Source organism: Marmota flaviventris, chromosome 15 (assembly GCF_047511675.1).
Source record: "Marmota flaviventris isolate mMarFla1 chromosome 15, mMarFla1.hap1, whole genome shotgun sequence".
NCBI lineage: Eukaryota > Metazoa > Chordata > Mammalia > Rodentia > Sciuridae > Marmota > Marmota flaviventris.
Genome location: NC_092512.1, coordinates 29,132,480 through 29,276,658, shown reverse-complemented (window position 1 = coordinate 29,276,658; position 144,179 = coordinate 29,132,480). Strand labels below are relative to the sequence as shown.

Sequence of the window (144,179 nt, the reverse complement as noted above, 5' to 3'; positions counted from 1 at the left end):
TTGGGCTTGAAGCAAATAGGTGATATAGAACCAGACAGAGGGTTTGAGAGGCCAGGTCATTCTGCAGCTAACTTTGTTTGGCATGCCCTGCAGGCCCTGCAGACCAGCCTGTCCTGCACCTAACACCCTCAATTGATACACTGGTGATTAACCTGCAATTAAATTGTGGAAAGAGTAAATTAAAAGGAGTGCTGTGGGTCTCCTTCCTTTACCATGCAATTTCCCTTCTCTCTCTCTTTCCCTCCCCCCCTCTCATCCCTATTTAGTGGTGATCTTCTTCTCATGCTCTTCCTCCCTATTCTGTTCTTAGTTGCTCTCCTTATATCAAAGATGACATTTGGCATTTGTTTTTTAGGGATTGGCTAGCTTCACTTAGCATAATCTGCTCTAGTGCCATCCATTTCCCTGCAAATTCCATGATTTTGACATTTTTTAGTGCAGAGTAATACTCCATTGTGTGTAAATGCCACATTTTTTTTATCCATTCATATATTGAAGGGCATCTAGGTTGGTTCCACAGTCTAGCTATTGTGAATTGTGCTGCTATGAACATCGTTGTAGCAGTATCCCTATAGTACGCTCTTTTAAGGTCTTTAGGGAATAGTCCAAGAAGGAGACCCTCATTGTTATACAAAATTACATATAAGAGGAAGTGAGGGGAAAGGGGAAAAAAAAACAAGAGAGAGAAATGAATTACAGTAGATGGGGTAGAGAGAGATGATGGGAGGGGAGGGGATGGGGGATAGTAGAGGATAGGAAAGGCAGCAGAATACAACATACACTAGTATGGCAGTAGGTAAAAAAGTAGATGTGTAACTGATGTGAATCTGCAATATGTATATGGGGTAAAAATGGGAGTTCATAATCCGCTTGAATCAAATGTATGAAATATGATATGCAAGAACTATGTAATGTTTTGAACAACTAATAATAAAAAAAGAGAGAAAAATAAAAATAAATAAAAGGAGTGCTGTGAAGAATTAAATCCAAGAGTTGAGAGTAATGATGAAATCTGAAACAGGGTCTCTACCAACAAAGGGCAGACAAGAGAGGCAGGTAGATTTGGAGAGAATATGCTGACAAGATGCCTTGGGTCCACAGAGCCTGGGAAGAAACAATTGGCTGAGAACCTATGGCCTAGGTACACCAACTCTGAAGGTCACAACCTGTTTTCTTCCCCTCTCAGCCTGTTGGCCAAAGGGAGACACTGGATTCCTTGGTTTCAATGTCACCCACACTGCAAGAAAGACAGAGCCTAAAGCAACGTTAGTGTTGTAACCATAAGAAAGACCAATATGTTATGGTGGAAAATGTAAAGAGGAACAACAAAGCAGATATCCCTTAGACTTTTTTGATAATCACAGGAAAAACACAGCTTGCATTGTTAAATAATGATTGACATTTTTCATCTTCTAGATATATCTAAATATATCCAGAATATCAATGAAACTCCATGTAACATGTAATGGGTTATGTGCAGGGCAGGAACACTGTCCTCTCATCTTTTTATATGCTGCCATTTCAAAAGCTACTTACAGAAAAAAACTTCATGTAGCATCAGGAGATGCTTTGCTTTATTTCCTAACTGTTGTCCAAATGAGAGAGATGTGGAAATGACTGCCCACCAGGAACAGACTCAGAAACAAGCCAGTAATAAAAAACAGAAATAATTAGTGCAAGGGCATGTCAGTCAAAAACAGGTGAGTGAGCTGTGTGGCAGCTAAGGGGGAAGCAAGGGAAATACCAGCAGCACAGCTTAAAAGGAGAAAACTGTGAAATCATTAAGCTCTTACTAAGCCACAACCCTGGTAGTAAGAGCAAACTCTGGGTTGTAAGATACTCAAAGAGAGACTCTGTGAGCTTTTTCTACAATACGTACAAACGGTGCCCAAAGCAATGATGGCCAGGTTCAGGAGCAGCCACAAAAGGGAACAGAATGGCACACATGGAAAAAAAAAAACAGTAAATTATGCCCCAAAGGATTTAAGATGGCACTAGGAAAGAGCATGGCTCTCTAAGTCACTGAACAACGTAACTACCTAGGGAGAAATGACCCAGGGATAAACTTTAACTTGAAATATCAATTTATTGGTAAGGGTTTGAATAATTCAAAGCATATTTTAAATTTAATCAGAATTCTAAATTTATGAACATTTTATTCATTTAATTTTCTTCCTGTATTCGTAAATGAATTCTTTTCCTTAAAAGTACCAAATAAAGATACACAGCTATGTGTTCTCTCAGGCAGAAAGACCAGACTTATGCTAGACCCTAGATTGGTTGAACTTCACTCTTCACTTGGCTCTTATCTGGTCTCCAAAGAGGAAAAAAATAGAGCTTCCACTTAGATTATTCATTCTTACCACATCTATATGGGGTTTGGAGCAAGGGGTGTGGGTAAGGGAAGGAAATCTATAAAACTAGTTGAAACACAGATGATGATGATAATAATAATAATAATAATAATAATAATAATAATAATAATACAGAATAGGCATAATTTATGAAATTACATAGATATAAAACTCTGTCCAGACTAAATATTCTGCTTGGAAACCCATGCTAAGGAATCATTAGCAATCATGTAATTCTAAAACTTGATCATTATATACAGGTACAAGTCCAGTTGCTTGTATTAAATCCCCTTCCAAATATGTTTTCTCTATCTTGCCAAAGGCAAGTGGTGAGTGAATAAGAGAGACGCAGACAAGGGAAGGAGGGGGAAAGGATCACTGTCTTAGAAACACCTTCCAGTGAAACAGGGAATAGCTCTTGGCTTTTTCTCAGCCCAGAACTTGGGATTGCTATTGCTCAGCTGATGGGAAAAGTGTGCAGTTGACAAAATGCAAAGATGTGCCAATTTGGGTGGTGAATGCCCTCAGGAACACAGACATTGTGTCCTGGAATTCTCTTTCTGCTTTGAAACTCAGTCATTCTACATTTTTTTCATTTGGGGGGATAAAAAAGAGCATTTAGCTCCCATCTACCTGGAAGATGTGTTCTGATGAGAAATAACCATCATGTCTCCCTTTTTGCCATTTACAAATGTAATTGAAAAAATAAAAAATAAAATACTAAGACAATGCTTTCTTCTTTTGAAAGATGTTTAACTTTGTTATGAAAAAATAGAATTGCATATAGTCCTAAATTAAACTTTATAATCAAAATATAAGTAAGTCCTAACTTCTTAATATGTAAGAGTAAACTTTATCAATCTTAAATATTAAAATCTGACATTTAATTTGCAGTTTTACATGGTAAGCATCTCACAATATCCTTGTATTTCCTTAGCCTTTTATTCATGTGGGCTGTAGAAACAAATTGTAAGTAAGTAGCATATGAACCTTATTTATTGGTTTAGGATAATAGCATTGCACGATCATGTACAACATATTGTCATTCCAGGCTGAGAGCAGAGGGAATGACTATCAAGACAAATTATATCCTATGGGTAGCACAAATGAGGTCAGACGGCTATTAAGAAAAACACACACAAATACACATTTTTTTTCTTTAAATGGAGTTCACTATTTTTATTTTTCTTATCATAACTTCCAGTTAGCTATTAAAACTTTAAAATTTGAAAGGTATACAAGCACACTATAAAGAGCTTATGAAAAATTACCTTTCATGTTACTATTTCAACTCATGTATTCTCTCATCAACATCACTCTTTAAACATCAGAACTTGTTTAATGTGCCCATCCTATTGTGAGCAGAAGGAAGAGTTCATTTTAATAAAGTCTTAATTTTAAAGCACAGTTGTAAAATAAAGAGGAACATAAAGCATAAATTGTTGATGCTTGGTTTCCCTCAGAGCTTTACTGTATCTGCAAAATCAATTTATACAATGAACAATGCAAAATATATTCCTAAAACAAATAATGCCTAGTTCATATCCATAGTAAATTTTTTATCCATTAATAAACTGAATAAATCAATATATCCAAATAAAATAATTGCTGATATAAATGAGTTTTTTGTTGAGGCTCAATGAGTAGCTAGTGATGTTATATTTTAAATGTACTTCCTCAACAAGAGAAATACAAAGCAGAATTGTTAATTTTTAATTTGCTATTTTCTGAGTAAGGTCATGTAGACAAAGCTTCTTTTAAATTAGTTGAAATATTGATAGGCATAGACAGTTTAAATCACACCATGATCCTGCTTCCCTGAAAGTCTTCTAAAATAATGGAATTCTCTGCAATACTAGATTTTTGTATTTTCTCCCACTTAGAGTGAAACAAAAATGCCCAGATAACTACTGACACTTTCATTTCACATAGCTTATCATTTGCAATATTTTTGTTGTGTTGTTGAGCAAAGTATAGATTTTGAAATATGGACTTTATTTTATGCTTCAGCCCTAACTTTGCACAAGGTCAAAATGGATTTATCACTACTATAATATATCTCAAACTCTTGCGTAAAGCAATATAAATTTTTAAAACAACTTATTCACCTAATAGAAATGGGATTCTAGGTAACGTCTGACACAACTTTTTCAGTTTTGATTGAGTTTTAGTGTTTTTAAAGACCAGAGTTATATTCAGTATTAGTTAACGGACACTTAAAGACAACTATTAATGATCCACAATCCAAGTTGTATATGATTATCTCAAATCCCATTATTATTTGTAAAACTCAAGATATTTAATAAGATTTTTTTTAAATTTTTTATTGTTGGCTGTTCAAAACATTACATAGTTCTTGATATATCATATTTCACAATTTGATTCAAGTGGGTTAATAAGATTTTTATCAATGCCAAAACACTAAAAGAAATACGTACAGTACATTTATTTATAGCACAAATCTTCTTGCTTACCAAAGAATTAATAGAGTGACATTCTCAATCCCCCTGCCTTAGTTCATGGATTTTTCTATTGGAATTCTAAGGGCAATCTACAAATCAATGTGCCAACTGATAGGTTGTGCTACATTTTGAACCACACACATCCCAGATTCTATTTCTCCATAATCCCATAAATATGATAAACAATGGCTGGCAAAGCTGCCATTTTCACTGCCTTGTTTGCAGCAGTAAGCCAAACATTCAGGATCTTACAACAAGCAAGGAAAATCTTATTTCTTGAAATCAATGAGGATTTTGCCCTTTTTATAGGAATAACTTACCATTGACCTAAGAGGAGGAGAGTGTGCCAAGAGAAGCAGCAGCATTCTGTGTTTTATACAAGAAATGATTGGGTTGTGAAAGTCTTAACCCAATCAGTGAATTAATCCCCTGATAGGGATTAACTGAGTGGTAACTAGAAAAGGTCGGCATTGGGGGTGTGTCTTTGGGGTATATAGTTTATATCTGGCAAGTGGAGTCTGTTTCTGTCCTGACCATCATGTGAGCTGCTTCCCTACACTGCACTCTCCATGATATTCTGCCTCACCTCCAGCCATGAGGAGTGGAGCCAGCTGTCAATGGACTAAGACTTCTGAAACCATGAACCCCCCCAAATAAACTTTTCCTCCCCAAATACACTTTTCCTTCCCTAAAATTGTTCTGGTCAGATATCTTAGTCACAGCAACTAAAAAGATGACTAAAATAAATAACATAGAGGAAAGTAGATAAACAAGATGGAAGAAAATTTTTCTCTGAATGGGTGGTATTTGGTCTCAAGAATTCCCCAAATCCTACAGGGCACAGTTGTGCACGCCTGTAATCCCAGCAGCTTGGGAAACTGAGATAGGAGAATCGTGAGATCAGAGCCAGCTTCAGCAAAAGCCAGGTGCTATGCAATTCAGTGAGACCCTGTCTCTAAATAAAATACAAAATATGTCTGAGGATGTGGCTCAGTGGCTGAGTACCTCTGAGCTCAAACACCCGAACCCTAAGAAAAAGAATTCCCTGATCCTATCCTAGCACAGATATGAGAGAGAGATTAATTCATAACATTTGAGCATTGAATTGAGCCACTTTATTATAGCAGTTTATCCTACTCTAAAGTCATGTCCATGTGTATATACTATTTCATCCACATATACCTTCTGCAACCATATATCCTAATTGAATAGTGGACAAAGTAAATTCAGTTCTAGTATTGGAACACCAAGAACAACAGGAAATTCATTTATCACAACATTGTTCAAGTCAAGGTCTTGAAATATACTCAAAACTGACTGCAGCACTAACTCTTCCCAGAATGTTTGTATAATTAAAAAGATCAGTTCTCATTTTATATAAAGCCTTTTTTCCAAGTGTTTCATAAGCTTTGACTTTTTCTAATCATTTAACCTAAAGAAAAGAGACTACTCATTAAGCAGTTCTTAATATTCATTTACACAATTTAGACATATCAAAGAATCACTAAACTAATTTGTGGAAGTATTCCTAATTTACATACAGTCTGGCCATCTGTCCTGTTTGAACTTCCTCTGTAATAATACACCTCAGATAAATATAATGATGAAAAATGCAGTAAAATAGCAACTACTATTATGTATTACTACTGCTATCACCATCACAACTATTATTTCTAGCATTACTTTTAATGAGCACTAACAATGTACCAGGATTTTATACTATCACATTTGCTGTACTGATAATTCCATCTTATTCTTAAAATTATCTAATAATAGGAAACTCAATACATTCATAAGCAGATGATTTATTCATTGTACATTCTTACTGTTGGAGATATTTAATGAAAAGTTTATAAAATTTAAAACCAAATTCTCAAAAGGTCCTCTGAAAGCTATAGGAAAAATAGCATTCTATTTGCAAATAAAGGAAATTGAACATTCTTTCCTGAACTATAACTCATTTATTTGGGCTTATTGTTCATTATTTACTTTTTCAATTATTTGAAAACTAATTCTACATAATAGTATTTAACGTAAGATCATATAATCAGAGATTCTGTGGACTGATTTTCTAGGAAAACTCCAATATTGAAATCATACAAATTTCCCATAGCATAAAAAAATCAATCACAACACAAACAAATCACTATTGCAACAAACACCTCAAGATTAAAAGCTCTTTATTTTTATGGTTGTCAGGGAAACCTTTCCCTGATTCTCTAATGAAATGCATTCTATGAAAGATAAACAGAATAGGCACTATAGTATAAAATAAATAAAAAATTTGAACTTAAAAAGAATTCATGAACTCATGAATTCAATTTCTTAATTTTTAAACTTTCTCATTTAAAGATTGCAAAAATCACAAGTTGGAAGTTAGAATAATGACTCTCATAATATTCTCCTCTAAGTAAACTGGAAAACTAATGGGACTTTAAAATCTAAAAGTTAACTATGCAACCACAACTACTTACAGTTTTAAGCACTGGGAGAGAACACAAATTAATTTTGACATAATTGTGCTTTTAACTATTTTAAACCTTAAGAGAGCAGATAGAGCAATACAACTGGGAGATCAAAAGATTAGAGAAATCTATTTTTAAAAGACAATTTGTGTAGTCAAATGGAGAAATGTTGGGAAGATTTAAGTGCAACTATATAGTTATACAGATCCAAAATGGGTCAAAATTGCTCTCAAAAGGTTTGAATTTAATGTGGATGAAGTATCATAAAGAATAGCCCTACGGATGCTCAAAAAGGGAAAAAATAAATGCACGCAATTGCATAGAAGATACCTCAAGCTTAAGGCTGTCAACCCAGGTTTAAAGCTCTGGTTCAACAGGAACCAAATCTCTCCTGTCCCTTTCTCTATCTCCACTTGCCAAACACAGGGGCTGAAAAAATCATAGGTGGTTGGTTGATAAGTATTGATAAAGAAGTCCATTTGAGCTCAATCATCAAAAACCTGTTTTGGATAGGTTACTTCACATTATATATCTACTTTCCATCTAAAAATTATTAATGTTGAACTAAATGATCCCTTTAAGGCTTACCAATCTGTCATATCAATGTATGATTATTACTATAATTCATCTAGTAACAGCCCAGAAACCCATCTTTCAGCCCTCACATCTAGTTTAGCATGAATATAGGTAACGCCTACCACCTCAATATCATCTGGTCCATTCACATTTCTCTGGTGCCACTGTTGCATACTAATCTAAATTTCTCAATTCTGATTAACAAATGGCCTTTAGCCTTCCACCATCCCATTCTCTATAGGCAGTTGGAGTGATCTATTAAAAGAAAAATTCAACCATGTACCACTTATGTTTAAACTCCTTCCTTGACTTTTCATTGACCTTGCTTAAGAACTAAACAACCCCCAAAACCTATCACAATATGGCCACTTCTTCTGACTCTTACTTCTTTTCTTGTGACTCCTCAAATTCTCAATAATCTGGCTATATTATATTTTTCTCCATACATTCTCCATATATTATATATTCCTCCTCTACCACAAAGTTTCACAGGTGCTGTTCCTTCTGTCTGACACTCTCTTACGTTTTGCAAGTCTTAGACTTACAAACTTTTTTTTTAAAGAGAGAGAGAGAGAGAATAGAGAGAGAGATATTTTTAATATTTATTTTTCAGTTTTCGGTGGCCACAACATCTTTATTTCATTTTTAGGTGGTGCTGAGGATCGAACCCAGTGCCTCGTGCATGCCAGACGAGCGCGTTACCGCTTGAGCCACATCCCTAGCCCACAAACGTCCAAAAGGAAAGAACAATTTATCAAGACCCTCTGAATTCCTATCCAATTTCACTCACCTTTTTTACTAAATCAACCCAGAATTGGCAGATGCCAACAATGTGTTCCAAGTTCATGGTCTATCCTGTTCCAGCCTTCCAGCCAGTATATCTAAGTTCTGTTAAAATGTAGAAAGACATTCTACCTTTTTCACTTTGCCCACTGTATTTCTCATTCTTTGGAACTGGGTAAGAATGTCATGTCACAAAGTAAAACTGTCATCTGATCAGGGTGAAAGCTCCACAGTAGTGATAGAACAGGAAGATAAGACGTACCTGGTTGACTGCGAATACCCCTTACCACCGCACCATCCCCAGTACACTGTCTTGCAGAATTCTTGTCATTCAAGAATATGCTCCTTACTTGGTTAAATACTCTGTAGAAGTTTATGTGACTTGCATCTGAACAATTCCTAACTCATCCAATCACTTAGGGGAAATCATTGAGTTCTATAAAAGACAACAAACATTTTGCAATTTTGAGTGTTTGAACTCAGCTCTACATTCATTCAGTTTGGTCACCTCATTAGTTTCAGTACACTCCTTTGTTAAATAAGAATAGTGACATCAGCTTTCAGGGCATAAATGAGTATTTAAAAACAACAACTACAAAGTATTTAGCTAACAGCCTGATATAGTAGTTTCTTGATAACAAGAAATTCTACTATCTTTAGAGGAAAAATAATGTGTAGGCTTTATCAAAATATAGACTTTTTACCACTTAACTGCTCCATAAGCCCCTTAGTTTTATTGGAGGCTCAGCTTCCTAACTGTCCCAGGAAAAATAATGTACATTGGAGAGGTCTATGAGGATTAGGAAAAAAATGTTTAAAGCAAAGAATCTTTAATGAATGAAAGTTACCATTTAATAGAAATACAAATTCATAACCCTTAACTTAAATAGACTATAGCAACCAGATCAAGGTATTTGAATCTACATAGCATTTTGACTTCATTCAAAAGATAAATTTATCTTTTCCATAAAAAATTGTAAGATTTTTGATGTCACATTTAGTTTTCTTCTGTAGCATGTATTCTTACATGGGGATTGGAGAAATGACACCTTTAAAGTTTTTAAAAAGTCTAAGGACTTTATCTCCAGAAAAAAGCACATATGCAAACACTTTAACATTCATTTTTAGGGTGTTATAGTTTCTTTTACATTCCATGGGTCCCAAGATTATATAAAACTCCCTGATCAAGAGTTCTTGGAGTTTCAAGGAGTTATCTTGATATAGTAATTCTAGATATATAACTGTATTGTAGAATAAACTCTAAGACATGTGTCTCAGCTACCTTTAATTAACTGTAACATTGCTTTATCTACTGCTTATCTACTCCAATATATAGTAATCACATGATTTGAAAAGGAATTCTTCCAGAAAACTTGCATTTGGAAGTTTTAATTTTTGTTTAAACCTTATTTAATGGAAAGGAAGAGGAATAGAGGCCATCTAAATAAAACAACCAAAAAAACTAAAATCAATAAACTAGGATGTAGTCATCTATAATGCAATTCAATGTTCTGCTTAGGAAAAGGACAAATAAAATTCCGAGTGAGATCTCCTCAAGAAAGAATTATAGTTCTGCCAAAATACTGCTGAGATTACACATGGGACTGCCAGCAGTTGTAGTTTATAAGTGTTACTTTATGATTAGAGCAGACGGTGAGGCTGTGAAAGATGCTATTTCAGGTTCTCCAAGACTCTGGGTTTCATTGGCACTCTGACCACGTTGTCCATAACTTCTGCTTGTTTCTCTACACATTATTCAGCTAGGTTGCCATAATGAAGTACAATAATCTAGTGGCTTAGACAATAACACTTTATTTTCTCAGTTCTAAAGGCTAGAAATCTGAGATTAAGACATTGTTAGGGCTGATTCCTTTGGAGGCCCCTCTCCATACCTTATAGATGACCAGCTTCGGTGTGTCTTCACATTTTCTTTTCTCTATACCCATCTGTATCCATATTTCCTCCTCTTATAAGAACACAATGTATTTAAAGATAGGATACCTTGCCGAGTGCAGTGGCCTGCCCTATTGACTTCAATTTAATTTATTTACCTTTTAAGATATCTACCTTTTTATTGGGGGTGGGGGGGTGGGTACCAGGGATTGAACCCAGGGGCTCAACCACTGAGCCACATTCCCAGCACTATTTTCCTTTTTTTTGTATTTTATCTAGAAACAGGGTTTCACTGAGTTGCTTAGCACCTCACTTTTGCTGAGGTGGACCTTGAACTCGCAATCCTCCTGCCTCAGCCTCCTGAGCCACTGGGATTATAGGTGTGTGCCACTGCACCCGGCAAGAGATTCTGTCTTCACGTGCAGTTACATTATGGAGTTCTGGGAGTTAGGACTTCGTGGAAATTTGGGGAAGGGCATGATTCAGCTCATAACATCTCCCACCCCACCCCACTCCTGCCAAAAAAGAGAAAAGAAAATAGAGATATAAATATATTGATCTTCTTCATCTGAAACTAAGGAACAGTAAATGTGCAATGAGTTTGATACATGCTAATGAGTTTTATATATGATATAAGCTTCCTTAAGTTTAAGATACCAGCTATGCCACATCAACTCACTCTAGTAGGTAATTCCCAGGCAGGAGGTACCACTCTAGTAAGTCATCTGCTTTAATTCAACAGGTCTGACCTTCCTAGATGGTATCACCCTTGCACAGGTGTGACAGTCCTATCTTCTCTTTGAAAGGGTCATCCTTTATCTTCCCTTTGTCTTTATGGATTATATTTAAGATAACTCATATGGTCACCAGAACTAAGAAGACACTTCTGTAACGCAGCCTTCATTAAATAAGATAATGAGGGATCTTAGAGTTGATTGGAGTAGCCCTGATTTTCACCTTCTTAAAAGAAAAGTTCTTATTGGCAAATCTTTCAGACATTGTTTCAACACGTATCCTATGGGACAATATATTGCTTTTACACCAGCGGAGAAATAATTGAGTAAAACTGACTCATCTTTTATCACTATTCTACTAAATGTTAGGTATAAAAAGAGAATCTAATATGATCCCTTTCTCTTTTGGACTTTTAAATTTATTTTGATGAGTGAAAAACTATTTTTGAGCACCTAACATGCTCTTAGTTGTATTCTTTCAGGCCTGGCCTGTAATTTCACAGTGCTTACACATGCTAGAGAATTGAGACCAAAACACATGGTGAGTTGCTAAATTGCAATACAAGGAAACATTGTGATGAGGTAAGAGTTTGTTTTTGATGTCCCATAAATCCTCTTCCTTGTCTCTGTCACCAAGATCCAGCTATAAGCTAACTAGCTACCCATTACTCTTTTATTTATTTTCTTCTTTTCCTTAGTTAAATTTATTCTCAAGAAATCTACAGTTTATTCTGTTTTAATTGTGTTTTAACAAATATGAGTATCTAGAAGTTAAGTATATTTTTTATACTTTTAAATATGTTTTTACTTGTTTCTTGACTGGTTAGTTTTTGTCCAAGAAAAGAAATTATTACTATTTGAAAGATATTATGAGGAAACAAAGAGCCCACAAAAGGCAAACATGAGTAAGTGCCAAAGGGAGTGAAGAGTGGAAAAGCACTATGGATTTAACATTTAAAGGACCTAAGGTAAGAGATGAGTTCTGAACCAGGACTTGACAGGCAGGGAGCAAAGGATCACTGTGTGCAGGCAAGGCAGTACTTCATCCTAGGAAAGAGTTAGGAAAGGGTAGTGAGCATACAGTGAGCCATAAAAAAAAAAAAAAAAAATAGAAAGCCATCTCTTTCATTTCTTCCTGAAAGAAATGTTGGTTCAATGACAAAGAGATGCTGAGTTAAGCTTTAAAACTTAAAGTTATTTGGAAAATATAAATAACACAAATATATAGTGGTGGATGCCACATGTGTTAAAGTAATTTAGATAAGAAATGCATAGATGAAGAAAATATCTACATAACCAATTATTTTAACTGAGCAGAAGAAGTAAATCAAATAATTGTGTTTTTGTACTAGGAATTGAACCTAAGACCTCACACATGCCAGGAAAGTAATCAACTACAGAGCTATTTTCCTAGTCAGTCCTCAAATAAATTTTTGCAAAGAAAGACAGGCTTTATTTTCCATGTTTTTATTGGTTCATTATAATTATAAATAATAGTGGGATTTGTTGTTACATATTTGTACATGAACATGATTCAACAATGCAATTTTGTCAATGTCACCAGCCCTCCAAGAATTCTTGAAAAAGTAATTATTATTATAGGATATTGAGTTGATCATGGTTGATAATTTCTTTAAGTTTCATCAACTCCAAAGAATAAATAATATTCAGCTTATTGATCATTAAACAGAGTAGGAGGTGAATTTAAAGAACAGAGACCTAGAAGCCTGTGAAATAGCCAAGCTTTTTATTTCAAATGCTAACTCAGTACCAGACTATTCATTTTGCCATTTTTTTCACAGAGTATAGCAAGTCATGTTGAAGACATTTACAACAATATTTTCAATCTACAGACTCTTCCTATAACATGGTTTTGACACTCATTCTATGAAGGGGTTGACTTTAGTGTCCCTTCCCCTTGGCAGTGGATGATCTTATGGCTACTAGTATGATTTCTCTGGGCAAGTTATATAATGCAATAAGAGCCGAGCACAGTGGTGGATGCCTGTAATCCCAGTGATTCTGGAGGCTGAGGCAAGAAGACACTGAGTTCAAAGCCAACCTCAGCAACTTAGTGAGGCCCTAAGCAACTCAGTGAAACCCTGTCTCTAAACAAGAAGATAAAAAAAGAGCTGGAATGTGGCTCAGTGCTTGAGCACAACTGGGTTCAGTCCCCAGTACAAAAAACAAACAAGCAAACAAACAAGGAATACAGTTTCTGTTTGGTTTTCTTTGGATGGTTGCTCTGAAATCCAACCACATGTGATGACGTAGCACAAGCTGTCATGGAGGTGCTCACTTGGAGGCAAAAGGAAAAAACACACAAACAAAGGAACAAAACAGGCCTAACAGTCTTCACCTTCCAGTTAAGAAACAACTCCAGTTTTCCAAGTGATTGAGCTTTCTTAGTACTGGATCCTCCAGCCACATTTCAGCTGAATTTCCTGGCTGAGCCTGCAGGCATAGGATAAGCCTTCCTCATCAACACTGCCCAAATGAGACTCATGAGTAAAATAAATGATTGCTGTTACTCGAGCTTCTAAGGTTTGGGCATATTGTTATCTCCCAGGTAACTGGATCATTAAACCTGGATCATTAAATAGGTTTAGAAAGGAAACACTGAATTCATACTTTCTAAAGAAAAGAAATATATATATACACACACACATATATATAATTCAAATCGTTCAATGCTCTCAAAATAAGTTTTTTAAAAATTCAATCTTTAAAACATGTAAAAATATCAAAAAAGAAAGATTATCTAATCAATCATTTGATGAATAAGAAGCTTGTCTTAGTAAATAGACCTCAAATCACTGAAAGTAGCTCCAATCATTGTCATTTGAGTTTTCTGTTAAGTTAGCTCTGGAAATATAATCTTGATTTAGCAGAGGAAACCATGGATATTGCAAATGCTCCAAATTATGTTCATGCTAAAATCAGAACACTTCTTACTAAAACTTAGTTTTCATCAAAACTGTATTCAGAGAGAAAGACTTATGGTTAAACTTACTTTAAAATAAGAAAAATATAGAATGAAAGCTAATGATACAAATTTTCTTTCCAACTTTTATATTAAAATTACTATTCATAAAAAATAAAAATAGTGCTTTTCAATCATTAAAAACTGGAAACATTTGTCAAGAACTTTCAAAACAGGAATTTCCACTAACCAATACACAGATGAAACCAAAAGTAATAAAAGAGATCATACAGGAAAAATCAAAACATAAAACCTCACTCAATATGTACCCTTACTACAAAACTTGGGGATTTTCTTTTTACTCAAAATGGAAGAAGACTACCCAGTATTTCTAGAAATCAGGAAATTTTTGCTCCATGCCATTCCACTGATATTCTTTCTTATGTATTCCAGGGCTCCCATACCCAGTTAAGGAATTTAGCTGGGGTGAGAGAAGAAAAAGTACCAATTAGCTTCTAGGCATGTATCATCATTGATGGAAATGAACTTAGAAGAACCATGAAAACAGTATACAAAAGGAGCCATAGTATTATAATTAATCTATATAATGAGAGGATTCCCTGCCTGCTGCTTCAGATTACACGAGAATAAAGTTGAAACCCACAAGTCCATGAAGAATCAACTCAGTCAACGGGTCCACGTGAAATAAAGAATAAAATGCTAAAGTCTTGGCTAAAGGTGAATTTTATCAGCCAGCTATCCACCTTAAGAATTCAGAAACAATGCTTAAAATAAAATATAGAGGAGAAGCATAAAAATCTACTTAACCTTATATATAAAAAAAAATCCAAAGCTAGGATAGACTTTTCTCAAAGATTTCTTAAAAATGGAAAAAAAACTTGCATAAGAAATTTGGGAAGACATGGGAACTTAAACATGTGAGTATATTGATCTCAAGATTCAGGAAAAATAATAAACTTTAGATAAAGCTTTGCTTAGGAAATTTAGAAATTATTGACTTAATAAAATGATAAGCAGCATACAGGTGAGAAATGCTGAGTATCACACAGAAACAGGGCTGTAAGATATAAAAGAGGGAATAAGAAGATAAAAATGCAAAGTCAAAATTTATGATAAACAGTAAAGTATATAAATACCTCTGAAGAAAAGCCAACCTCTCCTTCCAAGATATATTTCTTGGAAAGCAGAAGAAAAGAGTTCTTTCAATCATGAATTGAAAATGAGGAAAGAGTCATTCTCATGGCAGAGAATGAAAATCCCTATGTCTCATAATTTACTCATGAATTGAAAAAATTTGACAAGAGCCCATATGGAAAAAAAAAAAAAAAAAAAAAATATATATATATATATATATATATATATATATATATATATATATATTTTTTTTTTTTTTTCATATATATATTCATATATATATATGAAGAAAACTTTCCTAAGCCCAAAGGCTTGAATTTGGAAAATAAAAATTATTTTTAAAAAGTCTACTCTCAACTATCCACTGAAGATCACTATAAAAGTTTTTTTTTTTTTTTTAAGTGCATAACCTGATGATGCTTGAAAAACAAAAGTTGGTATAAAGGGTATATGATAGAGTGCCATTTATCTAAGACAGGCAGTAGGGAGACACCAAAACACACACTAAGACAGTCAAACACATACGTATTATGTATACTTGCTCCTATACATACACATATGTTATACATACACATATGATTTTGTTTTATAAAATGGGAGAATAACTAATAACCCCTTTTATGATTACCTATTATGAGGGAAAGAGAATAACATTAAGGAAAGAGAAGCTAGAATTCCTTAAAAAATAGCTTGTTCTGCTGATTGACACTGTTCAAAACTATATATAATTATTAAAAATTAAATAAAAAATTAAAATATTGGAAAATAAAGTAAAAATTCAACAAATGTACCTAATTGTAGGACCGTTTGATGGACATAATTGAATAAGAAAATGCATCAATTATTCCATGCCCTTTTCTCCCAAAATGTATAAATGTCTTTGTTGTGTAATTAAGCTTTAAAATGATTACAACCAGAATTAGTATATTTATGTCTATTTAAAATAATTCTTCCTCAAGTTTCAATGAACTTTGAAAGTAAAGAATATTATGAAAAGATAATCATAAAATTTATATTATATAACATTAAAATGTATTTCAAAAATATGATAATTAGGGTATATGGGATTACATCAACAATACACTATCCCAACAGTCTATTATAATAGAAAACAAAGAAATATACTGTGGTATAAATCTATTAAAGGCATAAGATTAGATACAGGGTCGGTATTAAAAATAGGTGTAAATATAATAAGATGGTATGCTAAAAGACAGAGAAATAAGATTAAAAACCTAATAAGGTAAACAAAAGTATGGAAATAAAAAAATATGAATAAATGAATAACTAAAGCAGATGAATGATAAAGTTACTATTTATTAAAATTCAAAAACTACTTTCTAGATTCACTGAAAAAATGTGTGTGTGTGTATGTGTGTGTGTGTTTATAAAACCAACTATAACTCAGAAAGAAACAATGAGAAGGGGCAAAGCCTAAAAACAGTTATTTTAAAATTCAGCAGTACCTGGAACATGAGAGGCAATCAGTAAGTATTTTATAAGTATATTGAATGAGAACTATACACAATACATGCTTTTCTATTAGAACAGCTCTATTTACATGAGGTTTTTAAAAGGAAAATATAAATTGCAAAATTCAACTCACAATGAAATTGAAAAATAGGAGAAAATAACAATAATGTGAATTTTCTTTCTTTCTTTTTTTTTCCAAACTATTTTCTAAATCACTTCCCCCAAATTCTGATTCAGATGTTTGAATCAATTATTTCTTTTGAAGTTCCAAAGAGCACATAATTTTCATGATAAAAATCATAGGATAGTTGGGTTCCTAGAAAAGCATGGAACACTTTGTTACACTTTTTATTAAATTAGTCGTAACCTTGACACCAAAACCTGGCAGAGAGAGCACTCCATCGCAGCTGAAAGAGGGACAGCTGTCCCTTTTATTTTGGTTAGGGTGGCCTTCTGTGTACCACGTCATTCATGACATTACAACAGCATTGTGCCAATGGGGTTCAAGCAAAAAGCAGATGGCCCGCTCAGCTGGAAACTTTGCAGACTGTCTGAAGAAGGGGCTGTTCAGTGAAGTGGGGCAGGGTGAAGGGAACCAATGCGTGACTTGAGGCACTCAGGAGCCAGCAGTATTTGAAAACTCCCAGAAGGGACAAATGAAAAAGAGGCATTCTCAACAAAGATATATATCTTCATTGAGAGCTAGGGCCATGGTGGAGGGGCTGCCTGACAGAAACTTTAGTTGTAGAAAACCATGGCACTCCCAGAACCATGGCAAAGCTGAGAAGGACCTGGGGGAGGAAAACCAGTACACTAAAATCTTCCCCTTTGCTGTATTCCAGGGTTTAGCCAGTGATTTCTTTCTGGCTGACTTCAGCAAGAAGGCTGAGGGCAGGGAAACCAGGTGAGAGTCAGGAGAGGTCTGTCAGTGCATAGAGCAGGGCAGATAAAAGCTGAGAATCAGTAGAGAGAGGATAACTCCCAAAACAGAATAAACATACATCTACATTTCGAGAGCTATGGCAGGCAGCAATTGTCTAGGTGCATAGTCCAGGAGATGTAAGTATTTAGGATCATAAGCCGAACACCCCTTTCCCTCTAAAATTTTCTCAAAAAAATGATTCCCAAGTTCTTTTCATCCCATCTCAGCCACTCACTGCATAGTGAGCCTCTCACCTCCTGCATTCCTGCCCCTGAAATACTGATTTCAAGCATCCCACACTGACTTGCTTTCATAGTCTAGTGTCTCCACCTGGAGGTACACCCAGATGATTCTTCCACCTAATGAAGCTCTCTCTCTCTCTCTCTCTCTCACACACACACACACACACACACACACACACACACACACTACACACTTTCCTGCCCTCACATTCCTTTTCCTAGGTTAGATTCCATGATCCCAGTATTTTAATCTTTCTTTTAAAATACTTCCATTGTCAGGCCTCTTGCTCCTTCTTTGGAACTCATTGTCAAGAACTGTGGAGCAGAGCGCCTACTTTTATTCTACTTGAAGTCAACAAGTCAGCATGCACAATCATATCTCCTGTGTCAGTGATAACAAATTTTTCTATTACTCAGAAAGAGTGATAGCCAGAGCATCTGAGTTTCTCCAGGTCCCCTATCCCCAGTTCCCACAGGGTGACATACAAAGCATCAGATGACACCTGCACACTCAGTGTGCTGCATGTAAGCAGAGAAGTCCTAACCCTAAGAGGTTTGAATCTTGTCTAATGGCCATTAAACAGGCCCAATACCATGAAAACCTTATCTTTTTTAGGCTAGACAGTGTCTTAATAGACACTCAGTCCTTTACCCTGATTTTATTTAGCAAGTCTGTTCATTACACAAGCAACTCTAAAATGATACTCCAGAGCAAATTATAGCCAGTGCCTCTCTTCATAATCTGTGCAAAAATATGACAGTCTAGTATAGAATTTCCCTCCAACATTCATCCATGCCCATGTAGGAGCAGTCATGTCATCCACCTGGGCTAAGTGGTTTCACTCTCTTGGATTGTGACTTTCTTTTTACTAAGTCATGATCATAAGCCTTCAAACATCATCATTTCTCATTTCAAATATAAAAATCCAAATTCCCCTCCATCTAAATCAAACTCTCTGCTACTTTTCAGAGTAAAACTTCCTGAAAACAAAAAATAATTACACTTGCTTCTTCTATTTCCTTAGCCCTACCTTACTCTCTTGGCCTCTTTGTACAGTATCTTTCTTATCAAATAAGCATATTATCATAGTCACATATATTTATCCAACTTTATCAAAACCTGCCTAAACACATACAAAAAAAGTCAGTATCCTTTCTTCTTGGAAATCTTGGAAATTCTCACCTGTCTTTTGTGAGATCAGCACTCTCAGAGACTTAACTCTGAATTTTCCTTTTCAATCTCCATACTGGACCTTCTGTTTCCATCCACAGTGCTGGTTTCATGAATGTGCAGCCTTTTCGGTCACAGAGGGCTCACCTCTTGCAAGGACCTCACACTGGGATTAATGTTCTGTTATTTCCATCTTGAAGTTTTTATTAATTTTTGGACAAGAGTCCTACATTTTTATTTTACAGTGGTCTTCACAATTCTATGACCAGTTATATCTATTATAAAAGATTCAGTCTTTCTTCTCCCTTAACAGGTACTTTCTAGTTCATTTCCTCTGATTCTATTATTTTACACTATCTTTGTTCTAGCAACCCCTTTAAGATTTTTCTAGCATCAAATTCTCTGAGATTATCATGAAAGTTAAGATCTTGATGATGAATGTTTATCTCAAAATGTATATGTCCAAATAAAAACATATGTTGTCCTCTTCTCTACAAAATTTCCTTCTCCAATATCCCTGCATATCTGCAGCTAACAATAATCCATCAAGTTGCTAAAGCACCAAACCCTGACATCTTCTTTATGTCTCCCTATTCTCATCCCAATGTATAGTCCATAGCCAGATCCTGTCAGTTATCTCCAACTTGTGTCTCAATTCTGTTCATCTCTAAAATATCCACTGCTCCCATCAACTATTCATGCCTCTCCAGACTACAGCAATAGCCTAATTGGATTCTCTTTTTCCCTTTTATTCCCTAAAATTTAATATTTAGAGAACAGCCTAATTTTTAAAATTTTCTCAAACTTTGTATTTTTTAAAAAATTAGCATTACACAAAAATTAACAATATAAAAAATTTCATATGACCTTCCTTCAGATTTTCCAAATAACATATTTGCCACATTGGCTTCATCTCAAATATATATTTATACACACACAAATATATATCTTATATACATATATGTATATATCTTACATAAATACATAATAAACTCATATATTACATATTTTATATATATTTATTTATATATTTATTATTTATATATGTATATTCCCAACATTATTCTGTGGGGTTTTTTTTTTTGGGGGGGGGGGTTGAACTCAGACACACTCGACCTCTGAGCCTCATCCCCAGCCCTATTTTGTATTTTATTTAGAGAAAGGGTCTCACTGAGCTGCTTAGCACCTCACTTTTGCTGAGCCTGGCTTTGAACTTGTGATCCTGCTGCCTCAGCCTCTCAAGCCACTGGGATTACAGGCGTGTGCCACCACACCCGGGTCCCATCATATTCTTTGTTAATTATCATTTGAAAGTAATTTGCAGATATGATATCCACTTACCTTTATGCATATCAATATGCATTTTTCTAAAACAAGAATATGCTCTGAGTTCACAATAATCAAGAAATTAACATTGATAAAATACTATTTTCTACTCTATAGACCTTAACCAAATATGGCCAATTGTTCCAATAATATCTCTAAAAGGAAATTATTTTTCCTGGTCCAGGAACTGGGCCAGGATCCACTTTGCATTCAGTTGCCACAATTCTTTAGTTTTCTTTAATACAGAACATTTTGTTCTGCCATAAAGTAAGGAAGTCACAAAGAATGATGGAGACATGTCAGAGGACAGAGGGGTCAGCTTGGTGAAAGCTGGGACAATCTGAGAATTAAAATAATTCATTATAATAACATTATAACATTGAATGAAATAAGAATCCCGAAGTCCATACTGATGAAAATAAATAAGCAAAAAAGTAAATATATTGAAGAAAATAGAAAGCCCTTCCATTAAGTAGAATGTCACTAAATATAGAAGAAATAATGAAATTTGAAAATTATCAATGGGTGGAATACTACATGTTGGCACTATGCTGGATGTTGAAGATTCAGCATTATCAAAAAGTACACATTGTCACTGACATAAGATAATGTCCAAGCTCCTGAGACTTCACAAATATGGCCCTCATGACTTGAACCCCTCAAGTTTCTCCACTCAGTTCTGTATTTGCCTCATGACTTTTCATTCCAGCCATGCTGAACTAATTTCAATTTCATTGTCAAGTGATTTCATACACCCTTTCACACATTAATTGCTCACTCCCATTGGTAGCTAACAATGTGTTACTTGTAGAAATTTCTCTTCATTCTTCCATAACCTCTGACATTAATCTCCCTACAGTTTTAATTAAAAAACCATCTTCTCTGTCTTGATTCACTATTTAATCTGTATTTTAATAGTTTCTTGACTAATTTTTTTCAACTACTTGTCTATAAACTTATTTTTATAGGTGGCATAATTTATTTAAAGCAATTTTAGGTTTATAGAAAAATTAAACAATAAATAAGATTTCCTAAATACTCCCTCTTCTCTCCCTCTCAATTTTCTCTATTATTTACAATTTGCATTCACATAGCACATTTGTTACATTTGATGAATCAATAATTATCCGTTTTAATTATGAAGTTTATCATTTATATTAGGGTTTGCTTCTTGAGGATGATTTTCAGAGACACCAAGGTATTTGCTATATCATAGCACACAAAAAAATTGCTGATTAAGTTAATAAAAGAAAACAAATAAGCCTAATATCTAAAATTTGCAAAATGCATACATGGAAAAAATTAGAAGTTCCATTTGGCCAGATAACATGGATGAGGAAGGGTTGGAGAACAGAATAAAAAGGATATTGAGTGCAGTTGGAACTTCATTCTGTAACAAACACTGATAGGACAGCTATTTCTCATCTGTTTGGGATTACTGTTTCCACTTCACATTAAGGAGTATGCAAAACTTCTCAATCCCATTGTTCATTTCTGCTACAAACCTAACAACATCTTCACAGCTTCTCTCCTTTTTGCTAAAGATTTGTTATGTCATGAAAACAAATGTCATTGTACATTCTTTAGACTAGTATTTCCATTCTCTCCACCCAACCACTGCTGAGCAAGGTTTCTCTTTACCCATCTCCATTTCTTTCTTTGGAGAAATTCAAATTGCTATTACACCATTTTAATATGAATCAGTATAGTAACCTATAGTAACCACGTTTTAAATTAGTATAACTATCACCTTGGAATCTGAGCCCACACACACACACACACACACACACACACACAAACACACACACACACAATATGCCTAGTAAGGTATTTCTCTAGCAGAATAAAATGCAAACTTTACAAATGCAATGTTCACCGTCCTTTCCCAGATGTATTGGGCTCCTCCTAGGAAAGGTCAGGAAAGGAAGAGGAAATTTTTGAGTAGCATTAATGATAATAGAACTCTGTGGTTACCAGTATGGTTGTTACCAGTGTTTTGCAGTGTATTTTTTTAATATATAACTTGGAATTATAGAAATGTTAGTGGTCCTCCTTCATTCCTAATCTTCAAAGGATAAAAAATGTCTATCATGCTTTTGAAAAATGAGAAGCATACCACTCAATATTACTGTTTACTTAAACTAAAATTCTCATCTGTTTACAGTAAAGAATGTTACCTCTAAACATCTCAAAAGGTAGGTAGTATACCATTCATTTTTCAAAATGTGCAGTAGGACTCTTGATTTTCCACTCTTGAAAGAGCAGGCAGGAAGGCTGATACTGAATTGCTGTCAGAGTCCTACAGAGAATCAATGCTAAACATACAGCTTGAAGAGATGAGTGGTGAATCTTGCTCTGTTCTTTTTGAGTAAAGTTAAGGATCACACTAAAGGGTAATTCGTCAACAGAGAAGTACTAAGATTGCTTCTGAATTTGAAATTTTCAAAGGATATGTTTATTTGTGTGTTTTGACAAATACTAGGTCTTTCTCTGTGCATCTATCTTTAAAAAGTTAAGAATTTTTTTTGCATTTTTTGTAATTCAGATATCTTCTATCTTGCCTTTTTATATTTTTGTAGGGCGCAGGGGGATATAATTCTGGATCCTGTTATTTTGACTCTTGAAGTATCTGCAGTCTGAGTAAGAAGGATTATGGAAAATCTTTTAAAATGATAGAGTCCTTACCAATAAAGCACTCTTTAAATTTTTTTTTATTTGTTCTAATTAGGTATATGTGACAATAGAATGCATTTTGACACATCATACATAAATAGAGTATAACCTTTCATTCTTTTGGTTGCACATGATGCAGAGTTACACAGGTCATTTAATCATACCTGTACATAGGGTAATAATGTCCAATTCATTCTACTATTATTCCTCCCCCTATGCTCCCTCCCCTCCCTTCACTCTCCTCTGCCTAGTCCAAAGTACCTCTATTCTCCACCCACCCCTCTTATTGTGAATTAGTATCCGCGTATCAGAGAAAACATTCAACCTTTGGTTCTTTGGAGTTGGCTTACTTCGCTTAGCAGGATATTCTCCCTCTCCATCCATTTACTAGCAAATGCCATAATTTCATCTTCTTTAAGCCTGAGTAATATTACATTGTGTATATATGCCACAATTTCTTCATTCATTCATTTGTTGAAGGACATCTAGGTTGGTTCCATAGCTTAGTTATTGTGAATTGGCTGCATCACTGTAGTATGCTGATTTTTAAATCCTTTGGGTATAAACCTAGGAGTGGGATGACTAGGTCAAATGATGGTTCCATTCCAAGTTTTCTGAGGAATCTCCATACTGCTTTCCATTGTAGTTGTACCAATTTCCATTCCCACCAGCAATCTATGAGTGTATATTTTCCCCTACATCCTCACCAACATTTATTGTTGCTTGTATACTTGATAATTGCCAATCTGACTGGAGTGAGATGGAATCTCAGTATAGTTTTGATTTGCATTTCTCTAATTGCTAGAGATGTTGAACACTTTTTAATATATATTTGTTAATCAATTGTATTTCTTCTGTGAAGAATTTGTTCAGTCAGTTCCTTAGTTCATTTATTGATTCGGTTATTTGGGTTTTGTTTTGTTTTGTTGGTATTAAGTTTTTTGAGTTCTTATACATTCTGGAGATTAATGCTATGTCTGAGGTGCAAGTGGCAAAGATTTTCTCCCGTTCTGTAGGCTCTTTCCTCCCATTATTGATTGTTTCCTTTGCTGAAAAGATGATTTTTAGTTTGATTTCATCCCATTTATTGTTTCTTGATTTTACTTTTTGAGCTTTAGGAGTCTTGTTAAGGAAGTCAGTTCCTAAGCCTACTTTTTTTTTCTTTTAGGCACATGTCTCTGATCTAGTGCCTAAGTTCTTGATCCACTTTGAGTTGATTTTTGTGCAAGGTGAGAGATAAGGGTTTAATTTCCTTTTTCTGTGTATGGATTTCCAGTTTTCCCAGCATTATTTGTTGAAGAGGCTATATTTTCTCTAGTGAATGTTTTTGGTACCTTTGTCTAGTATGAGATAGCTATATTTATGTGGATTTGTCTCTGTATCTTCTATTCTGCGCCATTGGTTTATGTATCTGGTTTGGTGCCAATACCATGCCCTTTTTGTTACTATGGCTCTGTAGTATAATTTAAGGTCTGATATTTATGATGCCTCTTGCTTCACTATTCTTGCTAAGGATCACTTTGGCTATTCTGGATCTCTTATTTTTCCAATGAATTTCATGATTGCTTATTCTATTTCTATGAAGAGTGTCATTGGGATTTTAATAGGAATTGCATTAAACCTGTATACTCCTTTTGGTAGTATGGCCATTTTGAAAATGTTAATTCTGCCTATCTAAGAGCATGGGAGAGCTTTCCATCTTCTAAGGTCTTCTTCAGTTTCTTTCTTTAGTGTTCTGTAGTTTTCATTATAGAGGTCTTTCACCTCTTTGATTCCCAAATATTTTTTTGAGGCTATTGTGAATGGAGTAGTTTTCCTAATTTCTCTTTCAGTAAACCATTCTTAAAAGGATGACACTTCCGGTGTCAACAGCACCCCTTCTCTTCCTTTTGAGAGAAGCAGGAGAGAATTCTAATACTCCACAATTTGGTTCTCAGATCTTTTATAAATTCAAGGATACTTTTTAAAACCAAAGGAGGACGAAATAGAAAAGAATGAAGAAGGAAAGAAAAGTAAAATGAAAAAAATAATTGTTTTCCTAACTTCAGAACCCTTCCAAATACATTTTCAGGAAAAAAATAAATATTGTATGGAAATAGCCATATGTATGTATACTATAGGCAACAACTAAGTCAAAAAGTGGAAAATTGTATATTTTTCTCAATTGATATCCCCATACTTATTTCTGAAAATCCACCCATGCTTAGATTGGTAATTTTATGCAAAAAAAAAATTTATATTAAAACAATTTGTTTTTCACCGTTCTGTGGGTTAGTGATTTGGGCTGGGCTCAATGGAGCAGTTCTGCTTTGAGTCAGGTTTAGTCAGTCTTGGATGGGGCTCTCTCATGTCTGTAATGCTGGCTGTTGGATTGGCTGAAAGCCGGCTGACTGCAAGTAGAATGACTAGTTGACTTGAATATTCAGTTTTCTTCTATGTGATCTCCTACCTACCTACCCAGGTTAGTGTCAGGCTCATTCTATGTGAAAGTAGAATCATGAAAAAACCTGGCAATACAACACCCTTTCTGTAGCCCAGATCAAGGAATAATTTAATCTTTTAAATCTAATTATTTAAGAAATATACTTCATAAAGGTCTAGCTGCCAGTGGTAGTGATTCTTCTGATAGTTCTGGGCCAGGTAAATTTAAAACCTTCTGTGAAGGATTCACCAGATATTATTAGGATAGTCATTGTTCATGGGAGGAGGTCAAAATATCAAAATTAACAGCAGTTTTAAAGTTGATTCCAGACCTCATGGATGATTTCATAGGGTTCAAGACTTAAGTAAAGGAAGTAACTATAGATATGGTAGAAATAGCGGAAGAACTAGAATCAGGCCTGGAGCCTGAAAATGTGACTGACTTCCTGAAATCTCATTATAAAATGTTAACAAATGAGCGACTGCTTCTTATAAATAAGCAAAGAAGTGGTTTAAGATGAAATCTAGTCCTCATGAAGATGATGTGAACACTGTTGAAATGACAACAAAGGATACAGAAGATTATAGAAACTTAGTTGATAAAGTAGTGGCAGGGAATTTCATGCAATTTTAACAGAGCCCTGTTATATTTAAGTTCAGCTCTGACATGAATACTGCTTCACAATGTCTTTTATCAATGTCAAGAAACTAAGGTCTTGGCAGTAAAGTGAGACCATAATGTGTTGATTTCAAATGTTGATTTCTGCACTATCAATATTTCAGTTTACTCAAAAGCAATTACATTGCAAAAAATTGTGTCCCAAGATTGCCACATTACTGTAGAACAACAACTCTATTAAGAAAGGGGTGTGGTTAAATGAGTCAACTTTATTAGCCATTTCAGAAACAGGAAAAAATAATAGGTGAAGTGCAGGAATGCATTTTGGCTTGTCAGAAAAGGGATACACAGGATTAGAAGACATGATTTGATAAGATTTAATTTCCAACCTATACTCTTCTTTTTGAGAATTTTTTAATCTAAATTGCCCAATGGTCATGACTATTTCTATGATATACTAAAGTCAACACCATCACCCCAAATCCTGAAGATATTTAATTATTTTTCCTCTTATATGCTTTTTAAAGAAGCTACAAATATTAAAGAACATTTATGGGTAGGTATTTTAACTCAATAAAATGAGGATGAAAAAGTTAAGAAGCCATTAGGCATTGGTCAGGTCACTCAAAGCCATTTTGTCTTACCAGATATCAAATAAAAAGCTATTAGTGCTCTTTTTAACAGATTTTGATTTGTTGGGGGAACCTGGAGTGAGTGATTCCCTGGCTTTAGGATAGATATTCTATATGCCCCCAAAGTAAATCATGATTGATCTAATTATGTAGGTCTAATTCTCATTCTCTTTTCCATGGATTTATCTGAGGATGCCACCTCATTCTATTTAAGGTGACAATTGACAGTCTGCTGGAGAGGCCATCTTTTAAAAAGAAAAGACTCATAAAAAGGAAATATTTAGCTCCTTACCTCTCTTTTCAGCCTGAACTTCTGAAAAATTGTCTGAAAGTACAGTCAGTAACCATCTGATCATGAGATAATAAACAACAAACTGATTTTCAGAGAAAAAAAAAAAGTGAATCAGAGCAGAAACTTGAAGCCCCTGGATTCCCAAGATATTACTTTAGAGAAGAACCTATGATATCAACCTCTGCCGTAGTCCGGCTGGGCAAAATACCCGGGAGGTGACAAGCAACTTGAAGGTTGAAGCGGGAACCACTTTATTGTGAGTGAATTCAGAGGGAATTGAGTGAGAACTCAAAGTAGCGGGCACTCAAGGTAGCAGGAGCCGCTTCTCTGCGGGACAGCAGAGGTACATATACCCAACTAATTACACACAGCTTAACTCAATTAACATCATTTAGATACAGCAGTCAGTCATTAAGGAATCCTCATCATCTTAATGGCTCTCTGGCATTACTTCACAAACCACTCCTCCTGGCAAAGTGCCAGGCGCCATCTTGACTTGATTTGCATCCCCAACAAACCTCCTCTCTCATTTTCATCTCAATTTTTGTAATGAGACAAAAATTTGATCCTACTTCCTCAAACCACTAAAGTCAGATTTTACATTACTTACAATTGAGGCTTTATCAACTAATATAGAAACCTTCAGGTAAACAAATAATTATTTGTTAATAGCAGTGTTGATGGATGTCAGTTGAAAACCTCCAAAGAACACATAGGTTGGCAAGTAAAGTTGAGTTTATCATCATTGCAACAAGGGAACCTCAGGGACAATTCTGTAAGAGGGTGTCAACAGGGATGTATGGGGGATGATAGGCTTATATTAAGTAATTCTGGCAGGGGTTATAAAAATTACAGACTTGATCTGGGTTGTTTTTTTCTCTCAGGAGATAGAGATAATTCTGTGGCTGGATATATATATATATATAAATGACTCTTCTCTAGGATATAGGGTGGTGGAGCTGGCTTATAATTAACAATCAAGTAGCCTCTCGTATTAGCCAAGAAAGGGGTTTTACAAGTTTTTTCTGCATTAGTTCAGTGTTCTGTTTTGTCTATGATCAGTCCTGATTATGGAGTGGTCTTAACTTTTGTCTCACTACACCATGGTGCTCTGTGAAATGTTTTTTGTGTCCAGAGGACAGACTGCATGTGACTGTAGTGCCTGGTCCACTGTCTGCCAAAGGAAGATGTGACTGAGGTGCTAGGCCTCCTCCTGACACTAGGTGGAGTGCCACTGCTTATCACTAGATTTTTCTCTCTCTTTTTTTTTTTTTCTTTTGGGGAAGGGGCAGGAGGTAGCATTATTCTTTAACTGTTCATACACATATTTAAAATTCATTTGTAAATATCCACTTATTTTTAAAAGTCACTCGAGAAAATCCAGAAGTGAAATGATAGGAATCTAGGCAAAGAAGACAGTTAAGAGGGTAAATGACATAGTAGGTATTAAAATCACATCTCTTTCTTTTAGAGAGGAAGTGGCAGGTGCTGGGGATTAAGCCCAGAGCTTCATACACGCCAAGCAAGTTCTCTACTGCTGAGCTACATCCACAGCCCAAAATAAATTTCTAAGAAATAACATATGCAACAACAAAATAAATTCTTATGACCAATTAGATACATGTGAAAAAGGAAAAACTGGGACTGAAATTAGATTTGTAGCCTGGGAGACCAGATGAATATAAATGACATTAATCCAAATAGGAAGTGTGATAAGAAGACTCTGGCCAATATGGTAAATTCAATTTTAAAATATAAAGTTGCAATATCTCACAACCAGAGATATGAAAAATTGTGCTCTATATGTGTAATATGTATAATATGAATTGTAATGCATTCTGTTGTCATATATAACAAATTAAAAATTTTTTAATTAAAAAAAGGATGACTTGAATGAGCTGAAAAATATGCCATGTAACATGAAAGGCTCAATACAATATGTCAATTTTCCTAAATAAACATGTTTATTGTATGCTTCATGTGGATCTGATGCCATAGATACAAACAACAACAACAACAAAAGTTGCAATATCTCCAAGACATTCAGGTGAAAATTACCAAAGGGCAGTGGGAAACTGAACCCTTACACACAAGCAAGAGGGTAAACATTGGAGAATTTGGAAGGAGGAAATGATATTTTCAAGAAACCAATTGTGGCTGCAATGTGCATTGATTTAAATGTGCAATAAAAATTATAAGCATCCTATATTTTCATTTGTAAAAACACAATAGCATCAAAAGAGTTGGCTTGTTTTAGAATTTGACTAACATGATAAATGCCTCCTATAGGAAATTTTCCTGAACCAAAAATATCATCACTGATCAGCTCATCAAATGCATTTAACCTTTGAATTGCACTGATGCTTATATATATGTGTGTCTCTTGCAGCTCTGTCTATGCCATTGTCATCTAACTCAAAATCTAATCTCCCACAGGAAATTAAACTGCATATTTTTTCTGCTAGGAAAATGATTTCAAATGGAAGTTTCATCCACCTAGGTGCTTGGTATGCTTTTCACAATCTCCAGCACAGCCCACACCTGTGTAGGTTCTTAATCGTGGCTGGTGACTATTCTATGGTGTTGTTATTCAGGCCAGGAAAGGCTTTATCATTTGGGATTTATTAATATCACTTCCAAGAGGCTCCAATGTTGTGACTGAGAGCAGGTGCCCTACTGTGTTTCTGATGAGTTTTATCAAAAGAATATGATTCTTCTATCTACTAGCCTCAATTAGAAACAGACTTTGTTTTCTTCCTCTCTATTCTCCGATTTGATTGGAACTTGAAAAGAGGTGACCCACAAAGTTCTTGTCTTGCATCAGTTTGGGTGAGAATAATTTTAAAAACCAGAAAGCTCTTGGATATTAGAGAATGTTAGAAATTACAATTTTTTTTCTTTCATAAACAGATTCTATAACTGACTATGTAGTAGAGAACCATAAACTTGGAATCACCAGGCCAAATTCAGCCTACTGCCATCTTTATTTGGGAAGTACAATTTATTTCCAGTTGACTTGAATTTGTCTTAGGTTGGACTTGATCTCTCTAATGTATCACAGTCCCCACCCATCCTTATTGTTTTACACTTGACCACAACCCAAGTTTAATAGCTCCTTTGTAATCTTCCTTTTCTTTATTTGAAGTAAAAGAATGAGGTTGAAAGTGTAACCGTACGTCTAATTGTGTAACTCTTTATCTTAATTGATACTATTTAAACATTTGTGACAAAATAAATTCTATATGTCAGGTTACCTTTCCCCAAGCAAAAAATATGCAGAAAACTAGGCATTGTATTTAGCACAGAGAAGGACCTAATATGTTTGTTTCAAATAAATGGATTTATTGGGTTACTGAATTGCCTTTGAGTTTGGATTAACTTCTTTTGGTTCTGTTGAATTTGAGTACAAGATATCAGAGCCTAAGTTTGCTGAGAACTAAGTTGCTTTTGATATTTTTGATGAATATTGAACTTAGTGATTCCTATCTTTGAAACTTTCATTGTATCCTTTATATTAAAGAGACCCACTGTGGAGTGATTAACTTAACATATAATCTATCCAAATAGTTACTTTTTACTTGTTCAGTTGTTTTATATATATGTCATTGAATTTAACAAAAACTGTGTTGAGCATTAATTTTTTTTTGGGGGGAAGGGGGTGTACCAGGGATTGAACTCAGGGGCACTCGACCACTGAGCAACATCCCCAGCCCTATTTTGTATTGTATTTAGAGACAGGATCTCACTGAGTTGCTTAGTGTCTTGCTTCTACTGAGGCTGGCTTTGAACTCTCAATCCTCCTGCCTCAGCCTCCAGAGCTGCTTAGATTACAGGTGTGCACCACTGCAGCCAGCTTGAACATTGTTATTAATGCACCCATTTTATATTGGATAAAATTGAAGTTCAGAGATATTGAGGGATTTTTCTCAGTTTACACAATCACTAAATAGCAAAATACAAATCTTTTGCCTCCCCCCAGGGGCAAATGTGCTTCTCTTGTTTCTATTATTAATTAGGACAGTTAAGTTCAAACTCTTTAACAAGAGGATGCATCCTAAGTATTACTTTGACTGTTGGGAAAAACTTGAAAGTGTGGGAAAGGACAGATCTACCCATCCACTCACCAGCCTTCCAAATCACCCTCCTGTGTGTCCATCACATAACGAGGTAGATGAGAAACTCTTTCCCAATGTCTACTTTTCTCTGGCTTCATGTTTCTTTACATCTTTCTTTTTCTCAGATTCCTAAAGATATTTTTAAGTTCTTGCCCCAATCTTAGACAAGTTTATGTATGAAATATGAGGAAAGTTGTGAGAGAGATCACAAAGGTGGTTCACTCCAGGTTCTGGCCCTTCTAGGACTGTCTCTTTGTGCCTCATACAAGAGAACACACAAAATGAGATAGAGAAGTTTCAACTACTTGGCTTTAAGTGACTCACAAGGATTATTATTGAAACAATTCATAGGATAAACTTGTGTTACAATACTTACTTGAAAGTCTGAATCTCACACACATACACGTGAATTCAGTCCCACTATTGTCCCTATCATTTGGATTTCCTTTTAGAACACTGGTGTTGACCATTAAGAAAATTCTTTTCATCAAGAGGAAAGTGTACTCAAAATATGTCTATTGAAAAAAATATTTGGAATCAATTTTACTATGCTAATGCTTTCTTCCCAGTTACAATAATTTACCTCAAATTGAACTCAGTAGTCGGTATTTTCACATTCAAAGAATTGACTCAGATCCATCAGTTCTCGTCAAGCCTTTCCCTGGTGTACTTGCTCCTCAACTGGGTCACAAGTGAATATACAGATGTTCCTTTGGGTCCACATGAATTTTCTATTAGACCATTCTTAAACACAACAGATTTTCAAAAAAAAACAGAGAATAAAAATGCAGAAATCCAGGCTCAGGAATTTTTTAAAAAGAACTCGAATGTCCATACTAGATAATTTTAAATATACCTGCTGGTAGCAGATCAGAAGGTACAAAGGAGGTTATTAATGACTATTAAAGTTAGGATGATGGGGTTTGTAAATGGAGGCTCTTTGGAAATATTGAAATATATGAAACTTTGCAGAATTTAGGAAAATCTCACATGATATTCTTAAAGATGAAATTGAATCTGAATCTGAAGAATGAGTTCATGTTTAATTTCAAACCATGCTCCAAGTTTGACTCCTGAGGTCCTTCCCCATCTCTTCACTTAGATGTACTTCACCAAGGTCACATCCACTTAGTAATCATTGCCTCAAAGATTTCATCGTATGTAAGGAAATAGACTTGATCATTCAAATGTGTGTGTGTTTTCACTCTTCAAGCAAGGCAATCTGTCAAAAAAAATCTCCATTTTATTTTATTTTTTCACCAAACATACTACCTGAGCCACACGTGTATCAATATCACTTTTCTTCGACTCCACTACAAAAGGATACCCTTGAACAAAGCTCTCCAGTACATAGAATGAACTCTGCTTTACTCTTCCCCAGAGCCTCACAATTTTTTTTTCCTTCAAGCAACCTGATCTAGTCCACCAAATCAACTTTTTAAATCCTCTTTCACTTAATGCTTTCTGTAGACCAGGCCAGTACTTTACATACTATGCTTGATTCGATATAGTTAATCAACAATGCAATGAGTTAGGTTTGATGTTAATTTCATTAACATTGAAAGCACAGCATGGAGAGATTTAAGTAGTTTTTACTAAATAACTTGTGAAATAAAGAATAGAACTTATTAGTGGAACATGGTGAAAGAGAGGTCATGTACTTTTAACATTGAAACTCTCATAGCTTCTTAGAAGAAGAAATTTAGGCTGTACATGAGAAGCTGTCAAATATCTTGAAGATTTCCATAGGGAAATACAAGAACAGCAGCTAAAACTGTAGCACCACAGGAAGATACTTTAGAGAAGCATCTTGCTGTGAAACCAGATGATAGATGTGACTTTTGCTGCAGTCTTGGAATATTAGCCATGTTCTGGAGGCCAAAATCAAGAAGCACCAGGCCTATGCATGACCTGTCAAAAGACTCTACTCCGACACCAATTTTTCAATCTTTAGCCTGTTGCCCTTCTTCAGGGAATATAAAGGAGGTGGATGTAATGAAGTTGGTTTAAGATCTGTAGAGATGATTTCTTTATGGGAAAGTTGCATGATTGTTGCTTGCCACTGGTCTTCTGGGGTTGTGTGAGGGTGCTTTCAAGGAGCTACTCCAAGATATTGCCATAATTCTCTGGAAAAATCAAAGCTTAAAGATAGGAGACTAGCAAACAATACCCTAAATACAGCAAAAGGAGTTTCCTTGGAAGCCTCTGCACTCTCCCAACCATAAAACTGTTGTACCCTAAGAAAAGAGCTAGAATTGACTGCCTTGAGAACTACCTGAGAGATGTGGTGGTCCCAGCTAAGATGCAGTGCATTTCTATCAAGGAAACGTCTAGGGGAACTCCCAGAGAAGGATATTTACAAACACCCACAAAAGTAGCAGCCAGAAAAAGATTGATTATCTGACATCCTAGGAGGGTAATGATAGATGAACCCTGTACCCACCAAATTCTCCCTGTCTCTTTTTCTCCTCCATTTTGCTACCTTCCCTCTACCCTTCCCCCAGCCTTTAATACATAACTCTAGTTGGGAGAGGAAAAGCATCCAGGCAGTTTGGGAGAAATACGGAAAAGCAGCTAACCATGCATCTCTTTAACTCTTCCCAGCATGAGTCATGCAAGTGGGTTGGGGCAGGAGGGGCAGGGAGGAATGCAATGCTTAAGATTGAAAGAGGGTTTGAGTTCTTACATTAAGCTAGACTGGAAGTTGATTACCTTAAAACTCAAGGCTGTTCCTGAGAATACTTTAGAATGAGCAGAGATATTATGGAATCCACCTAAACTTTCATGCAGGTATAGGAGGAAACAAGCAACAGAGTGGTTTGCAGAGAGAGTGGGGTGGAAAAAGAATACTAGGATAAAATTTCACTCCTACAAATTATAACTTATGCTAGAAATTGGCTGGAATTGGGTCAAGTCTTCAGTCAAACCTTCTTGTATCAAAACAACATCCTTCTATGTTCATATACAAATACATGAACAGTGAAACTCCACATCATGTACAACCACAAGAATGAGATCTCCATGTTAATACTCCTTGTATGTATAATATGTCAAAATATACCCTCCTGTTGTGTATATCTAAAAAGGATAAGTTTTAAAAAGAGGGGGAAAAAAGAGACACAGTTCTTTTCTTGGCTACCTGCCACTAGACTTGGTTCTTGACTCTGCCTTGATTCTTCCCTTACCTTTAATATTCCTTTGTTTCCCAGATGTCCTGATTTCATTTTCTGTCTCCCTTTCTGTCTCTGTGCAAATCCTCTGCTGTCTCTACAATGTGATTCCATTCATCTCAGGGTTAAAGATGAAGGTGAAATCCAAAACCAATCTCTTTATTCCCATTATTGACCCACACCAAATTGGATGAATACCAATATGAGGTAAATCTAGTTCGTGGTCTCTGCTCCTTTCATTTTGCTCTGTCCCCATGAATTCATTAATTAAGCCATTCCTAATCATGATCGGAAAAACAAAGGCATTTGAGTGTAAATATAAACTGGCCAAACCAGAACAATAATCTACTCAACTTCCAATTGATGAGGGATGTGATTATTCCTTAATGAATTATTTTCTAATAAATTTTTCCACTTGATTTTCTTATTTGTATGTTATTATATTTACAGCATGAAAAGGAATCCTCACACATCTTCCTATACACCAAAACCTATTATTTGAATTTTCGCTCCAAGGGACTTGGTATTATGCTAATATTTTTATATAGTCATTTTTAGTCCTCACAATAACATTCTGTTGAAAGAGATATTGTTTTAGTTTTTATATAGATAAAGAAATTAACTCAGAGAGACTTAATGACTGCTCCAAGAATGAATGATCCAGAATTAGAATTCAATTCTGGATTTTTCTAACCCAGAAAGAAACATAATTTGGCCAAATCTTGATTACAAAAGTAATATATAGCAGATGTTGGGGAGAACATAGTTGTTATAAGTCAAACTCCAAATGGCATATTTAGAGATTCAGAGGAAGAATACTTCAAAATATTAACTGAGAAATGAGATGGATAAAGACAGACAGAAGGAGAGAGGTTGGCTTTGGCTAAAATCCCAGCAGTAGAAATTGCCAGACACTATAAATTGAAACCAGCGCTTGGGCTTGTCCACAGCTGTAAACAAATATCTATTGTGGAGCAGCACCAGAGGTTTGGACTCCAGTAACTTAATGCTTGTTTTGCTCTAACTGGGCAGCAGTTGCAACTTCAAGACTCTTTCTCTAACTGAGGATGTCAGGGTACATAGTCAAAGGCCTCCATTCCAAGCTCTGAGGGCTTGGAATTGAAGATGTAGGAGGCTTTGGAGGCTGATAGAACAAGATCTTGCTTTCTTCTCACAGGTAGCTTGTTCTTTCAGCCATGTGATTGCCCTCTACTTCAGAACCTGGCGAGGGAGAACTCTGCTGGTGATTTTATGTTAACAGAGAATGTTATAGATTATATGAATCTTCCCAAAATTACATGTAATGTGTCTCTGTGATCCCTACAATGGGGGGTTGACTGAAGAGCAACATTTTCTGCTCTGTTTGTGATTATTTGAGATAGGAGAGTGTGGTGTGGGTGGAAGAGTAAATTCAGAAGTCCAAAGATAAATCTGCAAGTTGTTTCTATGGCTACTAGATTCATGACCCTGTATATAAATGCTGCAACAACTAATTTTTTATCTATGATGTTTATAATCAATACACTTATAACTCAATAATATATTTCAGATATTGATTCAAAAAATATTTGGGGTATGTAACAGAAGCCAAAACCCTATGCTTTGAGTATACATCAGTTGAAAAAAATTGATTCCGAACCCTACAATCACCTTTTTGACAACAAAACAGAATTCAGCAGAATACTTAACTACTATGGAATATGATCCAGTAATAATATTCATAGTAAAAATTAGAAACTACATCTGAACAACAATATAAAATATCTTGAATCATAACCTAAAGTGCTAAATAAATATTCATAGTCTATACTGATATAAATGATTGAATAAGAAATTAAGTGTGGGAGAATGGACAGATCTCCCATAAAGAATTCCAAAGAAATTATAAAAATACTTGATATTGGCCTTTTAATTGTAGAAAATGTACCATATTAATAATGTAAGATATTAATACTCTGAGAAATTGGGTAGATGTATATAGGAAGTCCATATTATCATCACAGATGATTTTGTTTATAAATCTGAAACTGTTCTCAAATAAAAAAATTATTTAAAAATAATAATTATTTTCAATTTCCTTTAGAATTACGAAGACATATTCATTGGCATGTTTTCATTTTCATTAAAATTTCAGTTGCATAAATTCAGTGAAGAATGGATCCCTGTATTGTGACACACACACACACACACACACACACACACACACAGTGCTTAGCCACAAAGAATTTACAGCCCAGCATTGAACGTGGGTAGGAGAGTTGGCCCAGTATGTTGCAATTCCCACTTTCTAGATGACTGAAGAGAAACTTAGTGAGATTGAGATTTGCTAAAGCTACATAACTTTTAAAAGAAAAAGCAAGAAATCAATAGCAGGTTTTATGACTACTGATTTACTTCTTTTTACATTAAATTTGTGATGGGTAATAATACTGTTTTGACTGAGAGGCTTCATCATACCATGGATTTCCAAGACTGTACTAGCATGGGTGCTGCTTTGTAAGGATAAGAGAATGGCCTTTATGTGGGCCATTGCCCACTAGGGAATTGGGCATGTTCTATCAGGTTCAGATTTCCTGAAGTTCTTATCCCTGAAACTCCATAATTGATATGAAACAAAAGACTTGAATTTGGTATGATAAAATAATCCTATCACACTGAATTCAAATAGCATCTTATACTCTCTGGAATTCAATTGCTTCATAAAAGGCCATTTTCTTAAAGTCAAAGTACTTACTTACAATGATAGCAGAACAACATAACTTGGTGGGAATACCATTAATTTGAAATTAGAAGACATAGAGTCAAATTCCAGCTACGACACTGGCTAGTTCCATTATATTGATTAGGTTACATATCTTCTGAGTAAGAATTTCTTCATCCAGGAAGTAGGAATGCTACTACTTACAGTTATTTAGCAGACGTGATAACATGTGCATGAGTCACCAAGCACAAAGGCCGATACAAAGTTGGGATTCAATAAACATTTATATTAGAAACTTCCTAGGAGATGCAGTAATGATTCTGACTGAGGGAAAGCAGGAAAAGAGAAGGAAAGAACAGGATGAAAATGAAAATCTCTGTATTACAAAATCACCCAGAAAAATTGATAATCAGGTGTGTAAAGTGCAAGCAAAACTCCCGCTTCCCCTGATCCCAACCTGAGACCTTCACCCCATTATAGCAAAGAAATGACAGGACAATTTGAATCAGCACAGGTTTCTTATTCAATGAATACTTAAGGCCCAGAAGATAATCCAACATGTTTGAGTATATTTCTGTCACAACAATAAAAAAAATTCTAATTTATACTGACATCTTTGAAAATTGTACAATCTAATATGCTGACCTACAGGACGAGCCTTTTGAATAATAGCCCTCATTCTTGTGCCAGTTCCATGCACTCAGGACTACCTCCAAAAGGAGTGCCACAAGGTTGTAGAACTTTCATTAAGTCAAATTTAATTAAATCCCAGACTGTTTACATTGCAAATGGTGTCTCTTGATGTTCCTTAAGACTAAAATGTGCAAAGACAACCAAACCCTATGTATCTGGTTTTATAGTAAAGATTAACACTGGATCAGCACCTCCTCCTGTCATTATCTTTATGAGGGAGATGGTCAGCAGTGGAAGGAGTAATCATCTCCTTGTGGAGGAGTGAAAGAGACAGTCTCCAAGGACCTATTCCTTGCCTCTGATTCTCTGCTTCTTTACATTTTTTTTCCCTTTTAATTCTGACCTTCAGCATCTACAACTTAATTTTTGAACTCTGAAAGTTGCTGCTTTTATTTTAAATGCTGAATTTACTTTCTGTATGTAACATCTAGAGCACTAAGCCATGAACATTTTCAAAACAAATCATCCCAACAATAAACACGCATAGTTCCCAATGATAGGTAATGAGCTATGTAGTTCAGGGCTGCCGAGTTGAGCCTCAGATCAACCACTGGAACTATTTGGAAGGCCTCACATGTACAGTGGCATTGCTGGTGCTGATCCCAGCCATATGAGATCAGTGTTTCAATTTCCCTGACAGCAGCTTTATTGGCAGGACAAAGTGTACAGAGGTTGCCAAAGCTAACATATCAGAAGGTGGGGCCTCCAAACAGATGTGTTTTCATTTCCTGTTATTTTCCATTTTTCTTTCAATGGCAAGTTCTCTGTGTACAAAGCCAAATTGTGATGCTTACTTGGGTGTCCTTAAAGCCCATGATAGTCCTTAGTCATCTAGGGCTAAACTTGAGAGTTAAATTTAACCCATGGTTCGAAGTGATTGGAAACACTCAAGTTTCCTTATCTTATGGCTTAATTATAAGTTTGATTTTGTTCTACTGTTAACATGGAAACTGAGAGTTGGAAAAAAATAATAATGTAATGGAAATATGCATTACATGACACTTAATGTGTCCCTTAACTACATTAAATTATGCTAAATCTTAGAGTCAAGTTATTTAAGCTTTTAGTCCAACACCAACTAAATGGTTGCATCAAAATTACCTGGATGAGTGCTAACAATACTGATTCCCTGATCCTTCTGCAAACATATGGAATCATACCATCCAGTAGTGGGACTCTGGAATATATTACATTTTTTTAACCCTCAAATTATCAGTGAAGTTTGGGGTTAACTAAGAAGCTTTTCTTTGGCCCCAAACTTTCTTACAGCATCTAAGCCTGGCTTGGATTATCATTGATCTGGATTTTCCCAGGGCCTCAGTGTTAATCCACAGCATATTGTCCACAGTAACCACAGCAGAAATAGGTCTTTAAGTCTTTCTAGTTTGTCCCAGGATTAATGTCAGCTCTTGGAGATGAGACTGGGATAAGGAAGAAATAGAAGAAGACCTCATCACTGAGCACCTTTCACATACCTGTCTCCACATGAGGTTTTTCATGTGTGATATGGGGAAAAAATGTAATTTGTAATCTTCTTCTGTCTTCTAAAGAAGATATATTCTAGTGACTGCAGTGTCTTTTATGAAAGAAGAATGATGAATGGAGGACAAATAATTGGAGAGAATAAAAAAAAATTAAATGGGACTGCCTGAGAAAAGGAGCAAGATGTAATATTAAATCTAACAAAGGAGAGATTGTAGCCTGGAAAGCAAGGCCCTGGAGGATAAAGAGAGAAGGGAGACCTGAGACCAAGAATGGGTCTAGAGACTGGACTAAGCTGTTTTAACAAGAACCTAAAATGTAGTGGCTTAAATGAGAAAGTTTATTTTGTTAGCATTTAAGAGCTCAGGGACTTGTTCAGGGACATTTAAATGCTAATTTTTAAATGCTACTAGTTGGGGACTTCTAGTTTCTAATAAGTTGTTACAATTGCCAGTATTCTTCAAGCCATGGGAAATGAGAAGGCATCCAAGACAAGAAGCTTTAACTTTGAAAGAGGACCAATTACACACATCATTTTTGTTTATGCCTCATGAGCCTCACTTGGTTATGTGGCCACACCTGGATGACAGAAAAGTGAAGATATGTCATATGTGCTGGGCAGCAATGGTCTCAGCTAAAATGTGGGGCTTCTGCTGCCAAAAGGAAGAAGGAATCTGTGGGTGAGCTACTACAATTGCTAGTCTCTAACCACTCAACAGGACAGAGCTAACTGGGAATTTTGGAATACATTGCTATACCATTTGCCACATGGATGCCCACCTTTTGTTTTCCTCCAAAATATTTAGGAAAACACACACTGTTCACTAATATTTTTGAGTTATTTATTTCTAGTAAATATAAAAATCCAAGTTCTACTTCAAGGTTGGAATGCTGGCAAGAATCAAATCTTCACCCAGGGATAGGAACAAATAAGTTGCATTTTTATTATCTTCACAACAGTCTCATTAAGAAGCTATCACCATCGCCTTATTAGAGAAGTTGGTGCTCAGAATATAAGTCACAAGCAGTTGCCACACATGTAGGAAGTGATGAAGTTGGTACTCCTTCTGAAAATCTCCTAATTGCAAATCCCTTGCCCCATATCTATGCCCACTCTGCTCCATTCTCTGCCTTCTTTCCCAAAGTAAGGTAAGAAGTTTCACTGGCTCCAAGGATAAATCTCATTTCGCTCTGCCCTTTTACAGCTATTTCCCTTTTAGTTTCTAAGTGACCCAACCTCCAACAAAGTCAATCCAAACCACCTTAAACAAGTGTTTTTAACAGGGATAAGGACATATTACTTAGTTTGGAAACTTAGCCTTTAGAAAGCTTTTTTCTTTCCCTCCCAAAGATTTAACAATTAACCTTTAAAACATTTTAATTTAGCAAAATGATAGGAGGAAATTGGTAGAAAATTAGTTGGTGTCTGTTCAGAGACATTCAAATGTGGTGAATAAGACAGTTACATGTGGAGTTTGTTTCCATAGGTAATTAATAAACACATGTTGAGAAAAAGCAAAGGTTTTCATGAGAATTCTGTGTCTATTAGCTCAGGAACTACTTCTAAAATAATGAGTGTGCTTCCTAGTGTGAATAACTTTGGCTTTGGGGTGACATTCTACCCAAAAGGGCATAACATTTCTCTTGAAAAAATCCAGGATTCTTCTACCCATTAAAACCTGGCCACTCCATAAGAAGCCCAAATTACCTCCATGGTGTTACACAAAATCCTGCCATGTGCCAGTTTCCTGTGGTAAAAGAATAATTGTGGATATTTATTCAAAAGCTATATAATGATTTTCAGTGCCCTGATTCTCAAAGCCGAACCTGACAAAATCTATTCTCACAAAGCCAGGCTGAAAGCAGTAAACAACCTCACCAGGGTCAGGAATGAAGGTCACAGAAGAAATTATGAGGAACTCTGACAAGAAACTACACTCTTGGCCCTGTTCAAAAGTGTTTGCGTTTCTCAGAAGGGATATGATATACTCAAGTGGTGTCTACATCTGCATCACCCTGAGCTAGGTCCGTAGAACACTAATCTCTTAAGAGGTTCCCAGAAAAAATTTATGTGGCTACAGTTGAGAACATTGAATATTCTACCATACTATTTGAAATATACAAGATACATCAACAAATTGACTCTGGGAAAAAAAAAACCCTTAACATTTACCTTTGTTTAATGTAATGTTTTTAAAACTTGTTTGATTCCAGAAGCCTCAAGAAAAAAATAGAATTAATATTCTACTTCTCACCTCCAACCTACCACATATTTTCCATTTAGTGACCACGGGGTTTTTTTTTTTTAAGCGTGAAATAAAGTCCCCACCCCGACCTCAGCAGAAAAATGGTTCCAACAGTTCATATCAACTCGGCATGAAAATCATAGCCCTGAGCAAGGTCTACAAAGTCTTTCATTGTCTGGTCTCACCTTTATCCATGTCTGCCTCCTATGTGTCTTCCTGGGCTGCTCTACCGCCCTGCTGCTTCTAGAAGGTTCCAAGATACTTTCCACAGCTATTCTCTGGCCTGGAGCACTCTTCTCTAGATATTTTTGTGTTTCTCCCTTACCTTATTCTGATCTATGCTCAGCTGTCACTTTGTCAGAAAGTTTCTGCCTTCTTAAATAAATAATTCTTCCTAAAATAAGCTCCTTTTCTACTTTCTGACCTCTTACACTATCTTGGTTTCCTTCACAGTACTAGTCATTACATGATATTTTATGGAATTATTTATTTATTAACATATTGCTCATCTCTCTTATTAAAATGTACACACTATGAGCAGTGATTCTTTTTGTTTTGATTTGTGCCTCTCTGCTCCAATGTCTATCCCTGACACAGTATGTGCTCAATAAATAAGCACTGAATGAATGAGTGAATGAATGAACATCCTACAGGTTCAGCGAGCATCCTGTGGAATGTATTCAAGATTTGTTGGTTTCATTCTGAAAAAAAAAAAAAAAGACAGATTTGATGAATTCAAACCAGTTATTTGGTGGATAAAACCAACCCAGAAAAAAAAAATTGAGCTAAGCATTTTACTACATAAAGTTCTATAACCATTCCACAAAAACAGCTTACATCTCTTTTTTTGCTGAAATATACAAGATTCTAACTTCTTAGAGGAGTTGTTTTTCTATTTATTTTTTTTATAGCTGGGAATTTTTCTGCTAACAACAACAACAAAAAAAAAACCCCAGAAAGTTCTGTGAATTATAACCTTGCTTGATCTCCAATGGAGAATATTTAAAAATCCCATGACCTTCAGTGAGGAAAAATGCAAAGTATTTTTCTGGCAACTGAAATCTACTCAGTAGGTAAAATGTTAAGTTTTGTCATTTTGAAACTGCAGAAGACTCAGATCAAGAAATCAGTGGCATAATTTCACATTATTTGCATTGTGATTCTAATGACATTATTGTGAACTCAAAGTTCAACTATTATGACCTTTGAGAAATCAGAAAAAAAGCAATTAAATAAAGACATGATTTCCTTGAATATGTCATAAATTGGGAATGGAGTATTATTCACAACCATCATGAACATCAAAGAAATTACTGCCTTACCTTCAAAAGAGTCACTCACTATCACTGAAGAACTATCTGCTTAAAAGACAAAATAAAGAAACAGGCATTGAAATTCACTACTAAATTCTTCCCCAGAAAGCTTTAATTTCTAACTGCCACTAAAAAAGAAAAATTATTACCTTACTCTCCTCCTGGCATAGGAACCATTTAGAACTTGCTTTTTCAAAGACAAGCTTAGGAAATATTTGATGAAGAGGTTCATTTTTCATAATCATGTGAACTATGCATAGTGAGCAGAAAAGAGGAAAAGCTTTTATGCAGAAGAATCCACAGCAGCAGAGCCCTAGGTATAGAATAGTGCCTTGGATGGACTTAAATCCAGATAGTCTAATGATAGGAGTCAAGGAATTAAGAGAAAAGAGGATAAAGCAACAGGATGCTAATTTAGAAATTTCAACTGAGGAACAGAAAAATGTTATAAAATATCAATGACTTACATTGGGTCATGTCCTGTTCTAATAGCTTTTCATATTTAATTGTCATGACAAAGATACAAGGCAGGAGCTTCTGTAAACTCCATTCTATAGATGAGGAAACTGAGCCACAGATAAGCCAAGTAACTTGTCCAGTGTTTCACAACTATTGTCATGAATCTATGGTCAGTCTACTCCATTGTTCTAGGCCTGAGATGAGGCATGACGTCATGGCAGAAAGCTACAGTGGAGGAAAGCCGCTCAGTTTGTGGCAGTCAGAAAGCAGAGAGAGAGGCAGAACACTCTAGGTGCCAGGGACAAGATATAGTCCCAAAGACAAGCTCCCAGTGATCTACTTCCTCCAGTCAAACCCAAATCTGCTTTGGTTACCACCCAGTAGTTAATTCAAATTATTAATCCATCAAATGATCAATCCACTACTGAGGTTACAGCTCTCATAATCCAATCATTTCAACTCTAAATATGGCTGCATTGCTTAACCCATGAACTTTGGGTAGGGATATTCCAGATTCAAACTACAGCAATATCTTTCCATTTTTTTTTTCCCAATAGAGGGAGATGGCCTTACAAATGAAAATTTCTCTTATTAAGTCATACTTTGCATATGTAATTGATATATCATTTTAATCTAGTTCTTAAATCAGTTGTTGCCCGTCACTGAGTAGGACAAAGTGCATGTTGTAGATCTTTCCAACCCCAATTCACGCCCTCAAGTCAGAAAGATTCAGACATGTCACTCAGAGGAACCATCATAAATTTATTAGAAGGGATAGGAAAGGGGGAAAGGGGACATTCTTAAAGGAGAGAGTAGATATTCTCAGACAGAAAAGGGACACCATGTCTCTCCTGCCCTCCAGTTTAATTGGGAATCCCAGGGAAGTTTCCAGAGAGTCCACACAGGTCCACTTCTTGACTTTTGATGACGGCAGATGGTAGCAGACTTTCATTCAAGTCCCCACTGTGCATGACAACTCTAGGTCATTCTGGCTCATACTGATGAGTTCTAATTGGGGAATTTGTTTTTACATACATCATGTTTAGGGATAATTACCTTTACTTCCCTAAGTTTCAGGTTCTAGTCTGTGAGAGGGTCACAAAATTCTCTCCTTCAGGGTACTTGTGTTCCTTTCATGGGAATTCTTTGAAGGCTGCATTTCTCCTGCAGGTAACAGGTATTTGCTGGGGAACGTGACATATCCTGTCCATTTAAGTCAGCTAGTGTCGGAGGTAAATTGCTTCCTGGAAAGGAAAGCAGGTGGGAGTCAGCACAGTGGTTCTATTTTATAGAATCATTCCCTTAATGTTCCCACCACTTACATCTGTCTGTCCCCTATCAAAGTTACTATAAATTTATTCCATGTGTTTCTCAACTCTTGGAGAACCATCTACTATAATACAGGTCTTCTCAAAGATACCACAAGGAAAGTGTCCTATTTTATTCATTGCTACATCCACACTGCTGAGAATAGTACTTAACACATGGTCAGTGCTTAACAAATGCCTAGGTAGTTTAATGAATAATTTGGGATTTTGCATACATAAAAAATGTCTTTTTTGTACTTCTACTTACATAGCTTTTTTAAATGTAACTACTTCCAAACATCTTTACCAAGCAAATAAAATTGATGTGACTGATGGCCCAAATATAGACCATAAGTATAACTTCTTTTGATATTTAGGAGAGAATTTGTCTTTAAATCATTGGCTTAGTTTAAAATTAGTGAATCAGTTGCAATAAAAATTATTTCCTTTTTTTCTGTATGTGTATGTGATACAGAGTTCTAAGCAACTGATATGCCTAAGAGTTTTGCTTTAAATTGTGAGATTTATGAAGTGGTAAGCTAGGAGTGGTGTTATTATGTTATTTATCAGTTATTTGAAGGAGAAAACCAAAAAGAATATCAGCACTTCTCTGAAAATTACCTTGGCAACTTACTTCCTATTACCTACCTATTTATATTCAATGTTTTTTTTTAGAAAGGATTGAATGTGGCTTGCAAAATTACATAAAACACATTTAAATAGCATAAATAGAAGCAGAGTAAAAGAAAAGACAAAGAACATAAAATCCAAATAGGAATGATGCTAAAATATACTTTGCAAGATCGATATGATTGCTATAGCTGAGTCACAGTCTGGCTCTAAGTATTCTATCAGATTCACTAAAACATGGAAACCTAATCAATTACTCAAAGCACTGTGTCTATAACATAGAGCCAGCAATTTGTCAGGACAAGTACAATGATTATTGCACTAAGACCAGATAGGGTATGTCCAATAACGTTCTTGTATTTTACCTCAGTATATAGTGATAATCCCTACAGAGCACAATTTAATAAAAGTAATTCTATAAGCAGTAAATACCTTCTTTTGACTTGCCTTTTGGTATTTACCTTCTTGCCACAATCCATATCAGTAGCTGAGAATTACAATACACAGCTGATGGAACAGTCTTTTATGTAAAATATTCCTAGTTATTTTTGTTTCTGAATTACCTTTTCATTTTTCATGCAATGTATTTCTAAATATAAAGTGCAGAAAAAAACAAATAATCCCATATTTTTAACAGTGTCATTCAAGAAAGAAACACCAAGAAATTTGATTTGTATTACAACTTTTTATGTCTGCTATTGCACAAAGAAAATAATAATCTTTACCACTTGTAGACTCAGAAATATTCCACTGCCTCCTTTCTGTTTGTATTCAGTCTGTGAAGTTCCCACTGCATTAATCACAGCGTTCAAAGACTAATATGATTATTAAATTATTTATGACAAAGATATGTAAAGTTTATTTTGTTTGACAAAGTCATAATGACTAAGCAAAAAACAATGCTCTTATATGAAATTCTACTTTTTGATATATAATTGTTTCACCTCATAAATGTAAAGTTAGAAAGAAAATAGCTTTGTATTCAGAAGAGGATAGAATGTTCATATTCAAATTTAACAAGTCTTTGCAGGAGGGCCATATGCTAAGCACAGCACATAGTAAGGTTCCCCTCCCATTCCACCCTCCCCCCGCAACCCCTCGCCACCCCCATCCCCCCCACCCTCCCATCACCATCCCCCCCCCATCCCACAGTCCTGTGAAATGGAAGCTATTGTCCCTTTTTTACACGTAAAGACAGGTAAAGAAGATGAGGCTCTACTGCTAGGCCAGGAGACTTTTTTTTTTAATAAAAGATAAGAAGGTAAATATCTTAGACCTTGTGGGACATTCAGACTCTGTCACCACTGCTCAATTCTGCTGCTTTCACATGAATGCAGCTAAAGGCAATATTTAAAGAATGAGTGTGGCTGTCTTCCAATAAAACCATACTCATGAAACAGATGGCAGGCCCTTGGGCCAAAGTTTGCTTACCTCTTAAAGTCATTAGTAACTTGCTCAAGACAACTCAACCAGTAAGTATGGGAATCTATATTTAAATCAGATTTTCTTTTTTGGAGACTCATATACTTTCTGCTCTCCTGTAGCTACTTTAGTATCTAGATACTCACATTTTTAATTTTTTTTTTGAGGTACTGGGGGTTGAACCAAGGGTGTTTTTATACTGAGCTATATTCCCAATCCTTTTGATTTTATTTAGAGACAGGGTCTCACTATGTTACTGAGGATGGCCTTAGACTTAAACATTCTCCTATGTCAACCGCCCCAGTAGGTGTGACTACGGGCATGTTCCATCACATCCAGCTAGGCATTCACTTTAAAACACCTATTTGTGAACAACTTTGAATTGATTATTTTCAAATCTAGCCAAAATTAAATCCAGCAAATTTGTTAGAAAAATGTTTTAACTCAATCAGTAATCTACTAGTAATTTTATTTACCTGTTGACAAATAAACTTAGAAATGTTTTTAATTCAAAGGCAGTTTCTTTTCCTTTAATTAAGCAAATCAATTTCTCTGTTTATTCAGCCAATGAATATTTGTGGAAGTTTCCATAAATGTATGCATTATACTGAAATTTGGAAAAATCAAAATGAATAAAGCACTAAGTAAAAAGGGACACTGATCAAGCCCTATTGTAGTGTGCAAACAACTCCCTGGGGTATGTGCCTCAAAGGTTGATCTGGGTTTTTCTTAACAAATCTTGAAAGCATTCCCTGAAGGCAAAAAAACAAAACCAAATAAATATGTGCTTGAACAAAGTCCAGCACCATTGGAATAATAAAACAAAACTTAATTCTGGAAAATACAAAATTTAAAAATGCCTGATGTCTGATCAAAATTACCAAGCAGGGAAATAAATGACACATAAACAAGAAAACTAGTCCATAGGGCTGGGGATATAGCTCAGTTGGTAGAGTGCTTGCCTTACATGCACAAGGCCCTGGGTTCAATTCCCAGCAACACACACACACACACACACACACACACACACACAAAATGAGTCCATAGATGCAGAAATAACAAAATGATAAATTAGTAGACAAATGCATTGAAGCAGCTATTATAAATATTCTCTGTGTGATCAAGTAGGTAGAAGAAAACATGAATATGGTGAAGATGTAAAACAGACTCAGATATAACTTTAAAGTAAAAGAAAATACCTTGGGTAGGATGAAGAGCAGATTAGACAATGCAAAAGAAAATATCAATGAACCTGAAAGCAAAATACAAGCTATCCCAAATGAACCAGTGGTAAAAACATTGAAAAACAAATAGAGACATAAGGACCCAAGGATGACATCAAGTAGTCTAACATTTATAATTAAAGCACCATAAAAATAAGAAAGAACTTCTATTCTTCCCTAACCTCCTGAATCAGACTTTATAACCCTATATGCATATATGACTACAGGGCTGGTGTGATTCTACACCACGTACAACCAGAAGAATGAGAAGTTACACTCCACTTATGTATGATGTGTCAAAATGCATTCTACTGTCATGTATAACTAATTAGAACAAATTTTTTTAAATACTAAAAAAAGAAGAAGAGAACAGAATAAAGCTTTTGAAGAAATGATAACCAATAGATGTCATAGATTTGACAAAAATTATAAACCTCAACAAATATCAACAAATAACTCAACAAATGCCAACAAAAAATACTAACGAATAAATGGATTAGTATTTTATAGTTAAATACAAAGGAATGAAGAATTACCATAGACTTCTCATCAGGAACTACCCCCAAGACAAGGAAATTCAGTAATCTTCTTAAAGAATTGAAAGAATAAATTTTCAACCTAGAATTCCTTATCAATCAAAATTTATTTCATAAATTTAAAATATAACTGATAAGTTAAGTGGAAATATTTTTCAGATAAGCTAAAACAGAAACAATTCATTGGATCACATCTTCTATAAAAGAAATTGTACAGGCCAAGCACGTTGGTTCATGCCTATAATCCCAGATGCTCAGGAAGCTGAGGCAGCAGGATCATGAGTTCAAAGGCAGCCTCAGCAACTTGGCAAGCCCTAAGCAACTCAGTGAGACCCTGACACTAAATAAAAAACATAAAACGGCTGGTGATGTGACTCAGTGATTTAGTGCCCCTGGGTTCAATCCCTGGTACAAAAAGGAAGAAAGAAAGAAATTTTACAGGAAGTTGTTCAGGCATAAGAACAAAGAAATGATACCAGTTTCCTCAAAAGAGTTAAGAACACTGGAAATAATAAGTAGGTAGGTACATATGAAAGACATGCTTTCCAATTTCTTCAATCCTTTTAAAAGATAATCAAATGTTCAAAAAATAATAAATTCTAGGGTCCATAATATAGGCAGAATTAAAAGGTAGGACAGCAATTACATAAAAAAATAAGAGAGAAGAAAGACAAGCTTACCATTTAGTTCTTACATTCTACCTCAAGTAGTATGATACTACTTAAAGGTAGAGAGTGACTAGTGAAAGACATGCATTTTAAACCCTGGAGAAGTCACTGAAAATTTTAAGTTCTTACAAATGATATAAACCAACATAGAGATAAAATTTAAGTAAAACAAAAACATTAGTTAATCAAAGGAAGGCACAAGTAGAGTGAGGGAAAGGGAACAAATACAAGATAGTAGGAGATTGATCAAGTTGAAAATAAATACCAAGACTCTTGTTTAAAACTCAACCATATCAATAGTTACAATGGTCATAAATGCTATAAACATTCCCCAAATTGCAGATTGTCAGATTGGATTTAAGTATGAGATGCAACCAATTACTGCCTATAGGAAACTGACTATAAGTATGGAGAAATGCATAGGACCAAAGACAAATGATAGAAAAAAATTATACCATGCAAACACTAAAAACACAACAAAGAAGCAGGAGTGGATATATTATCTTAAGATAAAGCATATTTAAGAATAAGGAATATTATCAGATACATATTTCATAATCAGATACATATTTCATAATCAGATACATATTTCATAATATATCAAACACATAATACTATCAGATACATATTTCATAATCAGAGGCATATTTCTTTTCTTTTTTTTAAAAAAAGATTTGTTTATTTCTGCTATCAAAGAATAGAATTATGATGGTGTAATTTAACAATCCTAATTGGCTTCATTTTTAATTTTAAAATCAGGGAACACTTCATTCCATAAAACAGAATCAGTTTTCCTATGAGCCAAGCACTCATCAAAAATAATTTGATGAGTTAACATCGGATTATTCATTTTTCTTACACAAAATAAGGACAAGGGAACTTCACTATTTTGCCAGTTGAGAATGGCTGTTCTCCCTCCAATCCAGATTTCTCTTGGAGGACCAGATGTGTCAGCTTGGTTTGATTAACTCCATGTTGTTGTCCCCCCACCCACCCTGGAATATTATCTCTGTTGAAAAACTGGCTTCACAAAGAAGGTGGCAGCAGGAAAATTTCAGAATCCAAAGCTTAAAAATAAGTCTTGGGCAGTGTGGGATTATTTTCTGTCTCTGGGGGGGATCATCCGGTGTCTGAGGCCTGGGGACAGAGGCAAAGTCCCCAGCCGCCCATCTAGGAGATGTCACTCTCAGTAGCGTCTGGTATCCTGACCTGTGCTCGCCCAGGATGATGGTGGGTAAGGAGCAGCAGGTCACAGGGGCCCCCTGACCCTCTGGGAGACAGAGCTCTCCCTGGGCAGACCCTGGGACTGAGGGTCAGCGGCCAGGGGAGAATCAACGACTGTCCCCACCTGTGGTCCCTGAGGTCCTAGGGCAGGGATGCAGGAGGCAGCCAGTGTCACAAATCGTCCCTGTCCCCAGCCAGGCCGGGCGCCTGGCTAAGCGAGGAGAAAGACAGTGTCCCTCCTCAGGCCTGGCCCCTGCGCCTGGTCTCACTTCCTCCCCAGCACTGCCTGGAAGGGGAGGAAGTGACACCCAGGTGAAGGCCGGGAAGTGAGGCCACCGTCACATTCAAGTTCAGGGTGCGACAGCTCAGTCTGCCCCCCAACACGCCCCATGCTCCGCTCCTCTTCATGGACCACGTCCCTTCTGAGAGTCACGCCCTGCCATTTATAGGCACAAGGACCCAGAAGTTCCAGAGACATGTCAATGTTTAGGCCCTCGGATCCGGAAGTGCCTCAAGTGTCCATGTTTAGGCCCCCGGATCCGGAAGTTCCTCAGACATCCATGTTTAGGCCCCCAGATGCGGAAGTTCCAAAGGTGTACGTCCATATTTAGGCCCCCGGATCCAGAAGTTCCTCAGACATCCATGTTTAGGTCCCCGGATCCAGAAGTGCCTCAGATGCACATCCATGTTTAGACTGTAGGACCGGAAGTTCCTCGGGTGTCTAGTTTAGGCCCCCGGATCTGGAAGTTCCTCAGACATCCATGTTTAGACCCCTGGATCCAAAAGTACCAAAGGTGCACAGCCATGTTTAGGCACCCGGATCTGGAAGTGTCTCAGGTGCACGTCCATCTTTGGGCCCTTGGATCTGGAAGTGCCTCAAGCATCCATGTTTAGGCCCCAGGATCTGGAATGTCTCAGGCATCCATGTTTAGGCCCCCATATCCGGAAGTTCCAAAGGTGCACGTCCATGTTTAGGCTCCTGGATCCGGCAGAGGCATATTTCATAATGGCAAAATTTGACTTGTGCAACCTTAAGTTGATCTCAATAGAGTAGATTAGTGATTTCTAGAGATTGGAAAGAACAGAAGAAAGAGGAATGGAGGAAGTCTAAATAATGGGTACCAAAATGCAATTTAGTAAAGGAATAAGTTCTAGTGTGTTCTACAGCACCTAAGGTGAGACTAGTTTACAACCTGTTATATATATTTTTTAAATTTATTTATTTTAATCAGGTATATATATTGCAGCAAAATGTAGTTTGATTCATTGTACACACTTGCAGCACAACTTTTCATTTCTCTGGTTGTACACAATGAGTGTCACATCCTATGTGCAGTCTTACACATACCTAGGGAAATGTTGTCCATCTCATTCCACCATCATTCCTCCTCCCATGCATCCTCCCCATTCTCCCCGCCTCTCCTTTGCCCAATCAAAGTTCCTCCATTTTCCCTATCCCTCCTTCCTCCCTGTTTTGGATTAGCATCCAATTATCTTAGACAATACTTGGCCTTTGGTTTTTTGGGGATTGGCTTACTTCACTTAGCCTAAGATTCTCCAACTCCATTCATTTACCAGCGAATGCCATGATTTTATTCTCTTTTAATGCTGAGTAATATTCTATTATGTATATATACCACAGTTTCTTTATCCATTCGTCTGTTGAAGGGCATCTAGGTTGCTTCCACAGTTTAGCTATAATGAATTGAGCTCCTATGAACACTAATATGTCTGTGTTACTATACTATGCTGATTTTTAAAAGTGTCACTAAGTTCTCAGTGTCCTTTGGGTACAGACCAAAGAGTGTGGTATCTGGGTCAAATGGTGGTTCCATTCCCAGTTTTCTAAGGAATCTCCATACTGCTTTCCATAGTGGTTGCACCAATTTGCTGTCCCACCAGCAATGTATGAGTGTGCCTTTTCCACCACATCCTCTCCAACATTTATTATTGTTTGTATTCTTGATAACTGCCATTCTGACTGGGATAAGATGAAATCTTAGAGTAGTTTTGATTTGCATTTCTCTAATTACTAGAGATGTTGAACTTTTTTTATACATATTTGTTGATTGAATGTATATCTTCTTCTGAGAAGTGTCTGTTCAGCTCCTTAGCCCATTTATTGATTGGATTGTTTGTTTTTTTTTGGTGTTAAGTTTTTTGAGTTCTTTTTATATCCTGGAGATAAGTGGTCTATCTGATGTGTATGTGGCAAAATTTTTTGAAGACTATATTCTTCATCTTTTCATAGTTGTGAGTAGATATGACAAGAACAACTTAGAAAAGAAAAAGTTTATTTTGGGCTCACACACACACACACACACACACACACGCCAGGGACAAGATATAGTCCCAAGGGATTATTCCAGAAACCATGCCCCATCTGCTACAGTTGTCTCTTTGATCAGTCTATCAAATGGATTAATCCACCAATGAGGTTACAGCTCTCATAATCTAATCATTTTACTTCTGAACATTCCTACATTGCCTAACACATGAGGTTTTAGGGGAGCAACTCATACCAAAACCGTGACAAAGAACTAGAAGACAGGAGTTTGATGGCTCTAAACACAAAGAAATAAAGAGAAGGAATTCTTATCCTGATTTGATTAGTATTGAATTATTACACATTAACCCATAAATATCTGTAATTATTGTGTTAATTAAAAATTTAAAAAATTAAAAATGTACTAACATTAACTGAGTTTTAAAACAGAAAACAAAACTGGTAAAGGTTAAAAAAAAAAAAAAAAAAAGATAGACATACCTACCAGTTAAATTGGAAACTGCAACAGTCATCTCTCAGTAACTGAAGGAACAAGTAGAAAGAAAATTATTAAGGTTATAGGAGACATAAGCATTATCTACTAACCTCTCCTGCTTGACATTGACAAAGCATTCCACCAAACAACTGCAGATTGAGCACTCTTCAAGTATACAAAAAGCATTCTCCAAAATAGAATATACTATGGTTCACAAAACGAATCTCAATAAAAAAGTTAAAATCCTGCAGAATATATTTCTTGAACACAACAAAATTTAATAGAATATCAATGACAAAAAATATCTGGAAAATTCTTAATTATTTGGCAATTAGGCAACATAACTCCAGATAACATGCATGTCAAAAAAGAAATAAGAGGCTAAATTATAATATATTTTGAATTGGATGTGTGTTAGAGTTGTGTTGCTGTTATTGTGTTAAGGTGCTATTCCAAAATCCCAAATAAAACTCCAGGTCTGTTTGAAGTAAAGACAAAGGATTTATTCTGGCCAGAGCCAAGGGAGCAGAAACTAGACAGTTCTGCAGCCCAAGACACTGAATGAGGGTGAGTGGGGGCACTTAGAAACAGAAAAAAGTACTAAGGAAGGGGGTGGGAGAGGCAAGTACAGTCATAAGACACATTTTATAAAGTGTCACTAAGTTCTCAGAATTGGCACCTTCTATACATACTCAGGAAGTAAGCTAATATCTGTTCCATAGTTTAAAGACACTGTGGTCAGGGTGCAAGTGGGTGAGGGTGAAGATGTCAGCTTCTATGTGAGTGGGGCAAATTTGGGGGGCAAATTTTGCACAGGGTGAGATGTCAGAGCAGAATGGGGTCAGCCTGACTTAACTTTCAAATCAGCCCATAACAATTGAATTATCTAACTAGTACAATTTAGAGGAGGGAAAGTTTATTTTGGATCATGGTTTCAGTGATTTAGTCCATGGTAAGTCAGTTTCACTGCTCTGGGCCCAAGGTTACCCAGCAGGATATCATGGCAGAAGAGCACAGCAGAGGAAAACAGGACATGGTATCCAGGAAGCAGAGAAAGAGGGAAAGAGGTAAGGGGCCCTGGGGAAGACAAACCATTACAGAGCACATCCCCAGTAACCCACTTCTTCTAGGTACATCCCATCTGCCTACAGTTACTACCAGGTAGTCCATGCAAACTAGCATGGACTGGTTAGGATACAGTGCCCACAATCCAATCATTTGACCTCTGAATATTCCTGTATTAACACAGGAGTTGGGTGGGGGGACACTTCATATCCAAACCATAATAGGATGAATATGAAATTACCACATAAAATCTGTAGGAACTCTAATAAAGCAATACTTGGGAGAAATTTTAAAACATTCAATGTTCATTTACCAAATATGAATCTGTAGTCAATAATCTAAGCTTCTAATAATTTGAGAAGATAGATATGTTTATCCTGTTTAAAAGAAAACTGTATCTATCAATAACCTCAAAAGCTGATTGTATAGAACAATCAAGTGGATTAACTTCTATCCAGAGTGATTTTGAGAGGGGAAAAAAAAAGAAGGCTAAACCCATATATTATCACTTACTTCACACTTTATATAAAATTACCTCAAAATGTGTCATGCCTTTAATTTAAGAACTGATCCCAGGGTGAAATTTCTAGAAAAGGACATATTAGAAGATTCTTGTGGCATTGGATTAGACAATTTTGCTTGTTTGTTTTTTGTTTGTTTTGTTCTGTTGACAGAATGAAAGTAAAAAAAAAAAACAATAAACTGAATTTTATCAATTATTTCAAAATATATGCTGCAAAATGCATCATCCAGAAAGGAAAAGTGCATTAGTAGCCAATATTTGCAAAATATTTGCCTGAGAAAGAACTGTTTGTATCCAAAATATATTGTTTTTTCTTTCAATTGGAAAATAATGACAAACAATACATTTTTTCAAATGACCACAAAAATTTGAATAGACACTTCACAATTGAAGATCTAAGGATGACACATAAGCATATTCAAAGTCTGAATGGAGGGTGTCTAAAATACCACTACACACAAGAATATCTACAATTTAAGATGAAAAATACCACGTGGGTCAGGATGTATAGCTATGAAAATTCCCTTACACTATGGACAGAGTGAAAAATGATATTATCCTTTTAGAAAAGTTTAGCTGTGTTCTTATAAAGTCAACCTCACCAACCCTTTGACCTAGCAATTCCATTTGTAGGTATTTGCCCAAGAGAAATAAAAAACTTATGTCCACACAAAGACTCCCATTTTGCATATTCACAGTGGCTTTGTTCATAAAGCCCCCAAACAGCCTACCTGTCCATCAACTGATAAATAGTACCAACAAATTGTGGTGTATTCATACAATGGACATTCTTAAATGGTTCAGCAATAAAAAGAAACAAACTACTGACATACACAAAATTGTGGATGAGCCTCAGAATCATTATGCTAAATGAAAAAAGCCAAATATAAAATGTGCATATTATATGATTCCATTTGCATGAAAAGTCAAAAGGGCAAACCTGCCAACCATAGAAATCAAATCAGGGATCCCCAGAAGTTGAGAAGAGGTGGGAGGGAATTGACTGCAAAGAGGCTCAAAGGGATTAGAGAGGTGGAAATGTTCTGTATTACAATTGTAATGAGGGTTACAAGTCTATATCATGTCACTGGAACATTTGTACATTTAAAATGGATTTATTTTATTCCATGCAAATTTTATCTCAATAAAGTTCATTCGTGAAATGTGTGCAGGCACATATTCACTTACACACACATACACTTACACACACACTTTCTTATACACACCCCAATCCATCTTCCTTATCATTGCTAGGGTATTTATTATAAAACCACAACTGACTCACCAGCTTAAAAATTCTCCAATGACTCTTCATTTTCTGTAGAATTGAGTATAAACCCTCTTTTTATGTCATTTACAGAAGGTCCTTTGTGATAGGTTTTCTGCCTTCCTAAATAATAGTGTTTCTACTATTAATTTTTCCTATGCCCTATCCATCTATATATATTTCTGGCAGTTCTCAGAACATGTCACAATGTTTTATGATTGCGTGCTTTGGAACATACTGTTACCTTTTCTTATAATGCCTTTCAGAATTCTGCTTAAATGTCAACTCCTTTATGAAACCTGCTTGGCCCAGCCCTATCACAGTCTATATCATTTCTATAGCATTTTGTACACTAGTATCTATTTCACTTGATGGTAATTCTTTTGTGTGTGCTGAGTTATTTTCATCTTATTCATTTTGTTTCCTTAATACAAATTCTGAAAATAAATCTTAATGAAGAAAATTCTAGGACTCCTGGAAACCAGAAGGGAAATAAACAAAAGGGATAAAACACATTTGAATGCTTACAGGTGTCAGGAAATGTGCCCTAGAGATATGAGAGCTAGATATTTTTAGTTTTCTTTCACAAATGGGGAAACTTAGACTCAGTGGAAAATTAGTGTTCCTGTTATCATCTTAGTTCAAACCCAAGTCAATCTGAGTCCAAATTCCATTTTATTTTCATTATATCAGATAGAAGGAAGTGAATAGTCTATGTACTATAGTGTGATGTGGACAGAGGAGTTTTCAGTGAATGGAAAAGAGTGTTTTCAGCAGAGAGAATAGCATATGCAAAGAAGAAACAGAAGGAGAAGCATCATCTAGGCAAAGCAAGACAAGTTACAGGAGCAAAGGTTAAGAGATGGAGGCTAGAGATGTGATTCTAAGTCAGATGGTCCACTCAATCCTTGGGTATCATGAAATTCTTGAATAAATTGCTTCCCTTTCCATGGGCAGAGTTGGCATTCTATAGCATGTTATAATATCTACATCATAAAACATTAAGCCCCTTCTAGACATCATTATGAATTTATGGGAGTATCACAATAAACACATCCTTTTGAGTACAAACAAATATAATGATTTAAAACACATAATATATTTTGAGCTTCCCCCAGTCGTAGTAAATTTCTCCTGGTTGTCATGGTAGGGAAGTTCACAAAATCATTCTGTAATTTAAAAATACTGTTCATCAGTCTGAAAATTAACATTTTCTTTCTTGTGCCTGAAGCAATTGTTTCTGAGGGCTTCATTTTAATTAGAAATGTCCAATTATAATAAATTCCTCTAATGAAGATGTAAAAGGACAAGAATGAAAGTAGAAGGAATGGGAACACAGAAAAGTTCTAAAGGGCAACAACTATTCAGTTTCTTATAATTGCTCTCCAAATTCAAAAATACCTCCCTCAAAAGAATGGTATCTGAATTATATATCATTTACAGTAACAATTGAACTTTTGGAGGTTTTATATGAGGTCATACATATTAGCCTTCTGAATACTTAAGGGTAATAATATTCATTTCAAAACTCTCCAGGAAAAAAAAAGGTGTTAATCCTTCACTATTTTTCTTAGACCCTTATTTCCTTGTTCAGGTGCATTTAAAAAATCTGCAAGAAGAAGAGTTGTCAATGCCAACACTTACTCATTTTAACTTATGACCTTATATCTTAACTGTTAGAAATTTTTAATTTATAAGACTTAATTCTTAATCACAGGATCATTAACTCTGCCAGCTCTGGGTTCATGTGACACACATGGGAATATTTCCTCACCAGCTCTTAAGATAATTGAAATTTTGAGATTCTGGCTAGACTTGAAATTACACAAGGAGCATTGGAATCACTCTATTTGAATGAATCATATAAGCACATTTTCTTTTAACACATTAGCATCTATTAAGGATGGAAGAGAGCGTTGAAGTTGGTGGTCTGTATAAGTAGATAGATATAAATTCAGAAGCAGGGAAATTTTTTGACAAACTTGTCCCTGTTAATAATCAATTTTTGCTCTATTTTTGTCCACAAGAAATATAGAACTTTTAGGAAACAGGCAGTTCTTGTATTAAACATATACCTACTGTTTTTCAACTATATATTAGGATTTTTAGTTCTACAAATTTAATTCTTATACTTCTAGAGACTGCATAAGCTGTCTTCCTTGTCTATTTTAATGATAAAGAAAAAGGGGAGCAGAGACTTGACTAATGTCACAGAAAAGAAGAATCCAAGCCTATGTAACTCCAAAGCCTTTTCTTTGCTCTACATGTACATAAACATTTAAAAATGTGAAACTAGTGGTTTGAAATATTTAGCAACTTCCTTCCTAGTACCCATCTGAAAAAATAGGCCCAAATATTCACCACTTCGTTGTAGGATATGACTTCCTTAACAAGACTCCTAATGCTCAAGAAGTAAAATAAGAATCAATAAATGGGATGGATTCAAGTTAAAAAGCTTCTTCTCAGCAAAGGAAACAACTAATATTATGAAGAGAGAGCCTCCACCCTGGGAGAAAATCTTTATCACATGCAACTCTGATAAAACATTAATCTCTAGGATATATAAAGAACTCAAAAAACTTAACAGCAAAAAAACAAATAACCCAATCAATAAATGAGCTAAGGAACTGAAAAGGCACTCCACAGAAGAAACACAATTTATCAATAAATATATGAAAAAGTGTTCAACATCTTTAGCAACTAGAGAAATGCAAATCAGAACTACTCTAAGATTTCATCTCACTCCTGTCAAAATGGCAATCATCAAGAATACAGGCAACAATAAATGTTGGCGAGGATGTGGGGGAAAAGGCACACTCATACATTGCTGGTGGGACTGCAAATTGGTGCAACCACTATGGAAAGCAGTATGGAGATTCCTCAGAAAACTGGGAATGGAACCACCATTTGACCCAGTTATCCCACTTCTTGGTTCATACCCAAAGAACTTAAAATCAGCATACTGTAGTGACTCAGCCACATCAAAGTTTATAGCAGCTCAATTCACGATAGCTAGACTATGCAACCAAACTAGGTATCCCTCAATAGATGAATGGATAAAGAAAATGTGGTGTATATATATACTCGGTGGAATGTTACTCAGCTTTAAAGAAGTGTGAAATTAAGGCATTTTGCCAGTAAATGGTTGGAGTCGGAAAATATCATGCTAAGCAAAATAAGCCAATCCCACCAAACCAAAGGCTGAGTGTTTTCTCTAATATGCAGATGCTAATTCACAGTCAATATTTCTTCCCACACTCTACCACACTAGGGAAGAATAGCGTTACCTTAGATTAGGTGGCAGGAAGTGATGGGAGGGGAGAAGAAAGGATGTGGGGATAGGAAAGATAGTAGAATGAAATGGACATTATTACTGTATATATATATATATATATATATATATATATATATATATATATATATATATATGACTACATGACCAATATGATTCTGCAACATGTATACTCAGAAAAATGAAATTATATCTATGTATGATATATCAAAGTGCATAAGTGCATTCTACTGTCATGTATAACTAACTAAAACACATGAAAATTTTAAAGAATAAAATTTAAAAAATAATGAAGAAAATATTTTCATTGGGAAAGTCCAAAATAATGCCTTCTTATAGAAAAGACCTGATAAAATATTCTGAACAGAAAAAGACCTAGAATGAATATATTTCTCTTGAAGTTTGTAACTGACTCCACAGTCTAAGCTTATTCTATTTACTAAGCTGACAATTAAAAATCACTCTATAGAAAAAAATTTGTACCTGTAGATCTCAGTCTAATCACAAAGGCAGAGAACATTCTCTTAATTTCATCTCGAGTATTAAAAATTGTAATGAACTTTTCTGCAGAAATATTGCTATAATACGTGGGCCCTTGTAATCCAATTATGAAAGATTACTGTGATATAATTCCATTAAAAAATAAATAAGGTACAGAATGAAACAAAGATATCCTCAGGAGATTGGTACATGTGGATGTGTGGGTAAAGAGGGATTGCTGTATAGACCTGACATTTCCTTTTCCTCATATCTTATTTGGGTGTGTTAACAGTGCAAGTACCAAGGTAGTATGGACACTGCCATTGAAGGGAAGACTGTTTGATGAGAACACAGGAGAAAGGGAGAATCAAGCATCTGAGAATCCCACTAATAATGCACCAGTCAATATTTCTTCCCACACTCTACCACTCACCCTGCAGTACCTCCTTCTCCTTTCCTACTGCCTTGCTTCTCATACAGTTGAAAATTATTTCAAAGTGAGCGTTGTTAAGAAATAGAAGTACCCATTTCCTGCCACACCTTTGGATGCAACATAGAAATTAAACACATGGACTCTAGGACCATTTGAGTTTGCATTCCAGCTTTGCCATGTCAAAGATGCCTCAGTTTCCCCACCGATTAAACAAAAATACCTCTTTCACATAGTTGTGGTGATGATTAAATGTAAAACATCTACAACAATGTCTGGAACAGAGTAGGTTTGCAATTAATGATACTGATCATTAATAGTTTGAAGAAGTTGCAAGCTTTAGTCTGCAACTTCATACTGATAAAATGATAGAAATTCCATTTATATTTTCCGTTTAACTGAGGAAAAAAAACAGTGTTTTGTTCTAAACTTCATCAATCTCTCATTAAACCCTCAGGGGGAAATATCTGACCTGAGTCTGAACAATATTTCAGATCTCACTGGTCACTAACTTCCCTCCACTCAAGCCTTCTTCATGGTCCTAGGCTTTATGATTATGTGTTTTTAATGAGTTGAAATAGAGCATTCACACTCTGCTGTCTTTATTTCCTCCCGTTTTTAATGGGAGTCATAAATAACCTCATTTATTTATTAATTTATTCACAGTCACAACTGACCTAATAACGTGCTAAACTTTTCATATATTAAAAAAATAGACATGGCTATTAATGCCAACAGTTGTTTTGTTTTAAATCATCTAAACATTCAGGTTTATAAAAGATGATTCACCCATGTCGTTTTCTGGGGATTTCTAAGTCTAGCAACTGAAAATCCCACATCCGAGATCAGTTGATCTAATGGGACTAATAGAAATTAGAATAGTTTATCCTTCTACATCATCCATATTATACAATTTCTTTCCTATTGTGTCTCTGAAATAAGCCATTAGAAAAATGAAGTGCAGTAAAAATGGCATTGGATTTTCAACCCAGAATCTCTGGTTCCAAATAATACACTGGTTTTGCCTCTCACACATATGATTTGATAGGTTAGCCAAATATTCATGGTTCTTATTTATAAATTGAAATTGGAACCACTGGAATCACAACTGTGGTGGTTATCAGAAGTAATACTAATCATGTAGACAAAAGTGTCAATGAAGAAAAAGTTTCACACGTTATCTCTTCTGATTTTAATATTAAGTACAAAATTCCTCAGTGTTGCTATTATCTACTAGTGGTGGTTACTAGACTATAGAAGTTAAAAAAAAAAAGTTGAAACACGTGAAAATTTTGTTCTTTTGCTCAGATACTTAATATGTCCAGTTATATCCAATAAGCACTTTTAGTTTAGATTTACTCAATAATAAAAATTCACATCTCTAATGGTATTCCAATATTCTCTGCCATAATAAAGTCCCCAGGAAGTTGTAGTACCAATGTCTTCCCAGTTCAAACGTTGTTAAGAAGAATTCAGGTCGAATGTCTGCTCTCTCACAAGTGGACATTTTCTTATGTCAAAATAAAGATACTGTTTTTCTAGAATAACCATTTCTTCCTAAATTGATAATGCTGGTATACACTCAGCTTCTGAAAATGGATCTCTGGCTGTCTCTTTACGAGCCAGGTGAGCTTGAGCCAATAGTGCAGCTGCACCGGGACCATGTCTCTGTATCCATAAAATGGAAATAACAGCAGCAGCTACCAAATAGGAGCATTGTAGGAGCTACAAGGAGGGATGCAGGTGAAGTGTCTGGAGCAGCACTAGGTACAGGTTCTTACGCTGGGCCAACCACTGCCCCAGTTCAACAAACTAGATTGGTCGCTGCCTTTAATACCAGAATGTGGGTATTAAAGATGCCTCAATGAAGGTGATCACGGAATCAGCTAAGGCTCTCCTTAAGAACACTGAGCCTTGTCTCTCCATTTAACTAAGAAAAAGGACCTTACCTTTCTAGGCATTAGTTTCCCAGTAAACTTCATAGGAATCTTCTGTTGAAAGACCTTAATCCCAAACCATTTCCAGGTTTCAAACATGGTTATTCTTAAATAACTTCTCTTTCAAAATAGGACATCAAGACTTCTGACATTTGTGGTATAAACCTGGGCAAGAAGGGGGAGGGGCTGAAGGGGAGGGGAAGGAAGAGGAGGGTAAAGGAAAAAAAGGTTCTAGCTCAGTGCCTTTATTCTGAATACTTATGTTAATAGTGTCTTTCTCAGTGCCCCAAATAAAAAGATTCATAGTTTGTTTTCTTCAAGAAAATGTTACCAGAATATCAATATTTCACTCATTAAAAAAGCTAAAGGATTTGGTTTCATATAACATAATAAAATGTGGATATATACTTGAGTACAACTTTCTCAGCCAGCTACAGAGATGATGAAAACTTCCTCTATAGCCATCTGAGATCATGGTGACCCTCTGTCCTGACACAGCACCCCCACCTCCACCCAGTTTCTGCTGCAGCTGCCTTCCCACCCCCTCCTCAGTGCCTCACCAGTTCTGCAGGGTGGGTCACCTCTCACCACAAGAGGGGAAGTGCTCTTTGACTAGCTGTTCTGTGCAATAACTGAAGGTGTGATTATTATTTACAATCTTTCCTCCTAAAATGAAGCCTCACCCTACTTCACTTGGCTGAACTTTATCTTAACCCTGTTAACAACGTGGCACATATGACTCAGGTTTTTCCTCATTAGAAAAAGAAGTGTCTTCAAAATGGTAATCAGAGATTTTTACTTTTTTCTATTTTGTATGTTTAATCATTAAGGGCAAGTGGGAGTGGCAGTGTTAGAGTACGGAGTGACTTCAGGAAATTTGCATAGCGCATACAAAGTTCGGTACTCCTGTCCCACACAGACAGACCACTCACCAAGTGGATCGCGACTCAGCTGGGTGTCGCCACTCCCTAAGCTGCCTTCTGGATTTCCTCCAAGGCCTACTCCGGGAACCAACAAAAGCATCTTCAGAGAATAAGAAATCATGGAATTATTAGGGGCTTGTAGTTGGGTCCCTCTAAAGAAAGTAACTAAGTCAGCTTTCACCTTGTTTAAATTTCTCATTACAGCTCTTCAGAGATGTTAATTCAGCAATGTACACAGGGTTTCATTTTATGAATGCTCTTTTGTTACTCCAATGGTTAGGTATACTTTTTCCTGACACATTTCAGACTGCCTTCTCTTTCTTTGTTGAAATTATTTTTACATATTTTCCATATATAAAAATACTTTAGCTTGTTTAAGTTAATTATATACTGGAGGCTAGAATTCAAATCCTATTTCTCTGTCCTCCCTTAAATGACAAGAGTAATCAGTAAATTCTAATGTTTTCTCTTCCATAGATTTTTATCACATCTTTCACATTATTTTATTCCCATGCCATAATCCTAATAAAAACAACAACCAAAATTATAGTTTTGGGAAGGTCTACCATGAATCAGACTGTCTCTCTCTCCCTCTCTCTCTCTCTCTCTCTCTCTCTCTCTCTCTATATATATATATATATATATATATATATATATATATATATATAGTCTTTAAATTCTTGCCATTTATCAAAATGCAATGTAGGGGTTATTATTTCTACTTGAGTTTTCTCTATTTTACTTAATTATGATCAATATATTTATGTCTATAACCATATATTTACTGATTGCCTGAACCAACACAACTGGAGCATGAAATACAAATTTCATGAGGACAAGAGAATTTTTTTTTGTATATTATTGTATATATTACTGTGCTTAGAAAATACAAATCAGGTTGACAGAGATCAAATCTATTGCCAGTCATCTTAATTTTAGTACATAGCATAAATGTTTTGTATCTAAATATTTGTTGGATTAATTAACCATGTAGGAGGATCAAGAATGACACAACTGACACCTTTTCCACTCTATTTATTTTAAGCGTTTTAACTATTTAAAAAAAGTGAGACCGTTCAATTTAACAAAGTTTACTTAACAAAAGGTTTCTGGAATTGAGCAGAATTTCAGATTGAAGCTGGAAATTACAATAAGGATTGCTATTTTTGTAAATAGAAAGGCAGGATATGATGCAGAGATACCTGATTACTTCAATTTAGCTTTTTGGGACATAATTTGGCAGCCTTCATCCTGAAATCAGCTGAAGAGTCAGCTACTCAGATTGGCTACAACTCAGTTGCTTTGCTATAAGAACATATTTGGGTTAGGATACAATCTGCTTGGATAGCATAAAAACTTGAAGAGCAATGTTTTGCTCTTTAAGAAAGTCTCAATAGTATCAGTGAACCCTTTTAATTCCTCTTTTTTCCCCTCAATACTGGGAATTGAACCCAGGGGTGTTTTATCACTGAGGTATGCCCCCAATCCATTGTAATTCTGACTTTGAAACAGAGTCTCACTGAATTGCTGGGGCTGTCCTCAAACTTGTAATCCTCTTGCCTCAGCCTCTTGAGTTGCTGGGATTACAGGCATGCATTACCACACAGGAAATATCAATGACTTCTTATTAACACTTTGAATAACTATATCATGCCATTTAACATTGTTTTGAGTATTCACTGAAATTCTGTGTTGGCTAGAATTAAACCAGGGTGTAAGGAAAAAATATTTTAATAATCTTAAAGAATAGAAATGTCTGTCTATGAACATCAGAGACCTAGTATTTTGTTCTCAATAAGATAGATGTAATAGTTATTTTGAATTGTCAACTTGATTGGATTAAAAGATGCTGAAGATTAAGAGGCTTCTGAGTGTGTCTTTGAGAGTGAGTCTAGGAATAATTGGCATGAGGGATAGTGAACTGAAGTAGAGACCCTAAGCATGGGCAGCACCATTCAATAGGTTGGGGGCTTGGATGGAAGAAAAGTTGAAAGGTCAAGGAAGCAGCAGCAGTTGAAAGCTCGATTCTTCTTGAACGGGTTCTTGATTGCTGCTGCAATCACCAGAGGACATCAGACTCTAGCTCCTTCACTCCTTCAAAGCAGACTCTTTTGGTGATTCTCCAGGTGGTTTCCATAAGTCTTCAGTCTCAGACTGGGGTAGCATCATTGATCCCTCTTGTTCTGAGCCTTCAGCATCTTGGACTGCACAGCTGCTACATGTTCCTCTAGTTCTCCAGCCTACAGGTGGCCATTGTGGACTATCCAGATTCTGGTTGTTTAAGCCAATCTAATAAATCCCCCTTTTATAGTCATACCTCCTGTTCTCTAGAGAACCCTAATTAATAAATCTTAACATCCTCAAAATTACCTTATACTCCATGATACCCACTGAGTCTTCAGTAATCTCACCTGCTTCCCAGGTGAAACAATTTATCTCCTAGAAGGCTAAAAGTTTCCTTTAGTGATCCCAGAATCCTAAAGAACAACTCCTACTTATATCTCACAACTTGAAAAGGAGCTGGAAATTATAGCCCAGAAATATCACAACCTGCACAATGGTTAATTCAGGAAAATGGTGGAGGGGCAATAAGGGATTAGAAAAAACAAATGGACACACAAATAGAGAAAAAGCTGAGACCCAGTGGGCACCACAGTCAGATGGAGTGCAATGACCATGAGTCAGTTCAGCTCATTTATTATGTATTATTATACATTATTATGTATTATCATACATACATCATTAAGAGGATATTATTATACATCATTAAAAGGATGCATTGTGTGAAAGTTTCTTCAAAGTACTCAACGTGAAGGACAAGCTTCTGTGCATCCTAATTACCAGCTTGCCCCCATAACTCTCTATCCCTAAGCAGCTGGCATTTGAACTGAAGGTTAAAAATTGATAAATTCTGTGGCTGGCAGAACCCCCTTTTGAACAGGACATCACCATAGCAACTGGGCTTCAATTGGTGCCTTTGCACAGAGAAATTCCCAAGAGAGGTATTGCCTCTGTCTCTGGGCAGTTCAAGGACTATAATTCATTCACCACTCCCAACATAGAGGTATGCAAATTGCTCAGGGAAAAATAAATATTGAGAGGCAAGTAGTAATATCTACCAAAAATCTTAGATGAAATATTCCCTACAGAAATCATACTTAACAAGATTAAACACTGCTTTCTTCTCTAGAGATAAAAATATTATTAAATACAATGGTGCCCTCAACACTAACTAATTTTCTGACAGGTGTCTTCACTTAATGCTGTCAACAAATAGTTTTAAAGCTCTGCACTCACAATCTGTTACAAAGAAAGTCCCCAAACTCTTAAGATGAAGCAGTGGAGGGAATACAGAAACCCAAATTTTGCAGTCAAATGCATGAAATGATAATTACCGTAAAAGTTGTGCAGAGTGTTTATGAGAGCTCAGTGGGACCCTGGATGCCCGTTAGCTGGGGGAAGCAGCCATAGGAACAAGACACTGATTCAAGCAAGAATGTAAATGGAGCACAGGTTGGCATGTTGCAATCCACAAGAAATAATCTTGATTTGAACTTCATTAGTGCAAAGGTCCATCAGGCAACAGTTCATCACTTTGCCAGACAGCATTTCTCCTGTTGAGAGAAGAAAAGAGCCCTAAAAAGAAAAACTTGATGAGAATTCTGTGAACTGACAGAAATGGAGAAAGTAATGTAGAATTCACTTTGGCAACAGTTAGTGTCAGCTTTACACCATAGAACATGAGCCTACCCTACTCACCGTTCCTCTGTGGATATCACTTTAAAGGTGATGGTTTATCCACCTCATTGTACATCTATCACAACAGATTTCTATCTTCATTATTCGAGAATAGTATGCCAGACAAAACATAACCTTAAGAAAGCAATGAAGTGTCCCATCTTTGCATGAACTGCTGCTTTTGGGCTTATCAAAATTTGCTTGTCATTAGCCCTGTTGATTACTATACAAGAAGTATGGCCACAATGAAGTATTTGCAAAGGTGGCATTTCTGCATCCTAATGAATACTGCTCTCTTCAAAAGAGCCATTGGGGGGAAAAAGACAGCTAAGGTGGTCACCATAGTTTGACATGATAGTTATCTTTAAGAATACAGCCAGGCCAGGACTGTGGCTTTTGCTTTTTTTTTTTTTTTAATTATTATTTTTTGTCACAGTCTCAGGTGCTCCTTTTTTCCAACCTGTCTTGTTTGGCAGTAATAAAGGGCCAAGGAATATGAGGGATTTCAAAATGAGTCTTTTCTGTGTGGTAGACACTGTGCAATCCTACAGCACAGTGACCAAGAGCAAAATTCAAATCTCAGCTCTGCTGTACAACAGCTGGTCAACTCTGGGTGAATCTCTTGCCATCCACTTGTTTCACTGTCCTCATATGTAAAGCAGGGGTACTAAAAAGAGTTCTACTATAGGATTTGGGGGTAGGACTTATGTTTCAGGTAAAGTTTACATTTTTTAGATGTCAAAATAGGGTCTCTGGGAATTATCAGAAGAGGAATATTGTATTGGTGAACAAATAAGTCTGATCATTAAACTTCTAATATTTTTCTCCCAAAATATTTACAAGCAATAAAGTTAATACTGAACAATTAGGTTGCTGTTAAAAAAGAAAGAAAGAACTGGAGTACCTTTATAATTAATGACTTGAATCTTTTAAAAATCATAGATTCTTAATAATGTATAGAAATAGCAGAACAAGTTGTTTCTAAATTAACACTGTGGTTTTGGAGACAAGTTAAAAGTAACTGAGAAATTAAAATGCAGTTTCTAGTTCCTCTTTTAGCTTCCCTTCAAGACAGTGCAATCTAAGCTCTAAACTCCAAATTAATGGTAGTGCTACCCTTCAGTAATCCAAAGCATGTGGATCTATGTCAGCCTGACAGGTCAAATTCAGTTTCAGGGAATAAAGTTAAAAAATACAATCTGTTATTGGATAGGTTTAAAGACCTTTAAGTCATGTAATTATAGGCTTTGCTGAATTTACTAAATCTGTCTTTATTCCCCATTAAGAACTCAATGGTTATCCCCAAACCGCCATGTGAACATAGGACTGCCATCTGCTTTAGATACAAAACCCTGGAATAAAAGGATCACTTGGCTCTATAACTTACTCAGAGCCCAGGATGGCAGCCCAACCACATCTGCCTGCCAACATTGAGTGGGTCTCACCATGAAACTGTTCATATACTATAGAAATGTTAATTTGCATCTGGAGTTTTGCACAAATATGTGAATTCAATCTGTGGATAGTTATAGAAACAAAGTTTTGACCGAACGTGTGTTTCTTTATTCCCAAGTAGATCCAGATTTTAAAAATACATATAGGCTTTTAATTGTCCACTCAGACCATTTACAACTTGTGGTCATAGGTAGAATGTTCTGGAAACTGGTATTGGCCATCTGTATATATATCCTTCATTCTTCTTCAAGAAGTACATTGATTTTCAGGCAGCATATCCTTGCCGATGCTGCATGGATAGCCTCTCTTTCTGGTTGTGAGCATTGAACAAGCAGTACCTGAAACAATTTATACCATGAACTTGAATCAGATGAAGAGAAAACCTTTATTAATGTACAAAACAGAAATCTCCCAAAACTGAGATGAAAGACTGTTCGAGGAGTACATATCTGCAATGGATTTCAACTATCATTTTTCCTATTTTTTTTCTATTTCAAAGTATTAATATAATGCTTTGAGAGAGTTTTCTTTAAAAAAAATTAAGATGCTTATTATGAACTCACTGTATGAAGTTCAAAGGAAAATCTCTAGGACTCCTAAGGTTCCAGGAGATGGGAAGAACATGTTTGTGTCTGGTATGATATTATATTTTGACCTTCAGAACACCACAGGGATGGAAGAGGCAGCACAGTGGACTTATATGAGTATTAGGAGGGTGTATAAAAAGCTAAAGTATCAGTTTCCAAAATGACTTCTAATAGAGCACAAAATACAACACACACACACACCCTAATAAATTGGTAACATGCTGTGTACTCTACCCCTTCATAGAAACACTCAATGCATTTCTTTAATTTTAAAGGATATGAAATGTTCTACAGTAAAGAAATGAGTTTAACCCAGAACTTCTCCAAGTGTTTGGACCACAAAATTCTTATCACATGAGGTTAGTAGGTCTTCTGTTTTCAGTAAAACTTTTTGGGAAAATTCTTTGAATAATCACCAATTAACATCTGTGTCAAAGATTAGCAAATGCATTCATTATATATTTTTTCATTTTTTATATTTTTAAATAGACTTTTTAAGAACAATTTTATGTTCACAGAAAAATTAAGAGAAAAGGGGAGGCATGGTGGCACACACTTGTAATTCCAGTGGCTCAGGAGACTGAGGCAGGAGGAACACAAGTTCAAAGCCAGACTCAGCAACTGAGAGAGGAATCCCTAATTAACTTATGGAGATCCTGTCTCAAAGTACAAAGTAAAAAGGACTCAGGATGCAACTCAGTGGTTAAGCACCCCTGGGTTCAATCTCTAGTACCAAAAAAAATTTAAAAATTGAGGAAAGTACAGAGATTTCCAACATACTCCATAGTCTCCCCTATTATCAACATTCTTTTCTTCCCAAGTACATTTGTTAAATTGATGAACCTGTATTGACACATCATTATTACCCAGTTCATAGTTCACATTAGGACTTGTTCTTGGTGTTATATAGTCTATGAACTTATACAAATGTATAATGACATATACCCCCCAATTATAGTGTCACACAGAGTAGTTTTACTTACCTAAAATTCTTCTGTGCTTTACATACTCATCCTTCTCCAAGATCCCAAAGTTTTGTTATAACTGCTCATTTTACTATCTGCAGAATTTTGCCTTTCCAAAAGATGGAATCATACATTGTTGCAAATTGGCTTCCTTCATCTACTAGTATGCACTTAAGTTTTCTCCATGTTTTCTGATGGCTGCATAGCTCATTTCTTTTTAGCACAGAAGAATATTCCATTGCCTAGATGTACCTCGATTTATTTATTCATCCATCTACTGACGGACATATTGGTTGCTTCCAAGTTTTGACAACTATTAATGAAACCACTATAACATGCATATGCAACTTCTTTTGTAAAGATTAAGTTTTCAGCTTCTTTGGGTACATACCAAGGGGCACAATTGTTGGATCATATGGTAAGACTGTGTCTAGTTTTTTAAAAAATTGCCAAACTATCCTCACAAGTGGCTGAATCATTTTGCATTCTTGCCAACAATGAATGAGAATTCTGTTGCTCTCCACCCTCTCTTCCATTTGGAGTTGTCAGTTTTATGGATTTAGGCCTTTCTAATGGGCGTGTATTGTATTTTGTTTTAATTTGCATTTACCCTGATGACATATGGTATGGAGCATCTTTAAATATGCTCATTTGCCAACTGTATGCCTTATTTGGTAAAGTGTCTGTTCAGCTGTGTGACCCATTTTTATTTATCTGTTTATTTATTTGCATTATCTGGATAACATCTTTTTATAAAATATGTCTTTTGCAAATTTTTTCTGCCTTTCTGTGACTTATCTCTTCATTATCTTCATAGTGTCTTTTGCAGACAAAATTTAAAAAACTTTAACGAAGTTTATCAATCTTTTTTTTTCATGGATCATATCTTTAGTGGTGTAACTAAAAAGTCATTACCAAACCTAAGGTTATCTAGATTTTCTGCTATGTTATTTCTAGGTTTTATAGCTTTGCATTTTATATTTATGTCTGTGAAGCTTTTTATTTTTGTGAAGGGTATGAGTCTGTATATAGATTTTTTTAAAAACATAGACATCCAGTTATTCCAGCACCATTTGTTGCATTAATTTTATTTTTGAAAATAATTCTTTTGTAAATTTTAATGATTTTTTTTTGTTGTTGTGAACTAAGTTATTTTGTTTCTCCAATAATCATCTGTACTGTTTGACCCTTTGTTAATTTAGAACTGGTAATGTTGAAATTCAATTAATATTGTGGAAGTTTTGTCTTTAGAGGCCAAAAAATGAGACCCTATGTAAATCAAAAATTATATTCTTAAAAATGACTACTAAATTGGCAGAGTTATTTGCTTCTTCTATTCTTAGCTAGTAATCACAGTGGCTTCCACATTACTCCCATGTGCCTGATAAGAATAAATATTTTCTCTCAATAATCAAGCAGTTAGGTGACACTGTACTCATTTTAAAAGATGCTGGGGATTTTAACTGGTAAATAGCAGAGGGAAGGAATGGACTTAGGTGCGTGCCGCAGTTCGTTCGGCTGCAGCAAAATAACCGGGGGGTGACAAATAACTTGTGTACGTTGATACAGCAGGAGTGGGAGCCGTTTATTGCAGGACAGGAGCAGTATTTATACATTCCACACAGCTTATCTTAATTAGCATAAACTAGATACATCAGTCAACCAATAAGGAATCTCCACACTTAATGGCTTGTTTTTGTTACTTCTCAAACCACTCCCTCTGGCATTTTGCCAGGCACCATCCAGACTTGTTTACGAACTCTAACATTCCCCTGGCAAAATGCCAGGTGTTATTTTGACTTGTTTACAGACTCTAACGTTTCCCCCTTTTGTTTAATTTAAATAACGACCATAGTGGTTTTTACAGAAACACCATAAATAACCTGCTACAAACAGAAAGGGAGGATACAAAATGCCATAATACCAAGCCAATTGATGGCTCCATGCAAGAAGCCCTTGGAAAAATTATACCAGCAATGACACTGTTAGCAAAGATACCGAGTTACAATTTGTTATAGATTACAGTTTGTTGTCTCAGTCCTGGTAAAGCAGTGTCTCAATAGATTAACTCACAGTTCAGGTAAATCACAGTCCAGGTAAGTTCTGCAGGCAGCTAGCTTAAATCACAGTCCAGGTAAGTTCTGCAGGCAGCTAGCTTAATCCGAAGTGTCCTCCGGTTCTCAGCCGAAGTCTTGTCCGGTTTTCAGCAACACTGGAAATTCTTCCACCCTCATCCTCACCGGCACTGGGACGAAGGCAGGAACTCCGGATGGCTAAAGAAAATCCTGTAGCATTCTACTAACAAAACAACCTTCTGAACAATTTAGTACATTATCTCAAGGTTTTTTTGCATTTGAAATAAGCATTAATAGTGCTCATTACTCATTAGCTTCCAGGTGTGGGAGAACCATTGTAGTTTAGTTATTGGCATTGAAAATGACCAAACATCAGGGACGCTAGTAGCGTCTTCTGCTGGCTGTAGCATCCGGGTAGCCCCAGATCGCCCTGGGGAGGGTCCCGGACTCAAACTGCTACTGGGCACAGGGAGCAAGAGCCTGTGAGACTGTGCCTCCAGGTCAGGTCTAGATTTGGGCTCGCAGCAGTGGAAGAGCCAGCTCCCCGGCCAGGAGGCCGGGAAGAGCCAGTTGCCGCCGCCTCTTGGAAAATCCTTGCTGCACTGTGACTGGCTTGCACACTCGGCAGCCGCCTCTCCGCTTCACGCACCCTCCGGTAACGAAAAGTATTTAGTAATAGCCTTTTGCTGCAACTTTTTTCCTGATAATCCTTCTTCTTCTGAACTTTCTTTTTCTTTCTGACTAGAGTTCCTGGGCTTTTATCAACATATGCCCTAACTATTCTTGGTTCCACTGGGGTGCCTTCTTCCCTTAGTAATTTACTTCTCACCCCTTCCATATTTTCATCACAAAGACAATACAATACACTGAGACAAAACAAGACACAAACATACTGTATCAATCTTCTCCATTTTCTTGAAATGACCATTTTTCCTCTCGCCCTATCTGCCTAGGGACGAGCAGATTTGCTCCCGTCCTATCTATGGACGGGCAGCTTTTTTTCGTCACTTACCCCCGAGTGTCCCGGGGCTCCCCGTACGGGCCACCATCTGCCGCAGTTCGTTCGGCTGCAGCAAAATAACCGGGGGGTGACAAATAACTTGTGTACATTGATACAGCAGGAGTGGGAGCCGTTTATTGCAGGACAGGAGCAGTATTTATACATTCCACACAGCTTATCTTAATTAGCATAAACTAGATACATCAGTCAACCAATAAGGAATCTCCACACTTAATGGCTTGTTTTTGTTACTTCTCAAACCACTCCCTCTGGCATTTTGCCAGGCACCATCCAGACTTGTTTACGAACTCTAACATTCCCCTGGCAAAATGCCAGGTGTTATTTTGACTTGTTTACAGACTCTAACAGGTGCGCTTGATCCTACCTACTTCCTCTGGATATCCCCGTGTCTCCTCTGTGAAGCTTAGTTGGAATATCATGGGTCTATGTTCAAACTAAAAGCAAACTGGTCATACTGGCTTTAAAGAAAGAAAACTGACTACGGGTTGCTCTTTTTAACTAGGTAACATTTGTACGCACTTGTGTTGCCACAGTTACCACTCTTACAACTATTGGCTCACTCGTGGTCTCACCAGTTGGCTAGGGAACAATGGCTGTGTCTTTTGTTCCCAAACACCCAGAACTTACCCTAGGACCTTGAGAAATTACAATTATGATGATAGTTAACACTTATTGAATAGTACTATATCTAGAGCCTTGATTTAAATGCTTTGAATGTATGTTTTCCTCTCACACCACCACCATTAGGCACTACTTATTAGTCCTGTGTTACAGATAGAAAACTTAAGTCTCTGGGAGGTTAAGGTACTTGCCCAAGGTCACACATATGATAAATGAAAGGGTCAAAGTCTGAGCATTGCAGAGACACATGAACTCATTGCACAGTGAATAAATGAATGAAAGAGAGAATGTGTACTGAATTTGGGGGAGGAAGGGAGGCACACGGGATTGAACCACTAAGCCATATCTCCTGCCCTTTTTTATTTTTTATTTTTTTGAGACAAGAGTTTTGCTAAATTACTGAGGACCTCATTAAGTTGCTGAGGCTGACTTTGAACATGTGGACCTCCTGCCTCAGACTCTGAGTCACTAAATTTCAAGTGTGCACCACCACACCTGTTCTGAATTCTTACTCTGTACTAGGCACCATTCTAGAGTGCTCTACAATCATTGTCATTCTTCATAACAATTCTATGGTGTGGATGAAATTATTACATCCCTATGCCTCTCAGAGGAGAAAATTGAGCAGAGACCTTAAATAACTTACCCAAAGACACAATATTATTAAGTGTTGGGGCCAGGATTAGAATCGACTCCAGAACTTGTGCCTTTGTGCTTTGAATAAATAAATAACTCACTTAATAAAATAATTTTTAAAATTTCAAACTGAACTAACTACCATACAACTCCTGAAAAAAAGTCACACACCTAAAAAAAAAATTTTCCATAGGAATCATTACTAATTGTGATTAATCCTGACCAATCTCAGAAAATGTCTGACACAATTTTTAAGAAACAATATAAAAAATTGCCAGTGATATCCATTTTTAAATTCTTCAAATTGATGTCCAAATTTCTTAAGTTAAGGATAATATTTTGGTGCAGTATTCCTTCCTGTGGCATTCACCTTTTAAAAAAATAATATTTAAAGTAAAGATTTTGATTTGGCCATTTTTGAGAAAAGTGATTTGCAGGATTTTAAATTAATTGTATACACAAAAGAAGGTAACATCAGTAGGACAACATCTAGGTGTTTGAATACTTATTTCTATCATCTATCTTTCACGCCCTACTCAAAAAAATAATAATAATAAATAAAAAAATTTTAAAATCCTCAACTCCAAATTCTCCTAAAAGAAAAGGAATCAGAAACAGCTGGGAACAGTTAAACAAGGAAAGAAAAATACAAGTCACAAAATCTTTGTGTTTTTATCAACAAGTCTGAGAGGGCAGTCCTCTGCTTCCCAGCAGGTACCTAAGGTTCAGCAAAAAATTTGCCTCTCTGGGTTTATGAAATATAAAAAATGGCCATCATAAGACCTGAAAATGATGAGACCAGTCCTGAAATGACTGTGTCAACACTTAGAAACTGCAGTAGAAGGCGAATAAAAATGATTCAATTTAGTGTGACAGAAGGTGCTGGCACACAGAGCACAAGCAGCTGTTTCACAGGGAGTCATTCATCATAAGTGGGCCATCGATGGTGGCCAGAAGCAGGTGGTCAGGAGAAGGGGGCAAAAGGAAGCCAGCGCTGTTTAGGTGACTCCGGAAGAAAGCAAAGGTGGTTACGTTCTCAGTCCGCATCATATTGGCTTTTTCCATGAATATCAAATCTTGCTATTTCAGTTTTTCCCACAATGACCAAGCATCTTCCTTAGTGCTCTGATGCTCTTTGTGGATAATAATTACTCCTGTTAGTGCGCACACTATGTGCTACATCAAGAACCATTCTAATCATTTTGTTGTTGTTGTTGTGTGTGTGTGTGTCCCCTTATTTAACCCTCAAAACACTCCATGGAGTACGTATTATCATCAATTCTATTTTACACCTCTGGAAAAGAAGTCACTGAGAAACTAATTGCCCAAGATAAAAAAGTAGAAAGAAAAAGTTCAGGATTCAAAGAAAGAGAATTGGGCCCTAGTTTCACCCTTTTGGGGAGGGAGTGGGGTTCCAGGAATTGAACTCAGGGGCACTCGACCACTGAGCCACATCCCCAGCCCTATTTGGTTTTATTTAGAGACAGGATCTCACTGATTTGCTGAGCGCCTCCCTTTTGCTGAGCCTGGCTTTGAACTCCCCAACCTCCTGTCTCAGCCTCTCTGCTGCTGGGATTACAGGTGCATGCCACCCTGCCGGGCCCCAGTTCCACCCTCTTAACCTCTATGGCAGTGGTTTGCAAAAAAGCAGCCTGCCAGCCATGTCAGTCTACTGCAGGTTGTTTTAGTGGCCCATTAGCTAACAATCATTTTTAGCCTTTTCTATGAGCGAAACAAATCAAAATAAGAATTATATTTTGTAACACATAGGAATCATATGAGATTTACATTTTATTGTTCACAAATAAAGTTTTATTGGAACACAGCCAGTCCTATTCATGTATGTGTGGTCCCTGACTGCCTGGGAACATCAGTGGCAGAGCTGAGAGTTATACCTGGTGGTATGTCCTGCATAACCAAAAATATTCCCAAAAAAAGTTTTCCAGTGCCTGGTTTATTAATACTGAGCAAGGAGCTGAGAAGGATACTCCATGCACATTCGACATGTGACGATCTGCCCTTCCATGCTGTCCCTCAAACCTTCCATTCCACCTACCTCCATCTGCTTCTTGCTCATATCTTTGCTCTTGTGTGAGAAGGTAGCACAGCACCAAAATGTTGACCCATCACCAATAGGTGAGCTTATTTGGTTGAGAACTGTATGGAGAGAGATATGACCTGGTACACCAACAAAGATGGATGAGGACATTCATGTAAAATTGGATTAGAAACAGAGCCAAGTTTCCAAAGTATATTCATCATAGCTTAAAAATATTTGGGCTGGTGTTCAAGGACAGGAGTGGGAAATAAGCATTTGAAATGTCTTTTTAATTAGATCACTCCCTTCAAAGCAGAAGTAAAACTGCAGTGTAGTACCCAGAAAAGGCAGAACTGTCAGTTGATCAGTTGGTGCCTTTGCTGTGGCTCAGCAACTCTCACTTGAGGATGAGAAAATGTGAGTGAGTTCTTGCTAAAGACACTTGTGTGCATAAAACAGCAAAGGGGAAAAGGCATGGATAATTGGGAAAGCAGTACTTCGGCTTCTCAGATGACCAGATTTCAAATATTTTAATAAATTAAAATTCACGTTTAATTTAAACATTAGTTTGATAAAAATTTCACCTGAATACTTCATGCCTGGCTTTTCTCTCTCAGGAATCGCTATAGCAACAGCACAGGAACAGGATTCAGCATTTCCTTAACCACAGTTAAGTGAATAGCCAATAAAAGATGTGAGCTTACAATGAAAGGACCATAAAATATACATCATTGGACGAGTAGAGCTCTGGTTTTCTCTTGAATTAATATGCATTCCCTAAGAACAAGCAACAAGAGGGTAAATATGATTATCTCCAAAGAGAAGCTATTACCCTTTACTCTCATGGGGATACATCTGCATATGTACAGAGATTTAAAGGTACCCAAGAGCTTGGTTCTTTTACATCTTGTGAGTTTTTCTTTTCTGTTGCTTTATGCAGCTCAGCCTTCATAGACAACTTACTAGCTAGTGGCCTTAAGCCTTCATTGCACAGGAGATTGGGCCCTTTCCCACAGTGGAAATAAAACACACAATAGAAGTCAAGTAGAGTATCCCCTTTAGGCTGCCAGTGCTCACAGACACTGCAGTTTTACAGCCTCCTGAAAAGCCAGGGTGGTTTAGCCAGGGAGTCCAACTTCATAGCCTACATTTAAAATATAGCTTTGACCATCAAGAGAAGAATCCAACTTCCACTTTGTTTCCCCCAGGTAATTAGGTAGGAGAGATGCTATAGCATGATCTGAGCCAGGTGAACCATAAACATCTTTTCCCTCTGGTTCTCAAGAAGCATCTAAAATAATCTTAAAATCAAACATTTAAAGCCAGAACTTGTCAATTATTCTAACACACTCAACTTTCCTAAAGAGGAAATGGTGGCTCAGAGGGTTAAAGTAAATTTCCGGGGTCATCCAGCTGATCTGTGGGATATTCCTTTTTTTTTTTTTTTTTTTTTTACTAGACACTCAAAGCTTTTATTTCCATTACAAAGATCACCACCCACTCACTATCCATCCGGTCTTCCACACATGAAACCATTATTTTTAAAGATGATGCTGGATTGCTATACATTATCTAAACTCTGGTTGCCAAAAGCTAACTTTGCTTGTTGAAATAAGTTAAAAGTATGTGTTTACAAGGAGGAGAAGATATTCTGATGACTTGTTCCGCCTAGGGGAGGTGCTGAACCCTTGACATCATCTAGACAAGACAGCAAAGCTTAAAGTCACTGCCTAAAGCATCTCCCTTTTGAAAGGCAGTGATTCAATCAATAGAAAGTGTTTCAAGCTTTGAAGTACACTAACCCCTTAGGTAAGCCAATTCAGCCAGAATTTATTAAGAATAGGCAGAGTACTGCAGACATTTCCCTCTTCCCAGCTGCAGTAGTAATCAATTACACATACTCAATAGAGTTTAGGAGAAAGCAGCTATATGGCAAGCTTCAACATTTCTTCAGTTATTAAGATGTTGTAGAAAAATATAAAATATTCATTCCAAAAGATGTTCTCATTAAGAAACATGGTAGTAAGTGAAAAGACTGGAATAAACCATAGTTCCAGAAACATGACCTGCCCTCCTATCTATCACTACATGGCACACACTCTTCCTTCAGCTTGAAATACACCTTTCCTTTTCCTCCTCTCAAGATTCAGATGGAGGTTTAGCTCCTCCACCGGCTTTTCTGATTCTCCAGACTGAGTTGGTTCTCACTCTATGTACAACTGAAGAACTCACTGCATTTCTGATGTTGCTATTGTTGAATTTACAGAGATTTATTACAACTCCTATTTTATATTTGCTTCTGTCTTTCATTGCACAATAAATTATTTGCAAAGTTTTTTTTATCTTTGCTTCTCACAAGACTTGGAATATGTAGATGCACAGTAATGTTTATTGTCTTAAAAAAGTATTGCAAATGAAACTAATTGGACATTTTATGGTTGGCACATCCTTGAAGTTGACCATTTTGCCTCCCTAAAAGCATGCCCTTGAAGATGTTGATATTGTATTCTTTTGCAAGCACTGACATTCTTCTTCCATTCTTAAATTGATTAAATCATTTGGCTAAAACTCAGAAGTAACCTGAACATTAATACTAACTGTGCTTGCCAAGATGGCTGAAGGTCTGCAAAGATCTACAGGGACCTAGGTGGTGGGAGTTACACCTCTGCCCTCTAACACAACTCAAGCTCTGGTCACAACCCGACATGGTGATAGGCGTTTTACATTGTAACCTTGTACTTCATATCTCCTAGAACCAGGCTTCCAGGTTTGCACCTGGATCCGGAACTTGCCAATTTTTTTTTCCTCAAAGAAGTTTTTTAATCCCGGAGTCGCCTCATTTACAAATTCAGGTTGGTAACTATAGCTATCTCTTAGGATCACTGTGAGAATTAACTGAGTTATCCCACATCAAGTTCTTAGAATAGTGCTGAGTACAATTGTCAATGTTAATCATTACATTATTACCTATATGCATAAGTAAAACTAGAAGTTTATGAAATAAACTTCATAATCTGCAATCCTAAAAGAGTATTTCTCATGAAACTAAATTGATTTCACAAAGGCAACATTGGGTCTTAGCCTCTAGTTTGAAAATAGCTATGCTTAACAATTTCATTCTCTTTTCATATATTCATTTTGATAGAGTTTGATTAAAACCAATTGCTCTGTTTTAGAATGGGCAGGATTATACAATTCTAGTCCAAAGAACGGGCAAACTAGCCTGCCTAACATGTTTCAGGGATTTGTTGAGCAAAAAGTATCTACATTAGCCATTCCCATTATCATTAAGACTTGCGTCTAGTCTTTTCTCTGTCAGTTTTCTGCAACACAAATGAGCTAGCTTCCTATAGATGGCCTCTGCCACTTCTTGAAACTTCAGAGATCTACACTTCAAAACTCAGCGGAATTAGAAAAAGTCTTTTTCCTCTACTCTGTTGCTAATAACTGTCAACATTTACTCAGTACACCCTTTGTGTGGGCATAGTTTTAATAATTTCAACTCATAGTATTTCATTTAATGTTAAAAAAAAGACCACACAACCATAAGAGATAACTACTACTATTATTCCTATTTTACACATATAGAAATTGAGGCACAGAAGAATTAAGTGACTTATCAAAGCCACATTAAACAGTAAGTGATCTGGGACTAAAGACCAGTCAAGCTGGGTGCATTGGTTCACACCTATAATCCCAGCAACTTCAGAGGCTGAGGCAGGAGGATGGCAAGTTCAAAGCCAGCCTCAGCAACTTTGCAAGACCCTCAGCAACTTAGTGATATGCTGTCTCAAAATTAAAAAAAAAAAAAAAAAAGGACTAGGGAGGTAGCTCAGAAGTAAAGTGTCCTGGGTTTAATCCCCAATACCCCCAAAAACATCCACCTCCAAAAAACCCAGTCAATCTGAATCAAGAGCCAAGAGGGTAGCATATGCCTTTGTAATAGAGCCCAAGGTTCAAGAAGGAATAAGCACTTCATGGGTTGTGGAAAAGTGCTCTCCAAGACATGTCCTCAGAGAAGACCAGATACCTACAGCTCTTTTCTGAGAATTTTCCATGTGCAATATCTTCCTTATACCCCAGCTGGTTGCTCAGGGTATTTGTAGAACTCTCTATTGCTTGTTGTTTTATCCTAGGTCTGATCCCTGTTGCCCATCTCCCTGACCTTGTGAAATACTCTATACCATTCACACAGAATTAGTCACTTCTAGTCCTGTCCTCCCTTAAAAATGTGTACATACCTCAATGATAGCAGCTGAGAAGCTGCTTTATAATTGGCAGCATATGTTCATCACCCATGCCAGGCTGCAGACTCCTCAGTGCTTTTCATATTCATATTTCTATTTGTGGAGTCTGGCACAGAGCCTGTCAAATAATTGGCACTTGATAAGGAAGCACTTCAAGTGTGAGCAGATGAACAGGTGAACCTTCATACTGAAGGTGAGAAATCACTCTGTAACGTGGCCTCTTAAGCTATTCCCCCCATTTTCTCCTGTCATTTTTAAAAAATATTTTTGATTGTACATGGACACAATACCTTTTATTTTATTGATTTTTTTAGATTTTTATGTGGTGCTGAGGATAGAACCCATTGCCTCACATGTATGAGGTAAGCACTCCACCACTGAGCTACAACCCCAGACCCCACCTTTTTTCTTTTTTCACAGAAGCTTCCCTAGAAGACTGGAGAATTTAAGAGGAAAATATAATAAAATATTTCAAAAATGTTTTGCTTTAAAGGAAATTACTCCCAAGATTTTATAAACTAAAAATCTGCCCTAACATTTTTTTTTAAATATTGCCAATTGCTAAAGTGTGCTACTTCACATTTTGGCATATGTTGCTTACCTATTCAAATAAACTACCATTTCCCATCGTGGTCACTCCAACAAGCCCTCATCTCATCTACCTTCTCCAATGGAACTGTCAGAAAGCCTTTCCCCAAGGGGATGGATCCATTCTGCACCCCAGGGCTAGGATGATCTCATCAGTAATACCAATAATCCAGTTAACAGTACCAACCTAAAAAAATTAGTGACTGGATTTTTTTCACAACTACTATTTTACTTTTTTTAAAAAAAACCTGACATTAATTTTCTATGCTCTCTTTTCTGTCTTAAGATACTACCTAAGTCAACATGGATAAGAAGAAGGTGGTTTTATTACAATATCATTTGTTGAATGAATGTGTAACTGAATCCTTAAATAATTGACTTAAAATGTAATTCATAGACTAGCTTTGATGAGTGATAGATGCATAGCAGGAACTCAATCCAGTACAAGTATGTAATAAAAGCTTAATATATTTACTACTCAACACAGTAAGATTGTGATAAATAAAAGTGGCATTATTAAATATATTAGAATGTCACTTAACACATTTAAAGTGATATCTAAATTATAACATATCTCTTGCTCTATCCAATGAACTTTTTGGTGGTTTGTTTTTAAGACACATCTCTATAGAGACTCTAGTGTCACATCACCAAGAAGACATAAAATTACTGAGTTTCAAAGTGCATGATTCACAAAGTGACAGAAACAAAAAAGAAATATAAAAACCCACAGTTATCTTTGTGTATTCTACATTGTTATCTCATTAACTGATAAAACAAGTGGGCAGAAAAATCAATAGGGATACTGAATACTTAACACTATCCATCATCTTGAACTAATCGATATTTATAGAACATACCAAGGCAGAACATATGGAAACTTCTCTAAGATAAAACATGTGATAGGACATAAAATAAGTCAATAAATTAAAGAGGATCTAAATCATATAGAGTGTGTTTTCTGTCCACAATTGAATTAAAGTACAAATCAATAACAAAAACATTTCTGGAAAATCTACAAATATATGTAAATTAAATAGCACACTTCTAAAATCTTAAAAGTGCACTAAAAACTAGAAAATCTAATGAATTGAATGAAAAGTATAACATAAAAATTAATAGAAATCAACTAGACCAATGTTAAGAGGGAAATTTATAATTCTAAAGACTTATACTAAAAAAAGAAAGTTTTAAAATCTGGGATCTAAGTGTCCAACAAAAGAAATGAATTGAAGCCAAAGAAAGAATGAGAGGAACAATGAAGATCAAATTCATTTGAAATAGAAAATGAACAGAAAACAATGAAACTAAAATTTGATGGGTTGGGTTTTTTTGCACATTATTTTAATGAAATAGATCATCCTCTAGCTACATTTATCTAGAAAAAAGGAAAAGTTGCAAAAACTGCTAATAGCAAAGATAAGAATGAGCATCATTATAGATCCTACAGACATTATAAAGATAAAAGGAAAGCCAGGTAAGGTGATACACGCCCATAATGCTAGCTACTTGAGAGGCTGAGGCAGGCTGAGAGCTAGAAGAGCCTGAATTTGGCAATTTAGCAAGATCCTGTCTCAAAATAAAATTAAAAGGGTGGGATGTGTAGCTCAGAAGTAGAGCTCTTGCCTAGCATACATAGGCCCTGGGTTCAATTCCAACTAACACACACATGCATTTACACACATGCACATGTGAACACACACAAGATAGATGACTATTCTAAAAATTTAATGAAAGTAAAATAAATAACCTTAGGTGAACTGGATAAATTTATTTAAAGATTAAAATACACAAAACTTCTTTTAAAAAAGACGTGAGTAGACCAATATTAATAAAGAAATTAGATTTGTAATTAAAAGCCTTCTTACAAAGAACACAGCGTTCAGATGGTTTCACTGTTTAATTTTATAAAATACTTAAAAAATTATATCAGTCCAATAAAAATATTTCAAAATCTAGAGGTAGCATGGAGACTTATCGATTATTTTATCAGGCCTGTACTGCTCTCTTAAAAAGATACACAAAGATATTTCAAGAAAAAAAATGTGATTAAAATGAATCATAAACATATATACAAAAATCTTTGGCAAAATATCAGTGAGGGCTGGGGAGGTAGCTCAGTAGTACAGCATAGCATGTGCCTAGTATGTGCTAAAACTCTGGGTTCTACCCCCAGTACTAAAAAACAAACAAACAAACAAAACCAGCAAATCTAGTATTATGCCAAGAATGCATTTGAAACTCAGCCAATGCAATTTACAACATTAATAGGATTTTTACAAAGAAGAGAATATAATTATATCCATAGATATGACAAACACAAAATTCAATACCCATTCATGACAAAAAAAAAAAAAAACTCAAGAAGAAAAAGAATGAAGAATTTCCTTAGATTTAAATGGGGCTTCTGAGTAAAAATTAGAATATACTTATGGTAAGAGACCAAAGTTTTCCTCTATTATTGGGTTCAGGAGAAGAGTGCACATTCTTACCATTAGTATTGAACACTGTAGAAGAGTTCCTGGTCAGTGTGATAAGACAAGAATAAATAAATCAAAGGAAGAGATTGGGAAAGAAGTTTAACTGTCCTTATTAACAAACATCATTACCATGCACATAGATTATCCTAAAAATTCTCTTAAGAGCACTGGATATGAAGTCAATATATAAAAATAGTACTGTATTTTCATATACTAGCAGTGAAGAATGGGAAACTAAAATTATACACAGACATATGTACATATAAACATATATGTAATTTAATATCCAAGCATGAAATATTAGGCAATGTTACAAAATATGTTTAAGACCTGTGCATTAAAATTTATTATTCTTGAGAAAAATCAGAGTACTTCTATCTAAATGGAAAAGGATATTCTTGTAGTGGATCAGAAAAATTAATATTATAAAAATGAGAAAATATTTCCACTAACATTTTACATGTGTATATATTAAAAGTTTTATTAATGGAAGATTCATAGAAAACAAAACCTGGAAACAATACAAATATACAATGACAAGTGAATGAATAAACAAAATATGATATGTCCATACATTTATGCAATGGAATATTATGCAGCAATAAAAGGAATAAACTACTGATTCTTGCAACAACTATTGCATGAATATATTTTAAATTAGTTAATTGAAAAAAGTCAAACACATAAGAGTATACACTATGTAATTCCACTTGGTGAAACTCTTCAAAGACAAATATAATCTAGAGATGGAAGGCTGAAGAAAGGTTACTTAAATACAGAATTGTTCAGGGGACAAAGAACTGACTGGGAAGGAATATAAGAATGCTTTTAAGGTGAGGGAAACTTTCTGTATTTTAATTGTAATGAGACTAGAAAAATTATAAAATTATACACTCAAAATGAATTATTTTTGCTGTTTGTAACTTGAACTTCATTCAAGTTGCTTTTTTAACAAATTAAAAATATGCATGTATTGGATTCTTGGCATTTTCCTAGAGCTCTGAGAAGCAGTGAATTGTAGGTGTGTGTCTGCATACATAGATATATCTATAACATAATAAAAAATAAGAACAGGAGAGCAATCATTGGTCAAATACTATGTTGATGAGTTTGGTTGAGGGGGAAATCTTAACTGGTTAAGATTTACAGAACTATTCATGTAGGGATAAAATTTGAATTTCAAGTTTTCAGAAGCCAGAGTAACAAATAAAACATGATCAGCCAGAAATATTAAATATACAATAGCTTCATTGTAGTAAATGTCCAAATTACTTGAATTTTTTAAATTAAGCTTAAATAGTATTTCATAAAACATGCAATAAATCAAAGTAATTGAGAGCTCTGAAATCAGACAGTTTGACTAAAATTCTATGTTTTAAACTTTTGTGTAGGATGGATTCCCACATGACACTTTAGGGAAACTTTTGTAAACAGTGTTAATCCTTCCTGCACATGCTGTTCATCTGCCGGGTAACAAACAGTACATACTGCAGAATGAAAGCAGTTATGTACGTGTGTTGGTTCATTTCCATTTTTAAGTTGAGTTCTGGTGTGCTTTGTTTTTATGGAAGATCCTTTTTTCTCCTCAAACATGGACACTAGGCAATATAAAAGTATATACATTAGGGAGATGGGAAAAGTAGCTTGTGTCCAAATCAGGTATTGACATACAGCATATTTTACCTTTCAGAGTAAATGAGACTTCATGCCTTTTCCAATAAGCAAAAACAAAACTTTATAATCCTATTACATAGAGCATTTTCATTTGTTGATCAAAAGCCAGCCAATTTTCTCTGGCTAATATCTAACTTTCAGTAAAAATTAATTTTGACATTTTTCCTATTGAATTTGCCAAATGCCTCCTTCTTCTCCAGGGTCTGTGATGAAGCCTACACCTGAACAGTGGAAGTTAAGGATCCTTCATCTAGTATCTAGGTGACTCAGCATCAAATCCTGTGTTGACATTATTTTGGACTTCCAGAACTCAATTCGCTGGGATTGAGATCTTGATCATGGTTTCATTGTCTGCTCCACATTCAGCTTTTCTAAAACCTAGAGACTAGCATAGTTCATACAACTTCTCCCAGGCACCCTAGTCTTGTGCCAATGCTCTCTGTTGCCATAGTTTTCAATGCTGTCATCTTTTGAAATCTCAGCAAATTACTTGCACCCAGTTCATCTGCCGGGTAACAAACAGTACATACTGCAGAATGAGCCCTCTCACATACCACATACCGTCAATTTCTCATCTCCATAACAAATTTAGCTGATATGACTTATTAGTTTTCAACTTTTATTGTACATACCAAGAATGGGCTTCACTTCCTAACCAAGAAGAAAATCTGTGAGATGAAACCAAGTATCTGTGGTGAAATCTCTCCCACTGATTCTGAAATTCAGACAGGGATGAGGAAGCTGAAGATAAAGTAAAGTAAGTGATACAAAAATACAAGGGTCTCTGAAAAGATTCAGTGGTAAGGGTAATGTTTTAATGCAATATTTTTTAAAAAACAAAATTAATACAGAATAATTCATAGTAAACAAAATATATAAATGTTAAGTAAAGGACCAGTACTTGGAGCCTGTGGCAAAAGGGAAAATTTATAATACGGAGTCTATCTTTATTTAAAATTTTGATGATTTATTCATCATAGACACTTTTACACTAAATTTGATACTTTAAATTTTTTTCAACAAAATATTAATCATCTTGATTACTGAGGTTTTTAACATCCTCTTAAATTTTGTCCTCTCCTTATACTGGTCTGTGTCAATCAAACCAGTGACTAAGCCTTCTTGCCCCCTAACTACAACGAGGTAAACAACTTTGCTCTCTCTTGCCCTTTTACCTGGAACCAATGGAGTCAGGAACTAACAATGGACTGAAACCTCTGAAACTGTGAGCCAAAATAAATTATTTTTCCTATAAGTTGTTTTTCTCAGGTATTTTGTAACAACAACAAAAAGCTGACTAATATAAATGCAAGTAATCATTTATCTGTTAAAAGATTTGTGATGACCAGAGATAACCTTAGATAGGTAGCTAAGACCACATCCAGAGATAAAGACAATGTTTTTCTGAATTGCTGTTGTAGAGACAGGACATCCCAGAAGATATGGTATCATGTCAACCAGTGTGTCTCAGGAACAGAGATTTGGCTAAATGGATGTTTTCTTGGGGGTAACCAGGAAAGGGAAAACTGGACACCATGAGCAAGTTATCTAATTGTAATGAAAAGGTGGGTAAAAGTGCTAAATCTTTCCTCAAGCTCAAGGGAAAAGTCCAAGGCCAGACCCATGGGGAGAAGTGGTGGTGGAGAAAGGGGATGTCCTGGATGGGCATCCAAAGACATTCTTACAGGGGAGCCTGTGAAATCTGATGTTCTTTCTCAATGCCAGCCTAGGAGTATGTAGGCAAGAAGGCCTATGCAAAGGCACAAGGTCAGAGACCACAGGCTTTAGAAAGTGGACTTGAAAAGTATAGGCAATGTTGTGGTTTGCCATTTATATATAGTTCTAGGTGCGACTTACCTGCTTTTTTTCAAAACAGATACCCCATGACCTTTTTTTTCCAAAGACGCATTTAATCTAGTCAGAAATACTAAAAGACAGAGACCATAGTTGGCTAAAATTTAAGATATTATTGTGAGGAAAAAGAATCTTAACTCAAATGTAAAGTTCATTCAAATTTTACCCTATTTTGGTGTGGTTCATTGAATATAGGGAATATATATTAGATATTTTCTAATGGAGGTTTACAAACAAAAACTTACCATAGGAATTCTAATTACTTAGAAAATATAATTTTGCAAAGTTCATGAAGTTGGACCATAATAAACTGGCAAGTCTGGGAAGGTAAAATCAGAAATGTGACCTGTCCAGAGTGGAAAGCACAAGTGAAGGAGGAGGAGGAGCCAAGGTCAGTGTCAGTCACCTTAGCACAGGAGAGACTAGATACCTGGCCTGGATGTCATCAGGTGACTCTCATCACATTGTTACAACTCTGCATGGCCAAAGTAGAATCATAAAATCACCCCTGCAATCCCCAAATCCTTGCCTTTTGCCACAGCTGAGACTTGTACAACCTGTCACCTCTAGCCAGAATGTCTTTTCACCCTCCCCACATATCAGAAGAGCTGTGCTTTCCTTCAAGACTGTCCTCAGGTGTTACCTTGCTTGGGAACCCTCCCTGTCCCTCAGTTCACTGTCTTCACCCCTGATATGTGCCTTCCCTTCATAACCAAACCCTCTGAGCATGATTTTAGTTCTGCTTCTCTCAACATTCATGATTTATCTGAAGATAAAAATGAAATTTTATGTCCTAGTGCCTGGACATTAAAGTGCATAGTAGGAGCTTAACTACTGTGCATTAAAAGAATAGAGACCCATAATATTAAAACAGAATAAAAGTGCTGAAAAAAATCAATAAAGAAGATTTAAAGTAGGAGTGGAATTGAAAAGGCAAACAGCACTGTAGATGTTCACTCTGCTCATCTTTTTTAATGATATGTACTGTAGAAATCAGACCATACTACTTAGGTGGCTGAAGGTTGATTAAAATCGCTGGGAGAATGATAAGGGAAGATATGATTTATCAAGTAGGACTTTCAAGGGATATTGTGAGTTGGAGGCAGTAGGGTCAAGGGGAAGTAGGGAGGTGATGCCTTTATTGTAGGAAGTATTTTTTTTATTATTCCGAGTAGCAGAGAATTAGGCAAGAAGCAACTATTCGGAGTAACCTCTGTCCTCTAGGCCATGGGGAGTGGTAAAGGGGTCTCCATCTCCAGTCACAGAAAGTCAGGAAAAGTTCTACTTAGAATAAAAGAATTTGCATTTGGCTGGTATCCTCCCTTGATTCTCTCAGGAACGTGGGTATGATACAGGGGCCATGCTCCAGTGGCAACAGGGGCTTGGTATGCATGTCAGCCTGAAGCTAGCATGTATGGCAGATAAGAGGGAGGTGGCTTGGTGTGAAGAAGATAGGAGAGGACACATTCTGTCTTCTACAAGGACCCTTAGAATCTCAGACCCTCAGCCACTACTCAGCCTCGGGTGACTGTTTCTAAGCAGGAATGAGGACCCATGAAGGCTAGACCTTTCCAATTTTATGAGAAAAATTCTAATTTAGCATTCAATTTCTATCCCAATTTCTTAAAGGTAAAAAATGATCTAATTATTTTAAATCATATTGATCCTGTCTTGTGCAGGACAAACATTACATGTCTGAATGTGACTTATGGGTCATTAATTTATACCTACAGATAATATGGAAGGAGACATGGGTACCCAAGGATTACTTTGTAGTTCAGAGGTTAGGAGTCACTTGGTATGATCCAGAACGTCACCTTCTCTCTTTACTATCTGACTTGAGATATTTTTTTTGATATTGTTAGAGTCCTGTCTACTCAAAATGGACTCTTCTACTGACATCTTCTAGAGGGAAGAGCATCTGAACTTTTTTAAAATAATCAGTTCACCACACAGGAAATCTTGCTAAGGGATATTTTCATTGTAAGTTAAGATAAAAGTAAATGAACATTAATATTTGGTGCATTCAGTGGGTGTCTGAAGAAAAAAGACATGTTTTCTGTGCTTCATGAAAAGGTACAGATTTGCCAATGGTCTACTTTAGAGAAATAAAAATACAGCCAAAGTACACTTTTCTTTAAAAAATGGATCTATAAAGTTCCATTTCAGACATGTGGTACCAGAGTGACACTGGGCTGGAATTCTACTAGATGATTTTCCACCTAGAATTAAATCAAGACAATCCATGGCCGGGTATTCATGTGCTTGGTAGTCCTGAGGATTGAAGAAAGGGGAAAGGCACCCAGAGCAGTTAGAGCCAGAGCTGAAAGCCAAACTCAACACATCATGTGCAGGTTTCAATCGATGCTTTTAGCTTGAATCATTTTTTAAAAATTATAATTTTATAATCCTCAGAAGATTACAGTGGGAATGGTTTGAAATCAATTTTAACTCATTTTCCATTCATACAATATTAGAAGAGAGAGCTGATTTTACTGATTCCATGGAGAAACATTCTCAGAGTTTCTATAGTAGAGAAAGAAGCTGATTTCGGTGCAGACAGATATTTCAAGTTTCAAGGGCTGTGTCTAGACTGAACAGGTTTTGCTACCCCCAAAAATCCTGTGTCAGGCAAGGAATGGGATTATATTTCAGGGAAGCTCAGGTACTGGAGTTTCTGCAGAACTTAGAGGACCAGCAACTACAAGACAAGCTGCTTCCGGACCCCTTGCCTGTGATTTCAGCCTTTCCCATTGAGAACTGTATTACCAACACACTTAAAAGTAAATCCTTCAAGAGGAGAAGATTATAAATCAGCCAGAACTGACAGGCACAAGTGAGTGTGTGTGTGTGTGTGTGTGTGAGTGCATGTGCGTGCGCGCTCATATGTGTGTTTGAGCCAGAGCGCGTGTGAGCTCTCATTAGGGGACGATCTATGATTTGACAGCCTGGCGGCTGCTCCTGCTGCTGCTTCTGCTGCTGCTGCTGCGTCTGCATGGTCTGTCATGAGTTGAAAAGGGCTGCGAGGGTTGAGAGGAACTGCAGCTCTGAAGGCTGAACGCTGCTAAGTGGTCTCCCTGTCAGTGTAGAGGAGATTTTCTGCAGGATTAGAAACTTGGACCTATTACCACTTCATCTACCCGGAAAAGCAGGCAGTGCGAGAGAGGAAAAGGTAAGAGAAGAAATTATTCTCTGTTTAGTATGGGGGACGGGGGACATGGGAAATTGTAGTTTTGAAGCCTTACTGTTGTATACCAAAGAGATCTTAACCCCTGAGAGCAAGGGAGGCCACAGCTAAATTCCTACCGAGCTTGACCCTGGAGCTTCTTGCCTTCACGTCGTACCTCGAACCCTTTCTTCTTTATTATACTTTTCCCAAGGATGTGAGAGGTTTCTTTGTATTTATTTTTAGCTAGCATATATTGTTTAGTTTTTCACTTGGGCACTGTTTCAAAAAGGAGCTTTCTGTTTCCTTTTTTTTTTTTTTTTAAAGCATTTTCCTTGATGAAGAGGAAACTGATCCTACACTAGTTGCAATGAAAGAAGTTTTCCAAAGTGCATAGGATCCCTGTGACTGTGGGAAAACAAGGTGAAAGGAGAGGGAGAGAGAGTTGCCTGTGAATGAACATGTGCATAACCTTTCACAGGGGCTAGAACCACTGCGATAAAGGTGGACGCTGAAAGATGTTTTAAGAAGTGCTTCAGAGAAACTTCAAGCCACGAAAGATGGAGAATGAAACAGTAAGTGAACTGAACCAAACCCAGCTTCAACCACAAGCCGTGGTGGCCCTAGAATACCAAGTGGTCACCATCTTACTTGTGCTCATTATTTGTGGTCTGGGCATCGTGGGAAACATCATGGTGGTCTTGGTGGTCATGAGAACCAAGCACATGAGGACCCCCACAAACTGCTACCTCGTGAGTCTGGCAGTGGCCGATCTCATGGTCCTAGTGGCTGCTGGCCTCCCCAACATAACAGACAGTATCTATGGTTCCTGGGTCTATGGCTATGTCGGATGCCTCTGCATTACTTACCTCCAGTACTTGGGAATTAATGCATCCTCCTGCTCGATCACAGCCTTTACCATTGAAAGGTATATAGCAATCTGTCACCCCATCAAAGCCCAGTTCCTCTGCACATTTTCCAGAGCCAAAAAGATCATCATCTTTGTCTGGGCTTTCACCTCCATCTACTGCATGCTCTGGTTTTTCTTGCTGGATCTCAACATTAGCACCTACAAAGATGCTATTGTGGTGTCCTGTGGCTACAAGATCTCCAGGAATTACTACTCACCTATTTACCTAATGGACTTTGGTGTCTTTTATGTGGTGCCAATGATCCTGGCCACTGTCCTCTATGGATTCATAGCAAGAATCCTATTCTTAAATCCCATTCCTTCTGACCCTAAAGAAAACTCTAAGACATGGAAAAATGACTCAACCCATCAGAACAAGAATTTGAATTTAAATACCTCTAACAGATGTTTCAACAGCACAGTATCTTCAAGGAAGCAGGTAAGCAAAGCCGAACCTCCAAGTCAATAGAGGAAATGTGGAATAAAGTTCCTTGTGAGATGGGATCAACTTTGCCCTACTTAGCTGATGGGAAACCAAAATGCAATCATGCAAATGTTTCACAGTGTAAGCCTCTGCTTTACATATTAAATCCATCTCTAAAGCAACTGGAGATCTAAAAATAGATGGGGGAAAATTCAATAGCACACCAGTAGATATCAGTTCAGGTACTATTAAGATATAAGGAACTGTTAATAGAAACTCTAGAAATCCACCTTTAAAATATTTGTGCCTCTATGGAAATGTTATCAGAATATTTGGGCCATTTCTGGCTTCTATAGGAAAAAATTCTATTGCATGACAAAGGATTAACTTTAAGAATTCTATTGCACCACAAAGTTAACAAGAGAGTTTAGAGAGTAATTGAGTCAAAATAATGAAACTTTGCTTGCTATTCTATAGTTACCCACAACTGAGATACATAACTGAGTCATCTGGACATAATTTTGTTCATCTTGCTGGGGGTGTATTCTCTTACCTTTTCCTCTAGATCCCTCCAAAGTGTCCCAGGTTGCAGAAGCTAAAAAAGCATTTTGTTCAGGAAATGTTCTAACAAAAGGGCCAACATTAAGCTGAATTCATTATAAAGAAGTAAAATTTTCTTAAATGTTTGTTTTTCTGACCAAACATAACTAAAAACCCCTTTATTCTTTCAGATAACCAGAATGCCCATTTTCTTATGACTGAACGTGGTTTTGTTAGCAAATGAGGTGTAACTTCATTACAGTAGATACTATTTATAAGACAATATAAGAATAAAATGTTTTTACATTATGCACACATTTATATATATTTACACAATGGTTCTAAGCACTTACAAACTTAGCTTTTAGATCCTTTCCTTCTTTGTTGAACATAATAAACAAATGATAAACATGTATTGTCATTGCTAAAAGAGAAAACATGAAATTAAAAATACTAGTTCTTTCAAGTGGCTTGAATCCCACCCCACCCCACCTGCCGCTGCCCCTTTCTCTCTCTCTTTCTCCTGCAAGGAATACAGTGTGCATAGATAGAACCTGAGTGTACTTTTTAAAGTACAAATATGGATCATTTACACTACGACTTCCTAAGTTCTAGGCTAGCTAATATATGAAGAATTGTAACTGAATATATATGTATACATATATAAATACACACTACTAAAATGTAGATGCTTTAGACATTTAGATAGACACAAAATAATTAATAAACTATAACAAAAAAACTTATGCAACATTATAAATGATACTGCAATTCTTGATTCAGATAACATTTGTTATTAAAGCCACCCAGATAATAGAAGACCTGAGCAATTATTTCTAGTTCTTAGATTCCCGTGGCTTTGGATCTAGCAATGCTACCTAATATGTGTATTTAGCCCTTTACTACCCAAAATTTGAATAATTAAAATGTAGAAAGATCTGTTGATCATCTGCTCAGACAAATATTAAGAATGCAATAAGAGAGTAAAGAATATGTGCATCTCAGTTAGAAACCAAACATGGGTTAACATTTGCAGCAAAGACAGTCAGTGAGAAAATTCATTCATTAGACTCCAATTTATATTCTTGTTATAAATTCTAGAAAATAAAATGTTTGTCTGGTCTAACGTCCTTTCTTTCAATTACAGTCATTAGTACCTATCAGCATTAATAATGCACTTTAAATTGCTAATTAGGTTACATGTTCACAGTGTTATTTCAAAGCTATCTTTATAGAGGCTGTGTGATAGAAGAAAAAGGTAAAGATTTGGCTCCAAACAACTCCAGGCTTAAATGCCAGAATCCCAGTCAACCTATATGACCTTGGAAAAATGGGACTCTCTGAGCTTGTTTCTTCATAATAGCAACACCAGGATCTGTGTGAGGGTCCAGTGAATTATCTTATAAACACACCTAAAGTGGAATAATGACTAACACCTCAGTGCTAATTATGTTCCTTTCTACCTTTTAAAATATCTTGTGCAACTCTATGGGAACTATGATTTGTTCTTTAAAATATGCATTCATTGTTAAAGATTATTTGTTGAGCCAATACATAAACGGTATAGTAACTTCTCTAAAGAACTTTTCGGAGCATTTGGAAATGTATTCAGAACATTGGGGGTTGTCACCATAACATCAGGGTCAGCAAGTAGGAGTCAGGGATGCCAAATGTCACACCATGTGTAAGACAGCCCTGCACCATGATGAAGTGAACCATTATAAATACCAATAACACCCTCGTTTAGAAACACGGGATGACATATAAGTCAATAGGAGTGTGTTTAGGTGTGTCATGTAATTCAATCTTGATTATAGATGGGATGGGAGTTTGGATAGGGTGGCAGGGATCATAGAAGTCTACATGGAAGATGTGGCATTTGAAAAGCAAAAGTGAGAGGGAGAGCACTCCATGCAAAAGAGACACGACATGGTGGCTGGATTAAAAATGGTATAGGTTCGAAAAGAGGACAAGAAGGGGCACAAAAAGTAGGGTCAACTTGGTTGACTTTAAATGAATAATGTGTTTGAGGAGACAGTAAAAATAAGATTGAAATGATAGAAATGTCTATGAGAGAGAAAGAGAGACCTGGAGGACCCAACCATGACACACAGAGAGAGGAATCTGAATCTAATGCAGAAGCAACAAAAGATGTGAGTAGTGAGCAGGGAGCAGCAAAGATGAAAGTGGTGTCTGAATGTGAGATATCTGACAGCTACAGGCAAAGGCAGTTCTGAAGGCCTGCAGGCTGGTGGCAGAAAGACCTCTATGGAGGCTATTAGTAGTGATGCAGGCTTAACATAGTAAGATCCTCTATCAGGAGAATTTAAATTAAGATATAACCCAAGAGGCATTTCAAAGAAAGAATGAGTGTACTATGAAAACATTAGACATGAAGGATGAGGAGAAGGCAATTCAATATGACACCAGAGTTCCACATTTGGAAGAATGGTGTCACCCTTTGTGAATGGGAACGTAAGCTAGGAAGGGAAGTTAGTTTGGGCCAAAAGGAGTGACCCATGATCTGCATTTTCCCTTTTCTGAAACAGCTCTTTTCTTAAATTTTCATAAGTTTCAAACCTCTAACTTCTATAACCCAAGGAATTTTAATATTTTTTTTCCTACATATTTTCTTTTAGGCAAGTTTAATTTACATTTTAATAAATACTCTTCTGAGCCAGGTCTTTCTAACCAAGTTATTAAAGTCTAATATGCATAGCCTAAAGGAGCTACATTTTTAAAAGGAAATAAGAAAACATTTATCTGTAAAGGACAAATATGAGTTTTTGTTTGCTTATTTATTTTTAACTCACATCTCTCACATAGCAAACCCAGGCCAGAATCTCTTTCTTCCTCTTATTTAGAGATTCAATTATATTTTAGGAAACCACCTTAATATCAGGTAAAATCAATAAAGTAAATTACTCAAATTTATGATTTGAAAATGAGTAGAAAAAAGAATTATCTGACTGATTAAATATTTTGCGTTATAATTGGACGTTTTGATTTTGAAGGGGCACAGTTTAAATGACCACATTTGTTATATTCCAGCTCTGTGTATACAATGCCGAAAGATCCCTTAGCTCCGTGAGCATTATGTAGATGAAACATCTCTATCATTGACTGTATAAGTCTATTTAATTGGTTGGTTCTTTTGGTATTTTGAAATCACAAAACACTGGAACCTCTTGGTAAAAGGCTATAATGTGAATACTTCAATTTGAATATTTGTTTCCACAGGATGCAGGGATATGTACTCAGACTGTCTTAGAGATCAGGTTTCCAATTTTTATCTTCAGTAGAGTCTCTGGTGTCTTTTTCTTTTCTTATAGTATAACTGTAGGGAAACAAGAGCAGTCCTAATAGAGGGTCCAAGAACTTATGGCAAAAACTTTATTAGTGGCTTTATTTGACAAATCAATCCTTAAAAGTAGTGATTTTTATTCCTATAAAATGCTTTAAAGATGTCTACCCAACTAGAAAAAAGGTTGATAGCCCAAGAAACAAAAACTTCCCTTTTTAAAGCAATATATGCCTTTTTGGTGATGATATTAAATTAATCATGTGTATTATAGAAAACAGAAAACTAGGGAAAAGGGGAAAAAAAACAAAAAAAAGGCATCTCTTACCCCTCCTCTCAAAGACCAAAATCACTACCACATTGTCGTCTCTTCCTGTTTTGGTCGGATCATTTTTTAGATTGTGATAGTCAGAATATAGATACACTTGCTTCCTGCTTTGTCATACAACATAATGGGATTATTATTCTCAAAGAGAACACACAGAGTAAAAGAAACTGATTAGGTCCATTACTCTAAACCTCAGTTTTCTCATCATTAAAATGGGCAAAACAATTACCTCTTACCTCGCAGAGTTACTGCTGAGATCAAATAAGACATATCAGAAAAAAACTCATACTTGCTCTCTTCCTGTTTAATTAGATCCTCTTCTCTCCTGCCTGTGATCCTCCATGACCCCATCTGGTGCCCTCACGACCCTCTCTTAAGCCATCCCCGTTCACAGGCTGTGCTTGAAGAATGCTGAAATAATGAAATGGCTTGGATTTGTCCTCCCTTTTCATTTCCCTCTAATTTCTGGCTACAGTGCTACTTAACTTCTTAAAATCTTAAACAAGGAAAATTCCTTAGGTCACAAAGGAAAAGAGCCAGGCTGGTGGAATGTCAGGCAGCAGAGCTGGTATTTGGGAGTACAAAATCCTTTAGGCTGTGTGACTTACACAGCTGCCAACTCCACCTCCATCCTAGGAAACTCCTGCTCCTTGCCCTCCAGGCAGCTTAACCAGTGATGAACTTTTCAAGGCAGAAAGACTGGAGTCTGCAGCATTGACCCTAAATCAGAGCCTACCCTAGTTTAAGAGCCCATCTTTCATTTTTAACTGTTTTATTTGTTCTGATTGTCTGGGTTCAACTATATCCTTAATAGCATAAAGATCTATACGAAGTTGGAAAAAAAGTATAGTGTTGTCACTTAGCACACAGGTAGCAAAACATGCCATTTTATTTTCATTTATAAAACTTGGCTTTCCACTTTCCAATTCACATCTTGTATAAGGAAAGACTTCTCACATATCCCATAAATTGACTAAATGATAATCCTTTGCAGTAATGTGCTTCGGGTCTTTTGTCTTAGCTGAACAGATCTTGTTTATTCCCAATTTTAGATTTTCAGCTTTGCACCATAATTCTACCAGTAGAGAAAAATAAATTTTCTTACATGGCTATAGAAAAAGAAAACCTGCACTCTTACAGAATTCTCAATTTGGCCACATAAAAATATATCTGAAAACCAGTTAACCTTGAAAATGAGAAACTATTTTATAAAGCATCTCATGAATTCTTCAAAATGCAGATATCCCAAATTCCCGACAGGCAAAACCTGGGCTGTAACTAACATTTTAGCCTCCTTTGCTCTTTTATAAATAAGCTGAGGGAAAGGTGAAAGGTGTAAAGCTGGAGTTGGGTTGGCATTATGTAAAATTTCACAGTAGGTCATTTAATGTCCTCTGCAATTTTATTAAACACTCATAACTCCAAGGGCACCTGCCCTTCCCTAGGTATGGAGGTTGCAGGGGATATGAAGGCAAACTCTTCCCCTGCAAGGAATCCATGCTGGCTGTATCTACTAGTAATCTCTTTTCACAAAAGAGAACATGCACAGTGAGGGGAGAAGTGAAACGGGAGACAGCTTCATGGAGCACCTGATTTGAGCTACACCTGTAGAGAAGGGCTAAATGTTGGAAAATGGTAATAAGGAGATAGGGAGCAAAGAGAGGAAGACAATTCAACAGAAAGGAGGAGGAGTAGATGGGAGATGACTAGGTATGTTCAGAATGGTCTTCATATGATTGGAGTAGATTATGGAAGGGGATTATCTGGGGAGAGAAATCTGAGCTATGCTGTGGCCCCTGCTGTGCGCATGCCTGCCCCCTCCTAGCCCTACCTGTACCTTCTTCATACTTCTTCTATACACATGTTGACATCAACCACCTATGAGTCCCCAGGACACAGTTCTAGAAAACACATCACCTGGTCTTCATATGCAATTGCCTTTTGGATGTCACATAATAACATCAAATCCATAGTCCTCTACCTCTTTCTTTCTTATTTTACATTCTCAAGCCAGAAACCTGGGAGTTCTTCTAAATGCCTTTTTTCTCCTATTACCCCTCACCCAAATCTAAGCAATAGGCAGTTCTGGTGGTTCTGCTGATAGTGTTGGTAGCTGACCTACTTCTCCACCCACACTGCCAGTGCCCCAGTTCACCACCTCTCGCCAACCCATTTCAGCACACAACTTTCCAGCCCCTCCAACTCTAGTTCCTCTCTCCCCACAAGTCATTCTGCATGATGCTGACTGAGGGAATCTCTCCAACACAGATATATCTTATCAAAAGAATCTTTAGAGTCCCCTGAGACCTAGAGTTTAAACTTCCCAACACAAAGAAGATCTTGGCCATTCCCTACATTTTCAGCTTCATCTTTCATGGCTCTCTGACTTACACTTTATGCTCCAGTAACATTGAATTATTGGTAGTTCTCTGAACATGCTATGCTCTCTCAGCTGGAACACCCTTTATCTGGCAAACTCCAAATTATCTTTCAAGTCTCAATTCAAATAATGCTCCATTGCACCCCATCAAGACTTCCCCAAATTTCTCAGGCAGGTTTATATAGCTAAATCCCTAACTAAAACTATATAAGTTAGGTGTTCTTCCTATGCATTCACTGTAGTTTGCATATGTTTCTGTTTAGTAATTCTTATGTATCATAGTTATTAGCCTGTCTTGTCTTCCCTATACCCACTAGCAGCCTTAAGAGTAAGGTCTTGTGTTCCCAGTACCTACTGCACTGAATTTGGTATACACTTGGATCCCCAACATGTACATACCCAGCCAGGGAGTACAGGCTTTGCAAGAACAGGTTGTTAGTCTTCCTTCCCAACTCTGCAGTCAGTGCCATCATGATGCTTGCTTCAAGTTGGCTGTGGTTGGATTATTTACACTACAGAAATTGGTAAATGTAATGATCTAGCCAGCCCTCATTTTTTTTTTTTTTTTTTTTTTTTTTTGTGGAGAGATGATTGTTAAATATTTACCAGCACACTCCTTTTTGTGTGGTTATATCTTAAACAAGTAATCATTTATATATAATAAATGAAAGATAAATGCTTGCACACTTGGAGGCTTGGTCAAGTCAAAACTGTTTTGCTTCCTGAGAAAACTGCTGTTTATTTGGGCAATATCCTTATCCTTATCCAGTCCTGTCTTTTAACAAGTCCTTTTTGCATTACAAACTAACCAAAGTGCAACTAACCTGTGTGATAGTGATTAAGTGAGTAGATAAGAACTTTTAGGAAGATTTCTCCCACCACACAGGTCAGGCTGACTTAGAAACACGGCAGACTCAGATAATAATTCTCTTTGTTATAAAAAAAAAAAAAAAAATTCTGTCTTTCTTGTGAGACACGTTGGCCAGAGGGATTATGAGGCAGAGCAGAGGCAACCCAGGGAAGGAAAACAATATGAGCACAGGTTTAAAGATGATAATAAATTTATTTGAGTGTCCCATGTGACTAATTTTCCTAAAATGATTTGCACACATCATTTTATTTTTTAAATCTCCAATTCTCTCTGGCTTTCAAAGTCCTATAAAATATTACCCTTTATCATTGTTCTGGCTTTGCTTACTCTTTATCTGTTTAATTTAATAAACATTTATTAAGTGCCAATTTCATGCCAAGCACTATTCTGGAGAACCAAATGTAGTCACTATCTTGTGGAACTTACAGTGATATACAAAAGATTGACATGAAAAAAATAAGCAGGAAGCCTGAAGTTAGTTTGTAAGGTGTGTAGAAGAGGCAACAACAGTGTGGATGACCATAACCTCAGGATGGAGAGCACGCCTCCTATGGAGCAATCCTCACTCCCACTCTTGAAGAATAAGTCGGTGTTTTCCAAGCCAGCCTACAAAATCAAGACCTTCACACCAGTAAGTAGTCATTCACAAAACCAAGTTTAGCACAGAGTGAGACCGTGAAAGGCTCTGCAAGTCATCTAAATGTGGTTTTTAGGTAACGGGGAACCACTGAAAGCCTTTCATACTCACAGTGACAAATGCAACTTGACTCTTGGGAACTTTGCTCTTAAATTGTTTGATGGAGTCAGCCCAGACCAGAGAAACAGGGATGAAGCTATTGTAATCTAGGCAAAAAGCAAGGAAGGCTTGAGTTAGGGGGTAGGTAGAGATGGTTAGGAAGGAAGATAGATGAGAAATATTTAGGTGGCAAATTCAGTAGGGTTTAATGATTAATTTGATAGATAAAGAAAAGAGATATTCCTAAAGGGAATTCTGGATTCTTAACTGGGGTAGAATGGAAGAATGGTCTTACCTAATTTTATTTCTTTCTCCAAAATCAAATATATCACCAAGAATCTCCCTTACAAGCTCATTTGTACCTTGTACTTTGCTCATGTAATTTCTCTTCACTCTTAAAGCCTTCCCCACTCTTGAGACTTTCATACTTTTCTAAAATATTCAGTTAAGGTTTGGAGCTCAGCCTGCAGTTAGATCAAGAGGTTCCATGCATTGGACATACACTGGAGGTCAGTTGAGCATGAGATCTAGAGTCAGAGTTTGAGCTTCAGGACTTCTGGTGTGACAGAACATGGCAGAGGAGTATGGCCAAGCACAGCTTCTCACAGTGACCATGAACCTCAGGGCGGGGGATGGGGTTAAGTAGGGGAGGACAGCATATACCCTAAAGAGGCATACCCCCAGTGATCTACTCCTTCCAATTAGGCCCCACCTCCTACAATTTCTACCACTTCCCAACAGTTCATTCAACTATCAATCCATCAGTGGATTGATCTATTGATGATCCAAACACTCCCCAAAGCCCTATCTCTGGACATTGCCATATTGGCGATCAAGCCTTCAACCCATGAGCCTTAGGGGAACATCTCACATACAAACTATAATACAAACTCTATATCTTTGGATAAGTTATTTTATTTCTTGATTCTTTAGTTTGTTCATAGGTAAAATGGGATACTAATAATATCTATAGGGTTGCTATGAGGAAATACTTAAACACTAAAATATTCATACTTACTACATGTAAATTACATACTATATTTTAAGTACCATTTATTCATTCCTTATTCATGAAATATCAAAAATATATACTGGTATAGAGGTTATAACAGAGGTAGATTTTGAGCTCCTATCATATGCTCAAAATTAGCTCAAAATCTACAATAAGAAGTCACATTCATAACAGCAGCTAAATATCATTGACTAGTGGTTTAAATAGATGTTTATTTTTTAAAACTAGATGGTTTAAAAAAAAGATTTTAACCCAGCACTCCTGTTACAAACCTTTTATAATTTCAACCTGGAGGGCAAAGACAATTAAATAAAAATGAGATCGGTGGGGCTGCAGTTGTGGTTCAGTGGTAGAGCACTCACCTAGCACATGCGAGGTCCTGGGTTTGATCCTCAGCACCATATAAAAATAAATAAATAAAATAAAGGTATTCACAACTACAACTAAAAAATAAATATTTTTAAATGAGATTGGTGGAGGTTAAAGTAAATTTCTTAGAGATGGTAACATGAAATAAGTGTAGAGATGGAAATGATTTTAAAAAGTGAAAGAAGAGAGGTCATTTCAAGTAAAGGGGGAAAGGGAAGAATCATTTCAAAAGGAAAAAAATCTCAGAATTAAAATAAGTATGTTCTATCTAAGGAAAGGTAGTGGATATAAGTCAATGTTTATTTTAAGAAAAAATAGGAAGTAAATTCAGAGGATATACATGCTGAGATTGGATCAATAAAACCAAGTCACCATCAACACCCACCTTCTTGGTTCCTTCATAATGCCATTGAGCGGTCAGAGAAATTCACATTCAATAAAATGTGACACTTCACTGTTGAAGTTTCTATTCCAAATGAGTCTTCACTATCTGTGTTATCTATTTGCAGAACCATAATCAGTTCCCTCTTTTCATTTCTTAAGTGTCAATTTCAAATATACCTACTCTCCTCAAATCATTTTACCTGGAATTCTTTCTTCTGAAATCCCTCTCACAGCCAACCTCTCCTTTCTATTACTACTGCCTTAATCCCAGACTCCTTGTTTTTTCCTCCGTACTGTAAGCAGAGTACAAAGTTGTACAGTACAAAGTTGCCTTGCCAAACTTGTGGAAGCTCCCTAACTAATCTTCCTGACTTTTAATCCCATCTTCCAACTCATCTCCCAGAGTGCTGCCAGAATTATCTAAAATGCAAGCCATACCATCAAAATAGTATTTGAAAATCTCCAATATTCTTATTTCTTATACACTGAATTCCAAGTCATTATCATGGCATACTCAGACATTTATGATCCTGATTAATTTCCCAAACCCATTCCCCTTAACCTCTGCAGGCAATTCCTTCACTGATATACTCTATCGTGCTTCCAAGCCAGTGTGTTTACTCCCTAATCTGTAGCTACATCTGTAGCTCTTTCTAGGACTTCCAATCTACTAATAGGTCACTTCTCAAAACAGGTTTTCCTGACCTCCAACTGGCAGGATTTGGGCTTTCTTTCTTGGATTTGTAGCACTTTATACTTTCATATGTACGGTCACGTTGCTGTTAAAAAAAATTGATCAAATACCTACATCTCCTACCAGATTCTACCTTCCACCGTGGCAGAAACATTATCCCACCCATTTTGTGTCCATGATGGTTCTCATGCTGCTTATGAACATAATGTTAAGTGACTAAACTAGTAAAGCCTGGGTGTAAAATATAAAGAAAATGAAATGATCAAACAGGACCCTAAAGATTTTTTTTTTTCAGGAGACTGAAAATGGTGGAATTAATGACAAAATGTTGAAGAAGAGAGTTTACAGCACTGTCAGAAATATTCATTTAAGATAAGGTATCACATGTGAGAGTTGGAAATATTAGATTGTGAGTGGCCAGCTTTGGATATGTGGATTTGGGAATCATTAAAATAATGGAAAGAAGGCATGACTAGGGTTGAATTCAGAAAGAGGAAAGGCCAGTGTAACAAAAACTGCAGTCTAGAAAAATGTAAGACTTAAGAGGCTAAAAGAGAGACTTAAGTAAAAATGAAGACTGGTTCCCCTCAGAACATAGCCAGTGGGGTAAGGACAGAGTTTTAGTGGATGTTTCCTATTGAGAAGGATAGTAAAGAAAAAAAAAAAAAAGGAGCCAAGAAGTAAAGGAAGATGCAGTTAAAAAAATATAAGTAGATGTATATGAACCAGAACTCGTGGCCTGGCCACTGGGATCAAACGCCACACTTCAGAGCGGTATGGTGGCATGTGAGAAGAACTCGAATAAATTCAAAGTTGAATTAACTCTGAAAATTAGACAAGACCAAAAGCCATATACACAAGGAATAGAATGAATAATTCTAACACTGACAGCCATGTTTAATTGAATACAAATAGATAATATTTTGGAAAAGAAAATATTGTAACCCTTCATAAAGAGCCCTGATGACTTTTGTCGGTGCCCCTTGGATGAATCACCGTGAACATAACTGTAGAGTTTCTGCAAGTGAATGAGGCATGCTGTGCCCCTCCATTCAGAGCCATTGCTGCTTGAGTTTCATGGGGATTTACGATATTGGGAGAATTTGGTGTATTTTCTGCAGGCAGCAGTGCTGTGCTTAGAAAACAAGGAAGTGATTCAGTGAGAGAGGGGGCACCACTGTGAGAGGAGAGGCGACAGAGGCCAGGCAAATGCAGAGCACTCCATGAATTTTAAAAGATCATTTGTAAAGTCGAGTGATCCTGCCACTGCCAGTGCGTGGGACTGACATCCTGCCATGCTTCCTCTGATAGGAGCTCCACAGTGTGACTGATTCTGCTTGGCAAACGTTTGAAAAGTTAGGCAGACATAAAATTTGGGTGACAGAGGGTGAGAAAAAGGAATGCACGCAAACATTTGCGGTTTTATCACAAAAGATAGAATGAGGTTTAGATTCGGGGCCAATTCATAAGAAAAATATTTCACTTGAGAGATTATAAAGTGCTAGGATGGACCTCCAGGGATTTCTTTAGGAATCAATTAGACATCTCTCTCCATAAGTTAAGAGCAATCAAATCAATTCTTCTGTATAGACCCACCACAGTGCGCGATGGAGGTGCTATCCTGGATCAAGCTTGGTCTGGTTAACTTGTTACTTTCCCTTGGAGGGCATTGTTACATGAGATGGTGAAACAGGAAAGGAAGGAGCAGGGAATAAATTCAGGACAGATTTGCACTTCCTCACCTCTGATTTAAATCTATTATAGGCCAGGTATTATGGTAGGCACTAGTATAAAAAAAAATGAATAAGACAGTTTCTGCTCATGAGAAGTTTGCAGTTTAGTAGAACAAAAACATGGAAAAGTAAAGTGATAAAGCCTTAGAAGAATAAGTGGCATTATAGTAAAAAACATACATTAATGGCTCTGGACCTAGATGGCTTGGTGAGAGGTAGGCAACAGAAAAATATTCTAGAAACTAGGACTCCTAAGCTCAGCCCTGTGAATTAATAGTTATTTTGTAGATGAAGAAGGGAAGGAAGATGGTTTCTGCAATGGAACTCTATGGATGAAGACCAGAAGTCTAGAAAGAATACAATCAGTTCTGAGAACTGCCAGCAGCCCCTTAAGTCTGGGTAGCAAAAGAGGAGAAGAATAAAATAAGGAGAAGCAGGAAATAGATTTTTCTATAGTATAAGATTTTGAGAAGATTCTAAAGGCTATGAAAAGTCATTGAGAGAAGGCAAGGCAAATGTGTCATAATCCAATTCAAATTTGAGGAAGATCATTCTGTCTTCAATGTAGACAAAGAATTGACTCAACGTTAATTAGGAGAGGACTGCAACACACACACAGACACACACACACACACACACACACACACACACACACAAGCAAGATCATGTGAATCATCCTGCAAAGGCAAAATACAATAAAGTAAGCCACAGTGAGGATAGAAAGAAAGACACCAATGCATTGGAACAGAATCAATAGAGTTCCTGTGAGCAGATGTAGAGAGAAAAGAGTCAAAAGTGACACTGGAGCCAATGATAGAAAGTAGTGTGACAGTGGAGAGATTGAATTCTGAAATCTAGTTCCTTGGGGTCAGAGCCAGAGTTGGCCCCTGACTGTATAAAGTGGCCAATGAATTTATAACCTTGAGCCTCAGTTTGCATATCTGTAAAAAAATGACAATAATAGTACCTTTCTCCACAGGTTTTTTTAGGACTTGATGCAAAAACCTATATAAAGTACATCTCACAGTACCTAGAACATGGTAATAGTAAATGTTAGCTACAGCTCTTCCTAATTGAATAATATAACTTAGCTACACATGGACAATAAGGAGAGGAGAACAGATTTCAGTGGAATGGACATGTTTAGTTTTGTCTGCGTTGTATTTAAAATGTCTGTAGTCTACCAGGGTCCAGTAATAGATTCACAGCACAGAAAAAAGAAAAGGTTGGAGGTACAGATCTCCAAACAATTCGTATACAGATGGTTTGTGGATAACACCAAATTAGAAGAAGGTTTTGTGGTACAGAAACCTTGGAGTATCTAGAATGGGGTAAAGAGCCTGTTCAAATAGAGAGAAGAAATAGCCACAGAAAGTGCAAGAAAACCAGGAAAAGAAAGCAGAGTCACAGAAACCCAAGGAAGAGACTCTCCCAGCAATGATCATTAGAAAATAGTAATGATAAGGACCAAAAAACATCCAAAGGGGGCACTGGTGACCTCTATGGGTGCAGTTTCCTTAAAGTGTTGGGGGAAATAAATCAAATTTCATACAGCTGATAAATAATGGATGGGGAGAAACTGGGAAGAGTAACAGTAGACAAGCCACAGAGAAATAAGGCCAGGCATTCTTGATTGTTTTATTTTGGTTTAGTTAAGATAGAAAAACCTTAGCCTTTTACATCTTGATGAGAAAGAGATAGTGGAGTGGGAAGAATTCTCGGTGGATACACGAGGAAGACTCAGTATTGATGAGGTGTGTTTCCTGAAGAGGTAAAAGGGATACAACTCCTCCTCAGTAGGAACTGTGTCTGATTCATCGAGCCATCTGCAGACCCACACAGTGTCTTACACATGGAAGTATATGTGAATAAATGTGTGTCATTAAGTAAAAAGATAAACAAGTCAATAAAAAAGCATGAATACAACAGGAAAAGAGATAAAGATGATCCTGGTTGCAGATCAACGTTAGACTATGGGTCAGAAAGTGGCGAGTTCTTACAAACTGGTAAAAATGGAGAGTCCTCAATTAAGAGTACTGAGGGTGATGGCAAGAAGAGGGGGCATTGGGAGAGGCCTCAGTGTTCACTGTAGGAAGTGAGAGAAGGAAGTGATGGATACGAGGATAACATGCTAAGTCCCATGACTGTTTAGAAAAAAATGAACTGATGAGGTAATAAGTGATAGGTTATCCGAATTTCTTAGTGGTCTATTTATTCATTTATTTATTTTATTTGCTAAAAAGTTCAGCCTGAAATCATGACTCCAGATCAATCGAAGCTTGTGCCTCAATAAAACTTACTCAAAAACACTGTGAGCAGTACCAGTTCACAAGCGGTAATTCTTTTCCACAATTTTGAGCCAGGTCCCTCCTTTATCAGCATTCCCAGAAGACACGTCTGATGTGCACAATCTGTTTTTTCCTTCTGCTCTAATACCTTGTGTTTTTTTTTTTTTCTACTTTATCTTTGGAGAATTCTGGAAGTACACTTAGAAGCAATTAGTCTTGGGGAAAAAGCAACACACTCCATTTTGCCCACAGTTCTTGACTTCACTTTGCTATTGACTTTACCTCAAAGGAATGTGGCATCATGGGGTCCAGATTCTTTTAATAAATAGGGATCAGCAAGCTCAAGAGTGCTTGAAGCCTCCTATATAAGCAAGCATGTTGGTTTCTTTGTGCTTCACCAAAACCTTTGAGAGCACTAAAGGCAAAAGGCAGGAAGGAGTTCTCTCTCCATGCACTGGTCTCACTTCTGCATCACGGGATGTTTGTTTATTCCTGAGGGGTGCTCTCCAATCTCAAGGAGTCTGTGTCAGCCACTCAAAATCCAATGCAGACCCAAAATCCAGACAGGTGGAAAACTGCTATTATCGACCGAGGCTTTTAAGCTAATGAACAACAGTTTCTGTTCCTGGATCCTCCTCAACTTCACCCATGTCCTCAGAATAATTAACTAAAAGATGTTATTAAATCACATTGGTATCCACGTATATGCATGCTACAAATAGAGAAAGCAATCTTGATTCTTTTTTATTATTATTATTTTTTAAGTCAGGAATACTGCGGCAACAGAAGAAATCTCATATACTCATTAGGCTCCTATAGTCAAAAAATATAAACTTCTGGGCATTGACAAAATGAATTATTTCAAATAACTTTTAGTGGTCATTAAGAAGGTCATGGTAGCATAAAGGAAGATCCATTAATTTTTGCAAACTGCCACCTGCATGTAAGCCCACTGTCAGATAATTCTGCTGTCTTTTAAAGAGTTACCGGAAAAAAAAAAAAAAAAAAAAGCTTTTATCATTAGAATTCTGTTCATTTGGCAAGGTCACCTTTCTGCCTCAGCCAAACTGACCCCACATGATCTCCAATATTAAGGGTAGAGAGCCAGGTTATTTGGTAAAATTGAGAAATGTAAAGTATTCTTTGAAAAAAACCCAACAATTTGTCACAAAGACAACTTGAAGAATGATGATTAGCAAGCATAAAATTCAGGAAACCATTTTCCCTAAAATAGAAGTGTCTTCATTCAGAAGTAAAATCTCCTGGAAAACTATTCCTTTGGAGCATTGGGAGAAATGCTGTTTGCCAAAAGCTTTTGAAAGGAGTAGCCATTTCCTTGTGTCATAACTAGCCAATATGTCGTGTGCTTGTCATGTTTACAGGCACCATGAAAAGCTGAGCATTTAATATCTTTATAATGTATTATACGTTTGTTATCAACATTTATTTCACCCCAAAATCAGAGAGGCACAGACCTTTTCCTCTCTCAGCAGCAGAGTCACATCACAACATAAATTCTTAAGATGCACCCAACATTGTAGACTCTCTAGAGCATGAAGACTCTTGAAAATGTCCCCAAATAAGTCTTACAAGCCTCTTTAAAACTTTCTCACCCACATTCAAGAATCACAGTGTAAACATTCTCACTTAGATTCTTCCATTAATATGCACCAGACTTTTCCGATGGTCTTCTAGCAATGCAACCTTGGAAACAGCCTATCTCATTTGAATAGGCTCCAGTCTGGATTAACTTTTATTATTCAGGCCTTACTGTGTGCCAGGCATGATGCTAAAGAATTTTCACACATTATCTCATTTGCATCTAAGACACAGGCATAATTGAGCTTCTCAGTTTTAAAAATGAGGTGTCTGAGATTTGACAACATTGAACTCAAAGTTACTCATTCAAGAAAAACTGAAGAGCAAAGAATCTAAGCTTAACCTCTAATTCAAAGCCTCTGACAGCAACATTTTATTCTACATCCTCACACATTTGCGCTTAGTACTAATATCTCAGAATGGGTTACAGAATGGGCTATATCTGCCCAAGAAAAAGGGAACTTTTCCTTATATACATGACAGCTAAATTCATTTTTTTTTTCCACAAAAATGTATTGAAACCTGTTTGAATGTTGCAGGCAGTGCCTTAGGGCTTGGGAAACAACAATGAACAAATAAGACAAAGATCTCTGTCCCGTGGACCTGACATTCTAAGACAAAGGAAAGAGAAAGGATATCAAAAAATGAATGCACATATTATATTGAATCATAGCACATAAGATTGTGGAGATAAAACAGGACAACACGGGGGATAAGGAGATGTTGAAGTAGGAAAGGTATCATTTTAAATAGGGCAGTTAGAAATATTAAATGGCCTATTTTCAAAGTATGGTGGTGTTTGATCCTATATCAAAACTATACTAAAGCAGGCACTGACAAATGTCATTTATAAATTAATGCTTGAAACTCAACCAAGTTTTTCTGATTGAGGTAATGCTAAAACACCAGGTTGACCTACAAAGGTCATTTGGCTTTAATGCACAGGAAGTATATTTTTAATGATACTATTCAATTACATTTCATAAACTTTTCTAACACTCATTCTAAAAGAAAATGCATTCTGTGTTCTAGTTCAGAACTGAAACATTCCCCAGTGCTCGAATAAGGCCCGTTAGGTAGGTCAGCAGTCAAGAAAAGTTTGTGATAAATGTTCCTTTACCTAAATATTAGGTTAGCTCTCTTCATTTCCAAAAGAGAAAGAATGACAATCTCTTCCCAGTCCTCATCTATGAACTTTTTAGGAAGAGATAGGATGAGACACTATTCTGATTGATTCAAATCCGAGTTTACCATTTGTGAGTGGCATATGAGTTCCTTCACTTATAAAGGAGATAATGACAGTACCTTCTTGCTAACAAAATAGTCAAAATGAGTAATGAGTGTTTTCTGTTATTAGTTTCAAAAATAGCTTTCATTTCTCTGGAATTCACTGTGTGTCCATGCACTGGCATGAGGCCTTATAGCACAGCATGTATCCATGCCACAATCCTATGAAATAGGTAAAATTTATGTCCCCATTTTGCATAAGGAAACACTGTGACTTAGAAATGGCGACAGCCCCAGGTTTAACAACCTGTAATTGTTGTAGTCAAGACAACAGCCCGAAGTGGCTGGAAGAGAAAAGGAAAGCCTTTCCCACTGTAAATGAGAAGAGTGTGATAGAGAAGCCAAGGGAATGGTTTCCGCAGGGCCATTAGGCCACCTGCTGTAGTCTGTAGATGGGCCCTCTCCTAGCGCCTTCTGTGCTGGCTTCTACATGACTTCTGATTTTGTCATTCTTAAATGTTCTCATCTTCTGGAAAAGTAGACACCAAGATTATTAAAAGCACGGTGCTACCATGATATTTTTAGGAGTTACTGGAGTAGCAATGCTAATGACAATTTTGTCATGAGAAAAATCAAATTTTAAATCAAAACTTTGATCCAAGAGTTGAGAACCACAATTATTTGGTTCAAATTTCTCACGGATTCATTGGTAATTAGATAGACAACTTGAAAAAAAATAGCCATAAATCACAGTAGTAATTTGAAATAGGTCATATGTCACTGTTCTGATTTATTAAATGTTCAAATTTTCCATTGGTTGACAAACTATGGCCATGGACCTGCAGCTCCACTGCTTGTTTTTCTAAATAAAGTGTTGACAGAACTTAAATGGCCATGTCCATATATTTATGTGTTGTTTGTTTTCTTACCACAATGGCAGACTTGATTAGTATGATGTGACTGAAAGTCACAGAGGCCAAAATATTTACTATCAGGCCTTTTACAGCAAAAGTTTGCTGACTCCTGAACTATTCCTGTTTCAGAGTTTACTTGTGAAAATGTACACCTACTACAGGTACTGGTGCATGAGAAGTGCTCAGTAAATAAATGGCAGAAACATATTAAATAAATAAATAAATCCAAAAAAGCAAATGGCAAGCTTATCACAAGCAACCTAAATTAGCAACTAATATATCCCTTCCTTCATCTTAACTCTGTATCCCCTAGAGAAAATGCTTTTCCCATTACATTTGAGAATCCTTGATTTCAACAGGCTCTAAAAGACAAATTTATAATCTATAGATGCAGAATGACATCGAGAGAAATAACTTTCTGCAAAGAGAAACCACAAATGATTGAATGTGACAGCGGGCAGATAAGACAGAACAAAAATACGTGTCAGAATGAGATTTGTACCTTTTGGAGGCAAATTCCATTTCACTTTAGTATATATTAACACAGTATCAATCAACATCTAGTAACAGGAAATGAACTCAGCATAAATCATATTGAGTTAGAATCTCCTTGGCTATTTAATTTTCCTAAGTTCTTTATAACAATATAGCCAACAACTTTTTATTTTTACAGAATAACAGACTGTCCCTCAGAAAAATGGTCTTTTCCATAATTTACCTGATCTGTCATGTCTCTTTTGAGAAAGAATCTTCACATATCGATTTTAATTTTTAACGGCAAGCATTTTTTTTTAACGCTAAACCCTGATTTGGGGTTGTAGATAAAAATATGTATTAAACGTTACTCCTGCTAACAAGATTTTATGTAACAAAAAAGAAAGAAGACACAAGATAATAATGACATTAACAGCCTCCAGGGACTCCATGGAGTCAGTAGTACTTAGAAGGGCATTGGTGAGTGATTTCCTCATTCATCTATTCATTAATTTCCTGAATATTTATTGCCCCTATCACATGCCAGACCCTCACATTGCTCTTCCCAGGCAGAGTAGTGTAGGGATTCCCAAGGAGTCATCACTCTAGCGGGGAAAGAGACAATGCACAGGTACACCTGTCCAGACTGTGACTCTGAGCACAAGCGGAATAAAGAGGGAGACGTGAGGGAGAATAGCTCAGGGAAGGATCAGTATCCCCCACTCTCTCTAGAAATATTAACTTATTTGGATCTCTATCTATCTATCTATAAACAGAAAGAAAATCCCTAACCTATAAATTTATAAAGATTAAATATTTCAATGAGGTCCCTGGTGCTATGGTTAAGATATATTAAGTGTTCTAAAAAATATTATTATTATTATTATCAAAAAGTGTTATGTTATTTGACTACATCCTCCACATTTCCCCAATGGCAAGAAATCTACCCCCCCACACACACTAAATTACACACAAAAAATTAATTATCATTTATTGAGGACTATACTCTATGCTTTGCATAAATTTCCTCACTTATTTTTCACACCTACTCATACTTCATGAATATACTGAGATTTAGAAGAATGACCTGTCTTGCCTGGTTTCATACAAACAGTAAGCAGCAGAACTAGAATGAGAAACCACACATGTCTGCCTTTGGAGCCTTAACCACTGAACAGTACCACAAAGCAGATGAGTCCATAACATTCATACTAATAATTTGTCAGCACCTGCTGATTTCCTTCATGTACTTTGTAGAGGACAGTGGTTTCCTAGTCAAACAAGTAAGAAGCAGATAAGACAAGCTTCATTCTGTCTGTTAGATGAACAAAGTGATAAACAAAGTGATAAAGCTGTCACTCCTTACTGAGGAGGTAGATTTCAAGACAGGATAAACAACACAACAGCCCCTCATTTTAGAAAGGTATAGCACATGTTACAATGTGTTTCCTTGTCCTGCTTTCAGTTAATCCTCATGCATATGTGGGATATCTTCTCACATGTTAAATGCAGAACCTTCTGGAGGACAATGGGTAATAAAGGCAAAACTTAAAACCAAGAGTTTTGATTTTGAATCACATTTGTAGCTCATCAAAAAGCTAAAGTCAGTGAAAAAAGACTGAATGTATGGTTTGCTAAAGGCAAGAAGCATACTTCCCTCCTTTTGGCTATCTCCAGGAGTTCTTTAAAAGACAGCTAAGAAATTAGCTCTGTAACTCCAGACAGGCCCAAGCCATGGTACAGGCTGTCTCCCCTGGGAGAGACACAGGTGCAGAAGGAGTTGGCTGCTTCCCTCGGACAAGGGCCTTTGTCCAAAAGTGTTAGTAGCAAGACAACTAAATGCCCACAGAATATTTGACACACTGAGAGTTTTACTTCTAGTTAGGAATCACCATCACCTTCTGTCCTCTCCATCATTCACAGTTTATATTTTAAAAATACTGGCTCTGATTTCTCAGATCCCACTGTGCTAGTACCTAGGGGGTTTTCATCTGTATCTCAGTCTGCAGTGTCACCCTTCCTGGATCTCATAGCCAGAGAAGCACAGAGGAATAAAAGGGGATAGAAAATATCACCTTGGAAAAAGATCAGTATCTTCAGAGAATTGTTACAGCTACTAGCTGGAGTCTCAGCTCAGAGCTGCCAAGATGCCCCATTTAGAATTTCTAAGGTCTGGTTCCTAACAGAAAAATGACCAGGAGCAGCAGTAACCATGCCCTAGAGAGCAAAAATAAGAAACTAAAGCCAGATGTATTACAGCAGGCTTTTCCTCATGCTTGGCTCTTTACCAGTAATTCACCTGGAAGAGAGAACACTTAGAAAAGGCTAAATAGTGAACCCAACCTCCAGCAGACAAACTGTACCATTCTTTCAGCATGACTCCTGAAAAATTCAGAATGACATTTTATTTTCAAAATTCGCATGTTATTGTAATTTGAATCCTAATTCTGCCAGCTGAGTTTTTCTTTTCTCAGCATGTTTCCAAATATCCACCTCCTGTGAACAAGAAAACATCTAAGCCACAGGAGAGAAGCCAGCCTTTCATCATGCGGAATTATCAGACTCCATAATCGATACTGTAGCCTCCACGCTACAATAGTTGCCAATATTGCAGCAACTTTTACGTGGAATCTGGAGACTGAGTACAAGCTCTCAGCTATTTCCCACTATTAGCAAAAAAAAAAAAAAACTGAATTCAAGAACGTTTTAAAAATATGTGTGTTCCAGCAGGACTTAATGTCACAGTGTGAATAGGAATATCTTTGTTAAGTGCTTTCCACATAAACCCTTGTGTAGACATTAGAATTAATTTTCATTGTCCCTGTTCCCCTCTCACATATAGCTTCCACCAATTCCAAATCTTAAGCCCCTATTTTGCTTTAGGTTTTGCAAGCATCGGGAAAAGAATTTCCTCCCCATAGTCAAGGTATTTGGCAAAGAGCAAAAGGAAATATTTGGAGTCAAACACACATACAAATACACCCTATAAAGATAGGGTGGCTTTCAATCATTAGTCTTTCAGTCTTTCTGACCTCAATCTTATCTTTTGTAAAATGCAGGAAAAGTAAGACTGCTGTGAAGAAAATACCAAGCACTTTGCCTGGTACATGGTCGATATTTCATATGTCATAATTCTCTTCCTCCCTTCCATCTGCTAATTCATGTTGCCAAATTAAAATACCTTCAATTACCATCCTGATTTATTCCATTCTAGATTGCAACATCTTAAGAAAACACTGTACCATTCCCATCAACATACACTTTCAAAGCTTCTCAGAAAGCAAGGCTTATCATCACTTGAGGTCTCTCTTACACTGAGAAATCTTGGTATGTCAGCATTCAACCCCGGTTCCACTAGCAGGATTCATTTCAAAGTCCATAACTTTCCCCCACTCTTTGTGTGTGTTTTTATCTCTAACTTCATTCCTGAAAGAAAGTGCAGGCTTAGAAGGGCCATACAATATCAGACTTGAGTGCAGAGGTCTGCCTGTTTCCCAAAGAAGTACTTTCACACTTGTTTAGATATGCTTAGTTGTTTTGTTGGAGAACTCTGGGTGTCACAGAGGGTCTAATCATGTACTGTGTAGCAATATGTCATCATTTAATTCAATTGCTGTGCTCTTGTGTCTTCCATGTGGCAGTACCAACCTGTGATCTTGCATGTAGGTCCTCTAGTATAGATTCCCCTCAAATACTTGAGAAAGAGCTCTGCCTGCCTTCCTCAGCACCCTCTAGAAGGGTGGAGGCAAATAGCTTTTTTCCATTTCCCTGTATGCGCCACACTTATAATTTCATACTTGAAGAATCCTGTATCATCATTGTCCCCCTTAAGCCCTACTTCTTGCTGAAGCATTACCCACTGCAGCCAATGTTTCTCTACTGTGAATCTCTGCTAATATTTTCATGTAATTTTTAATCAGAGTAGAGCCCAGAAAACCCTTGAAAATTCTTGCCAGAATGGCTCTTCTGAATGGGACACTCTGATTTAGTAATGACAGATAGAGTCCAGAATCCATGCATTAGTATCCCTGGATGGCTTCTTGTCAAGAAATCCATAAGTAATGCACAGGAAAGAGTCTGTCAGTCCCTGACCTCTCCACCATAAATCACCACCCAGATTTTATTCACTTTTATTGTACTTTAACTGACTTTGAGTTGATTCCAAGCCCCTTTCTGGCCCCATCATTCAAAATTTAAACCCCACCAATGATCTCACTGAATGGTATGAAGTGCCCCACACTGAGCATAGCTGTCTTTTAAAAACTGAATGTCCAGACTTAAGTCAAAACAAAGCAGAGCAATCTGCAAGAAGAAATTCCCAAAGTCCCCAATCAGTGGGAAAGCTTGGCTAACTTCAGATTTATTTAATTATCAAGTCAAGTATATCTTTCAGTGGGCTCAATTAATACAACAGATTGCAAAAGGCCATTGATCACTTTGCTGAGGGCTATCTAAGAGCAAAATATCCCCAGTCACAGAACGCTTTTGTTAATATGCAGAAAGCCAGAAAACAGAGTCCAAACACAGAATGTATTGTTACGCTTTAAAGGATGGCAATAGAATATTAAGGACTGTTTCATATTCATTAACCCAAAAAAGTTTCCAAAAGGAAATGCACTCTGAAAATGAAAGTATTCCAGCCAGAGGAAATGCAAGAACTACAGCACTTCACTGATTTAAAAATCCTAAACCACACATAGTACCACAATTACATCTTAACATTTGACAAAACTAAGTATTTACTCAATAATAATGCAACTGTGCATTGAGCACTTACTATGTGGCAGGCTTATGTACTAAGGACTCCTTCCAAGTATTTGTGCATCAGAGATGTCACAGAAGTTTGGTGTTGATTTACGTACTTCATGAAGTCAAAAATAGCTTTGGAGAGGGAACTGTGACCAAACACAGAGCAGGCCCAGCGGACTGCTGAGGGGCAGAGCCGCCCCCCACCCCCCTCGCCTGCCAGGTAGGGGAAGGGTGACCACCGACAGAAAAGGCCCAGTGGCCCGCGGCGGGACAGAGCTTCCAATCACTCCTGCAAGGTAGGCGGGCCTGCGACCCACCGGCAGAAGAGGAGCAGCTGCCTGCTGAGAGGCTGAGCCGCCCCCTCCCCCTGCGCCGGCATAGTAGAGGGAACTGGGACCAAACACAGAGCAGGCCCAGCGGCCTGCTGAGGGGCAGAGCCGCCCCCACCCCCCGCGCCTGCCAGGTAGGGGAACTGTGACCACCGACAGAAAAGGCCCAGTGGCCCGCGGCGGGACAGAGCTTCCAATCACTCCTGCAAGGTAGGCGGGCCTGCGACCCACCGGCAGAAGAGGAGCAGTGGCCTGCTGAGAGGCAGAGCCGCCCCCTCCCCCCCGCGCCTGCAAGGTAGTCGGAACTGAGACCACCATCAGAACAGGTCAGACCTGCAACCGAGAGACAGAACAGGCCCAGTGGCCTGAGGAAGGGTAGAGCCGCCCCCCCCCCACGCCTGCAAAGTAGGCGGACCTGCGACCCACTGGCAGTACAGCCCCAGAGGCCTGCAGAGGGGCAGTGCCGCTGCCTGCGCCTGCAAAGTAGGCAGAACTGCCACCACCGACAGAACAAGCCTAGCGGCCCGCAGAGGGACAGAGCCGCCGCCCGCGCCTGCAAGGTCGGCGGACCTGCTACCGACTGGCAGAGCAGGCCCAGCGGCCTGCTGGCGTGGTAGGCACATTGCCCCAATTGGAGGAGGGGCAGAGCCGCCACCCGCGCCTGCGAGGGAGACTTTGCAACTATACAAGACCAATATAAATATATAGGGGGAAAATTCAATAGCACAACAGTTTCACCAAGAAGAAAGGAACGCGAACAGTATGAAGAGACAAGGAAAGAAAGGACCACAAGCATTGCAGGTCAACTCAACGTTAGAAGAGGTAATAGCTGCAGCTGATGGAATGTCAGATAAAGAATTCAGGATATACATGCTTCAGATGATCTGGAGTCTCAAGGAAGACATCAGACAGCAAAATCAGACAATGAAAGATCACTTCAATAATGAATTACATAAACAAATCCAAGAAGCAAAAGATCAACTATACAGGGAAATAGAGGTCATAAAAAACAAACAAACAGAAATCCTAGAAATGCAGGAAGCAATAAGCCAACTTAAAAACTCAATTGAGAATACTACCAGCAGAGTAGAACACTTAGAAGACAGAACATCAGACAATGAAGATAAAGTATTTCAACTTGAAAAGAACATAGACAGCTCAGCAAGACTGTTAAGAAACCATGAGCAGAACATCCAAGAAATATGGGATAACATCAAGAGACCAAATTTAAGAGTCATTGGGATACAGGAAGGAACAGAGTTTCAAACCAAAGGAATGAGCAATCTATTCAATGAAATAATTCGAGAAAACTTCCCAGACTTGAAGAATGAGACAGAACCCCAAATCCTAGAAGCCTACAGGACGCCGAATGTGCAAAATCATAAGAGACCCACACCTAGACACATTATAATGAAGATGCCCAACATACAGAATAAGGAGAGAATTTTAAAAGCTACAAGAGAAAGGAAGCAGATCACATTTAGGGGTAAGCCAATCAGGATAACAGCTGATCTTTCAACACAGACTCTGAAAGCTAGAAGATCCTGGAATAACATATTTCAAACACTGAAAGAAAATGGGTTCCAACCAAGAATTGTGTTTCCAGCGAAATTAAGCTTCAGGATGGAAGATGAAATTAAAACCTTCCACGATAAACAAAAGTTAAAAGAATTTGCAGCTAGAAAACCATCTCTTCAAAACATCCTTGGCAAAACATTACAGGAAGAGGAAATGGAAAATAACAATGAAAACCAACAGTGGGAGGTAGGACACTAAAGGGGGGAAAATAATCAAAGTGGAAAACAAACCATGTTTAGTAACATAAATAAACAAATATGGCTGGAAGAACAACCCATATCTCAATAATAACCCTAAATGTTAATGGCTTAAACTCACCAATCAAGAGACACAGGCTAGTAGAATGGATCACAAAACAAGACCCAACAATATGCTGCCTACAGGAGACGCATTTGATAGGAAAAGACATACATAGGCTGAAGGTGAAAGGTTGGGAAAAATCATATCACTCATATGGACTTCGGAAACAAGCAGGAGTATCCATACTCATATCAAATAAAATAGATTTTAAGCCAAAGTTAATCAAAAGGGATAAAGAGGGACACTACATACTGCTCAAGGGAACCATACACCAACAAGACATAACAATCATAAATATATATGCCCCAAACAATGGTGCAGCTATGTTCATCAAACAAACTCTTCTCAAGTTCAAGAGTCTAATAGACCACCATACAATAATCATGGGAGACTTCAACACACCTCTATCACCACTGGACAGATCTTCCAAACAAAAGTTGAATAAGGAAACTATAGAACTCAATAACACAATTAATAACCTAGACTTAATTGACATATATAGAATATACCACCCAACATCAAGCAGTTACACTTTTTTCTCAGCAGCACATGGATCCTTCTCAAAAATAGATCATATATTATGTCACAGGGAAACTCTTAGACAATACAAAGGAGTAGAGATAATACCATGCATCCTATCTGATCATAATGGAATGGAACTGAAAATCAACGATAAAAGAAGGAAGGAAAAAGAATACATCACTTGGAGAATGAACAATAGGTTACTGAATGATCAATGGGTTATAGAAGACATCAAGGAGGAAATTAAAAAATTCTTAGAGATTAATGAAAACACAGACACAACATATCGGAATCTATGGGACACATTGAAAGCAGTTCTAAGAGGAAAATTCATTGCTTGGAGTTCATTCCTTAAAAAAAGAAAAAACCAACAAATAAATGATCTCATACTTCATCTCAAAATCCTAGAAAAAGAAGAGCAAAACAACAGCAAAAAAAAATAGAAGGCAAGAAATAATTAAAATCAGAGCTGAAATTAATGAAATCGAAACAAAAGAAACAATTGAAAAAATTGACAAAACTAAAAGTTGGTTCTTTGAAAAAATAAACAAAATCGACAGACCCTTAGCCATGCTAGCGAAGAGAAGAAGAGAGAGAACTCAAATCACTAACATACGGGATGAAAGAGGCAATATCACAACAGACACTTCAGAAATACAGAAGATAATCAAAAATTATTTTGAATCCTTATACTCCAATAAATTAGAAGATAGTGAAGGCATAGATAAATTTCTTAAGTCATATGATCTGCCCAGATTGAGTCAGGAGGATATAGACAACCTAAACAGACCAATATCAATTGAGGAAATAGAAGAAACCATCAAAAGACTACCAACTAAGAAAAGCCCAGGACCGGATGGGTATACAGCAGAGTTTTACAAAACCTTTAAAGAGGAACTAATACCAATACTTTTCAAGCTACTTCGGGAAATAGAAAAAGAGGGAGAACTTCCAAATTCATTCTACGAGGCCAACATCACCCTGATACCTAAACCAGACAAAGACACTTCAAAGAAAGAAAACTACAGACCAATATCTCTAATGAACCTAGATGCAAAAATCCTCAATAAAATTCTGGCCACTCGGATACAAAAACATATCAAAAAAATTGTGCACCATGATCAAGTAGGATTCATCCCTGGGATGCAAGGCTGGTTCAATATACGGAAATCAATAAATGTTATTCACCACATCAATAGACTTAAAAATAAGAACCATATGATCATCTCGATAGATGCGGAAAAAGCATTCGACAAAGTACAGCATCCCTTTATGTTCAAAACTCAAGAAAAACTAGGGATAACAGGAACATACCTCAATATTGTAAAAGCAATCTATGCTAAGCCTCAGGCTAGCATCATTCTGAATGGAGAAAAATTGAAGGCATTCCCTCTAAAATCTGGAACAAGACAGGGATGCCCTCTCTCACCACTTCTGTTCAACATAGTTCTCGAAACACTGGCCAGAGCAATTAGACAGACGAAAGAAATTAAAGGCATCAAAATAGGAAAAGAAGAACTTAAATTATCACTATTTGCAGATGACATGATTCTATACCTAGCAGACCAAAAAGGGTCTACAAAGAAACTATTAGAGCTAATAAATGAATTCAGCAAAGTGGCAGGATATAAAATCAACACGCATAAATCAAAGGCATTCCTGTATATCAGCGACAAATCCTCTGAAATGGAAATGAGGACAACCACTCCATTCACAATATCTTCAAAAAAAATAAAATACTTGGGAATCAACCTAACAAAAGAGGTGAAAGACTTATACAATGAAAACTACAGAACCCTAAAGAGAGAAATAGAAGAAGATCTTAGAAGATGGAAAAATATACCCTGTTCATGGATAGGCAGAACTAACATCATCAAAATGGCGATATTACCAAAAGTTCTCTATAGGTTTAATGCAATGCCAATCAAAATCCCAACGGCATTTCTTGTAGAAATAGAGAAAGCAATCATGAAATTCATATGGAAAAATAAAAGACCCAGAATAGCAAAAACAATGCTAAGCAGGAAGTGTGAATCAGGCGGTATAGTGATACCAGACTTCAAACTATATTACAGAGCAATAGTAACAAAAACAGCATGGTACTGGTACCAAAACAGGCAGGTGGACCAATGGTACAGAATAGAGGACACAGAAACCAATCCACAAAACTACAACTATCTTATATTTGATAAAGGGTCTAAAAGCATGCAATGGAGGAAGGATAGCATCTTCAACAAATGGTGCTGGGAAAACTGGAAATCCATATGCAACAAAATGAAACTGAATCCCTTTCTCTCGCCATGCACAAAAGTTAATTCAAAATGGATCAAGGAGCTTGATATCAAATCAGAGACACGCCATCTGATAGAAGAAAAAGTTGGCTACGATCTACATACTGTGGGGTCGGGCTCCAAATTCCTCAATAGGACACCCATAGCACAAAAGTTAATAACTAGAATCAACAAATGGGACTTACTCAAACTAAAAAGTTTTTTCTCAGCAAAAGATACAATAAGAGAGGTAAATAGAGAGCCTACATCCTGGGAACAAATCTTTACTCCTCACACATCAGATAGAGCCCTAATATCCAGAGTATACAAAGAACTCAAAAAATTAGACAATAAGAGAACAAACAACCCAATCAACAAATGGGCCAAGGACCTGAACAGACACTTCTCAGAGGAGGACATACAATCAATCAACAAGTACATGAAAAAATGCTCACCATCTCTAGCAGTCAGAGAAATGCAAATCAAAACCACCCTAAGATACCATCTCACTCCAGTTAGATTGGCAGCCATTATGAAGTCAAACAACAACAAGTGCTGGCGAGGATGTGGGGAAAAGGGTACACTTGTACATTGCTGGTGGGACTGCAAATTGGTGCAGCCAATTTGGAAAGCAGTATGGAGATTTCTTGGAAAGCTGGGAATGGAGCCACCATTTGACCCAGCTATTCCCCTTCTCGGTCTATTCCCTAAAGACCTAAAAAGAGCATGCTACAGGGACACTGCTACATCGATGTTCATAGCAGCACAATTCACAATAGCTAGACTGTGGAACCAACCTAGATGCCCTTCAATGGATGAATGGATAAAAAAAAATGTGGCATTTATACACAATGGAGTATTACTCTGCATTAAAAAATGACAAAATCATAGAATTTACAGGGAAATGGATGGCATTAGAGCAGATTATGCTAAGTGAAGCTAGCCAATCCCTAAAAAAACAAATGCCAAATGTCTTCTTTGATATAAGGAGAGTAACTAAGAACAGAGTAGGGTCGAAGAGCATGAGAAGAAGATTAACACTAAACAGGGATGAGAGGTGGGAGGGACAGGGAGAGAGAAGGGAAAATGCATGGAAACGGAAGGAGACCCTCAGAGTTATACAAAAGTACATACAAGAGGAAGTGAGGGGAAGGGGAAAAATAATACAAGGGGGACAAACGAATGTCAGTAGAGGGGGCAGAGAGAGAAGAGGGGAGGGGAGGGGAGGGGAGGGGTGATAGTAGAGGATAGGAAAGGCTGCAGAATACAACAGACACTAGTATGGCAATATGTAAATCAATGGATGTGTAACTGATGTGATTCTGCAATCTGTATATGGGGTAAAAACGGGAGCTCATAACCCACTTGAATCAAATTGTGAAATATGATATATCAAGAACTATGTAATGTTTTGAACAGCCAACAATAAAAAATTAAAAAAAAATAGCTTTGGCATTGTACAGGGTAGGATCCAAAATTGATGTTGATGTTCATAAATTAAAATTACCTGCTATGATGCCCTTGAAAAGCCCTCAGTATACAGGAGGCAAATAGTCTTCAAATACAAGTTTAATAATGTGGTTGTCACTTCTTGTTACATGACTTTGCTTTTTTAACACAAATGCTTCTTTCACTCTACTTGAAATTGCCTGGAAATTTAGGCAAGGTTCAGACATAAGCCATGTGTCCTGCCCAGTGTCCTCAGAGGCAGAGATGAACTGTGAAATCAAGGTTCTGGATGCAAATTCCAACTCGTTCTTCTTTGCCTTCTAAGCTTTGTCACTCATCAACACATAGAAAATGTTCAGAATAGAAAATGTTCAGAAACCACAGCCTTATCTCCAAGACAAAAATAATAGCAAAAGTATCTGACTCATATACAGAATCAAAATTCAGATGTTCTTCTGAATCAGTACAAGAATTCCAACTAAATCACCTAGAGAACTGGGCATGAATCAAATCCTTATGACTAATAAGCTGACCTCTGGCAATTAATTAAAATGTCCCCAGTTCCCATGTAACCAGAACCTAATAAATGACTTGCTATTAATTGGGGTATAGTCCAAGAAATAGAACTTTCCATTATTTCATTGGATTATTTTTGCAATTTCAATTTTCTTGTTTGCTTATTTCCCCAGGAAAGAGATTGGCATGAAGGACTCCTAACTGCCCTGTTATGACAACTTTTCCTCCTCCCTAATCAGTACTCTCTAAATGTAGTACTCCAATTTGAAGCAAAAAACACATAAAGGATTCCAAGCTTACCAATAATTCTTGGCAACAATATTATCCCTTCCAAATAGTTTATAAACAATATTCGCAGCAAGTAGAAGTCTTCAACTCAATAAATATGTTGATATCTATAATTATCTGTAAACAAATAAGACCTAAAGTCAAAAGTTCTTAGTTCAATAACTAGCTTTGCTACTCATATATGTACTTCTCTGAGCTCAGTGTCCATTTCCAATATTCAATGACATGAAGTACTTTCCCTGCTAATTCCAAAAGAAATCAACAATTAACTGCTGTCTGAACCCCATTAGGGACTTAAGGGGTTGATGAGAAAGGCAGCATTTTGTCATGCATTGTCTTGATCTCATAAATGTGGCAAAGAAAGAAAGGGCAGATACTGAAAGGAAGAAAAAGAAAAAAAAGCAATTCCACCTCTACAGTTGAGCAGATGCTGACCCCACTACTTTTGCCTGGATGCTCACCCTATTCTAGAACACAGCTCTAGCGCTTCCAATTGTCTTCTTCATCTTTCTCCTGGATCATAAATGTCCACCTCTGTAAGTGTTCCCTGTGCAAACAGAAAAGTTGTATTATCTTCCATCTCTGAAAATGTAAATTTAACCAACACACTTTGTACCCCTCTGGCAAGCCCACCATTTCTCTGCTCCCCTTACTAACAAAACTTTCAAAAGATACGTTTATAATGACCATCTTCACTTCTCCCATTCTTTCCTTAACCCATTTCAAAAAGGTTTGTTGACAAATAAAGCTTTTATCCATAAAACATACAATAATTTCATCCCCCAATTCCCATTTCCTCTTATTCATGTTTTTCTGTTTGATAGTTATTTCCAGTTTTCAAGAGTAGTGTAAGAATACATCCCACCTGGGGTTTTGTTTTTTTCTTTAGGCTACCTTTCCTGAGTACTTATACCTCTGTAAAATCAGTTAGTATTTTATACTGGATATTTTAATAATAATTATCTCTCAAAATTTCTTCTAAGATTAAAGGAGTGTTTAATATTCTTGGATACTTTCTATCTTAAAAGGGAATATGCAAACCAGCAACTCTACCCCTATGAAGTAAAATAAGAAGAAATAAAAGACAAGATAAATAAAAAAACATACATTCATATAAAATTGCACACAGATATACATAACAATATTGTTCATTATAAGTAAAAAGTGGAAATAAATGCATAAATAAATGTGAATATACATACTGTGGAATATTATCCAGCTATAAAAATATTATAAAGTATCAATGTGTGCTACAGTGTGCTTCACCGTATAAACATTATGCTAAGTGAAAGAAGTCAGGTAGAATCAAACAATTGCATGATTTCATTCATATAAAATGCTCAAAATAGGCAAATTTATGGATGTGACATAGGTTCGTCATTGCCTAGATCTGGGGGAGGTGGGGAAGTTGGAGCAGTATTAATGGGTACTAAGTTTCTTTAACAAGTAATGAAAATGTTCTAAAATTTGATGGTGACGATGGTTTCATAACTCTATGAATATACTAAAATCTCTTGAATTATGCATTATAAGTGGGTGAATTTAATTATTTATCAATTATATCTCAGTAAAGCAGTATACAGTAATATAACCAGTCATAAGGCAAGCCCATAGCATGGATCCTTGTTGTGCTATGCTGAGAATGGCACTTCACTCCTGTGGACATCCTCCAAAATCCCACATGATAATTAAGTATAATGCAGCATCCTTAAAGGAATCTTAGAATAGGAAACACACACACACACAAACATTAGGGGGAAAATTAATGAAAGCTCAGTAAGATCCAGAGCTAACTCACTTTATATAACTCCATATAAAACTATCAACAAGTTCATTAATGGGACAAACATGTCATGCTAAGGAAGAGATTAATGATACAGGGGCTTTGGTGTGAGACATATAGAAACTCTTTGCATTATCTTTATAACATCTTAATTAATCTAACACTCTTCTAAAAAAGGCAATATACAAATGTTGGCTAATAGTTTCAGACCTTTTATTAAGAATCATAGCACTATTAACACAGATAGTAGTTACTAATACAAGATTCCTCCTCTGACTAGAATAAAGAACACAAACTGTTTCTCCATGGAGCACACACATGAAGAGTGGTACTTGTGCCCACTTGTGGAACTATAATCTTAATTTTAGCAATCAGATAGAAATCTATCCAATTCACATCTTTAAAAATGAAATTGTAGAATAGAATCTTTATCTAGTTGCTAAAGAAGGACTGAATCTGAATTCTTTTATGAGAATTTCTTGCCATTCATTGTATTATTTAAATACAGTAAAGAGTAAAAGATATATGGCCGTGCTTAACATCAAAATTGCCAGGTGACCCTCACCTAAGAAGATAACCCTTAGCCATGTTGGTCAAGGACAGAGGCCCATCCTGCCAAGATCCACCAGTGCCCACCCTGCTCGTCTCAACCATCTCTCAGGGCAGTCTCCCTCTTTAAACATCATGTTTACATCAATTGATTTTCACAGACTCATTTGCTTGCTGACAGTGTACTCTGAACAAATGGCTGCCTGCTTCCACGTTGACTAAAATGGCTCCACAGAGCTGGGGTTTTCAGGACTCAGCACTCTGCCCTGCAGCTCATTTGTAGTTCATTTGGCAGCAGTGTCTCTCCTTCTGCCCTAATACTGCAGACCAGATACTCCTCATCACCTCATCATATACATATAACATATTTTGTAGTGGTTTTCACAGCTTCCTAGGGAAAGAACTCCACTTCTTTACACGTTCTGCAATTGAAACTTGCATGCTAAGTTATTTCTTGGCTCCATAATACAACCCACTAACATGCTTCCAGATAGTTACACACACCAAATCTCACCAGAGACAAACTTTCTGTCTCTCTGTACCTTAAGATTTTGGCAAGGGCAAGAAAGTCCTTGCTAAACACACTTCTAGTCCAAATCCAGACCAGTAGCTCTCATAGAACCCAAACTTCCTACTGTCTGAGCATTTGTCACACTGTATTGTAACTGCCCACCAGATTTAAGATGCACGAAGGCATTGGCAATATCTCTCTAGATCACTGCTGAGTCATCAAGAGCCAGCATGTTAGTACACACAGTAGGGATGCATGGAACAAATGGATAAATTCCTTCTCAATCATTACAACAGCTGCAGGTATAACTGTGGCCAAGCACTTGCTGAGCATGTGTGGCATTCTGGGTTCCAACCCCAGTACTAAAAAAAAAAAAAAAAAATGCTTTGCCAGGCTTTGTGGCATACCTGTAGTGTCAGCTACAGTCTGAGACAGGAGTTTGAGACCAACCCAGGCAGCAATAGAGACCTCATCTCAAAAACACAATCAAAACAAAATAAAACATTGCGGTGGTGTACACCTGTAATCCCAGTAGCTCAGGAGGCTGAGGAGGAGGATCATGAATTCAAAGCTAACCTCAGCAACTTAGTGAGTTGCTGAGCAACTCAGCAAGACCCTGTCTCTGGATAAAATATTTAAAAAGAGCTTGAGATGTGGCTCATTGGTTAAGCACCCCTGCAACAATCCCCAGTACCAAAAACTAAAATAAAATAGAAGCTGTATGATCATTCCCCAATTTGTCATGATGTTTCTGAAGACTTGTAAGCCTTAGCATAGAGAATGAAAAACAATTGCCCAATTTCAAACCTACATTTTCATCACTTTATTTTGGATAAGGAATAACAGCAGAAATAAAATCCTAATAACCACAGTGAAATTAATTTGGCATGAAAAATCATCTCTGGAATATTTTCTTTCTAGGAATTTATTCTTATACTGAGAAAAAGCTGTTAAAATCTAAACAGGAAATCTATTAAAACTTGTGGACATTTTAGAATATGATTAAACCTAATCAAAGATATTTGAAATAAACTAAGAAAATTATGGGTGTGTTTGAATATATTCACTATCATCTCACTGGAGACAAGTTTCCTCTTAGTCTTAGATACATCATTGTTATCTGCTTCATTTTATACCTCCTTAAAATTCTTCTATTTCAAACAAAAAGTTTAAATATATCGAGGCTTCATGTTACTAACTATCTAACCTTCATTTAAGAGAGATTTTTTAATATTAAAAAATAAAACCTTTGCCAGATTCTTCTCACAGTACATTGGAATACTAAAACTTAGAAAATGATCATCGTTACATAGTCTGAAATAATGCCTTCCATGCCCAAATTTATTCAACTTTTCTGAGGCCTGCTTCCTGTCACATGTTGTACTAAATCCCTGAGAGCAGAGAAGTGAATATAAATTTACCTCTGCCCTGAAGAATCTCACCATTTGTTGGGAGAAATGAACAAATACAGATCATTGCAATGAAATGTTTGGTGGTGATGTCAAAATATGCATGGGAGGCTACAGAAACACACAGGAGACAGACTACTTGAGACAGGTTGTCCTTTTATAACACAATGAAAGTTGCTCCCTGCATTGATAATAGTGAAAAAAATGCAGGCAGGTGTTACATACAGATTCAATGTTTCACCTGACAGTTGTAGAGAAAAATGTAAAGCCGATGAAGTTCAATTTTTCTTCTGAAATTTGGTAGCAATAGATGTGTTGGGTTTATACTTAGAAGAAGTTAAATGTTTCGATGACCCTAATGGGAACAACACAGTAAAAATCTCCTTGTTGAAATGCAAAAGACTTTCATGAGGGCGTGGGGGCGGTTGTTTATGAAGGAAAGGAGCATGGCCTTTCCCTTGGATAGACTTGGGTTTGAATAACACTCCTGATACTGCACGTGTGTTTTTTAGAGAAGTTGCATAAACTCTCTAAAACTTCAACTTTCTAAACTTCTTTATATGCAAAATAAAGCTAAAACTAATTTACCCATGAAGTTATTATAAGCATTTAATAAATGCTAGTTATATAGTACTTATCAGATTACCTGGGCCATCTTTAAAGGATTCAAATGTGACAATAGCAATCTAATTGTAAATCAAGGCAAGGATTCCAGTGTAGGATCCTTCCAGTATAGGCAGGGATTAAAGCACTGATCCCATGATAGAGGATCTGGAGTACTAGACAGGGGATAAAGACAGGGCTGTGGGTGACCCTGAAGATTATGGTGATGATGACAATGAGGTGATGACCACCATAGCTCCCCTCAAAGCTCAGAATATTTGTCACTGAGTGGAGTCTTGGATCTCCTAGGACCAACTAAAATATTTATATACAATCTTAAAAGTCTACTTCAGAAAAATCAGGTTCCAGTTAGCCTGCAAACTGCGTGGATACTCCCAAACTCAAAAAGAACTCCGAATCACTGGAATGTGTCATCTGGTGTTATGTGAATCACATCTTCCCAAAGAACACCTTCGCTATTCCAGTGGTAAAATATGGATGGTTAGTATATTCTAGGCACTGAGTCAGAAACAAAGTTCAGCCAGCAGTGAGTGGGATGGGCTGGGACAGCCTGGGACACATTCTTGGAGAGCAGAAAGAGTTTGAAGACTGGAAGCAGAGCAGACACTGTACCTTGAAAGTAGATGGATAGCTCACCAGTGTCATTGAAGGGAAGTAGGAGGAAGAAGAGTGATTCAAAAAGGAATGAAGGCTGTGTGCCCATAGGAGAAATCTGGGAGGAAATTCCATTTGGAGAGCTGAGGAAGGAGGGAAGCTATCACTAAAGATCAAGGAAGAAGAGCAGCAAGAGGGTAGCATTGTTCCACAATACAGAACTCATGAGGATTTCTTAGATGGGATGCAAGAGGAATAGTCAAGTGTCAGACAAAGCCCAAGATCAGAAGACTCAGAATGCTGGGGGAGCAAGGCAGACACCCAGCACAGGGAACCAGGGCTTCTATTACCAGGTTTACATATAAGGGTGGGAACCGAGGAGATATTAATGGCAGAGTAAATCTCTAAATGCAAAATGCTTATTTCTACACTAAAGAAAATTTAAAAGCCATAAGGGCAGGATAATCCCCCTCAATGCCAGAACAAAACGGTAGCTGCTGGTGAGGACTTTGTTGCAGTAGTTGAAATTAAAAGCAATGAGGGACGAAAAAGATCGGTTCATTCTATTTTGATAGTTTTCACATTCAGCCCATCTAGGAAGTTGGGCCTGAGGAAACTGAAATCTTTCAAACTCTATGAGAGATTGAAAATTTATTTTTAAATGTATAAATTGTTGCTTTTAAGGAAAAGCAACCAAAGACGATCAGTAGCATGATTTTCATGCATCTCATGTAGATGAAGTATTATGGTCCTTTATATTGTCATAAATTAAAGGATAACATTTCCATGGTGTTTTACAGTTTTCAAGTCCCAACACACTCATTATTTCATTTTATTCCTCAAAAACCTTATGAAGTAAATGAAACTTTATGAAGTAAATGAAATGATCAGGCAAATATGCAGATATACAAAAGAATACACAGATTAATGACTTAAGGTATTAAAACCTCATGTGGATCAGACCCAGATAATGTAACTCTGAGTACCGTCCAATCCCCAACATTTTACTGAGAACTGAGGTAAGAGAAGAATCTGTTAAATTATGCCCTTTGATAATCTTATCCCTGGTGACATTGGATATTAACCTTCTTCTACCTATTGTCCCACCTCTTATGCTTTGCTTTATGGGGGGGGGGGTAAAATTCCAGAATTTTCCTCTGTCCTGCACCTCCCTCTAATCTGAAATGAATCTGAGCAATGAGAGGAGCAAAAGCTTGGGATTCAGGCTGACATGGATTCCAATTCCAGCTCTAAGACTCCACAACTTGTTTTCTATTATTAAAAAAAAAAATGGTAGCCACTATTATTGTGGAGGGTAATTAAGCTTTTTGAATGTGATAACAAATGTAAAACATCTGGTACATAGTAGACATTTAATGACCATTGCATTTTTGCCTTCTCTTTTTCACACTATTATGTTACCCTGTTTGATTTATGAAGGCAATATTGACTACATTTTGCAGATGAGCTATAAGAAAGATAAATTCTTAGGACCACACAAAAGGCAAGAAGAGATGGACTTGGACCTTTATTTCCTAAGGCTCATCATTGACAGTTTCAGTGTCTTGTCCTAACATCCTCTTAGTCCAACTTTAATTCTAGCTGGTACTATAGTGGATGGTCCTTGTCTACAGACAACATCCCACTTTAGGCATCCCCTATTCCCTATGTATCTCCTCTTCTCTGCCTCAAGTTTCTCTCTAACATCCCTAGGAATTCCCAAGCAAGAAAGTCATGGAAATACAGAGGGTTTCAAATCCCTTTGGGCACCTTTCAAGAAATGGGAGCAGACTGCCAGTGGATAAATGCCCCAGACTCTCTTCTTTCAGACACATGATTCGTTCTGAAATGCATTGAGTTTGGTGGGCTACATTTTCCTACAGAGTAAACCATCTCAATAGCCTTCCCTATTTTGACTTTTCCTCTTCTATCACATTTTTCTTACATCCTCAATCCTGCTTTCTGGGTTCACCTCCCAAATGAATGACTTACACCTGAGTCCTTGTCTCAGACTTCATCTTGGGAAACCAAAGCTTGGGTAGGGAGAGGGAAAACTATTTGGCTTTGCTCTCATTGATGTTTGTGCTGCGTTTTCTCTTTTTCTCCACAGGTCACCAAGATGCTGGCAGTGGTTGTAATTCTGTTTGCCCTTTTATGGATGCCCTACAGGACTCTTGTGGTTGTCAACTCATTTCTCTCCAGTCCTTTCCAAGAAAATTGGTTCTTGCTCTTTTGCAGAATTTGCATTTATCTCAACAGTGCCATCAACCCAGTGATTTACAACCTCATGTCCCAGAAATTCCGTGCAGCCTTCAGAAAGCTCTGCAACTGCAAGCAGAAGCCAACAGAAAAGCCTGCTAACTACAGTGTGGCCCTAAATTACAGTGTCATCAAGGAGTCAGACCATTTCAGCACAGAGCTTGATGACATCACTGTCACTGACACTTACTTATCTGCTACAAAAGTGTCTTTTGATGACACCTGCTTGGCTTCTGAGGTAACCTTTAGCCAAAGTTGATTGATGAATTAGACAAAAATGGACACAAAGTAAATGAGAATCCGTGCAGTTATCCACAAAAGACAGAAAACAGCCAATGCTCAAATGTGAAGAGAGAGCAGATAGCCTTTCCACTGCTCTCCCAAGTCCTGGCCCGAGGCACTTTAAACCATGAGAATGATTCAGATTTTTCTTCTTACAAAACTAGTATCACAAAAATATGGGAGCAGATCTGTGAAATAGCTAAATGGGGAAAACTGAGAGTGTGGCCCCTTTTGTTTAATTTGGAAAATCAATTTTGTATAAAAGTTTCAATAAAATTCAGACATCAAGTTAGGTGGAGTGGCACCCACCTATAATCCCAGTGGTTCAGGAGGCTGAGGCAGGAGGATCCTGAGTTCAAAGCCAGCTTTACCAACTTAGAGAGACCCTAAGCAATTCAGAGAGATCTTGTCTCCAAATAAAATATTTCAAAAAGGGTTGGGGATGTGACTCAGCGGTTAAGTGCCTCTGGTTCAATCCCGAGGACCAAAAAGAAAAAAAAAATCCAGACATCAATTTTAAATTATTCATAATTATGTTACCAAATGTGAGCCCTCCAAATTATTTATATACTTGGTAATTTGGCAACATGCAGATTTTTAAATGTTTTCATTGGGTATTTTACTTTAACAAAGTTCAGTTATTTCATGAATATCTGAAAGTATAGGGTAATATAGGGAAAAACATTTATTCATTGAGTAAAAATGATATTTCTGACCAACATGTTAACTATATTAAAAATGTTGTTTATAAAATTTGGAAGTAATTTTTATATCTTACAGAGTAAAATAATCATTAAACTTTAATGTAAAATAAACCTCAAAATTATAAATTGAGGAAGCATATTGATTTGATTTGGAGATGAACCAGCTCTTATCAACTATTTAATGCTCCTAAGTGATGGATGGGGCAGGAGCAATATTCACATTAAATAGCCGTGAACACAAAAACTAATATAAAATTAATATTGACATATAACAGCCAACACAAGACTAAGTATTAAAAATAAGGTTTTAACTTTTTCTCTGAAACTTTTAAGGAAGAAAATCCTTTCTGAACCTTCTTGTGTATAAACTACTGAGCCATGTCAAGAGAATCCTTCTAACTGAATCAAGCATAAAAGTCTGAAACATTCTCAAAGTTATAGTTGTTATTCCAAGTCAGCCAAAATCTGGCTATTACACTTCAAGACAAGGACTCCCCCCGAGCATTGTAGTCTATGGATTTTAACATGTCTGAAATTGTCTTTTCTTCCTGTCTGCTTGTCATTAGTAGTTTTTTGGTTGTTGTTTTTTTTTTTCAAAATCTAGTGACATTTTGTTTACCGATTCTAAATCAAAGCAACGTGAAAGTCTATTGATTTTATTTTTAATTGAGTTAAAACTGATATCATCCTATCATCAGTGTCTTATCTTTATAGTTTTGACTTAGACCTGCTATTCCAGGGATTATTAGACAAGTGTATATGTGACTCTTCCCCAGACATTTGTCAGCCCTGCTTTAATACCTTTTAAATGACTCACCTACTGAGATTTGGTCAATCAGCATCTCCAAGGGTATAAACTACCTGTGGTGATGGTTCAGTAATCACTGATTTTTTAATAACTGGATCTAAAAGTACCTGTACTTTTAAGCACCGCATAGACTAGCATCTTTGCTCTACAGCCTATATTCCTATTTCATGGAGATTTTTCTGGAACCTAATTGCTAATGATGACTACCTGTCTCCACCTTCTGTGCTAAAATACTACTTCATGAAGAGTCTGTAGTCCAGAACCTCATTCCAGAATATGCTTCTGAAACTTTGCCTCATCTACTCCAGGAAGACATTCTATCATTGTATCAGTAAGTAAATGCAAACAAAGATTTATAGAAAATACCCTAAAGTCTAACTGCATGTCACTGAATAATCAACTTTAACTGAATTTTCATCCTGGATTAAATATTAGTCTTGGAATCATATAAGTAGAACACTAAAGTGACCCAGTCCCAAATCTTACAAGCATATATGCAAATGCATACAAATACATACACATGTGTACATAAATTGCTTAACAAAGGGGATTGGAATATATTAGATTTTTTTCATTAGGGCAAAGAACCAATATTATTGAGTATCTATGTCTTAGGCATGGTAGGGTAAGTACTGAAATCAACATTATCTTCACCACAGTATCACTAGAATTGTGATTTCTCTGATGATAAGACCAGGAATCAGGCATTCATTCTCTAAATAGTATAGCTACTAAGGAGGACAAATGGAGAAAATATGTTTTCTTTTTTAAAGCTGACATACTAATTAAATTCTTATGACCTGATGGCCTAATTACACACACACACACACACATACACACACGCACACACACACACACATCTATATATATATAATATCTTTGAAGAATGATAATATCAAATGTTGAAAAAATATGAACAGTTTTACTTGATATACAGAACATAATATACTTCTCTGACATTTTGAAATTTAATAAATGGGCTCAGATTTTCCATTTTAATTTTTAAAAAGTTATTCACTAATAATCTGTTAGTTTTAGACTATAAGGGAAATTCAAAAGAATGCAGTTCATGCTGTTTTATCTCTTAAGCAAATGCCATTATAACATTAAATGTTCCTGTATAATGTCCAATAGCAAGTTGGATTTACACAGAAGAGATATAACATTCTAAAATATTCTTTACCACACTAAACTAAATCACAAAGTGTTTCCATAAATAATTAAAACAATATGCTGTTGCATGAAAAATAAAGTGGTAAATAAAAAACTGTTGGTGGAATGAAGTAATGTTATTAAGAGATTCCCTTAATAAAATTCCTTGAGGCATTTTATTATTTCCAACTTTATTAATTAATTGCTGAGTATCATTGGTTACATCTTCCACCTGAAGTATGTGAATATAGGGTAAAGATCATGAATAGGGCAAGTGAACATAAATTCCCTCTTTGGATTTCTTCATCAATATTGTGAGTATATTTCTGAAGTTTAACATACAACTCAAATACTCTCAAAGCCAAGAATAAATAGAAAAAGTCCAAACTCTTTAATCACTCTTAAAGAGATTAAATAAACAGAACCAAGCACCTTGATAATCAATGAAAAGAAATGACTGATTAGAGCTAAACTAGAGAAGTCTCAGGACACTATAGCTATAAAAACCTAGTACAGTGTAACTAAGTCTTAAGTGGATACTTGAATTGTTATATTTCCAGACTCTGTTGGAATAATAAGGACAATGTTTTGGTAAACGTGGGTTTACACAGTTTGAGACTACTCTTAAAAAATGAGTTGCATCATTCTACAGTTTGTTAAATCTGTAAACATAATAGAAGAGAAAGACATTAACTTTTTAGTAGAAAAGATTTTAAATGAGTAACCTGCGATTCTACAAATTGTATAAATATATTCAGTATTATTTTTGCCTCTTGACTGCAATTCACAGAGGGAGTGGAATATTTGTGTACGAAATAAGGAAACTAGATGTAAATCACTGAGCACTCAGGAGCAAGGAGTTCATCCCAAGTTCAAAGAAAATTTTTTCAAATGTTTGGAATCATTTGTTCCCTTACGAAGGAGGGCACCATCATAAAAATCTCTAGCAATTTATTTTCTGTTTATTTAGCTGTCTACAGTAAATAGTCATCAAAACCAAGATTTGACTGAGCAAATTTGTTGTCAGGATAATACACAGGAGGAAGTCCTATAGAGCCCTGTAGTGATGGGTATTTTTTCCTTTTCTCCCCCTCCCAATCAAATGCTCCTCCCTCCGTGAGCTTTACTTTTCTAGGAGCAGAAAGATTTATCCAACTTCATTCAAGACTAAAACTGGACATCAAATATATTAAGTAAAACTCTTAAGTGTTCTTCAAATTTATTTATGTATGAGAAAAAGTCTTTCTTTGAAAGTTTTTTTTTTTCCTAAATCACTTTTAAATTACGGAAAAAAAGTGATGCTTCTGAAATTTCTATTAACGATGTCCTCATTTACATGATAAGACTCAGGTGGAATTGAGCTGCTTAAAATAGCCTTTTTTTTTAAACACAGAACTAGGCACAGGTTTTGCATTTCATAGGTTTCAGTCAAAAACCAACAGCAGAACACTCAATAGATGCAAAACTGCTAAAGGGACCTATGGAAGAAAACAAAAGGTTTTTTCCATCCTTAAAAAGCTCACAATCCGGTAAGAGAAACAAGACCCATATAATACCACCTCAAAGATATAACTGTGGGTACTAATTAGAATATGAGTTGGAGATATTAGAAATACATTTTAATGAAGCAATTATTAGTGTATTTAGCAATGTTTTAAGATGATATCATATACAGATCATTTACATATTCTGATTCTATTTTATAAACTATAATTAGAAAATCCAACCATTTTAATTTTTAACTTCACTGACCACAAATAAGACCTGATAATATTTTCCTTGTATGTTTGGTCTATAAGTTATGATCTCAAATCACTCAGGACCTAGCCTCATTACAAGAGTTATACTTTGGGGAAAAATTTTGTTACTGAGATGACAAAATAACTCCGACTATTGACATAGTCAGCACCAAATGAACTTCACTAATGCAAACTAAATCTATGTGGTTCCTATTTTAATATTCAAATAATCTCTTCTGACAAAAGTAATCATGAATGTTTTTACACAATATCATCAGGGCTATTTACATTCTTCCACACCAAGCACATTCATGGTAAATTCAATATAAGTTGATTGATTTACATTTTGGGAATTACATCTTGAAAAAAAAAATTTAAAGGCCAGATAAAGTAGTACAGTAAAGATAGCACATTGTCCAGAACCTTCAAAGCTGAATGTAGCAAGAAAACAAGATCGTTTTAATGGCCAATAAGCAGCAAATCCACATAATGACTGCCTACAAGTCCTCATGGAGGAACATCTAGGTCAAGCCCACACTACAGACTCTCTACTGGAATAATGGAAATGCAAGCACTTTAAAAATTATAAAAGTTAAAAGGATGAGATAAACAATAGAGTCAGCTTGAGCTCCTGCAATCCTATGAGTGATTATTTCATTCTTCAAAGAAGAATGGCCTTAATTCTTTTGCATGTAGTTGTTCTGTGCCAGAAAAGAACATGAACTCCCTGAAAAAGAGCTGATTGATAAAGATGGACCCTTTTCAGGAAGAAAAAAAAAAAAAACAGATGCAATATGACAGTAGAGTAAAATTCCACCTGACCAGAAGTCTGAATGCAGATGTCTGTAAGAATACTCTATACTCCTGCAACAGCAAAAAGATACCCCAGTAAGAAAGCAGAGTATTTTACATACTAGCCCCAGATCATAAACCACCCCTCCCTGCTTTGATACACAGAATTAGCTGGGAGCTCATCTTAAAATGTGCTTTTTTTTTTTTTAAGTTTTCTTTTTGTCCCTGACACTAGAGATTTTCACTTACTCGGTGATTTTGATGCCTATAGTTCTCTGAGCACACCTCAAAAACCTCTGGTTTCTGAGCCCCCATGTGGAACCTCCAAGGCTTTTAGTTATCCCAAAATTTATAAAGAAAAATTCCTTGAGGGCAAGTCTATTTCATCTTTGAATTCTACAAATTATCTAAACTTGGATTATGTCCCTAAGATTCTGTTAAATGAATAAGTAATGAATTCCAAACCAAGAAATGTATTCTAAAATTGTGATGATGCCAAATTTGTCCATAGATCTATCTTCACAACAAAATAACTTGTTTGATTTGTTTCTGTTTCTTAAAATGGTTCTACTGGCTCAGTGAAAGGTACTACATTGCATGCCAGATGATGGTCAGAACAATCTCTTACGTAAATCATGTGGGACAATTTCAATAGCACTCTCATTTCCATAACCTAATTTAATAATGAGAAAAAAAGGAGAGTAAAACTTTGCCTCTTCAAGAAGATCACTATTTAGGAAGAGCAACACTGACACAGAGTCAGATAATAAAATCAAAATACGTAATTGGAAGCCAAACTGTGATTTCAGACTACAAACAACTGAATTCTTCAGAGGGAAGAAGACTTCAGGGAGGCCTGGAGTAGCTAAGAGAACTTTCTAGAGAAACTAGGGTCTCTTTCAGGGATAGATTGATTTAGATAGTTAAAGGAAAGACAATCCATGAAAGAGAAATAAGACAAATGCGGGCAGGGAAACACAAATAAATCATGTTCCGTGCAAGTTCAATTCAACAGGGATAGACGAAGGAAGGCAATTAGTTGAAAGGAAAAGTAAAGGAAGGAAAGGAACTACCTGTACTTGGTGAAAAAATATTCACTCACACTCAAGAGTAGAAAGTAGAAATGTATATAAATAAGCTATGTTGATTTCCTGAACTTTGTGAATTTCATCTATTATCTATAGAAAAGATAGTATACTATTTGTCTTGTAAGTGTTAAATTCTAAAAGTATTCTTGTAGTCCTAATTCTCCAAGTGAAAAATACATATGTATCTCTTTTCTATATTATATTGTTATCATATATTGAAAAGTATTTATACATGTGTATATTGTTCAGAGGTCCTTGGCAACTCTGAAATTATCTGATTATGCCAAATATAGAGATCAGAGCTAGCTTGGGGACTTAGGCCCTTTGTGAACCTAAACTTCAACAATAAACATGAAACTGAAAAACACATAGTGTTAGCTTCAGATTACTGTAACAACCTTGACTTGCATGTTGCTTATGATGTGCCTCTGAATGTCTTGGCTTCCTTCTACCAGTTTCAGAGTGTTGTGTGCTGACTGGCTTCATCACTTGGGAATTATTAACCATTGCATCCTTGTGGGACAGTCTTCTTTAACAAAGTGCAGTATTATGTGCTCTACCATGGGAAACTGTGTATCTGCTTCAATATATGTATGGCAAACAATAAAGCATCAACCTGAAATATTTGTCTCTTTCACTTTCTTATCCCTCTGAATTGTTTCATTTTGGGTGATACTCAACCCTAAATCATTTGACCAAAAGATTTCATTTTAATTCAGTAGCATCCATCACATACCAAGAATCCTGGGTTTGTAAAATAAGCAATGCACAAATATACTTTAAATTTTTATAATTAATTTAATGTGTATTAGAACAAATATGACTAGCTCATCAAATCCATACCGAGTTTCATTAATGTTGATATAAATGAAGGCAAAATTCATATGGGAAGTAACAAGAAGTTGAAGGCTGGGCAGCACTTTTCAAAGCAATTGCTTCAAATGTCTCTTACTGTCACTTTTTGGACAACAGCAAATACTAAACTCTAATACTTGTGCGCTATTGTAAAGCAGATTGTTCCACTGCCTTTGTAATTCCAAATAATCTTTGACTTGCCTGGAATAGGTGAGAGAAATGCCTGGACTATAAAGTTTAGCTCTATGTAAAAGCAAACTTGTCTGGTCCCTGGGCTACTGCTCTGGTAGATTTCATTTGGGTCTGGTTAAGGAGATTCCTGCTTAAGTAAATCCCAAGCTTTGTTTGAATGAACCCATTCTTTCACACTTGAAGACATGGGGAAAATATAAAATATACTTGAAACATTGTAACATCCAGGGAACAAGAGAAGATTCTTTTAAATGCCTCAAGCATAGTCCTATCCCTAATACTTCCAAATAATTTTTTCTTATGTTGCAATGTGCAGCACCTCAAGCTCTATAAATTTTTCTCGGTTTTCTCTGATAATTAATTTCATGGGATTTTTTTATCGAATATCATATCACTCTTTCCTAGGACTTCTAAAAATGCTACAAAATCAATAAGAGTCTTTTTTCTCCCCCTCACCACAATCAGCAAAGCACAGTACCCAGAAGAGAGTGGACCATCCATAAACCTTTGTTAATGATTGCAAACAAATGGGTTTATTAAAGAATTAACTTTAATAAGCAGGAAGCACTGTATATCACATATAATAATCACAAAGGGTATAGATAGCATGTAGACACTGAGAGATCTTAGGTCTCCTCAAGATCTCCATTTATTTGTGTTAACCTTATAATATCTTCCACTTAATGATTCTGTAAAGGAACATCTGTGCAGGGGAACTGTGGACTAGATGCACAAAGAACAGACACACACACACACACACACACACACACACGGCAGGTGCAGACAGACAGAAGGATGGGAGACAATAGGAATACCTATCCTTCTCTGCAGTCATCTTTAATAACCCCAAAATTAACATATTACCCACCACCAGCGATTACACTTTGACCAATATTCCTTTAACCCTGAGTGTTAGCTAACTGAGATAAGGTCCAGGTTAATGCAAACACAGAGCCTCTCTCCTTCAAAGGATGTCACTATGTTAAACCAGGTAGCGCATCCACATAGTTATCTTAATAGCCTCAGCAGGGAATAGCTGGGCATTCCATTCAGTAGGAATCAGGGCGCCCATTACAGCTCCCCACCCCCACCCCCGGAGTTTGCTCACCTTGCTCACCGGGGAATGCTTCCCTGTCTATTTCCATGGACAGAATACCTACATGATTCAATTATGTCCCCTGTGACATGAGGATCCATGAATGTGTACCCACTTCACAAAGCTGCCCATTCTACTGATAAAAGTTGACATAATGTAGATGTATCTATGCAAATCACAAGTAGCAGCCACTTGAGGTGCCTGCTACCACTTCTCCTTTTGGCTCAGTGGTTTCAGCACAGCTGTGGTGGACAGTTCCACACATAGCATCACTCTGCCTTGTCCTTTAACCAAAGTGACTGCATTACTGCCTCACCATCTTCTCCAAAGCTGTGGAAAGTCACTCAGTGGAAACACAGGTAACCAAGAATTTCAAGGCAGTTAATGTCTATAGGAACAACATTCAAGCGAAGGAGAATGAAACCAATGGACAAATGTTCTAGTCTCTCATTTTCTTGGGTAATAACTCTGAGGTATCTTCAAAATGATTCTTCAAAGAGTCCTCACATGACTGTGCTTCCATTCTCCATCCCAGAAACTAGCTCAAATACACACCCTTCATTGACATTTCTTCCTTCCTGTCCTAGTGTCCAAATTCCTTCACTTCCACTTCCTGAAGTAACCTACAAAATGTGCCATCTGTACCCAAATCCTTGCTTCATGTTTGAGCTACCCTCAATACTACATTTTTTAAAGCAAAATGTCATTTAAGTGATAGTCAGAAATATATTTTTGTCTTGAGAATTGAAAATCAGAAAATGACTCTTAGAACAAATCTCTTTGTATTTCCAATCAGAAATTGCCCTCAGAAATCTTGGAGAATTGACATGGAATATGTATGTTAGCTATTACACTCTTGATAGAGCACAAATGTCATGCATTGCAGAAAAAAAGTTATTTCTCTGTACTCCTGAACCATAAAGGATTGTATCATTTCTATTCAATTTTGTTCTCCTCATTCTCTCTTATGTACTTTATAAGTATCTGACTCTTAGCAAATAAAATCATTGCATCTAAAATGGAGAGAGAAACCTAAATGATGAGTGGACTATGAGAATTAAATTAAATTAAATTTAGAAGCAGTGGCAAGATACATAGCCATGGTATCTACTTGTTTACAATGGAATGTCAGGAGTAAAATAATACTCTCAAATCAGAAAGTACCCATTCAAAAATGGTAGTTAGTTGGGCTATGTCTTATTTTCAAACTAAGAAATTTTTCCTGAAAGCATGATAATAAGAATGAAAACATTATTTTCTTAACTTTTTCTGGTTTAAAATAATAGTAGTATTATCTTCACAAATTTTCTGTAAATCTAAAATTATTCCAAAAAAATGTTCAAAATTTATATGTGTGTATGTGTATATATATATAAACAAATTATATATTTTAATATATGTACATATATATATAATATAACAAATGTTGGTAATAGAAGTCCAGAAGGAAAGCAGTATAATCCAAAATGTTTCTCCTATAAGTTCCAAATTATTTGGGCACCAAGATAAGATACCTCTATTTTTTTTTTTAGGAAACATTAGTCAAATGACAAAATTATGCAAATCTTCTCTTCAAAATGACTAACCATGTTCATAATTGTCAAGCCATAATTCAAGTGCAGCAAGGCTCTTTTGCAAAAAATCTTTTGAATCTCTCTCACTGGACTCAGTTAGCTTCATACTTGTTATGTAGAAGCATAAGTCAGAAAAGTCCACCTTAACCCCAAATGTGTGTACTCGTGCTCACGCTCGCGTGCTCTCTCTCTCTCTGATTACAAAATTTTCAGAAATATAAGAAGTACAGAGTAAACCAACATTTTTCTTTCTTCACGGCACAAACTACTCATCAGCTAAAATGTATTATGCACCTTCAATGTAAGCTCACTTTCATGTGTTACTGAAAGCTCATCATTGATTCCAAGGACTTCATTCTACCTTTCCCATGTTATCTGGAGAGAAATTCCTCCATTGACGATTAAAATGCTATTTCAACTTTCCCCCCGCACTACACAACTTACGTGTCACTTCTTAAGTCCTGGATATGGTAGGTAACATGGTAGTGGCAACTTTCAAGTTTTATGGAAGACTAACACTTGAGCTGAAGAAGACCTGAAAAACAGGCAACAAGAGCAATAACTGAGATGTTTGTTGGTTGGTTGATTTACCTTCTAAGTCCTATTTTTTTATTAGTTCATGTCTTTTATTAACTCATATACATTACTTGTCTTCTGGTTTGTTGAGGGAGTAAGTCAGATAACACTTGCCACAATAATATCTGTCAAAGTGGTTGGTGGTACACACTCCAGCACCATACTCATCTGGTGGCTAATTTTGCCATTTTCATCTACCTTCTAATATTTCAGGACAGCCAACTTAACCTTCATTCTCTTATGCTCATTCTTCTTGGGAGTGGTGTAAGACAACTTCTTCCTTTTCTAAGCACCACCACAAAGCCTCAACACAAGAGGAAGGACTCCTTCTGAACATTGTTAAGAACATTGTTAGTCATTGAACATTGCTATACATAGTCACGAACACTGTTAGACATATCTTACATATTTGGGACTTTAATAAAAACTTAATATTGCTAGGTCTCATGATTGTCATGATAGAATTATATAGAGTGACACCTAGAAGACTTAGAGGGATCAGGGACTCAGTATCAAAATTGCTGCCTGCATAAAGCAAACACTCAAAAGAAGTTGAGGTGAGGGTCTACCTATCTAGGGAAGCAAAGAGGAAATTTTGTCCAACAGGGAAATGGCATCCTCATAATTAATGGAAGGCAACAAATGGATAGTGATATGGAGACATTTACAGTTCCAGGGAATTCTCTCAGGATACACAGCATCTTTGCTGAATATGTTTGTGCATTTTGTTTTCATTTTTTTATTTCAATTTGTTATATATGACAGCAGAATGCATTACAATTCATATTACACATATAGTGCAAAATTGTACACAGAGTAGTCACACCATTTGTGTCTTCATACATGTACTTAGGGTAATGATGTCCATCTCATTCCACCGTCTTTCCTACCCATGCCCCCTCCCTTCCACTCCCTTCCCTTTTCCCCTTTGCCCTTTCGAGAGTTCATCTAATTCTCTCATGCCCCCACCACGACCACTACATTATGAATCAACAGCCTTAAATCAGAGAAAACATCTGGCATTTGGTTTTTTTGGGATTGTCTAACTTCACTTAGCATTATATTCTCCAACTCCATCCATTTACCTGCAAATGCCATGATTTTATTCTCTTTTAATGCTGAATAATATTCCATTGTGTATATGTACCACATTTTCCTTATCCATTCATCTACTAAAGGGCATCTATGTTGGTTCCACAGTTTAGCTATTGTGAATTATGTGGATATAATCATTGATGTGGCTGTGTTGCTGTTTTGGAGTCCTTTGGGTATAGACCCAGGAATGGGATAGCTGAGTCAAATGGTGATTCCATTCCCAGTTTCTAAGGATTCTCCATACTGCTTTCGATATTGAATATACAAATTTGCAATCCCACTAGCAATGTGTGAGTGTGCCTTCTTCCCTACATCCTCAGCAACATTTATTGTTGTTTGTATTCTTAATAGCTACCATTCTGACTGGAATAAGATGAAACCTTAGAGTAGTTTTGATTTGCAATTCTCTAATTGCTAGAGATGTTGAATATTTTTTCATATACTTGTTGATTGTACATCATCTTCTGAGAAGTGTCTCTTAAGTTCCCTGGCTCATTTATTTGCTGAGTTATTTGTGTTTTTGGTGTTAAGATTTTTGAGTTCTTTATATATCCTAGAGATTAGTGCTCTACTTGATGTGCATGTGGTAAAAATTTGTTCCCAAATTGTAGGCTCTCTATTCACTTTGCTGATTGTTTCTTGTGCTGAGAAGAAGCTTTTTAGTTTGAATCCATCCCCTTTATTGATTCCTGATATTAATTCTGGTGCTATAGGAGTCTTATTAAGGAAATTGAGGCCTAATACAACATGATGGAGATTTGGGCCTACTTATTCTTCTAATAGACACAGTGTTTCTGGTTTAATTCCTAGGTCCTTGATCCACTTTGAGTTAAGTTTTGTGCATGATGATAGATAGGAGTTTAATTTCATTTTGTTGCACATGGATTTCCAATTTTCCCAGCACCACTTGTTGAAGAGGCTATCTTTTCTCCAATGTATGTTTTTGGTGCCTTTGTCTAATATAAGATGACTGTAATTATATGGGTTAATCTCTGTGTTCTCTATTCTACCATTGGTCTACAAGTCTATTTTGGTGCCAATACCATGCTGTTTTTGTTACTATTGCTCTGTAGTATACTTTGTCTTCATTATCTGACATTTTGTCTTCCAAGTGATCTAGTCTGTTAGTGATGCTTTCTATTCAGTTTTTTATTTAGTTTATTATTTCCTTCATTTCAAGGATTTCTGATTATTGTTTGTTTTGTTTGTTTGTTTGTTTGTTTGTTTCAGAATCTCTATCTCTTTCTTGAAGTAATTTTTTGCTACCTGTATTTGCTCCCTTATCTCTTCACTGCTGTAATCAATGGTTGCCTGTATTTGCTCTCTTATCTCTTTGTTGGAGTAATACATTTTTGCCTGTATTTGCTCATTTAGGTCATTCTTTAATTCACAGATCATTTTAATTATGAATTCTGAACTCCTTCTCTGGCATTTCATCAATTACACTGTCCATGGTTTCTGTTATTATAGTATCCTGGTTTTGGGGGGTACTTTCCTCCCATCTTTTTTCATGTTGTTTATGTGACTTCCTCTCTTGCAGTGTGGATCTAAGGTATTACAGTTTCTACCCTATAATCTTGTAGTATCTGTACAGATTATCAGTACCTCACCTAGGTTTTGGATTTCCAGACCCTGCCAGTGTTCCAGGATAGATGCTACTGCAACTATAGGAGGTGGCAGCAATAGCAGGAGATAACTCGATATAGCACTGGAGGTGCCCAAAAATGCATGCAATGGCTTTCAGAGATGGGGTTGAAAGGGTGGGCCTTACACTGCCTTTGGGATGTCTGCTCCAAGATGCAGCTGCTTCTTGGCCCTGTCTGTTGTCACAAGGCTACTGCACGGGGAAGGCTATGGGGATGTATGGGGATGGCTGCAGTGTCTCAAGATGGAAGTGGGTTAGATCTGGGGTCCCAGGTGGTGGTGGTGGGGATGCGCGGGAAGCAACACAGATCCAAACTTACCCTGGGCCCTGGCTCCCACGCAGGTCAGTGAGGTAGGTATGGGCCGAGCCTGAGCTCCCTCGGGTGTCAGCAGGTAGCAAGATGGACTTGGGCTTCTGTTTGTGCAGTTTTGAGGTTAACAAACTAGTAAACATCTCCCTCTTGATTTTTATGTGCTTTGTCTAAAAACAGTGGCTGGTAGTCACCTTCCTGCTCTCCCCAGCCTTGAGTTTCACTCCT

General features: G+C 36.6%; 1 protein-coding gene and 1 long non-coding RNA gene across 2 annotated transcripts; one reads left to right on the top strand and one right to left on the bottom strand.

Annotated features, from left to right (window-relative positions):
• Positions 1-44,037: 44,037 nt before the first annotated feature.
• LOC114102111 (uncharacterized) lies at positions 44,038-62,224 on the bottom strand. Its single transcript, XR_003584437.2, has 3 exons — positions 62,074-62,224; positions 53,077-53,114; positions 44,038-44,539 (listed from the first exon to the last, which is right to left on the bottom strand). It is a non-coding gene; the product is annotated as an uncharacterized lncRNA (long non-coding RNA).
• A 28,465-nt stretch (positions 62,225-90,689) lies between these two features.
• On the top strand, positions 90,690-130,302 carry Trhr (thyrotropin releasing hormone receptor). The gene is made up of 2 exons (XM_027952458.2): positions 90,690-91,478; positions 129,895-130,302. The coding sequence occupies exons 1-2, from the start codon at positions 90,690-90,692 to the stop codon at positions 130,300-130,302; spliced, it is 1,197 nt and encodes a 398-aa protein (XP_027808259.1).
• The last annotated feature ends 13,877 nt before the right edge of the window (positions 130,303-144,179 follow it).

Bases quoted from the DNA above. Each gene is read 5' to 3' on its own strand.
- Trhr (XM_027952458.2), top strand. From the start codon at position 90,690: ATGGAGAATGAAACAGTAAGTGAACTGAACCAAACCCAGCTTCAACCA. The intron at 91,479-129,894 runs GTAAGCAAAGCC...TTTTCTCCACAG, and splicing joins CAGTATCTTCAAGGAAGCAG to GTCACCAAGATGCTGGCAGT.